This window comes from Pristiophorus japonicus, chromosome 20 (assembly GCF_044704955.1).
Source record: "Pristiophorus japonicus isolate sPriJap1 chromosome 20, sPriJap1.hap1, whole genome shotgun sequence".
Lineage (NCBI taxonomy): Eukaryota > Metazoa > Chordata > Chondrichthyes > Pristiophoridae > Pristiophorus > Pristiophorus japonicus.
The window spans coordinates 52,670,785-52,814,963 of NC_091996.1; positions in this window are offsets into that span (position 1 = coordinate 52,670,785).

The window sequence follows — 144,179 nt, forward strand, 5'->3', positions numbered from 1 at the left end:
TCCTGGCTACCAGCTCTAGGGCCTCCTCCATCCCTTCCATGTTACATCTTATTTGTTGGACAAAAACTTGGTGGCAACACCCTCTGCCACCAATGTTCCTGGCTACCAGCTCTAGGGCCTCCTCCATCCCTTCCATGTTACATCTTATTTGTTGGACAAAAACTTGGTGGCAACTATGTTCTTGGTGCTTAGTAGGCTTTTTGCTACTGGTAAATCTCTGTTGTGCTTCTCACAACAGACAGACAAGCACACACCACAGTCACACACGCTTTCAGTGACTCTGAGCTCCCTCTCTCTCCCTCTCCTCTTCTGTGCATATCATAATGAATCTTGACCTCCTGAATTGCAGGAATCATGCATTGCCATGCCATTGCTAAGGACGGCAACACTTTACGGCAGAAGGTCTAAAAAATGTTATGCTACCACCCATTTGATATCGCTCGCGGCAACGCCCATTTTCAAAAATGTAAACTAGCTGTTTTGAGAATGGGTGAGAAGCCAGCGATCTGAAAACCCTTTTTTAACGCCCACGCCAGAAATAACGCCCATTCTTGGGTGTTATGCACAAAAGTGGAAGTTCTAGCCCCATATCTTTATCTAGACCTGGCCACCATAAATAATTGCTTGCAAAACTCAAGGTCAAGCACATTCACAGGTGCTGGTCATGAAGATCTCCGAATAATTTGGACCTGAAATTATTTAAAATAACTACTCTTGCACCCCACATGATACAATCTATATCCACTGATAATTCATTCCTACAAACAAAGTATGGAGGAATATCTTTCTCTGATACCTGGTTTGGCCAGCCATTTGCTTTGTAATCATACACCGTTGCTATAACTGGGTCACATTTGGTTGCTTTCCAATCTCTTCAGCTGTGACTGGCAGTTCATCAATGTATGAAAAATAGAACACTTCTGCCCTATTTGGTGTAACTTATGATGGGGATGGCAACCTGGACATAGCATTTGCATTACTGTGATCAGCTGATCATCTGTAGTCAATGTCATACATATATGCTGACAAAATCAAAGGACATCTCTGCATTCAGGATGCAGCTAAGGTTGGAACTGGGGACTTTGGATGGAGGATTGCTGTCAGGGGCTTATGGTCCATAGCGATGGTAAACTTATGACCATACAAATATTTACAGAATTTCTTGATCCCAAACATTAATGCCAAAGCTTTTCTTTCGATCTGTGCATAATTACCCTCACTGGCACTGAGAGTGCATGAAGCAAAAGCAATTGGACTCTCCTTCCCACTACGTAGAACATGAGAGATCACTGCCCCAGCTCCATATGAAGAGGCATCACATGCTAGCCTGATCTCCTTAGATACATCATAGTGAACTAACATGGTACTCTCTACCAACTGGCTTTTATACTCCTTAAAGATCAAATGGATGAATTACAACTAATGTACATCCCTGTCTGGCATAAAAATAAAATGGAAAGGTGGCTCAACCGTGGCTAACAAGGGGAATTAGGGATAGTGTTAAATCCAAGGAAGAGGCATATAAATTGGCCAGAAAAAGCAGCAAACCTGAGGACTGGGAGAAATTTAGAATTCAGCAGAGGAGGACTAGGGGTTTAATTAGGAGGGGAAAATAGAGTATGAGAGTAAGCATGCAGGGAACATAAAAACTGACTGCAAAAACCTCTATAGATATGTGAAGAGAAAAAGATTAGTGAAGATTAATGTAGGTCCCTTGCATTCAGAATCAGGTGAATTCATAATGGGGAACAAGGAAATGGCAGACCAATTGAACAAATACTTTGGTTCTGTCTTCACTAAGGAAGACATGAATAACCTCCCAAAAATACTAGGGGACCAAGGGTCTAGCCAGAAGGAGGAACTGAGGGAAATCCTTATTAGTCAGGAAATAGTGTTAGGGAAACTGATGGGACTGAAGGCCGATAAATCCCCAGGGCCTGATAGTCTGCATCCCCAAGTACTTAAGGAAGTGGCCCTAGAAATAGTAGATGCATTGGTGGTCATTTTCCAAAATTCCATGGACTCTGGGTCAGTACCTACGGATTGAAGGGTAGCAAATGTAACCCCACTTTTTAAAAAAGGAGGGAGAGAGAAAACAGGGAATTATAGATCGGTTAGCCTGACATCAGTATTGGGGAAAATGCTGGAATCAATTATTAAAGATGCAATAGCAGCGCATTTGGAAAGCAGTGACAGGATTGTTCCAAGTCAGCATGGATTTATTAAAAGGAAATCATGCTTGACAAATCTTCGAGTTTTTTGAGGATGTAACTAGCAGAATGGATAAGGGAGAACCAGTGGATGTGGTGTATTTGGACTTTCAAAACGCTTTTGATAAGGTCCCACACAAAAGATTAGTGTGCAAAATTAAGGCACATGGTATTGGTGGTAATGTATTGACGTGGATAGAGAACTGGTTGGTGGACAGGAAGCAAAGAGTGGGAATAAACGGGTCCTTTTCAGAATGGCAGGCAGTAACAAGTGGGGTGCCGCAAGGTTCAGTGCTAGGACCCCAGCTATTTACAATATACATTAATGATTTAGATGAAGGAATTGAATGTAATATTTCCAAGTTTGCAGATGACACTAAGCTGGGTGGCAGTGTGAGCTGTGAGGAGGATGCTAAGAGGCTGCAGGGTGACTTGGACAGATTCGGTGAATGGGCAAATGCATGACAGATGCAGTATAATGTGGATAAATGTGAGGTTATCTACTTTGGTGGCAAAAACATGAAGGCAGATTATTATCTGAATGATGACAGATTAGGAAAAGAGGAGGTGCAATGAGACCTGGGTGTTATGGTACATCAGTCACTGAAAGTAGGCATGCAGGTGCAGCAGGCAGTAAAGAAAGCAAATGGCATGCTGGCCTTCATAGCGAGAGGATTTGAGTATAGGAGCAGGGAGGTCTTACTGCAGTTGTACAGGGCCTTGGCGAGACCACACCTTGAGTATTGTGTGCAGTTTTGGTCTCCTAATCTGAGGAAGGACATGCTTGCTATTGAGGGAATGCAGCGAAGGTTCACCAGACTAATTCCCGGGATGGCAGGACTGACATATGAAGATAGACTGGATCGGCTAGGCTTATACTCATTGGAATTTAGAAGAATGAGAGGGAATCTCATAGAAACAAATAAAATTATGACGGCATTGGACAGATTAGATGCAGGAAGAATGTTCCCGATGTTGGGGAAGTCCAGAACCAGTCTAAGGATAAGGAGTAAGTTATATCGGACCGAGATGAGGAGAAACTTTTTCATCCAGAGAATGGTGAACCTGTGGAATTCTCTACCACAGAAAGTTGTTGAATCCAGTTCGTTGAATATATTCAAGAGGGAGTTAGATGTGGCCCTTACAGTTAAGGGGATCAGGGGTTATGGAGAGAAGGCGTGAGTCGGGTACTGAAGTTGCATGATCAGCCATGATCATATTGAATGGCGGTGCAGGCTCGAAGGTCGAATGGCCTGCTCCTGCACCTATTTTCTATGTAATGCTGCATCGCATTCAGTGGATGTAACACTGTAGGTAAATTTGGTAGGAACTTCCCATAATAGTTCAAAAGACCCAAAATTGATCGAAGTTCAGTGACATTCTTGGGAGTGGGTGCATTTATGATTGCATCCAGCTACCCTTTGGTTGGATGTAAACCATCTTTGTCTATTCTGTGCCCTGAGCACTCCACTGAGCTTTGAAATAACTCACACTTGAGAGCTGTTACTTGTACTCTGTGTTTCTCTAGCCATTTGAGCATTTCATTCAAACGTTATTATGGATTTGCTTGTTTTGTGCTGAAATGACATACTACCCATTCAAGGCCTTGCAAAATCTGGTTCATCACCCCTTGGAATATGGTAGGGGTGAAAGACACTCCAAATGGTAGCCTATTAAATTGATATCGGTCGAGATGAGTATTTATAGCCAAGCATGAATTGGACTCCTCATCTAGTTCAAGTTGTAAGTGGGCATTTGTGAGATCTAACTTTGAAGAGATTTGGCCACCTGTCAGCGTTGTGAACAAATCTTCTACATTTGGTAGATTTCTCTGGAGAACCTGGTTTACGGTTACTTTATAAGCACTGCACAAACTTACTTTACCATCTGACTTAGGTACAACAACAATGGGTGTAGCCCAATTACTTAGATCTATCTGAGAGATAATGTTCTCAGTTTCTAGTCTTTTGAGTTCTTGCTAAATTTTCTCCTTGAGTGCGTTTGGTACGTGACGTGGCTTGCAGTAAACTGGTCTAGCGTCCTTCTGTACCCTGACACTCGCCTTGAAGCCTTGGATCGAACTGCCTGTTTTGCAGAACAGCTTTGGATATTTCTTGATGACTTCATCTTTCGATGCAAATCTCGTTTCAACACAAAAAATCTCATTCCATGGCTTCAATGATCCCAACCAATTTCTAGCTATCAAGGCAGGCTTGTCTCCTGACACTACTAAGAGAGGCAAGCTCTGAAACTGATCCTTGTATTACCAGTACAGTGGTACGTCTTCCCACATGGATTTGCTCACCTGAGTAGCCTCGCAGCTCTATCTTTGACTTCTCCAGTGGAAAATCGCTCAAATTGTCGCGATATAGCGATTCCCATACTACGCTCACGGATGCACCAGTATCGATTTCCATGGGTATCCTGGTTCCTGCAATGTCCAATTGGATGATGATACTTCGCGAATTGCTGTTAGATATCCTCGTGCGCATGAAGACATGTATCTCCGGAACTACCTCGTACTGTTGCATCCCTTCAATGCTATGTAGTCTCTGGCGATTTCTATTGAAACCATTGAAAGTTGGTTTACTCTTCAGTCAGATGCCTTCGCAAGATGCCCAGTTTTCTTGCAGAAGAAACACTCTACCTTCACATATGGACAGCTTTGAGAGATGTGTTGTCCCAGGCACCGATAGCACAACTTCAATGCTCTTGGCCAGTTGCTGTTGCCTTGGGGCCCAACTGCCTTTTACTTTTAACCTGCAGGCGATTGACCTTGGTTGTCTGATCAGATCAGCCATGATCTTATTGAATGGCGGAGCAAGCTCGAGGGGCCATATGGCCTACTCCTGTTCCTATTTCTTATGTTCTTATGTTATGACTGGAAATGGTGCAAAATTCTCAGGAGTATTGATTGGCCATATCCATCGACATAGCTATCTGACAAGCTAAATCAAAAGTCAATTTAGGGGTTGTCAACAACTTTCTTCTTATTGCATCATTTTTCATCCCACGAACAAAGCGGTCATGCAATGCTCGGTCCTGAAAGTTTCCAAAATGACAGTGAATGGGAGGCTTTTTAAAGCTACAATGTACTCACTGATACTCTGCTCAGTTAATTGATCTCGTAATCCGAAATGATAACTTTCAGCAATTTCCAGGGGCTCAGGACTATAGTGCTGTTCTAACTCTCTGTAAGTGGCAAGCCCTTTGGCTTGACGGGCACAAGCTCATTTTTTAGGGTTTCATACACCTCGGGGCCTGCTTCATACAGGAAAATAGCCCATTTTTTTTCTAACAGCAACCGGTTACCGTTTCCATCATCGGAGATTTCAACAATATTATTTGCGGTGCAAAACATTTCTAGCCGTTCACATAGGCTCCAAAAGTCTCCCGGTTATGATGGAACTCACCCAAGCACCCTGTTATTTCAATAGGTGCGGCAATCTGGACTCTGACAGTTCAGCTAAATGTGCTTGTAATTTACCTTGGATGTTTAGCTGTTCTGCAAAACAAAGAACCTCTTAAATTATGTCTGTCGTTTGACTGAATCATCCACCAACAAAAATTGCAGCTAGAGAATCTGATTATCCTATCCTCGTTTGCCAATGTGATATATTCTTACGACATCATTAACACATAGGCCCCAAAATTGGCCATCACCCGAAACGGGGCGCATACACCCCATTTTGAGTGTTTATACCGTCGAGGTGTTTGAGGTGGCCTCTTGAGCGAAATTCGACGTTGTTTTTTTCAGGTGGACTGGAAGTCGGTCATAATGGGGGCGGAAGTTGGGGCGATCAGTACACCACAGGGGCGGAAGTTGGGGAGAGTATAATGACCATCGCGATGATGTCATCACTGTGCCGCATCACCACGGCTCTCCCCTTCACTTAAAGGGGAGAGTCTGTGCAATCTTTAGACTTCGCCCCACTGGGCAACCAGGAATGGTTTCGACCAGGCCAGCAGCCTGGCAACTAAGAAGGGGTGCCAGGCTGCCTGTTGGCGGCCCGGCCGAATACTGGGGCATAATTATCGGGCCAACATGGTGGTCAGCCCACAAAAAAAAACATGGCAGCAGTGGCAGTGCATCTTCCCCTTTAATGGGAGCTGCATCGCCATTGCAAAAGACCACAGCCTCATTGCACCACCGTGAAAAAGCTTGTTTTGGCACCGCCTGGTGGGCCGAATATTTTCATGGCGGAATTTTGCCATCCAGGGGGAATATCAGCGGTTCGCACTGTAATGATCGGCAGCAGCGGAGCGGTGGGGCGGGGTGGGGGGAACGGCTCACCTCTGGGATACCGCATGAATGGAGTTTTGACAATGGCGGCCATTACACGAAAGGTCGCCGGCCATTGCACTCCGCAGCATGGCTGCCGCTTTCCGGCGTTAAGAGGCCTTAAGGGAAGGGGCAATTTCAGTCGCACAGACTCTACAAGATGGCCGTCGTCCGCACTCAGGGTGGTGCTTAAAGCTTAAAGCCTCGGGCTGCCATGTTTTTTTGACATCCAAGTCTTGGGTTTATTTGAAAAGTAAATGTAAACATTTTTCAAGGGGTCAAAAATATCACCAACTTATTTTACAGGTTTTTCAATGTTAAAATGATTTAAATATTTTTATTTTAATATTTATTACCAGGCATTTCGTGGGCATTCGCTGGGCAGTAGTTGGAAAAATAGCCTAATTCTCCGCCAGTGAATGTCCATTTCCCAGGGATGTGGAGGATCTGCCAAGAAGATTCTTGACAGATCGCAAATTGCGGGTTTTCGCGTATGCACTTACGGCCACGTCATAGGCCCCTGGAAAATCCTGGCCGATACGTAAACACAAAGTGGAAGGTTGTGATGTGGGGAGTTGACTGTTATAACTTGACACAGGGAATTCGAAGACATGTTTACTTGGGAGAAAAATTTACAAACTGGGGGAAAAAAAGATTACAACAGAATATAAATTGGATCAAGCTCCGACTTTATCAAATCTACAAAGAGTCCTTTAAATCTGTCATGGAAGAGCTGAGGCTGGTCTCCAGTTAACCTTCAGCAGTGCTCTTGTTAAATCGTCATGGAGCAGTCAGACATCGCCAATGACAAGAATTTTTTTTTACACCATCCAATGTCTCATTATGAGCAATCATAGACCGAATTAAAAGCATCCAGAATCCCCAAACGGGAGGCAACTTAATGTAGATCTTTCTATTCACACTAAAGGGGTTGAAGTGGGTGATAGTTTGAGCACATTCAAAACAAAATGATATGCAGTGCGTCAGTTATCACCCATCCAGCACGTCCTGTCAATAACCTTCCCTCATCAATTCCTGTCTGATGGAACAAAGTAGCCCTGGCTTTAAAATAAAGGAGTAATTTAAGAAAGAGAGACATGGGCGGGGGGGGAGGGGGGGAAATTGCTTAGCGCCACGTAACAGTTGCGAGGTGGGAGTCCCTGCGTCAGGCGCAAAAGTCCCGCCGCACTCGCGATATTGGGCTTACCGCCCCGAGAGCAAGTGGAGCGCAAAATTACAAATCCACTTGCTCTGTGGGATGCGAGTGGGTGGAAGGAAAAGGGGAGAGGCGCAGCGCCACGCACTGGGATGCATAGTGCTGCCACATAGAAGGGGGCTTTCACCATCATTTTAGGGGAGGGCCAAGCTGCCGACTCTGCAGGTCCCTACCTGACCCACCGAAGAACGGAGTGCCGGGCTGCATGGACCCCGTGTTCCTCGATTCATTGGGCCGCGACCGGTAAGTCCAACAATTTTTTTTTGTGCGAGCACCACCTCCCATTTCACTAGCTCCCCGTGAGTGGCCTCTGGCCTGTTACCTGACCCTGAAGCTGTGGCTGGCACAGCTTCTGATTACAGCCACAGCGGAAACTTCAACCACTTAGTTTAGCACTTGGGTCACGAGAATCGGGCTGCGAGTTGTCTCCACAGTTGATTGGGAGAGACATTTAGTTCCAGTTATCACAGATAGATGGGAGAGTGGCAAACAACCTTGTTGGTGTCAGAGATTGGATATCTATTTCATGTTTATAACAGAAACAGTCTTTTGTGGATGGCTATTGACCGAATTGTTTTTATTTGTTCTTGGGATGTGGGTGACCCTGGCACCGATGTATTAATTGCCCATCTGTAGTTGCCCTGCGGTGGCGGTGGGACTGCCTTTGACCTGCTTCAGTCTTTGTGACGATGGTGTGGGATAGGGAAGTCCAAGGAATTGACCCAGCGATGATGAAGGAACAGCGATATATGTCCAAGTGTGTGGTTTGGGAGTGGAAATTGGAAGTGGTGATGTTCCCACAACATTGCCGCTCTTGTCCTTTTCGATAGTTGTGGTGGTAGGTGAGAGAGGTGTTGTCGAAGTAATGCACTGCATCCTGTACATTTTAAAGATGTCTTCGACAATGCTTTTTGTTTCAGTATAACTTCATAGCAGTTTCCCATCATATTTCTGTGAGTAAGCTTGTCTAAGAAGAGTCTACGTTACATGTTTCAGTTGCCCAACCAGCAGTCTCAGAGACATTTTGTTTTTAAAAGTTTTGTGTCGGCCAGAAACTGTGATAGGTTCCAAAATGCAAGAAGTGAGTCTACATTTTAAAGTCCGTCTTTACAGTGAGTGGTGTCTTTATTATTTTAGGTGTAGTGGTGTGTATAAAACATTGTATTGTATCATTCATACACGTGTTTCATTTATCTTTAACCATTTGTTAGCTCAGAGCCTGTGTCTTGGTCTGGTAAGTGTGTATCTTCATTGTGCCTTTTCAAAATGAGGAGGATCACATGATACATTCTAGTAGCCAGCATACAGAGTAAGGCATCTCTGTTACGATCCCCAGGTCTCACTAATGTTTATCTAAACATTAGGCAGGAAAAGGTACAATTTGGATCACAGGGGATGTGAAGCCTTCTATCAAGAGAGGCCACTAATGCTGATTGCAGGGAAATATCTCATGTAAAAACCTCAAAAAATGCGGCACTGGTCAATACATGCATCCCCAAGCATCAAGATGGCTGACAGTCAAATATAAAATTGGAAGCCACAACTTTGAGCTCACGGGAACAGCAGTGGACAAGCTAAAAGCTTTACTTAACGTTCTCATTAACAGAATGGGAGGAAGACACAAGGCAACAGTTAGTTGAAGGGGCAATTAGCTATGAATCTTACAGTGAAATGAACCCTGCCCATGAGGTAAAAGAATAACAGATATAAATATATGGTCACTCCTACACAAGCAGGAATGCCAGCGTAAGCTTGTAATTTGATGAATTCTCCCTCGTCTTTCCTGATGCAGGTATTCTTTTTTCCTGAATTACATTTTCGTGAACGACTGTAACAGCGTAATAAAACCAAGCCTAAGACTGTTCATATCCTGATGAGTCACGTGGAGCATTGCATATCAAGTAAATTGCCTGCAGAGTAACATGTGATGCAGCCCTTAAAGTACCCAATAGACCATGTCCTTCTGTTAATATACTGAACTGGACTCCAGTTCTCTGTATGCCTTTTCAACCTGGGGAAAGAGTTATGTCATATCCAAAAGCGAGACATGCGGCATAAACTCCTTCAATTCCTTCATATACAATGTCATCACTCACATTTACAAGCACATAAAGGCAGTCGTGTACAGGATATGATCATTAATATTATTGCAGCTAATGAAAACCTTTATTTAAAGGGAGAATTTGCTCAGCCAGTATTCCAGACTCTACTTCACGATTTAGTGGTGAGCGACCCATAAAAGAGATTGAGCTGCTTGATATTGGGAAAAGTCAGTAACCAGAGTCTTTTCCTGCACTGATCCAAACGCAATTAATTTCAGCGTTTCATGCATTGTGATAATGTTCACAATATGTGGAGTGTAATCTTGATCCTGTTTTGGTGCTGGTATAGAGAACATTTAAGAGCATAAGAACATAAGAAATAGGAGCAGGAGTCGGCCATTTGGCTCCTCAAGCCTGCTCCACCATTCAATAAGGTCATGGCGGATCTGATCATGGGCTCAACTCCACTTCCCTGCCCACTCCCATAACCCTTTACTGCCTGTCACTCAAAAATCTGTCGATCTCGATCTTAAATATATTCAATGACCCAGCCTCCACAGCTCTCTGGGGCAGAGAATTCCACAGATTTACAACCCTCTGAGAGAAGAAATTTCTCCTCATCTCAGTGGCCCCTTATTCTAAGACTATGCTCTCTAGTTCTAGATCTCCCCATGAGTAGAAACATCTTCTCTACATTTACCTTGTCCAGCCCCCTCATTATCTTCTATGATTCAATAAGATCACCTCTCATTCTTCTAAACTCCAATGAGTATAGACTCAATCCGCTCATCCTTTCCTCATAAGACAACCCCTTCATCACAGGAATCAACCTAATGAACCTTCTCTGAACTGCCTCCAATGCAAATATATTCTTCCTTAAATACGGAGACCAAAACTGTACGCAGTACTCTAGGTGCGGCCTCTCCAATACCCTGTACAGTTGTAGCAGGACTTCTCTGCTTTTATACTCCATCACCCTTGCAATAAAGGGCAACATTCCATTTGCCTTCCTGATTACTTGCTATACCTGCATACTAATTTTTGTGTTTCATGCACTAGGACTGCTCTGTACTACAGCATTTTGTAATTTTTCTCCATTTAAATAATAATTTGCTTTTTATATTTTTTCTGCCAAAGTGGATAACCTCACACTTTCCCATATTGTACTCCATCTGCCAAATGTTTGCCCACTTACTTAGTCTGTTTATATCCCTTTGCAGATTTTTTGTGTCCTCCACACAATTTGCTTTCCCACCCATCTTTGTATCATCAGCAAACTTGGCAACATTACATAAGAACATAAGAACATAAGAATTAGGAACAGGAGTAGGCCATCTAGCCCCTCGAGCCTGCTCCGCCACTCAACAAGATCATGGCTGATCTGGCCGTGGACTCAGCTCCACTTACCCGCCCACTCCCCATAACCCTTAATTCCCTTATTGGTTAAAAATCTAGCTATCTGTGATTTGAATACATTCAATGAGCTAGCCTCAACTGCTTCCCTGGGCAGAGAATTCCACAGATTCACAACCCTCTGGTAGAAGAAATTCCTTCTCAACTCGGTTTTAAATTGGTCTCGGTCCCTTCATCCAAATCATTAATTTCGATTCTAAATAGTTGAGGCCCCAGCACCCTGTGGTGGCACCCCACTAGTTACTGTTTGCCAAACGGAAAATGACCCATTTATCCCGACTCTCTGTTTTCTATTAGTTAGCCGATCCTTTATCCATGCTAATATATTACCCCGAACCCCGTGAACTTTTATCTTGTGCAGTAACCTTTTATGTAGCACCTTTTCAAATACCTTCTGGAAATCCAAATATACCACATCCACTGGTTCCCCTTTATCCACCCTGTTCGTTATATCCTCAAAGAATTCCAGCAAATTTGTCAAACTTGATTTCCCTTTCATAAAAACCATGCTAACTCTGCTTGACTGAATTATGTTTTTCCAAATGTCCTGCTACTGCTTCCTTAATAATGGACTCCAGCATTTTCCCCAATGACAGATGTTAGGCTAACTGGTCTATAGTTTCCTGCTTTCTGTCTGCTTCCTTTTTAAAATTGGGGCATTACATTTGCGGTTTTCCAATCTGCTGGGCCCTCCGCAGAATCTAGAGAATTTTGGTAGATTACAACCAATGCATCCACTATCTCTGCAGACACAGGCTCTTAAGACCCTAGGTTGCAAGCCATCAGATCCAGGGTACTTGTCCACCTTTAGTCCTATTATTTTACCGAGTACTTCTTTTTGTGGTAGTGATTACTTTAAGTTCCTCCCTCCCTATAGCGCCTTGATTATCCATTATTGGAATATTTTGAGTGTCTTCTACGTGAAGACCAACAGAAAATATTTATTCAAAATCTCTGCCAGTTCCCTGTTCCCCATTATTAATTCCCCAGTCTCATCCGCTAAGGAACCAACATTTACTTTAGCCACTCTCTTCCTTTTTATATACCTGTAGAAACTCTCATTATCTGTTTTTATATGTCTTGCTAGTTTACTTTCATAATCTATCTTCCCTCTCTTTATTATTTTTTTAGTTGTTCTTTGGGAAACTTTTAAAAACCAACAATCATCTGGCCTCCCATTAATCTTGGCCACTTTGTATTCCATTGTTTTCAATTTGACACCATCCTTTATTTCCTTAGTCAGCCACAGATGGTTATACCTTCTCTTGAAGTCTTTCCTTCTCATTGGGATATATTTTTGTTGCGAATTATGAACTATCTCCTCAAATGTGCGCCACTGCTCATCAACCATCCCATACTTTAATCTATTTTCCCAGTTCACTTTAACCAACATTGCCTACATACCTTTGTCGTCTCAATAATTTAAGATCCAACTTTCTCAAACTTTGTACTATTTAGGCAGATTAACACTTCCAACAATATATCTTGCAATGGAGCTACATTACCCCTTGCTCCCTCCTTCACCTATTTTTACTGCATCTTTCTCCCCTTCCTCGCTACATAGCATGCACTAATGCCCAGTTGACAGGAAGGCAGGTTTGCCTTTCCCGAACCTTTGATAATCGCACTTTACTGTGACATTCAAGTTCAAATAAATGGTTCTGTAATACGGCCTGAAGCTGGCAGGAGTGGAATTCACCAAGTTCAGACTGGTCCATCAGGAAAGCCCTGAAGCGTGTCAGATCTTGGCCATCTGGCAGTGTTACTGAAATGAGCCTCAATTAATGATGAATATAGAAGTGTGTTTCTGTCAACCTTGTCATTGAAGCCCGGCCATTTCATAATGTAAGGTTACTAATCTTCAGAAAAATGCAGACCATGAACTAAAAAATTGATTGATCCAAGCTTTTTGAATTAAGCTGGACAATTAATAATATTCTGTGGTCGAGGACATAAAACTGACTTCATGCATAACAACAATGGAGTTGTTAAGTGAGGCTTTGAACTTGATTGACCAGGTTGTGGAAAACAGCCACTGGAGACAGAGAGTCTTTAATAAGACTGGACAACTTATTCAAAACCTGGAGATAACTATACAGACACAGGCACACAAGCAGGTTACACAGGAAGAAACAGCAAGCAGGCACAGAAAGAAAGGAACAGAAGCTGAAGAGAACGGCCAGAAGACGAACCAACAGGTCACGGAATCAACGACCATGAATCTCTGGTGATTGTATGTCTAAAGTCAAATTTCTCTCAACAGTCTAGTCCTGCAGTTTTAATTGGTTTTTGTTGCGTAATAAACCTAACACTGGCCTAAATTTTGTGCCACGTGTTGTCCCTTTCCCACTATAAGTTCCCAGGTCTAAGAATCAGAGTGAAGTGAAAAACAAACACCCTACAATAATGATTAAAATACCAGTTTGGTGTACAGCATGGAATAAAATCTTCCTCCAATCGATTTCTTTAAAAGCTATTCATTAATCAACAATTACAGTAAATATTCAAGCCTGTAATATAGTCTACTGTCCTACTTATTAAACCTGTTAGTTGAATTGCCATCACAAATTCTTCATTTTTAGTTAAAAATTTGCTTAATGTTCAAAAACAACATTTTTGCTCGGAGGTTATAAGACCTGATGGGATTCCTCTTTTCAAAATCAACCAGAAAGATAATTCTTCATTGTACGATTCACTTATTCCGTTCTGTCTAGCCGTTCGTTATTTTGATTACTTATTTAGTGAATATGGATTGATATCACCAAGACATTTCACAGCTGTACTGTCAGCACGGCAAGAGAGAGATCACCAGCAAAGATCCTGAGAAACTAGCCAAACAGGCACCGAGATACGGAATCAGCAAAAAACACCAGATAAACAGGCACCCGTTATTAAAAAGGAAACGGAGACCACGGAGTATAAAAACACCCTCCCACCATAAAGACTATGGGGGGGGGGGGGCGGCGGGGGATGGGGCAGGGGGCGGTGGTCGCGGAAGTAAGTGGACAAACACACATGCAATCACAAGATGGCGCGACCATGTTTATCCAGACTGCAGACAAAATATAGGTAATGAAGCCAGGGAAGAAGTATACCCTTGAAAAGGACAACCACTTCATTGCCTACTTTGCAGCATCAATTAACTGATCACTTTTTTTTAAAAGAAAATAATTACCAAAACTACTATTAATATCTTGGTTCACTCCCAAGAATTAAAAACGTGGCATCTCACACTGAGAAATGATTGCGGACAAACATCAAACTTCCTCAGTCACTGATGGATTAAGCAGAGCTGACCTTGCGCATTTGTTAGAGGAGCCGTAAATGTATGTGTTCTTATTAAAATTTACTCCTGAAATCAATGGGGTTTGCAACACTGAATGTCAAATGTCAGATTTATTAAGTAGACAGTAATGAAACATACACTTAAAGAAGCAATACTTACAACCAAACCTTGAGAGTTATGTATTACAGTTCTGAACTTTGTAAGCTGGTTACAGACCTTAATCAAATCCCAATGTATCTGTTCCAACATCCACTTTTTATATCTTTATCTGAGCCCTTCTACCTGGCAACAGACACATTTCGGCATTACCTATTGCAACTCCGTACGAGGTGAATTTTAATAAGCTTCTTCCCTTATCCCGAGTCAATAACTTTTGTTTTGACGAGTTTTTTTTCCGTAGACTGATACAGCTCCCCCCACTTTGTTGTCACAGCGACAGTCTCACTCTTGTTACTATTCTAACAAGTGAAACTTCGATTTATAACTCTGCACAATTACATACCAATCTCCTGCTTCTAAAAAGGTTTTGAAGGGGGGAATAAAAACCTTAGAATTGTTCTCTCAGACAACAACAACTTGCATTAATATAGCTCCTTTAACGTACTAAAACATCCCACGGTGCTTCACAGGAGAGATATTTTTAATTGATACTGAGCCATATAAGGAAATATTTTGAGAGGGAGCTTGGTCATAGAGATAGGTTTTAAGGGGCATCTTCATGGAGTAGAGAGGTGTAGAGAGTGAATTCTAGAGCTTAGGGCCCAGGCAGCTGAAGTCAAGGCCGCCAGTAGTGGAGCAAAGAAAATCAGGGGTGCGCAAGAAGCAAGAATTGGAGGAGATCTCGGAGGGTTGTAAGGCTGGAGGAGGTTACAGAGATAGAGGGGTGAGGTCATGGTAGGATTTGAACACAAGGAGGAGAATTTTAAAATCAAGGCACTGCCAGACCGTGAGCCAAAGTAGGTCAGCGATGATGTGTGAACGGGATTTGGTGCGAGTTAGGATACAGGCAGCAGAGGTTTGGATAAGCTCAAGTTTACAGAGGGTGTAAAATGGAAGGCCAGCAAAGTGAGCATTGGAATAGTCAGGACTGACATATGAGGAGAGACTGGATCGACTGGGCCTGTATTCACTGGAGTTTCGAAGGATGAGAGGGGATCTCATAAAAACATATAAAATTCTGACAGGATTGGACAGGTTAGATGCAGGAAGAATGTTCCCGATGTTGGGGAAGTCCAGAACCAGGGGACATAGTCTAAGGATAAGCCATTTAGGACTGAGATGAGGAGAAACTTCTTCACTCAGAGAGTTGTTAACCTGTGGAATTTCCTACCGCAGAGAGCTATTGATGCCAGTTCATTGGATATATTCAAGAAGGAGTTAGATATGGCCCTTATGGCTAAAGGAATCAAGCGGTATGGAGAGAAAGCAGGAAAGGGGTATTGAGGTAAATAATCAGCCATGATCTTATTGAATGGTGGTGTAGGTTCGAAGGGCTGAATGGCCTACTCCTGCACCTATTTTCTATGTTTCTATGTTTCTACGTCGAGAGGTAACAAAGGTATGGGTGAGGATTTCAGCCGAGGCAGGGACGGTGATGGGAGATGTTATGGAGGTGGAAGTCGGCAGCCTTGGTGACGGAGAGGATATGTGGTCGGAAGCTGAGCTCAGGGTCCAATAGAATGCCATAGTTGCAAACAGTCTGTTTTAGCCTCAGCCAATGGTCAGAGAGAGTGTTGGATTCGTTGGCTCGTGAGCAGAGGTTGTGGGGGGTGGGGAGGGAGGTGGTGATGGACGACCAAAAACAATGGCTTTGGTCTTCCCAGTATTTAATTGCAGGAAATTTCTGCTCGTCCTATACTGCATATTGAAGAAGCAGTGTGACAAATCAGAGATGGTGGAGGGGTTGCGAGAGGTAGAGATGGTGAGGTAGAGCTGTGTGTCATCAGCGTACACGAGGAACCTGATGTGTTTTTGGATGATATCACCGAGGGGCAGCATGTAGATCAGAAATAGTAGCAGGTCAAGGATCTATCCTTGGCAGACTCCAGAGGTAATGTTGCGGGAGCAGGAAGAGAAGCTCTTACAGGTGAATCTCTGGCTATGACCTGATAGACAGGAATAGAACCAGGCGAGAATAGTCCCACCCAGCTGGATAATGGAGGAGAGGCATTGGAGGAGGTTGGTGTGGTCAAACTTGTCAAAGGTTGAAGGCAGGTTGATAAGGATGAGGCAGGGATAGTCTACAGCTGTCACAATCACATAGGATGCCATTTGTGGCTTTGATAAGGGCCATTTCAGTACTGTGTCAAGGGCGGAAACCTGATTAAAGGGGTTCAAACATGGCGATGCGGAAAAGATGGGCATGGATTTGGGAAGCGACAACATGTTCAAGGACTTCAGGGGAAAGTCCTTAGGAATACAAGGGAGCTTGGCAAGGATTAGGGTGATGGAGTTCGTGTGGGAGAAGACATATGCCTCTGGATGACTTGTGATTGGTAGAATTGGAGAAGGCCAGCAGGGGTAATGCTAGAGAAATAGAGCCAGGAGGCGATATAAGTGCGCAGTAGGATTTTCGCAGTTGAAAGGGAGAGGTAGGGCAGAGACAGGATGCATTGCAGATTTAAATGCAAGCAGTTTTGGTGACAGATCAGATGGGACTTTCAACCGGGCACACAGCAGAGAAAGTGGGCTTTCTGCATGCCTAGTATGCACACTAACTAATAGTTGAAAGCAGGTCAAGCTCTGCTGGAAATGAAGGAGCTAGTCACCCACTTGTCTGACATCTGCGATAAGTGACAGCAGCCTTATGAATTACGCGCTGCAATAACTATGATGTATGAAACCAGTGCCAGTGCCAGCTTGTGCGCAGTGTGTATTGCCTTTGCATGGTATTCAATGGCCTGATCTGTCTAGCATGACAAAGCTGAGTGCTTTGATCAGGCGCCGCATGCACACACATTTCCAATGACAACCAGTTCAGTCAGGGATCTTGTAAACAGTAATTCAACTGAAAGGTCCAACAAGGGAAGCAGCTTTAGTAGCTTGGTCCAGCACATATTCAGCACAGCACAGTCTAGTCTATTTCATCAAGAGTGGATTTTAAAATTGGATGTCACTGCAATCTTAGGAGTTTTTCAAACAAAACTTGACCCTTGAAATTGCAAAGAATTGTACAGCAGATGAAATGTTTGCTTAAAACAGGCACCGATATTAAAAAGTATGGCTAAGCAAAAGCACAAGACAAACAAGTGCTATGGAAACATGAGGCAAAATCATTAACTGTCTGACCTGAGCTAAACCACAGTGCAATTTAATAAAACCTCACACAGCAAGGGCCCAAAGTCAAAGGCGAGTGAAGCTGCATCACAATTTCCACTGAAAATCATACAAGGGATGAACTCGTCAGGAGGCTGTGAGACATGGCGTGCCCTGAACAAACCCTGCAGGGAGAGTGAGCGCCTCACAACCAAAGATTCCAGATCAATCAGCTGTTTTTGCAAAAGTTTGTGTTTAAATACGGGAACAGCATCTGCTAAACATTTTTCCTTCCTATTCCTCAACCTGCCTGCCTGAGTGTTCCTGAGTGTTGCACACAGGTTGTACTCTTACAAGGCCACCCGACAGTTGAAGCAAGAAACTGGGCCTCTGTTTTTAAACTGCTGCTCAACATCTCGACTGATGCTTTTATTCCACTTAATCTTGGGTTCAGCGCACATCCATTGACCTTTTTCTCAACTTTTCTCTTGTTTCCTGAAGACACCGAGAGGCCGAAGTTGCCCTGTTCTGTGCCTTCCATTCGCACCTCCGGAGGGCGCTAACGGGGCGCAAAACTTTTTCCGCCCGAGGGGTGGGGGTGTTGCCGACTCCCATGAAATTGCGTGGGAGTTAGCGGAGGCGCTGACAAGTAGCACCGCTCACCGCTGGTAACGCGCCGGGTCACCACACAACCGGCAATGATGTCATCGCCGTGCGCGGCGACCACTTAGCGCTGCGCAGTGGCCCCTTTCCGCCTCGCGGGTCGTGAACCGGGCCGACATTCGCTCACAGGGCGAAAGTTAAAGGGAAACTGGGGAGCCCCATGCGCCGCATTTTATTTTCCCGCCGACTCAACCATCGGCCTCTTCTGTGTTTCTTTCACGTGGTCCAGACCACCATCGTGCAGCCCAGCACTCCGAGGTCTGTGGCCTCGGCACCACTCCTCCTGGTGGCCCAGTGGAGGCCAGCAGAGGCCCGGCAGAGTGCGCAGCAGCTCTCTCCTTTAACCGAAGGGGAGCTGCGTTGAAATGCGTTAGCGCTACATGGAGCAGCCGTATAACATGATGAAAATGCCTGAGTAGCACCCCCGAACCTGCCCCAACAGGATGTGGAGAACACAACATTGCACTGCACTTCCTGTGTGGGGCGGTAACCGCAATTTCACAGCTGGGCCAGGACTTCTGCACTGGGTACTGGAGATCCCATCCCGACTTGGTTCACATCCCTAAATGGGGCGCTTCACCCCCCACCTAGTCTTGCTAGCGAACAGCTGAACGAGCACTGACCACTCTTTGGGACTATAAGTGGACCTAAGTAGGCAATATGGTCATAAAGGCATCAGAGGCAAGCGGGATCTTGTTCTTACCCAGATATCTGGACGCATATATTGTCCAGGGTAGTCATTGGATCAAAAGGAGGGTTGAGAGTTCTAGCTGCTTCCTCTAACTCTACGCTGATGTTGACTGTAGAATCCCTGCTGAGAACATCTAACTAGCATGCACCGGGCATATGGATGTTAACTTAATAGAATGTCTTAATATTTGTGAATAAAAGTAACATGTAAATATTGACTGCTGCTGATCACTGTGGTCATAAACCATTGACCTCAAGAATATCAGATTGTCCAAAATCATGAAGACCGAATGCCTTATTACACAGTCAATCACATTCTGCTACCCAAGGGACAATTAAGTTATGGTTCAGTCAATTGCAGACTATACTCCACCTCTGTCCTTTAACAATGTAGGAATCGGAAATGTTTCTTGCTTGGGAATCCGACAATAAGGCTTCTAAAGGGTATGTTCCCAGTCCGTCAGTGAAGACAGCCATCGCAGCTAAGGGACTTCGTCCAGAGATGAAACATGAAGAAAAAGTTGGTGAATCACCCCAAGCTATTTTTGTGCAGCACCTCAAAGCCAGTTGTAGCATTGGAAGTCCACTTTCCAGCATCGGAGACAAATGGATATAAAACATTGAACGGAATAGGCCCATAAAGCCAGTTTCTGACTCCACCCATCACCTTCACTGTCCCAGCTCTTAGCTCCCTGTCCTGTGTCATAGCGCATCCTGATCGCCTCATGGCCTTCTCCCACTCTACTTCCGTGACCTCCTCCTTCTTTGCATTCCCACAAGCATGCTCTGCTCCTCAAATACCAGGCTTCTTCTCATCCCTCGCTTTCTACACTCTGCACACAACCACTTCCTCAACAATCGCTACACTCTAGAGCTCTCCCCTCACTTCCCTTCATCTTCCTACCATCCTCCCTGCTTTTGACAACCTCCTCTTTAATGGTGGCTTATTTTCCCCCACTTATCCCTTCAATGTTTAACCAAGGCATGGTCGATGCATCTGGATCACTTAATCCTCTGAGGAAATGTTCTGCAATGTGTCTCCCTACTCTCCAAACAAAACATTGGAGCACTGTTCATATTTTTGTTCCGCTATTATACATCCTTGTTTGACTCTCTTTCTTGGTATGGCAAGTCCATATCTCAGTTGAGGAGCCATGATACTCTACATGCCATTTAACCATCTTGATCTGTATTTGAACCTTCAAATGCACATTTGCTGTGCCCTGACAGAGCGCTATCAAATATTGCATTCTGTCCCTATCCTTCATTTTCTATTGCATGTAAAGCTTGTGATAAACATAGAAATATAGGCCCCAAGTTTCCACATGATTTGCTCCTGATTTTTAGGAGCAACTGGTGTAGAACGGAGTATCTTAGAAATCGGAATTCTCGTCATTTAGTTTGCTCCAGTTCTAGTCAGTTAGAACAGTTTCACTTTGGAACAGAATTTTTTTTCAAAAGGGGGCGTGTCCGGCCACTTACGCCTGCTTTCAAAGTTTCATCAGTGAAAACTTACTCCAAACTAACTGAGAATGGAGTAAGTGAAGATTTTTGTACGCTCGAAAAAACCTTGTCTACACTTTAGAAAATCAGGCGTAGGTTACAAATCAGTCGTAGGGAATGGTGGTGGGGGGGGGGTTTAAAGGGAAGTTTACAAACATTAAACACTTCAGTTTTACAAATAAAGAGCCATCATCAATAATAAATGATAAATACATCAATAAATCAACCAATAAATCAATCAAAAAAAATTAATAAGTACATTTTTTTATTAAATCAATAAATAAAACATTTTCTACTTACCGACTGCAGCACCGGGAGCCCTCCAACAGCATGTTGGGATGCCGACCCCCCAGTGTGTCTCTGTCAGTGTCTCTATCTCTCTATCTGTCTGTGTGTGTCTCTCATTCTCTGTCTGTCAGTGTCTGTGTTTCTGACAGCGAGGGGAGGGGGAGGAGAGGGGTAGAAGGAGAGAGGGGGGGAAGGGGGAGGGATGGGGGAGAAGTGGGGGAGAAGGGGATAAAGGGGAGATGGGGGAGAAAGGAGATGGGAGGAAAGGAGATGGGGGAAAGGAGATGGGGGGGAAGAAGGAGATGGGGGGGAAGAAGGAGATGGGGGGGAGGGGAGGAGATGGGGGGGAAGGAGAAGGAGATGGGAAGGAGAAGGGGGAGGGAGGCTGAATGGGCCGGGCCCGAGACTTCGGGCAGGGCCCGTCCCCAGCACCAGATTTACAGGTAGGTGGCATTGGGTCGGGTTGGGGTGGAAGGAGGGAGGTCGGTTCGGTTTGGGTCGGAGGGAGGTAGGGAGGGAGAGGGAGGTCAGGTCGGGGAGAGGGAGGTCAGGTCGGATCCAGTCCGGGGGCGGGGGCGGCGGGGAGCGGGAGTCGGGTCGGGTCCAGTCGGCGGGGGGAGCCGGAGTCGGGTCAGGTCCGGGGGCAGGGGGGGGTGGGGGAGAGGGAGCGGGAGTCGGGTCGGGTCCAGTCGGGGCCGGGGGGAGCGGGAACGGGAGTCGGGTGGGGTCCAGTCGGGGGGGGGGGGGCGGGATGGAGCGGGAGTCGGGTCGGGTCCGGGGGCGGGGGCGGGAGCGGGAGTCGGGTCGGGTCCGGTTCGGGGGTGGGGCGGAGGGGAGCGGGAGTCGAGTCGGGTCGGGAGGAAGCAGGAGCTGGCCATGGGAGGAGCCTTATTCACGCAGCCCCAGTGAGACCATTCGGCCAGGGCTAGGGGCTGTGTGCTTCGGGCCCCCTCCAACACAGTTTCGGGCGCGTGGAGCTACTGCACTTGCGCGCCCACTGTAGCGCGCATGTGCAGAGGTCCCGGCGCTACCTGGCTCCGCCCCCTACAGCTCCTGCTGCGCTGCGCCGAGGGCCAGAGGACCTGCAGGGAGGTGGAGAATACGGAGGTCGAGACTGCGCCGTTCTAGGTGCGGCTCGAAACTTGGGCCCATAGAAACGTAGAAAATAGGTGCAGGAGTAGGTCATTCGGCCCTTCAAGCCTGCACCACCATTCAATAAGATCATGGTTGATCATTCACCTCAGTACCCCTTTCCTGCTTTCTCTCCATACCCATTGATCCCTTTAGCCACAAGGACCATATCTAACTCCCTCTTGAATATATCCAAGTGGTATAAAGGGTGAGGAGATAGTATCATCACAGTGTCCTCAGGCCACCAGAGGACTTTTCCCCTCATTTTCTCCTGAAGGTAATGACCCATGTTGCTGATTCATTCTGTAGTTGCCAGCTAGCAATTCTCCTGCTAAAATGTCCATTCTTCATATATGAGTCAGTCAGTGTCGACAGACTATTCAAATATGGAGAGCATCAGAGATGATCCTGATCCTGTGCTCACCTCCAGTGAGTGTTAATCAACAGCTACCAGGAAAGGAACACTGTCTGATTTCTCCCTCTCCCACCCCCGCATTCCCAGTTCAGCAGCACTGAAGCAAACTGGAGTGCCCCAGGATTACCCTGCCTCAGCTCAGGAGAAGTTATTGGTGCCTCAGGCCTCACATTGCATAGCGCAGTATTTCAATCCTGACGTGAATATCGATGATACTTAGCCACAAGGATCAAAGAATCATGGAATGGTTACAGCCCGGAAGAAGGCCATTTGGCCCATCGAGCCCATGCAGGCTCTTTGCAAGAGCAACTCAGCTAGTCCCACTCCCCCGCCCTTTCCTGATAGTCCTGCAATTTTTTTTTCTTTTAGGTACTTATCCAACTTCCTCTTGCAAGCTGTGATTGAGTCTGCCTCCACCACCCTTTCAGGCAGTGCATTCCAAATCCTAACCACTTGCTGCGTGAGAAAATGTCTTCTTATGTCGCCTTTGGTTCTTTTGCCAATCACCTTAAATCTGTGTCCTCAGGTTCTTGACCCTTCTGCCAATGCGAACAATTTCTCTCTATTTACTCTATCCAGACTCTTCATGATTTTGAACACCTCTATCAAATCTCCTCTCAATCTTCTCTGCTCTAAGGAGAATAACCACAGCTTCTCCAGTCCATCCATGTAACAGGAGACTCTCATCCCTGGTATCATTCTCGTAAATTATTTCTGCACCATCTCGAAAGCCTTCACATCCTTCCTAAAGTCAGTAATTAGAGCACGGATCAAATTTTGGTTCTGCTATTATACATTCTTGCTCCCACATCCAATTCATTAATATATATCAAGAAAGGCAGTGGTCCTAGTACCAAACCCTAGGGAACACCACTGTATACCTTCCTCCAGTATAAAAAAACAACCATTCACTACTACTGTTTCCTGTCACTTAGCCAATTTCATATCCAGGCTGCCACTGTGCCTTTTATTCTATGTACTTTAACTTTTCTGGCGAGCCTATCATGTGGCACTTTGTCGAACGCCTTTTGGAAATCCATGTACACCACGTCAACTGCATTGCCCCCATCAACTCTCTTTGTTACCTCATTAAAAAACACGATCAAGTTGGTTTAATATGATTGCATCTTCATGCTGTTTCTCCAGCTAAAGGTTGGAGTGGTCTTATTGCTGAGAGAAATATAGCAACTTTCATGGCCTCACGATGTCCCAAAGCACTTTACAGACAATGAAGTACTTTTGAAGTATAGTCACTGCTGTAATGGAGGAAATGCAGTAGCCAATTTGCACACAGCAGGCTCCTACAAACAGCAATGTGATAATGACCAGATAATCTGTTTTTGTTATGTTGATTGAGGGATAAATATTAGCAAGGGATTTTTGGGCTCAAGTCTTTGGAGTGGGATTTGAACCCACAACCTTTGAACTTAGAATCAAGAGTGCTACAACTGAGCCACAGCTGGCATGGCTCTGGCACTGTAAGACTTTCTCCCCAGTGTTGTGATGAAATTCTCTCAATTGTGCAAAATAGATCTCAGCATCATCCAATAAGTTATCACATTCAGGGTTATAGAACGGAGGACGATCCTGTGCAACGGCACAATCAAATTAAAATTCAGCACAAAAGGGCCAACTTACTACACACCGGGCAAGTTTCCATTCCTTTTACACTGACTAAAACGTTGCTCATCACAGAAACCCCACCTCTTTCACTGCCAACTGGTAAAGCTCAGTTAAGCACTGATACCAACTGGCAGGAAATGGTATTTTGTCACAAGCAATGGCCCTTCTGCAAAATCATTCTGGTCCAAGCTTCGAAGAATAAAGGTGCCCCTTACTACAATACTATCTGAGGTAGTCACCCTGCCACTGAATTAATGAACCTTAATTAAAGCAAAGTAGACAGATTACTAGCTGTGAGCATCAAAGTAGTGTCAAGTAAACTGTTTCAGTCGTGCAAGCTGTATCAGTTTACTTTCTGATGTAACTTCCTCCTTTTTTTCTCAAAACCAAGTCCCTGCAGAAAAGGCCTTCAAGGGACACCATCTTCCTAAACAAAGAACACTTACAGAGATTTTTGTTTGGTTTGTGGAGTGGAAAAGCTAAGTATTTTTTTTAATCAAGATACATTTTGATGGGATTGAAATCATTGTTTTTCCTATTGCAAAAAATATAAAATGTATTTCTGGAATATTTTCTCACATGGGTGCCTATTTGCTGTTTCCTGCTGTACAATGCTGTTTTATGTCTGGCAACTGACACTGTGGTCCAATGGCATATCTGCTATTAGGTGTGGAAGTGACTTAAAGGTAAATTCTGTCTTTCAGCCTTGTACTCTTAAGTCCTTGATTGTCCAGAGTAAGTGCATGCACTTAACTCACGATGGCTCCAGTGTGACGATGAACTTTAGTTCCTGGCCATGTTCTAAGTATGCATAAGGGACAGGGGAAATGTATCCGAGTCGCTGACAAAGTAGTAGTTGGGGTAGGAGGAGTAATACAACTGATCCTGATAGGCAGTTACTTGTGGTGGTGAGGAGGGGGCGGTTGGTGGTGGAAGACATTAGAAATTTTCTTCACCTTGTAAAGCAGTCTCTTTTTAAAATCTAGAGTTTAGATTCAGGAGAAATGGTACATTTTCATGCTCCCAATTTCATCCAAGTGTTCCATGATAAAATCAATTACTGAGACCATGTACTGGCTTCAGTCAACTGTTCTGAAACAAACTGAGTGTATCTACTCCATTTTAATGGGATATTTGTGACAAACAAAGTGAACAACTGGTTTATTCATTGATTCCATAGGGAGGAAAACATGATCAGGGACTTACTGTTAACAAATTGCAATCTGACCTCAACAAGGTAAGTATGACCTATTCTGGATTGTTGTTAAGAACTGTTGTGATAACATAGTGCCCCATAAGACTTGCTCAGATAATAGTGACAGTTATAACGTGTGTTAACTGGGCCTTTTGGGACTTGCATTAAACATGAACAAAACTCATACACCTGGAATATCTGGAGATCTCTTCCAGCTACCATCATTACTTTGAGAGAGGATCGGCAGGAACCTCTGGAGAAATAGCGTAACTGTCTAAAAACACCCATCTCAGACAATTCTTCAGGGGCTCCACCAATCTTCCGCCAAAGGTGGAAAGAAGGAAGTTGAGTGAACACCACAGAGAGTGGCAGTGGCTCCATGGAATAGAAACCTGCTGTCATCTCTCAAAGTTATAGCATATATACGCTGCCCTTGCTGTTGCCTGTCAGCTAGCCCAGCCCAGACTGCTGCTGCCCAGGCCAAGATGGTGCAGTCCGAAGCCGGGCCATCTCGGCCCAGAGTTGCTTGAGGTCGCCCTCGAAGGCCATCTGCAGTCACCTCAGTCAACAACCTTCCACTACCCATGCTGCAGATACTGGGGAAGAACATCATAGGTGCACTTGGAAAGTTAAACAATTAGGGAATGCACATGGGTGATTAGTTTAATTTTATATGCTTTATTTAATGCGTGAATTTTCAGGTGTTTTTTATTATTTAGTTGTTGGAAAGATGGTCAGTAATAGAGGAAAGGTCAGGAATATGGGACTTGTTGAAGTTACTGGTACCGCCCATCATGTATCTGATCATTAGAGCCCACACAGAAATGGGCTGTCTATGTTGTAGCCTCCCTTCCTCTTACTGTTCCTTCATTTTGTGTTGCACTTCCTGCTCCTATTACTCCTGCTCTTCAGCTTCTCACCTGGTAGATGGTGGCAAAGACTGTTGGCAAAGGCCGTACGCTCATAATGGTGAGGTTGTGCAGCATACTATGACAAATCTTGATACCTGCTCAGCTGAGTGCTGCAGAGTTCCTCCAGAGCGATCCAGGCAGTGGAAGCATTGCTTGAGGATTCCAAGGGTATTCTCTATAATGTTCCTTGTGCCAGCATGGCTCTCATTGTAGGCCTAATGTTCACATGTGCGTGGGTTCCTGACTGGAGTTATGTGTCATGTCATAAGGGGATAACCCTTGTCACCTAATAGCCAGCCTTTGGTTTGCCGTGGTGAGTCAAATACAGCCAGCACAGAGGAGGACTGCTGCAGAATAAAGGAATGGCGACTGCTGCCAGGATAACGGGCATTCACCTGCATGATGGTCGCACATTGAGGAAGTGAAATCCTTTTCGGTTCATGAAAATGACTTAGTTCACATGAAGCTATGCAAGGCAATGCGCACGCAGTCAATGGCACCCTGCACCACTGGGAAGCTTGCAGTCCATGCAAAACCTTGTTCTTGTTAGGCCGGTTTGTCTCCAGCAAGAGGAGTTTCTCTGTGTATTAAGAGCCTCAATGACCTCCACTATACAGCAGTGCACTGCAAACTGTGAGATGTTACTTTCCTCTGCAGCAGCAACTTGGAAGGAGCCAGACACATAAACGTTAAAGGCCGCAGGCAGTGCGGTCCTTGGAAAGGGCGTGCGGCAAACCAGTCCCACCCACCCCTTCCCTCAACCACTGTCTGTCCCACCTGTGACAGAGACTGTGCTTCTCGTATTGGACTGCGCAGCCACCTAAGAACTCATGCTAAGAGTGAAAGCAAGTCTTCCTCGATTCCGAGGAACTGCCTATGATGATGACCTTGCCCTGATTTGAGGCTGCAGTTGTGACTGCGGCAGTTGTCAAATTTCAGTCACAACATTTTGAAGCGGAAACGTCTCAAGTATTGGTCCTGTTGAAATTGAGCTCAGAGAATTGCTCCCTGAAGACCCTCGGTGGATATGGCCTCCTGCTGAGTGCCCTTCTCCCTCTCCTTGTCCCTCTTCTAGGAGTTTGTCCTGCTCTCCGTGGCTTCTCTTCATTCTCCCAGTCAATTCCCAGAGGAAGCCCTACCAGGCGATCCAAGTCTGGAAGCTACTTGTTTTAGCGCAACATTTTAAATGACAAAAAAAGTTCTTCCAGATCAGCCAGACCACTCCCTGTAGACGATTCAAACTTTTGCCAAGTTTAGAAAAGCTCCAAAAGCATACAAAATTGTACCAGCTTCCCCCAAAAAATATCTAGCAACTAACCTGCAAGTAGGTCATGAACCTTTTAAATAGCACTGGAGTGGGGTTGGAGGTACTTCATTTTGTTTAACATCGTGTTCAGCTGTGCAAGGTTAAGACATGGCAATGGCTGGAGTGGAGAGTTCAAAAATGGTAGAACAGGCACCAAATCAGCATTACCCATTGATTTGCATCAGCATCGACATGTTGCCAGTAGTCATTGGGCCGAAAATTCCGGCCTCCCCGGGTGCGTACGAAATGCACACGGACCCGGTGAGGTCTCGCAAAAGCCTGTTTTCGGGGCGCGATGTGCATGCATCGAAATCCGGCTTTTCCGATCTGTCAAGATTTCTTTTGACAGATCCTCCGCATCCCCAGAGGAAGGACATTCGCACGGGAGAGATTGGGCTATTTGCCCAACTCATGCCCAGCGAATGTCCTTCTTACTTTTACCAGCGTAATACTTTTAAAACGTATAAAAATTAAATTTAAACACTCAATTTATATTAAAAACCCTGTAAATTAAGGTAAGTTTCTTTTTAAACCTATTAAAACACATTCCAAAAAATACAAAAATATTTTTTTTTCTAAAGCATTTAATTACATTAATTTCAATTAATTTTAAATTGGTGCTGTTTTATTTATTTATTATGCTGTGTTTCGGTGTTTTGGGAGTATTCTCATTGATAGTAATGGGAGTCCGTACAAATAGAGTTCCCATTTTTATCAATGAGAATACTGCATTGTGATTGATGGTCCAGACCCATGTGACTCCACCTTGTACGTACGTACCTGAAAGGAATTCTACGTTCCTCTGGGACCACCAGGAAGTTTTGTAGATTTTTTGAGAGTCGAAGGCGTTCGTATGAAGGAAGCCTCCGACCGCAATTTCCTCCCAATATGTGCGCGCAAACCCCTTTGTCAAGATGGCATCCTGCACATTGCCCCATGAAGATGTGCGTGCTCATCTTGGACCATATTTCCGATCCTTATGTGACTGAAAATACGGCCACTACACAGTCCAATTTAGCCCCCCAGTTTCTCTCTATCTACACTGCCACATCCTTTAATCATCTTAAACTCCTCAATCAGCAAGAGTTGGGATCCTTTCTGATTTTATTTTTCCCTTCCTAGATTGAGAACACTCAAACTCAGTATCTCACTCCTACTCTCACCACAACCGGCAAAGATCTGACCGGGAACCTTTCATGTCTGTCTGGTTCTGTACCAAACATGCAATATTCATGAGAGCTCTATAACTCTGCAAGAAGAAGAATTTGACAAAGTGACAACTAAAGTGCAATAATGTCTCCATTCACGCGTTGACATTGTGGTACAGCCCACTCCTGTTAAGTGCATTCTTTTCTCGTGTTTCACACATGCATGTAGTAAAAGGAGTATTTTTGGGCAATAATAGATTCAGATTTGCTATCATGTAAATGATGGCAGAATTAAAGTAATTTACACTGGTTAGACTCCAGTTTCAAATGAATAATGAGAAGAACAATTAACAGATCAGCATTTGTAGAGGTATGAATGGGCATCATTTGGCAGCTGGTGAATTGTGTGCATGGAGTACAAAAACGACAAATAACCACAAGCGCATTGCATAGTTAAAACAGCAGAACTTTAAATATATAATATACAGAAGATGGTATCTATATGTATCTGCTTTCTATTTAAATTTATATAATGGGAGATAAACATTCACAGAACAGGGCACTAATGTACCATTGCTGACTCACTCATATCATTAAGTCATTAATCACAACTGCTGGAACTAAATTTAACTTTAGGAGATGTGGAGATGAGATTGTGAGAGTGACATTAAACTGTTCATTCACCATGGTGGTTCTATTCAGATCTTCTATTCTGATCAGCCACAGCACACAATTCATAACTTTGAAAGCAAAATTGATCAAATAACTCACCAGAGATGACAGCGTTCACAGTCCCTTCACAAGTAGAATTAGTTATGATAACTTAGTAGGCCTTAATTGACTCCATTTTAAAAATCTGGAAACTTTTCAAGTGAAAAAAACCCTGCTCGAATGAGTATTTCTGTGGTTATTATACCTCAAAGAGATTTAATTGAGGCTGATGGTGACATCTATTTATAATTGGCCACATAATACTAAGATGTTCAAGTATTAAGTAGCAGAATAATCAGAAGAAACTTCTTTACCCAGTGAATGGTGAGAACGAGGAACTCGCTACCGCAGGGAGTGGTTGAAGTGAATAGTATAGATGCATTTAAGGAGAGTCTAGACAAGCATATGAGGGAGAAGGTATTAGAGATTTATGCTGATAAGAGTTAAATGTGGAAAGACGGGAGGAGGCTCGAGTGGAGCATAAACGCCGGCATGGATTGGTTGGGCCGAATGGCCTGTTTCTGTGCCGTATATCCAATGTCATCCTATGTTATGTTATTCTCTCTCAGTTTGGGAAGAATGCCTTCATGATTAGCCTGCTGTTGACTTTTATAACAGGACTGTAAAAACATCCAGGTAACTTTCAGCAAGGGTTATTTGAAGCACTGCAAAAAGATATAATTGATTTTGCATGGATGTCAAGAATCTTGTCAAAGTTTCAATCACACAGCTGAATGGTACAAGCTGCTTATTCTGATATCCTAATTCTCAAAGTGCATTGCCTACGGCAGACACAAGGCACTCAGGGGTGCCGTACTCTTCAGTTTAAATCCATTGACGATGATTGTTGAACAAATCCTGCGATGCAATACCATTTCTCCACGACACATTAATACATTGGGGTACATTTCAAATTGTGCAACAGTATAAAACATGTGATAGTATAAAATTAGTGATAGAGATTCAGCAACCTGTTTTACGTCTCTATTAATTTTTATTTCCATAAAATAAAGAAATAGGGGAGATGTAAAACGGGCTGCTGATTCGTCATCACACGTTTTGCACGAGCGCAACAAATCAAAATGTTTTTAAGTCAATTAATTTGAAATACTTGGTAGAAGAGAAGCCAATGAATTAAATTTGTATTCATGTAAAAAAAAAACATAATTTAAAGCCTGAGTGTCTGATGATGAATATTTCATATGCAGTGGATCATTTTTGAACCTCAGCTTTCTGACTCCTCAAAATAACAGCACGGCTTAGAAACATAGAAATATAGAAATATAGAAAATAGTTGCAGGAATAGGCCATTCAGCCCTTCGAGCCTGCACCACCATTCAATAAGATCATGGCTGATCATTCCCTCAGTACCCCTTTCCTGCTTTCTCTCCATACCCCTTGATCCCTTTAGCCGTAAGGGCCATATCTAACTTCCTCTTGAATATATCCAATTAACTGGCATCAACAACTCTCTGCGGTAGGGAATTCCACAGGTTAACAACTCTCTGAGTGAAGAAGTTTCTCCTCATCTCAGTCCTAAATGGCCTGCCCCTTATCCTGACTGTGTCCCCTGGTTTGGACTTCCCCATCATCAGGAACATTCTTACCGCATCTAACCTGTCCAGTCCCGTCAGAATCTTGTAAGTTTCTATCAGATCCCCTCTCATCCTTCTAAACTCCAGTGTATAAAGGCCCAGTCTTTCCTCATATGTCAGTCTTGCCATCCTTGGAATCAGTCTGGTGAACGTTCGCTGCACTCCCTCAATAGCAAGAACGTCTTTCCTCAGATTATGAGGCCAAAACTGAACACAATATTCCAGATGAGGCCTCACCAAGGTCCTGTACAACTGCAGTAAGACCTCCCTGCTCCTGTACTCAAATCCCCTAGTTATGAAGGCCAACATACCATTTGCCTTCTTCACCGCCTGCTGTACTTGCACGCAAACTTTCAATGATTGATGAACCATGATGCCCAGGTGTCGTTGCACCTCCCCCTTTCCTAATCTGCCGCCATTCAGATAATATTCTGCCTGCGTGTTTTTGCCACCAAAGTGGATAACCTCACTTTATCCACATTATACTGCATCTGCAATGCATTTGCCCACTTACCTAACCTGTCCAAGTCACCCTGCAGCCGTTTAGCATCCTCCTCACAGCTCACACCACCACCCAGTTTAGTGTCATCTGCAAACTTGGAGATAGTACACTCAATTCCTTCATCTAAATAATTAATGTATATTGTAAAGAGCTGGGGTCCCAGCACTGAGCCCTGCGGTACTCCACTAGTCACTGCCTGCCATTCTGAAAAGGACCTGTTTATCCCAACTCTCTGCTTCCTGTCTGCCAACCAGTTCTCTATCCAGGTTAGTACATTACCCCCAATACCACGTGCTTTGGTTTTGCACACCAATCTCTTGTGTGGGACCTTGTCAAAAGCCTTTTGAAAGTCCAAATACACGACATCCGCTGGTTCTCCCTTGTCCACTCTACTAGTTACATCCTCAAAAAATCACAGAAGATTTGTCAAGCATGATTTCCCTTTCATAAATCCATGCTGACTTGGACCGATCCCGACACTGCTTTCCAAATGCGCTGCTATTTCATCTTTAATAATTGATTCCAACATTTTCCCCACTACTGATGTCAGGCTAACCAGTCTATATTTACCCGTTTTCTCTCGCCCTCCTTTTTTAAACAATGGTGTTACATTAGCTACCCACCAGTCCATAGGAACTGATCCAGAGTCGATAGACTGTTGGAAAATGACCACCAATGCATCCACTATTTCTTTGACCACTTCCTTAAGTACTCTGGGATGCAGACTATCAGGCCTCGGGGATTTATCGGCGTTCAAAGCCATCAATTTCCCTAACACAATTTCCCGCTTTATAAGGATATCCTTCATTTTCCTCCTTCTCACTTGACCCTCGGTCCGCTAGTATTTCCGGAAGGTTATTTGTGTCTTCCTTCGTGAAAACAGAACCAAATTATTTGTTTTACTGGTTCGCCATTTCTTTGTTCCCCATTATAAATTCAGCTGAATCTGACGGGAAGGGACCTACGTTGGTCTTCACTAATCTTTTTTTCTTCACATATCTATAGAAGCTTTTGCAGTCAGTTTTTATGTTCCCAGCAAGCTTCCTCTCATACTCTATCATCTACCAGTTTCCGGAAGGGTGGGAGGAGCCTGTTTGGGCTGCAAGGTCATTCCTTAATATCAAGATTTCACGGATGATCATCAGGATTAAATGCTATTCTCATCCTAGCCATGCTGAGGACAGCGACATACCAACTGACTGAGTGACCTGTAGCTACACATGTCTACCTCACTCTTCACAATCTGACTCTGTCTCTCGGGAACAATTGCAACAGAAACAGGCCTCTTGGGCTGAAGAATCTATAAATAGAATTAAGCATAGTCTCAGGATAAGGGGTCGGCCATTTACTACTGAGATGAGGAGAAATGTCTTCACTCAGAGTTGTGAATCTTTGGAATTCCCTACCCCAGAGGGCTTTGAATGCTCAACCATAGAATGTATTCAAGGCTAAGATCAATAGATTTTTGGAATTTAAGGGAATCAAGGGATATGGGGATCAGGCGGGTAAGTGGAGTTGAGGTAAAAGATCAGTCATGATCTTACTGAACAGCGAAGCAGGCTCAAGGGGCCATTTATTCTACTCATGCTCCTATTTCTTGTGTATAATGGTGCCAATTTTGTGTATGGAACTGGGTCTGAATAAAATCGACAATAAACCACTAGTTTTACAAGTATAGTATTGAGACATTAAACCAAGGCCATCGCTGCCAGTTCTTGTGCTTTACATGGACGTTAAAGGGCACATAGCGCAACTGAGAGAAGAGTAGGGAGCTCCCCTGATTACATGGTCAATATTTTTGCCTTTATCATTAACATAAAAATTAGATTATTTGATTATTTCTCTCATTGCTGTTTGTACAAAATGGCTACCATGTTTACCTACATAACAACCACCACTGTATTCCAAAGCAATTCACTATGTGAAGCACAGCTATTTATCAGGTATTATATAAATTAAAGGGACGGGTGGGTGGGATGTTTGGGTTGTCGGGCGCACTTTCCGCTGTTTTTGCTTGGCTTCTGCGTACTCCCGGTGAAGAGACTCGAGGTGTTCGCTGCCTTCTTGGATGCATCTCCTCCACTTTGAGCGGTCTTGGGCCAGGGATTCCCAAGTGTCGGTGGGGATGTTACACTTTTTCAAGGAGGCTTTAAGGGTGTCCTTGAAGCATTTCCTCTGCCCACCCGGGACTCACTTGCCATATCAGAGCTCTGAGTAGAGCACTTGTATTGGGAGTCTAGTATTGGGCATGCGGACAATGTAGCCCATCCTTCGGAGCTGATCGAGCATGGTCAATGCTTCGATGCTGGGGATATTGCTCTGAGTGGGAACACTGACGTTGTTGCGCCTATCTTGTCAATGGATTTGCAGGATCTTGTGGAGGCAGCGTTGGTGGTACTTCTCCAGTGCTTTGAGGTGCCTGCTGTAACTAGTCCATGTCTCTGAAGCATATAGGAGGGCGGATATCACTACTGCTGTGTAGACCATGAGCTTGGTGCCGGGTTTGAGATCCTGGTCTTCAAACACTGTCTTCCTCAGGTGACCGAAGGCTGCACTGGCACACTGAAGGCGCTGTTGGACTCTGTCATCAACATCTGCCCTTGTTGACAGTAGGCTCCCAAGGTAAGTAAAGTGGTCCACGTTGTCCAAAGCTTCATTATGGATTTTGATAATTGGGTGACAGTACTGTGTGGCGGGACAGGTTGGTAGAGAACCTTTGTCTTACAGATGTTTAATGTAAGGTTCATACTCTCGTATACTTCAGTAAAGATATTGACGATGGTTTGGAGCTCACGGTCCGAGTGTGCGTGAATACAGTCGTCATCTGCATACTGTAATTCAGTGACAGAGGATGGGACGACCTTGGATCTGGACTGGAGGTGACAGAGGTTGAACAATTTCCCGTTTGTTCTGTAGATTAGCTCCACTCCAGCGGGGAGCTTGTTGAGGGTGAGAGATGGAGCATTGTAACAAGGAAGATCGAGAAGAGCGTTGGTGAGATGACACAGTCTTGCTTGACCCCAGTCGACACGTGTATTGGATCTCTGGTGGATCCGTTGTCAGGATCACAGCTTGCATGTCATCGTGACACCTGTGACAGAGACTATAGATCCCGCATTGGTCTCATCAGTCACCTGAGAACTCATATTTGTACGGAAGCAAGTCATCCTCGACTCCGAGGGACTGTCTAAGAAGAAGAGAAGATATAAATTAAAGGACTTTATTTCTTTGTTTATTCTTCCAGTAGCACACTTTCCAAATTGTCAATCTGCCACATCAATGGCTCTCAAAAAGATGTTCTAGCCATGTCCCACCAAAAAAAAAATCTTCTCGGTCTCAAGGTTACAAATTTCAGTTTAGCCATATTTCCATTGAAATATGTTTGTATTGCTGATACATACCATTTAATCATCACACTGTTGTCATGAATATTCACAATTTGTTAACTATGTTATAAAAATAATTGAATTAACTTTTATTTTAATGCTAATTATTTTATTTTTTAAAGAGGGTCCGCATCACTCAACATAATAGAATAATTGTGGAGAACAGATTACTGAATTCCTGTGTGCATTATCCTCAAATGGAACTGGGCCAATGAAAACCAGTCATTTCAAGAGTTACTGGGATCTTGTAAAAAAAAAAGTAAAAAAGTTTGAAAACTAGGAAGGCCTTCCTCCTGTTCTCTTCTACCCATTTAATCTTCATCATGAAGGAATATCAATGTTTGCCTTTGAAATGCTACATGAACGGTCCACACTTGCAAGCATGTAAGGAGAGCTGCTCCTTTGAAGAATTTTGGCTTCAATAAATGCACAATAACCACAAAGCAGGAAGATCCTGACAACTACTGACTAGGGGATAATCACTTAAAGCGATTTTAATTATTAGGGGAAAAGGTTAAAGCAAAACACTAAACCACGGAATTCAAACAATGTCCTAACACTGCTATCAAATGCCAGAGATACAAAGCGATATCCATTCTAATTGGCACCAAAGGACTCTTATGAGAGTTAGTATATGAGTATTGTCCCTTAAGGCGGTGAGGTACATCTGAGTGGTTAGTGTCACAGGTCTAGCTCACACATAGAGATATAACATACTCAAAAAAGTGAAAATCAGAAAATGAACATAGATAAGGAAAGCCATTCAGCCCCCATTTGTCCAGACAGAAAAATCATCAACATCCTGTCACCATGTCCAGCTGGCTCTTGAATGACAAAGGTTTTTGCCTCCATGTCAGCATCAACTTACATTTATATACCACCTTTAATCGAATAAAATGTCTCAAGGCATTTCACAGGAGTGTTATCAAACAAAATTTGGCACCGAGCCACATAAGGAGATATTAGGACAGATGACCAAGAACATCTTAAAGCCATATAAGGAGATATTCAGGCCAACTTTGTTAAAAAGGTAGCTTTTAAGAAATGCCTTAAAGGAGGAAAGAGAGGCAGAGAGGTTTACAGAGGAATGCCAGAGCTTAGGGCCAAGGCAAGGATGCAAGAGGCCAGATTTGGAGGAATGCTGAGGTCTCAAAGGCTTGTAGGGCTGGAGGAGGTTACAGAGGTAGGAAGGGGCGAGGCGATGGAGGGATTTGAAAACAAGAATGTGAATTTTAAATCTGACGCATTGCCAGACTGGGAGCCAATGTAAGTCAGCAAGCACAGGGGTGATGCTTGAGCGGTATTTGGTGCAAGTTAGGACATGGGCAGCCAAGTTTTGGATGACCACGTTTACGTAGGGTAGAATGTGGGAGGCCAGCCAGCAGTGCTTCGGAATAGTCAAATCTATAGGTCAACAAAGGCATGGATGAGTGTTTCAGCAGCAGATGAGCTGAGGCAGGGATGGAGTCGGATGATGTTACAGAGGTAGAACTAGGCAGTCTTGGTGATGAAACAGATATGTGATTGGTAGCTAATCTTGCATTAAATACAACACCAAGGTTGTGAACAGTCTTGTTCAGCATCAAACAGTTGCCAGTGCGCAGGATGGAGGCTCGGATACAGGGTTTGTGGTGGGGACTGAAGATAGTGGCTTTGGTCTTCCCAATATTTAGTTGGAGGAAATTTCTGCTCATCCAGTACTGGATGTCGAACAAGTTGCGCGAAAAATTAGAGAGAGTGGAGAGGTCGAAAGTGATGGTGGTGAGGTAGAGTTGAATGTCATCAGCGTGCATGTGGAACACGACTAAGAAGTCTGTTCTAAATACTATATTCTGGGTTAAGAAATTCTTCCCGAAAACAATCCCAAATTTGCCTTTCACCAGTTTGCACCTATGTCCTCTCTTCTATGATCAATTTTACTCTGAAATATTACTGGATTTATTTTTTCTACACGGTCTAGTAATTTATATACTGCTATAATGTCCATGTTCAGTCACTCCATTAAAGATTCAAGAACCCAATTTTCTTCAGACTCCCCTTGTAGCTCAAACCTCCATTGGGGATTATTGAGGGCAAGTGAATAGTAGGAGGGGGCATGGTAGCATTGTAGTTATGATATTGGACCCGTAATCCAGAGTCCTGGACTAAAAATCCAGAGAGTGTGAATTCAAATCCTACCAGAGCGTAGTGGGGGTCTGGAAATTACTGCCTGAAAGGATGGTAGAGGCAGACACCCTCACCACATTTAAAAAATACTTGGATGTGCACTTAAAGTGCCATAACCTACAGGGCTAAGGACCAAGAGCTGGAAAGTGGGATTAGGCTGGATAGCTCTTGGTCGGCTGGCGTGGACACAATGGGCCAAAATGGCCTCCTTCTGTGCTGTAAATTTCTGTGATTATATGATTCTATACCACGGCAGTTGGAGAATTTGAATTCAGTTTTTTTTTAATCTGACAAAGAAGTCTGACAACAATAAATATGTGACCATGAAGCTAGTGGATTGTCGCAAAAAAACAACAGGTTCATTAATGACCTTTGGGGAAGGAAATCTACCATCCTTACATGGTCTGATATATATGAGACTCCAGTTCAGAGAGCAACATGATTTACTCTTAATTGCCCTCTGAAGTGGTCGAGCAAACCACTCAGTTGTGTCAAACCACTAGCAGCAGTTCAAGAAGAAGGCCCACCACTGCCTTCTCAGGGTAGCTAGGGATGACTAATAAATGCTGGCCTTGACAGTGATGCCCACATCTCGAGAATGAATATCAAAAATTTAAAGCAGCACGGAGAGATGTGAAATTTTTAAAAACTTGATGGAAATTAGTTCAAAAGTAAACACCCAAGAATAGAAAGATTAAAAGGGGAAAACAGGAGAAGTACGATTACAAGTTAAATAGCCCAAGAGATGTGTAATTAAGATGGAGGCTGTTAGGTATGTGCAGACATTTACAAATGTGAAAAAAATCTATAATCGATGAGTGAAGAGAAGTGAAAATTGTCCATTAATCAATAAGCTTAAATAAAGGATTATGGCTTCAGAGAATATGGTACAGGAATTTACAAGGAAGACAAAAGTGAGGGGATTTTGAAAGTGAGTGAACAGTCGAAGACTTGGTAAGTAAGTCATTGTAGGTCAGTGAAATGCTTGGCTAGTATTAGAACTTGAGGACAAGTCATCAGTGATTGGAGTTAGAAAATAGTACAACCAGGGGCATTAATCATGTGGATTCAGAAACTCAATGCAAAATGGTCCAATTTGCAGAAGATACCATAAACAGCATTACAGCTGAGCTTCACCATTTATTCATGCACTTTACAGCAAAAGTCAATCAAGAGCAGAAACCTTGGGTGACTTTTGTCCACCTTATTGCACAGAACAGTTCTACACAATTCTATTTTGTATATAAGTTGAGGAATACAAAGGGCATTCAGAAGCTACAGAATGCTGCATGATTTATAATTATATTGTGCCAATTACTCCAGTCACATCAGTAATAACTCGTTGAGATTTTGGACTCAGCTGAAATCGGAAAATCTTATAATCTCCACAGCTTCTCAACCCCAATGTTAGCAGTGTTAATGATGTTAGCATCACAACACGTATACACGTTTACAACATCTATTTAAAGGCTATTAAATGCTTGCTCATCTTCTTAAGTGTGGCCTAACTTACAAACACTGCTTGCTTAATTACCAAAGGAGAAGAAACATTAAAACATCAACTGAGAATGGTTGTAATGCGCGTGAGAAAAGACGACAAGTTAATATCTCATGTGTGGCACTTGTTAAAGTAGAAATTGGAAGAAATCAACTAACACACATCTAAATGAAAGAGGTCTAAGAAAAGAACAGGGGGAAGTCGAGAGTTAGGATGTTGACTCCTATCAATGGTGCAATTAATCAATTTAATGTCCACAAGGAGGTGTTTAAAATGATAGAAAAAAGCGAGTGACTGTATGCTGGAAGCCTTCTGCGACTGGCGGGAATCGTAGGGACTGGAGTGTATTGTCGACAGTGTGAATTACATTTTAATTTAATTTGATAAGTTTCCTTTGTTTTTTATGATTTAGTTTTCTATTAGTTGTGCCCCTTTAAAAAACAGGATATGTGTTCGATGATTTTCTAATTGGGGCAACCCAGTGTCTCCTTACTCATCAATTAAAAGAATGGAAAGAAGGGAAATTTGGCACATGATACAAATAATTCAGTGAGTCAGTGAAAAGGTAGTAAAAAATAAATAAATGCACGAAAATGACTAAGTAAGATCTGGAAATGGGTTGAACGGCTACAAAGGGAGATAAATTAAGTGGCAGATGCATAGCAGAAACATGGCAATTAAATCAAGAAGATATTGTCCAAGTTTCGGAGATGAGTTATTTACTGCCACAATAACAGCAAGTTTAATGGCACTCACCATTATTAAGGTGTAAAGCGTCCAGTGACTTGTCACCACAAGTTACAGCAGTATTTGCACCACTCCGCCTTAGTCTCGTGAAAATGGCAGCTTGCGTAAGTTTCAAAAAATTGCTGCATTGGCACATTAATTACCTTTTAAACTAACAACCTTTTTATTGAGGAGATTTTTATGTTCCTGCAATGCCACTCAACCTCTCTAGCCCAGCCCTCCAGCCCAGAAAGGGAACTATGGAGTCTCATTCCTACAGGTAGTAAATTGTTGTTAGAGATTGTTTTTAATTATTTTTTTTCTTATTTTTCCTTTCTGTCTCTTTTTTCTCTCTCTTTGTCGAGGAAATATTTAGCATAAATTAACTCAGGCGGAGACTTTCAGAAGTGCACTTCGAGAGAATTTATTTTAAAAAGCAAGATATATCTCAGAGAGCCTGCTTGGACCGTACCAAGACAAAACTCTGTCGTACAAGCAAATTGCACTTATCTTTATACAGAAATTGAATACAGAAATAGAAAAAGAATCTTATTCATTAGTCCCGCGAGTACAAAGGTCGTCTCGGGAGGTACACACTCTATCTGTCCTTGCATAGTTTCTCTCTGTTCACAGTCTGATAAGCAAAGGCAAAAGGAGACTCCCTTTTAATACCAGATGGTCACCTAATTGCATCTCTAAGTTTCAAGGCTAAAAAGCGTGGCTATTTTTCTAGTCTTATTATTTCTTTAAGCATAGCAAAAAACAGAATTTAACCCTTCCCTCTAAATTAAGCCAGGTGTTCATAGATTCTTTCTTCCACAATTCCCTCCTTGTTGATCTTTTTATTTTTTTAGATCAACACAATTTCCTGTATTCTCTTCTTGAGCAAAAGTGGGTGTATACCCTTCAGGATAGGGTCGCATTTGGAGATATTCGTCTTCATCAACCTTTTCCTCTAAGCGACTTAACCTTCCTTTCATGTATATACCTTTTCTTTCTATTTCGGAGAGCAGGCCTATTACTTGACTAATTACATTTTTTTAATTTTATCCACATTCCGCAAAGGATTATTAATAATACAAGCATAACCACACCTACGATTGCTATGGGGTGTATAGTACTGCTGTAATCCTTCATCCCAGGCATTTCTGATCTTTATATCTTCCCCTACCAGTCCCCCGACGGCCTGGATTTTATTTTGTAGGGTCTCGATATCCATGGAGTTCAATGCTCCTATTCCTGCTCCCACTCCACCTAACACAGTCTCTAATACATTCCGTTTCTTTCTTTGGGGTCTTTATTTTTCAAAAGATACCTTAACACTGGTTGTGTGGCAACCATCTTCTTTCTTTGGGGGATATTTAATTCGTATTGTTAGATTTAATACACCTGGGGATCTTACCACTGGGATGCAAGTGGTCAGTATCCTTTTTAGATGTCCCGGGTCCCGGTCTTCTGGGTGGTCGGATTCTTTTACTGACCATTTTACCACAAATGGGTCTCCTCCATTCACCGGGGTGTTATTCATGCACAACATCCGCTGCCCTTCTACCATACTTGTAAAAGAATAACTACCTTTTCTCCTGTCCGGCCTTCCTATGTACCCCCATCTCTTGTTTTTCCCTGTGCTCAGGGTACACTTCATCCACACATCAGCCTGGTATTCTATGAACAACCGATACCCTTTCCCCAATATAAACTGGAATTCCCCTCTTTCTTCCTTCATTCCACATGCCTCACATCGTGCCGTAAAATTCCCTACTTTACAACTTTGGCCTACTGGGCATATAAAATTGCCATGCTGCCTTATACTATTACTTCTTTCCCATACCATATTTTTCCTTCTTTCAGGACTTCTTCCTCCTGCCGGGAATTCCCTGTCGCTAAAATGATCAGTATACCTAACGTCCATTTATAATTTTTCCAAGAGTCCCTTCCCATCTTCCCTTTCTTGTTTGTTTCTATACCACTCTTGAAATAAGTTGTTACAATAACAACACGTCCACACGATAGTAACAGTGACCCAAATAATAAAGGCCCAAACTGGCACACAAATGAGCTCTGACATCCGTCCGTGAATTTTGGGCAATATTTTCAAGTCCAAATATTTAATACAAGAGCAGGTACAGTTCTTCAGCTAGAAGATGGCTGTTTTCTTAGTCGGGCGACCGTAGTACGTCCTGGTTCAAAGCCTTTTCCTTCGGCTGTAATTCGTCGGGGAAATAATATTTACAGCGGGTTCGTGTTGTGAGAATTATCTGTTACGGTCCTTTCCACCTAGGAGAAAAGGATTCTTTATTTAATGTTTTTACTAACACTTGATCTCCAGGTCTGAAAGGGTGCATATTTCCTTCCGACGGGGGCACCTGTGTCTGCCTTATTTGTTCATGCAGACTTCTTGCTATTTCACACATGGCCTGAGCATACTTTAGTGATTTTTCATCATTCCAAATTAATGCTATTTTTTCATCTGACAGTGGTGGTTTTACGCCAGTAGGCATTGGTCTTCCCAATAAGGCTTCATGTGGTGTCAAATCAGTGTTTCGGTTTTTCTGGTTTCTCATTGTATACAATACTAATGGTAAGGCTTCTGGCCACTTCAGTCCAGTCTCCTGACATACCTTGGTAAGGGTAGATTTTATTATCCCATTTACTCTTTCTACCATTCCCGAGGACTGTGGCTGATATGGTATATGTAACTTCCACTGGAACCCTAACGCTTCTGCAAGGTTTTGCACTATTTTTCCGGTGAAGTGGGTTCCCCTGTCACTGTTGATTCCCATAGGTATCCCATATCTTGGTACTATTTCTTTAAATAGAATTTTTACTACTGTTCGGGCATTTTCAAAGGGCATACTTGGTTGGGGTAGATGATCATATCCAGCAGGTGTTTTACCTCTGTTATTTTGTTGACAAATTTGGCATGTTCTAGCAACTTTCTCAATTACTACTGTTATTCCTGGTGCATACCACTGTGCATTAATAGCATTTATCATCCCTCCTTTGCCCATGCGAGCCTGACCGTGCTAGGCGTGACAGGGGCAAAAATAGAGATCTAGGGCAAACAGTTCGCCCATCAGGGTGATACCAAATGTCGTTTTTTTAAAAAACAACCCTGGTTTTCCCAAGTTCTTCCTTCCTGCATGGTAACTTGTTGTTGGGCTGTTTTAAGTTGTTGGATGTCAAGTACCTGTGGAGGGGAGACTGAGACTGCTTGAAGCGGCCTGTTTGGCTGCTTCGTCAGCCCTCCTATTTCCTACTGATACTTCATCCTCACCGGTTGTGTGAGCTGCACATTTGATAACGGCTACCTTACTTGGCAACTGAATGGCGTCTAATAGATTAAGCACCAGTTGAGAGTGCTTAATATGCTTTCCACCAGAGGTGATAAAGCCTCTGTTTTTCCACAGTTGTCCAAAATCATGGACCACACCGAATGCATATCTAGAATCAGTATAGATATTAGCAGTATGATCTTTAGCTATTATACAAGCTCTAGTGAGGGCAAACAATTCAGCAGCCTGAGCCGAGGTTCCAGGAGGCAGGGCGAATGCTTCAACAGTTTTGTAGGGATTTACAATAGCATAGCCTGCCAAAAACAAATCATCCGACGGCCAATGTGATGATCCATCCGTATAGAGAATAAGATCAGGATTGTCCATGGGTTCTGTGAGCAAATCTGGTCTTGGTAAGGTGGCTACTTCCACCGTTAACAGACAATCATGCTGGTCTTTAGTAGGAAGAAAGGTGGCTGGATTCACTACCGGTGCACGTCGAAAGGTATAGTTAGGGTGTGACAGCAGTAATACTTCATAACCTGTTCTTCGAGACGCTGTAAAGTGTTGTGTGGCAGCTGAATTCAAAAGTAATAACACAGCGTGGGCTGTAATGACAGTACATGGATAGTCCAAAACAATAGGTACCGACTTCTCCACCATGACCGCAGTAGCAGCTACAGCACATAGACATGCTGGCATTCCCCTTACTACTGGAGGCAGCAAAACCGAATAATAAGCAACTGGTCTATTTCCCCCACCATGTTCTTGGGTTAGTACTGCTGTTGCAAATACTGCGGGGCTTTCGGTGTATCCTTGGGGCAACCTGGTCCATGTGTACTGCTGCTTCTTGTGGGTGAAAGCAAACAGATACTGACTTTCTTGATTTAACGGGATAGAGTAAAAAGCTGAACACATGTCTATTACAGTAAAGACAGTTGCTGTTGGTGGTATAGCAGATAGTATAATGTTGGTGTCCGGTACCACAGGGGTGTTAGGACTACTATCTTATTAATAGCTCTCAGATCTTGCACAAATCTCCATTCATTCGGCCTATTAACCTTTGGTATGGGCAGTATCGGAGTGTTACACGGGCTCTGTGTCTTTTCTAAAATTCCTTGTTCCAACAATGCAGAAATAACTGGCTCTATCCCATTTTCTGCCTCTGGAGGCAGTCTGTACTGCCTAATGCTTGGTAACACGGCGTTCTTTATCAATTGTACCCGATGGGGTACTGCAGAATGTACTTGCCCAACATGATTCTTATGCTTTGCCCAAAGTTCAGAAGATACTTGATTCAATGCCATTTGGCAGCTTAGGGCTTGGTTGTTCCGGGGGTTGCTGTTTTTCAAAAGTGGAGGCATGATTTTTACCTTTTCACTGGAGAATCCCCCTGTTGTGGGTGATAAAGTCTATCTGAACATTTTGCAATTTTATTACTGCCCAAGGTTGATAGCCATGTTGCTGTTTTTCTCTTTCTATTCCTACAATCATCGGACCCATATCTTTAGGTTTCGCTGGCGGTTTTACAGCCAAGGTCAGATGAGGTGTCGAGTTCGCTTCTCTAAACCGCTGTTGCTGTAAGGGTGTCAAATCGATGGCTACCCCCAATCCTTCTGATCCAAAATAAATGCGGGGCGTAGCTTCTACTATTTCTTCTCTATTTAAAAAGGATTGTACCAAACACTGGTAAGTTTCAGCTTTTTGACGAGTGTACCAGGCTGTACAGTGAAGCTGAACTGCCTCAAAGCTTGTCAAAATTATATACATCAATTCTTCAGTATTAGAGTCAAATTTAGCTTTTAAGTTTTGTATAACTTCATGTATCAAGGGGGAATAGTAGTTGCCAATCAATTGCCAACAATAGAGGGCAGCCTTTTCTTTGTTATCCTCCCTTTTCTCTTTTTTAATCCCATTAAAGAACTGATGAATATTATTTGGAGGGAGCTCCATGTACATTCTTTCCTTTGTGCAATAAATTGTGGCTCCTAGTTTGCACAAAGTCTGTCTTCCCAATAAAGGGAGCGGTGTTGTTTTAGAGACTATCAAAGTCTCATCATTAACTGATTGTCCTTCAATTATCAATGTGGTAGGTTCAGATAAAAATTCTTTCATGGGGATACCGACCACACCCATACTTAAGACGGTGGTGTTGCTTACAGGTAATCCCACAGAGGATGGTACAGAAGACATAGTAGCACCGGTATCCACCAGGAACTTCACATAAGTGTCTCCTACTTTTACTACTGCCAGAGGGTTTTCTTCTATGTCTGCCGATAAGAGGAGGGCTGCCGCCTGTACCACTAAGCCTCCGGGGCATCCCTATGCTGATTATTCTGTGCCTGTCCTCGTCCCTTTTGCTGATTTACTGACCTGTTTTAGCCATATTTTCCTTATAGGTAAATAGTCCCTCTCTATCCATGTTAGCCAGTACTGTAATATCTCTTTCCAACTTTTTCCTTGCCAGTCCAAAACCCTTATTTTGTATGTTCTTGCTTGTTGTGGCAACATGCAATTTAACAAGGTTTGCACTGCCAAAGGTTCATTTTGATCCATTGGTATTCCTGCATGCTCGTCCCAACTATTTTTCCATCTGCCTGCAAAATCTATTCTTCTGCTTTCTGCAAGCAGCGGGTGACTTCCCCTATATCTCCATGCTTTTTAGCTCCCTTTAATAAATGGTACAGGTTTGCTCAAGCCAGTTGTGAAAGGCTACTGGCTTCTTAACAGGATTAGGGGCAGCTGATATCATATCCCGAGCTTCTCCCGGTGTCCAGGGCTTTAGGACAGCTGTTGTTCTGATCATTACACGGGAGCTTGTGTCGTGGGGGTAGTGGAGGAATCGGCCTGTCTTATCCAGCTGAGTGGCCACTATTTCTATAATCTCCTGCCAATCATCCGGCTTGGTGGTTGGAAGACGGGGGTATAAGCCGACAGGGGAAGCGGTCAAAACGGGGCACTCGGGGGGGCTGTAAGAGGGAGGGGGCTTCTCCTTACCCTCCTCCTCTTTCTTTTTATTTTTAGGGGCTGGTGCCTCTTTGCCACCTCTGTCCATTTTTTAAAACAATTCTCCATATAATCTTTATCCCAACTGGGGTCCCCTGTCCCATTTTTGGTGGTCTGTCTCCATTCCTCAATTAAGGACAATTTAAAACTTCCTCCATATGGCCAATCCCCATCAGACCAACCGTACAAATCGCTACTAAACGTTATCGCGTATCTGTCGTCTCCTGTTTCTTTAATTACAGTGTCCGCCGGCGAGCCGGGCGACATAATGGGATCTCCTACTTTCTCTCGTTGCTTTACTACCTTACTGATTCTTTTCTCAGTCTTAGGATGTACTTTCATTCTTTCAGTTGAGAGGTCGTCCTTCTTTCCTTTTCTAGGAGCTGGGCGCGAGCGCCCTGCTTCACTAGAGCCGTTTCCCATTCTTCCGGGTGCAACGTCTCGCGATCTTTTCTGAAATGAGAGTTAGGACAATCCTACAAAATATACAATAATTTACAAAGCGCTCACCGGTGTTCTCTTTTCTGCTCAGCTCGGGGTCTCCTTTTGCCTTTTTGTTATTTTAGCTTCTTAGCGGTAGCTACCTTATGCCTCACCCTCTAGGGGATCTCGGCGGCCCGTCCCCCTTTCAGCTAGGACGGCCTAGGCACCATCCTCCTTTCAGCTAGGAAGGTCCTTAAAATTCCTCTTTTCTCTTTAAAAGTTAAATTTAGTTCTTTTGGATCTCGTTTTTTTTTAGAGATCCTGCCGACTACGCCAGAATCTGTCGAGGAAATATTTAGCATAAATTAACTCAGGCGGAGACTTTCAGAAGTGCACTTCGAGAGAATTTATTTTAAAAAGCAAGATATATCTCGGAGAGCCTGCTTGGACCGTACCAAGGCAAAACTCTGTCGTACAAGCAAATTGCACTTATCTTTATACAGAAATTGAATACAGAAATAGAAAAAGAATCTTATTCATTAGTCCCGCGAGTACAAAGGTCGTCTCGGGAGGTACACACTCTATCTGTCCTTGCATAGTTTCTCTCTGTTCACAGTCTGATAAGCAAAGGCAAAAGGAGACTCCCTTTTAATACCAGATGGTCACCTAATTGCATCTCTAAGTTTCAAGGCTAAAAAGCGTGGCTATTTTTCTAGTCTTATTATTTCTTTAAGCATAGCAAAAAACAGAATTTAACCCTTCCCTCTAAATTAAGCCAGGTGTTCATAGATTCTTTCTTCCACACTCTTAATCCAATCTTTCTTTCCCTCTTTATTTTTCATTCTGTAATTAATTAGATTTTAACTCACTGTAATTTCTCCCCTGTTTCTGTCTCAATCTTTAAATTTGATTTTTAAGGAGATACACTGTTGATCCCGTCGTTTACCCAAGGTCCCAGATGCCCCGTTGCCCTCCCCGTGCCATTACTGGCTCACACTTCCAACAACTTACAGGGTATAAAATTGTCAACCTGAAAGGTGAGGGAATAAGTCTAACTATCACATTATGCTGCAAGATGCCTCACTCCAGCAAAGTTGGGACCATTGTTCCTAAAGTTTGCACTGAGTTTTATTGGAACAATATAGGAGCCCAAAGATGCAGTGGTGAGAATGAGAATGATGGGGAATTGACATGATGAGCCATAGAACGTTCGGGAACAAATAAAAAGTCAAAGGATAGTTAAAGGAATGGTGGGGCCGATTAGGGACAAAAAATGAAAGCTTCTTATGGAGACAGAGGGCATGACTGTGGTATTGAAAGAGTTATTTCACAAAAGAGAATGAATTTATTTGCAGTGGAGGAGAGGAAAGTAGAAATATTGAAAGAAAGACTTGGATTTATATAGTGACTTTCATTACCACCGGAATTCTCAAGGCACTTTACAGCCATTTAAGTATTTTTGGCGTGTAGTTACTGATATAATGTAGGAAATGCGGCAAAAGGCAGCAGAGCAGGTCTCCAGTCATCCTTGCTAACCCTTGCCACTGGATAAAGGCCGAATCAAGCCCGTGTGGTGGCTGGTGTGCAACGGTCACCGCATGTTAAAAAAAATTCACGGACGGGAACATCGGGTCCTTCATCGAAACACCTGTGAACTCGTGGAAGCAAGTCATCCTCGTTAGAGGGACCGCCTATGATGTAGGAAATGCGGCAGCCAATTTGCACACAAGCAACCTCCCACAAACAGCAATGTGATAATGACCAGATCGGTTTTTTTTGTTATGTTGATTGAGGGATAAATATTATCCAGGACACCGGGGATAACTCCCCTGCTCTTCATCAAAAAAATGCCATGGGACCTTTTATGTCCATTTGAGAGAGCAGACGGGACCTCAGTTTAACGTCTCATCCAAAAGACAGCACCTCCGACAGTGCAGCACTCCCTCAACACTGCACTGGAGTGCCAGCTTAGAATTTTTATGCTACAGGTTCCTGGAGTAGAACTTGAACTCACAACCTTCTGAGTCAGAGGCGAGAGCACTACCAACTGAGCCACAGGACTGCACTGGATAGAATAAGAATAAATAGAAAGGAGATACTAAATAGGTTGACATCACTCAAAACCATCACAAGTCACCCAGCCCAGATGGGATGCATCCTAGGTTGCTGAGGGAAGCGAGAGTGGAGATAAATGAAGCTCTGACCACATTCTTTCAATCTTCCTTGTATATGGGAGTGGTGCCAGAGGACTGGAGCATTGCAAATGTTACACTCCTGTTTCAAAAAGGGGAGAGGGATAAACCTGGTAACTACAGGCCAATCAGTCTAACGTCAGTGGTGTGAAAATCACTGGAGACCATTGTCAAGGACAAAATAAATTCTCACCTGGAGAAGCATGGGTTAATAATAGATAGCCAGTGCAGATTTTGTAACCATCATCATCATAGGCAGTCCCTCAGAGTCGAGGAAGACTTGCTTCCACTCTAAAAGTCAGTTCTCAGGTGACTGAGGAGTCCAATGCGGGACCTATAGTCTCTGTCACAGGTGGGGCAGACAGTGGTTGAAGGAAAGGGTAGATGGGGAGCCTAGGTTGACGCATGTTACTTCCGTTGTCTGAGCTTGTCTTCTGTTTGTTCTCGGCATAGGGACTTGAGGTGCTCAGCACCCTCCCTGATGTTCTTCCACCACTTTATGCAGTCATGGGCCAGGGATTCCCAGGAGTTGGTGGCGATGTTGCACTTTGTCAAGGAGACTTTGAGGGTGTCCTTGAAACGTTTCCTCTGCCCACCTGGGGCTCGTTTACTGTGTCAAAGTTCCGCGTAGAGTGTTTGCTTTGGGAGTTTTATGTCGGGCATGCGGACGATGTGGCCCGCCCAACGAAGCTGATCGAGCGTGGTCAATGCTTCAATGCTGAGGATGTTGGCCTGAGTGAGAACACTGACGTCAATGCGTCTGTCCTGCCAATGGATTTGCAGGATCTTGCGGAGGCTGCGCTGGTGGTACTTCTCCACCGCTTTGAAATGTCTGCTGCATATAGTTCACGTTTCTGAGCCATATAGGAGGGCGGGGATCACTACTGCCCTGTAGACCATAAGCTTGGTGCCGCTACTCCAGCGGTACCCTGCTCCCAACAAAATGCCTAGAACAAGTCCTTCTCATTACAAACACCTTGTTCCGTCACCAAGTACAAAGCATCATGACAGCACCCTTGCTCCAAGCACTGGCATCTGCTCGATCGACTATGTCATCGTCCAAGCAAGGGACTGCAAGGACATGCGCATCACCCTCGCCATGACAGGAGCCAACGACTGCTGGACGGACCACCGCCTAATTCACACCGTCATTAACATCAATGTAGCCCCAAAACAGCGATGGTAAAATCAACACAGAGGCACTCAAAGACTTGTTAAGAAAGCCTTATTCAGCCAACGCCTCAATGCCAACCTGGCGACCATCGATAACCCAGAGACACAGAGTGCCCACAGCGCCTGGTCTGCCCTCAAGATCTCCATAATCAGCACCTGCGAAGAGATTCGTTAAAGGCAAATCATATCTGACTAACCTGATTTAGTTCTTTGATGAAGTAACTGAGAGGGTTGATAAAGGTAGTGCATTTCTGAGTTGCGTGTCATCTGCAAATGTTCAGATTATGCCCACTTATACCCATGTCATTAATGCCTATTTAAAAGAACAGAGGTCCTAATGCCTGATAGTGCAGTCGTTGTTTTCTATATGGAATTTCAAAAGATATTTGATAAAGTATCGCAGAACAGATTTATTTGGAAAATAGAAGCACATGGTATTAAAGGGGGAGTGGCAAGTTAGGTACAAAATTGACTGAGGGATTATAGGCAAAGAGTCATAGAAACGTTTAAAATTCTGACAGGTTTAGACAGGTTAGATGGAGGAAGAATGTTCACAATGTTGGGGAAGTCCAGAACCAGGGGTCACAGTCTAAGGATAAGGGCTAAGCCATTTAGGACTGAGATGAGGAGAAACTTCTTCACCCAGAGAGTGGTGAACCTGTGGAATTCTCTACCACAGAAAGTTGTTGAGGCCAATTCACTAAATATATTAAAAAAGGAGTTAGATGTAGTCCTTACTACAAGGGGGATCAAGGGTTATGGCGAGAAAGCAGGAATGGGGTGCTGAAGTTGCATGTTCAGCCATGAACTCATTGAATGGCGGAGCAGGCTCGAAGGGCCGAATGGCCTACTCCTGTACCTATTTTCTATGTTTCTATGTAGGCAGAGAGTTGTGGTGATGGATCTTTTTCTAACTAGGGGTAAGTATGCCATGGTGCCCACCAGGGGTCGGCATTAGCACCTCTTCTTTTAAATAGGCACCAATGACATGGGTATACAGGGCATAATTGGAATGTTTACAGATGACACGCAACTCAGAAATGTAGTAAACAGTGAGAAAGATAGTAATAGCCTTTAAGAAGACCTAGACAGGCTGATGGAATGGGTTCACATATGGCAGATGAGTGGGGCCCCCCAGAAGTCGTTATTAAGACCATATCCCCTGAAATTAGCCAACCTCCAAACGAAATCCGCACTTAGCTGGTGCGAGGCCCTCAACAAAGACTTGTTTTTAAACACTGCAGAGTTATGTGCACGTAGTGGCCCATGAACCCCAGGGGCACAGCGCTTTGTATAAGCGTATCTGGGATCACGTTGGGCGGTGCTTCTTTCACTAGCCAATCAGGAAACAAATCTCTGATGCCTAACATCAATTAACTTGTGAATTAAACTGTGTAAATATTTATTTGACAAATGCAGTACTTGGCTTTAAAAGCACAGGGAATACTTTATTTACTGGAAAAAACTGCAAGATTTAAAAAAAAGATTAAAACATCTCATCCCTCAAACAAAACCTTCACAGCTGCCTGGTAAATTAATACACAGTGTTTTTATACGTTTGTTTTTAATTATTATAACATTTTCTCATCCCCCTCCTTTTAGATCGTGCAAACAGGATCCGGCACCTGTTTGTACCAGCTGTAAAATTTCCCAGCGTAATTGCTGCGCAGTTGGTGGGCAATTAGCCCAACTTCTCACCAGCAGTGAGGATTTGACAATCGCAGCGGATGATTTGCGTCGTCGAAACTTGACAGATCGCAAGTTCTAGATTTAGAAAATCCTGAACTTGCGGTCAATTTCAAAGGTGGTATGGCAGCGTACTATATGTTATCATACCGTTTGCAAATTCCTCCACATTACTTTTCTTGTTTTATATATAAATGACCTGGATTTGAGTATAGGAAGTACAATTTTGAAGTTTGCGGATTATACAAAACTTTATAATTTAGTAAATAGTAAATAGTGAACATGGACTCCTATGGAGTGGAGGGTAGCCAATGTAACCCCACTTTTTAAAAAAGGAGGGAGAGAGAAAACAGGGAATTATAGACCGGTCAGCCTGACATCGGTAGTGGGTAAAATGATGGAATCAATTATTAAGGATGTCATAGCAGTGCATTTGGAAAGAGGTGACATGATAGGTCCAAGTCAGCATGGATTTGTGAAAGGGAAATCATGCTTGACAAATCTTCTGGAATTTTTTGAGGATGTTTCCAGTAGAGTGGATAAGGGAGAACCAGTTGATGTGGTATATTTGGACTTTCAGAAGGCGTTCGACAAGGTCCCACACAAGAGATTGATGTGCAAAGTTAGAGCACATGGGATTGGGGGTAGTGTACTGACATGGATTGAGAACTGGTTGTCAGACAGGAAGCAAAGAGTAGGAGTAAATGGGTACTTTTCAGAATGGCAGGCAGTGACTAGTGGGGTACCGCAAGGTTCTGTGCTGGGGCCCCAGCTGTTTACACTGTACATTAATGATTTAGATGAGGGGATTAAATGTAGTATCTCCAAATTTGCGGATGACACTAAGTTGGGTGGCAGTGTGAGCTGCGAGGAGGATGCTGTGAGGCTGCAGAGCGACTTGGATAGGTTAGGTGAGTGGGCAAATGCATGGCAGATGAAGTATAATGTGGATAAATGTGAGGTTATCCACTTTGGTGGTAAAAACAGAGAGACAGACTATTATCTGAATGGTGACAGATTAGGAAAAGGGGAGGTGCAAAGAGACCTGGGTGTCATGGTACATCAGTCATTGAAGGTTGGCATGCAGGTGCAGCAGGCGGTTAAGAAAGCAAATGGCATGTTGGCCTTCATAGCAAGGGGATTTGAGTACAGGGGCAGGGAGGTGTTGCTACAGTTGTACAGGGCATTGGTGAGGCCACACCTGGAGTATTGTGTACAGTTTTGGTCTCCTAACCTGAGGAAGGACATTCTTGCTATTGAGGGAGTGCAGCGAAGGTTCACCAGACTGATTCCCGGGATGGCGGGACTGACCTATCAAGAAAGACTGGATCAACTGGGCTTGTATTCACTGGAGTTCAGAAGAATGAGAGGGGACCTCATAGAAACATATAAAATTCTGACGGGGTTAGACAGGTTAGATGCAGGAAGAATGTTCCCAATGTTGGGGAAGTCCAGAACCAGGGGTCACAGTCTAAGGATAAGGGGTAAGCCATTTAGGACCGAGATGCGGAGGAACTTCTTCACCCAGAGAGTGGTGAACCTGTGGAATTCTCTACCACAGAAAGTTGTTGAGGCCAATTCACTAAATATATTCAAAAAGGAGTTAGATGAGGTCCTTACTGCTAGGGGGATCAAGGGGTATGGCGAGAAAGCAGGAATGGGGTACTGAAGTTGAATGTTCAGCCATGAACTCATTGAATGGCGGTGCAGGCTAGAAGGGCCGAATGGCCTACTCCTGCACCTATTTTCTATGTTTCTATGTTTCTATGTTTCTAGAATAACAAGAGACTTCAGGAGGATGTATACAGACTGAGGAGATGGGCAGACACATGGCAGATGCAATTTAATGCAGATAAGGGTGATGATTCATTTTGGAAGAAATAACATGGAAAGGCAGTATAATCTAAATGGTACTATTTTGAGGGGTGTGCAGGAACAGAGGGACCTGAGAGTGCATATTCACAAAAACTCTTGAAGGTGGCAGGGCAGGTTGATAAGGCACATAAGAAAGCATATGAGATAACTGGCTTTGTTAATAGCAGCATCAAGAAAGTCATGCAAAACTTTACAAATCACTGGTTCGGTCTCAGCTGGAGTACTGTGTAGAATTCTAGGCACTACACTTGAAGAATGTCACGGCCCTGGAGAGGGTACAAAGGAGGTATACCAGGATGATACCAGGCATGGGGAAGTTCAGTTATGTGGAGAGATTGGAGAAGCTGCAATTGAAGTTTAAGTGGAGATGTAATGGAAGTTATCAAAATTATGAGGGGTTTTCATAGAGCAAGTAGAGAGAAACTATTTCCTCTGGCCAGTGAGTTGGTAACCAGAGGTCATAGATTTAAAATAATTGGCTAAGGAACTAGAGGAGAAATGTGGAGAAATTTCTTCAAAGGCTTGTTAAGACCTGGAACGCACCACCTGAAAGTGTGGTGGAATCAGATTAAAGAGTTCCAAGAGCAATTAAACATATACTTGAAGAGGACTAATTTGAAGGGTTATGGGGGGAAAAGCTGGGAAGTGGGTGGATCCAAGATCTCACCAGGTTATTATTACTGATGCGATTGGAGGAATTGGCACAATTAATTATAAATCATGCAGGAATGATGGGCCGAATGGTCTCTTTCTGTGCTGTAGGATGCTATGATTTATATTATCACAGTTTCAGACAGAACAGTGATGCTCGGCAAAGCATGTAATCTGCAGTTGGTCTCATAAACATACAGGTGATTACGCCGTGCACAGAGAATGCAGTATACCAGCTTAGAGGAAGTATGCATAAATTACTGTCTCATATGAAAGGAATGTGTTTTAAATAGTGGGATCAATACAGTGCAATTCTATTTATAGGCAAAGTTGTGACAATAATTTCAAAGCCGAAAATGCATTGAGTAGAAAAAATTGAGATCAAACTAATCCAGGAGGGCAATATTAAAAGTATTCAATACTTACGGACGCCTATTTAATTCCACTTCATCCAGGCATTTCAATCAAACCAATTAATTATTTCAAAGACTGGTTCGAAGATTTGAATAAGTAATTTTTCATCGTAATGCCTATTATCAATTGCTCAATCTCCATTCACAAGCCATTGCTGCAATTGTCATTATTCAAGACACATTGCAAGATCTGGACAGGATCTAGGAATGAGCATTATTAAGTAAGTCATCAGAAATCTTATAAAGATACTAGAATGAAACAATCAAACTCTCGAGTGTAGTCATACATTGTTTTCTGTCAAACAGCCACTTTACAAATAGAGTACTCAGCACTCTGTTCATGGGAACATCCCTCGACGGGTACATTCACTTAAGCAGGATCGAAAAACAACTAACAGAGGAGACAGAGATATAGGCTAAGAAATGGTAATTTCTGGCCAGAGGAAGTGAAACCGCAGCTGGAGGAATTAGAAGCAAGAGAGGAAGAGACTGAATTATCTGCCTCTTCGTCTGAGGTCACCACCTTCTGCCAAGTTCAAAATGGGACAAAGGGCAGCAAGAGTGCAAGTCCGCCTGCTGATTATGAAACTTCATCAGAAATCTGAATAACCTAAATAAATCATGACAGAAATGTAATTTTGTTTTAAAGATCAGAATCGCTGCGTAGCGTGCGGGTTTGGGGGCGGGACGTCAGTAAAAATCCTGGAACGAGCAAGCGTGTCGGGAACCCACTATCATCCCGCCGCCGTGCACATGTAACTCTGAAGGCACGACACAGACCCGATCGGCAGAGGCGGGCAACCACATTGAAATCATTAAATGCTTGTTGAGAAACCCTTAAGACTGCTTTTCACACCAGCTTTTGACTTTAACTGCAGGAGCACAGGATTGACAGAGGTCGGATACCTCGCCAGTGAAGAAGCAGCGGAAGCTCAGTGGTCATCGACAAGTTCATTCATTGAGAGCTGGGAAAAGCCCATAAATACTCCAACATTACATCTTATTACTTGCCTCATGGAAAGGCTCCTGCTCACTCCATTTTATCCACAGATTGCCGTGCCTGCAGCTTGCAGGTCATTTTTGTTGCTGAGCGGGCGCTCGGCTTTGCGGCTCTGTTTGACTCCCCACGCGTTATCGATTGCACACATGTGGCCATGAAGGCACACCATCATCACCCAGGAGTGTTTGTGAATTGCAAAGGCTTCCACTCCCTCAATGTGCAGGTTGTCTGCAACCATAAAAAGACGATTACGCATGTGAACCCCAGATCCCCTGGCAGTCGAAGTGATCTTTTGTGCTGCACCAGTCCACCCTCCTTCAGCTCTTCACACCTCCAAACAGACTAACTGGCTGGTTGCTTGGAGACAAGGCCTAGCCACTGAGGACCCATGAGGAGGCCAAGTACTGAGGCCCAGGAGTGTTATAACGACAGTCACATTTCCAACAGATGTGTCATAGAGCAAGCAATAGGCTTGCTGAAGATGCTATTCAGAAACCTTGAGAGATCTGGAGGAGCCCTTCAGTACACACCAGCCAGGGTCTCCAGAATCACAGCATAGCGCAGTAGGGAGGATTGGAGCTGCAGGAGGAGCAAGGCGCAGAGAGCACAGCCTCTTCAGAGGAAGAGGAAGACAAGGAGGAGGAGGAGCCAGAGGTGCAGATGGCACCAGCAGCGGCACACATTGCTGCCCGGGAGGCCCGGGTTGGCCTCATCATGGCCAGAGTTTCTGAACTTGCTCCAATGCAGCCATTTGCCTGCCACATGCTGTACTAAATTCACCCCGCTCCAAACAACACCATAAAGCATCCCTACAATGACCAAGCCATTCCTCTCACCAAAAGCCCCAATGCTCGAGGTTAAATAATGTCTCACCATTCACTCCAAGTGACAAAGCCACTTCCAAGGTTTGAGGCCAAAATGGACCAGACCCGAAAGTAGTGCAAAGAAAAACATTTATGTGTGTCATCAAAATATCTGAAACATACTACAAACATTTTTTGAGATATTCACTTGCAAACCCTTGTGTGTCTACTTTTGTGTCATTTTTCTTTTCTGAGTGCTTCTATGAGGTGCAACCCCTGTGGCTTCAGCAGAGGTTGGGGCAGGCTGCTCACTTCCCTGCTGCGACTGGTCAGGCACTTTTGGTGGATGTCCTCTGGGCTTTGCAGCCTGTGATGCCCCCGCCAAAGTCTGCTCTTCCTGCGACTGTTCAGGGGAAGACTTGGCCATCGTGATCCGAGGAGGCATGTGGGGCTCTGACTGAGAGGGAGGCAACGGGGGAGAAGTGTCAGCTCTTTGAGAACAGCCCCCACTTCCATGTCCCCTCTCACCATCACCCCTCTCATGGGCCACCCACACTTCCCTGCTAGCAAGGAGTTAACGATCACCGTGCTGCACAGCAGTGGGACGATGAAGGCCCATCAACATTTACACCCTTCCTTGAGAGGAGGTCTATGAGCGCCTGCCATCTGTTGTCCACAGTTAGCATGTGCACATGCGCATGCCATATTTGCTGTTCCATGCAGGTGGCCATCCTTTCCATAGAACAGCAGCACATCGTCGCCATGGCCTGTGACATGGTAGTGCTTCTGTTGGAGATGGACTCTTCCATTCTCTGCACATTTGCAGACATCGCGGCTGAAAAAGATGTCAAAGCCGCATGCAATTGTTGCTGCCCCTCCAGGATCGCCCTCTATCTCGATGGCCCCCGAGGCTCAGCGTCTGCATGCAGAGTGATGGGGATGTGTTGATAGACACATCAGGATGAAGGGGAGTGTTACATTGCACTCACTGTACCTGACCTTGTGAGATCATTGAAGCATTTCCTGCAGTGTATCCAGGTCCTCCTCACCTCATCCCTAATGTTGACCTCCTCAGCTATTTCCAGCCAGGCTCTTTTTGCTTCTTGTGGCAGTCACCTTTGCCTATCAGCAGGGAAGAGAACACCCTGACAGCCTCCACCAACGTATACAGTGATGAGTCTGAGAAGCGTGGTGCAGCCCTCTGCCTTTGCCGATCCATCCTTGCAAATTTATAAGAGGTCTGTGACCTCTGTTTGACAGCTTCCACCCTCTTCTAGCAACCCTCAAATGTGTTGAGTGCAAGGCTGCTTTAAATATCGGCGCTGGAAACGAGTCATCGATGACGTCATCAGACCCGTAATATTTAATAGGGCCGAGAAACACGCATGGGTCTTTCAATTCGGGCCATTAATTTAAAGGCGTACTGAGCAATACGCTGCTCAGAACATTGCGTTCCCGACCCGCTACATCGGCCGCATGCACCCAACCCGACGCAAAGGTAAACATTCCGGCCTTGGTGTTCAGTTTACATGTTAGAATCTTGAAGTAGAAAATCAGACTGTGCGACCCAGCATTGCACACGTGGCAAGCTGAAATGAGCAATAGATATTTCTGCACGTTGTGATAATGAGATTTGGCACTAGTATCTTCTATTCCTGCAATGATATCTAATTAGTGGCAAATCATTAAATAAAGGCATGTTCCCATTAAAAGCTTTCAGTATAAAATGAGATTACCTTATTCAACCTAAAAGCCAGTTTCCTCCACAGGCCAGGATTATTTTGTCCGACCCAAGGCTCAAAACAACCCACTCTATCCTCTGAATATAGCAACCAACCGTCGGTGGTCATCAAGAGAACAAAGGGAGTGGCTAGGAGAATTTTGTCTTTCTAAGGTTGTTAGGACATGCGCTCCCAGAAACAAGCAAATCTAGAATAACATTTAGGAAGTGGATAAATACTTGAAAACAAAAAATGTAAATGGGTGTGGGGAGAGGGCAGGAGAATTGGACAGCTGCTCCACAAAGCTGGCACATGCACAATGGACCACATAGAATTCTACAGCAGTGAAGGCTAAGAGAAAGCTCTGTGAAATGTTTCTTCCAGTCCAAATGCAACACAAAAACAACCCAGCCTTGGCATTCACACTTAGAACTGTAACCAATTGTATTCACAGTGAGCACAGTTTCAGAAGCAGACAGGCCATTGTATTTCTGTGGACAGAATGGCCATCTATGTCCATCCTTACCATTGTACCCTTCAGTCTTATTCCTAACCAGATATTTATTCAGCTCTTTCTATAGCAGTGTTAATTGATACCTCATTGACTGCTGTTGCTGGGAGTCTCTTCCAACTATCACCCACTCTGTGCCGGGAGGGAAATCTTCAGCTCCAATCTTTGTGGTGGCTCATCAAATTTGTCTTTACGTCCACTAGTTATAGTGATTACAGTCCAAGTTTCATTATGATTTCAAAGACCCAGGTCACGTGCGCTCTCCCAACAAGTTCAGTTTTGTTACCTTCGGTAATTAAAAGGCTTCAATTGTGTTTCATTCTCCTGTCAGCATTCTTGTACTAAATGTACAATGGTGTTTGATCGGCCAGTAACCTCCTAAAAAAAAATGTCATAATATTATAGTAGTGGTCATGCTATGCTATATACCTTAGCACAGTGAAGTACATCCACAAAAGTGATAAGGTTTAGAACACAAAGCACGTAATATGTCATTAACACAGCAATACAATAATGAATAATCCTATTTTGGGAACGGCTGTCATTTTTATATCGTGGTTGGCACGATTTAAGATAGGACCATAGGGGTTTACAGCACACAAGGAAATCATTCAATCCAGTGTGGCTCTATGCTAGACCAATCTAAAATGAATTCCAATGACCTGCAACATCCCCATAGTTTTATATATTTTTCTGCGTCAAACATTTATGCAATTTTCCCTGCCTGAATTATTTCTTGTGCCAATGCATTGCATGCTTCAGCAACTCTCTGCGTAAAAGAAATTTCAACCAACCTCTCAGCATTTTACCTTGATGACCCCTTCTCAATTACTCACCAACCAAAGGAAAGTGTTTTTCTATTAACCCCATCAAAATCCATCATAATTTTAAAAACCTCCGTTATAGAACTGTAGCAGCATTTGAGATTTACAGCACAGAAGAAGAAGAATTTCACCTTATCAATTACAACTCATTGCCAGGTATCCTTTTACCTGCAGGCAATTATTAATATTCATGCTATTCATTGCAAATTGCCCATTAGCCTGCAATTTATCTACTGCTAAGTATCATTAACCTACACATTATCCATTGTCAAATGTCCATTAACAGGTATGGTGCTATTGACTGCCAGGTATCCGTTAACCTGCATGTTATCAACTACTATCTATTATTAACCTGCCCATTAACCTTTGCCAAGCATCCATTAACACGCATTGTACTCACTGCTAGGTATCCATTAACCTGCATGTTACCCACTACTAAGTATCATTAACTTGCACATTAGCGATTGCCAAACAACCACATGCACGGTTCTCTGCCAGGTTTCTGCTATTCTCCATGACACTCATTATCAGGCATCTATTAATCTCCTCCTTACCCTCTGTTATTCTCTGTGGGATGCACATCCAGTCTTCTATCATGCTCCATATAACACACTCCAGCCATCTACTGCCCTTCAGTCAACACCATCAGCCATTTATCTTCCCATATTTACTTTGCACAACCATCCAACTTAGAACATAAGAACATAAGAAATAGGAGCAGGAGTAGGTCATACGGCCCTTCGAGCTTGATCCACCATTCAATAAGATCATGGCTGATCATTGACCTCAACTCCACTTTCCCACCTGACCTCCATATTCCTTGGTTGCTCTAGACTCCAAAAATCTATCTATTTCAGCCTTTAATATATTCAGAGACTCAGCATCCATAGCCGTCTGGGGCAGAGAATTCCAAAGATTCACAACCGTTTGAGCAAAGAAATTCCTCTTCATCTCTGTCTTAAATGGCCTACCCCTTATCTTAAGACTGTGACCCATAGTTCTAGGCACTGCAGCCAGGGGAAATAACCTCTCAGCATCTACCCTGTCAATCCCATTCAGAATCTTGTATGTTTAAATGAGATCACCTCTCATTCTTCTAGACTCCAGAGAGTATAGGCCCATTCTACACAGTCTCTCATCATAAGAAAACGCTCTCATCCCCCAAGTATCAATCTAATGAACCTTTGTTGCATCACCTCCAAGGCAAATATATCATTCCTTAAATAAGGAGACCAAAACTATGCACAGTACTCCAGGTGTGGTCTCACCAAGGCTCTGTACAATTGTAGCAAGACTTCCTCACGCTTATACTCCAACCCCCTTGCAATAAAGGACAGCGTGCCATTTGCCTTCCTTATTGCTTGCTGTACCTGCATGCTAGCTTTCTGTGTTTCTTGCACAAGGACACCCAAATCTCTCTGAACATCAACATTTAAAAGTTTCTCATCATTAAAAAAATATTCTGTTTTTCTATTCTTCCTACCAAAGTGAATAATCTCACATTTCCCTACATTATACTCCATCTGCCACCTTACTGCCCATTCACTTAGTCTATCTATATCCCTTTGTGTTCTCCTCACAGTTTACTGTCCCAACTAGCTTTGTATCGTCAGCAAACTTGGATACATTACACTCGATCCCTTCATCTAGGTCATTAATATAGATTGTAAATTACTGAGCCCCCAGCACTGATCTTTGCGGCACCCCACTGGTTAGAGCCTGCCAACCTGAAAAAAAACAGTCTAGCACTACTCTCTGTTTTCTGTCCATTAACCAATACTCCATCCGTGCTAATACATTACCTCCAATCCCATGATCCCTTATCTTGTGTAATAATCTTTTATGTGGCACCTTATCGAATGCCTTTTGGAACCCAAATATACTACATCCACTTTATCTACCCTGCTTCTTACATCCTCAAAAAACTCTAATAAATTTGTCAAACACGATTTCCCTTTCAATAAAATACTTTTGGCCAGAAAGCGGTCATTTCTGCTTCTATTTTGATGTGCAGTGAACAAACCAGAAAGGTGTTTTTTTTCTTTCTTTTGATCAATCTCTGAAAAAAACATGAAAGAAACATCAGATGCCATTTATCCAACAGTGAGAAAATGGCAGAGAGTTTCCTTTGAAATACAATGATCTGCAAATCCTAGATGAAGCATAGCTCTGCACGAGGTCATGGTGGCTTTTTGCCACATGGAATAGTGGCCAGAGGCTGAATACTGAACAGTTCCCTGGCACGACTTGACTGCTGGTCTAGTTCAACAGAAGCACCTTGGCATCCATCACTGACACAAGACTTAATTGCCAAGAGACAGGGACACCCCAGCAAAGGGCTTTCTGTAAATATTCGAGCACACAGTCAACAATTGACCACTGTAAGATGAATAGAAATCCTCATACGCTTCTATTAAAAACCATGTCAATGCGCAACTTTATGATGATAGACAATAGCTCACAGAGGACCATTAAAGCTTGCTTCATACCACTGTGAATGTGCTGTACAGTGCTTCATTGAGCTTATTAAATGTATGTCAGTGCACTATAGCAAAAAAATACTTCAGTGCCTGAAAGAGCTCTTACCATCTGACAACGGAGGCTTTAGCTATAGGAACCCTCACAGGGTTTTATAAAAGCCCATTTCTGATTGAAAAGACTGCTTTGTTTGAGCTGGCAAGATGTTAGAAGATTGAGCTACATAATTGTCAGCAAAAGTAACAGTGGAATGAAAGGATCTTTAACTATTGCGCCTTGTAACTGTTTGTCAAATTATCATTACATGCAGCAGTCCCTGACCATAAAGATACATTAAAATAAAAGCAATACATGAGCACAGTATTTTGTTTGCAGTTCAGTTTGTAACTAACATTTCAATCATACACTCTGTCAGAACTGGGTAGCTTGAAAATCTGTGAAGTGTTCCTGCATATTCCAGTTGCTTTTTGGCATTGAAATGACTCTCTTTATCTGATTCTATGTCTTGCTGTGGAGTGCAGTAGTTCATGGTCCTGCATTAACCTTGAAATGAGGCTCTATTAGAAAGCCATTTACAATGTCTTTCTTACCCCCGTAAATTACTCACTCGGAATTAGCCCTGCTCTCTTAGTAGAGCATGTTTCACTGTCATGAGAATTTTACGTGCACAAATACTGGTTATGCAAGGCTTTTCTTTTCAAGCGGAGCTGAGGGTTGTCGCCTCTTGCCAAGGCCAGGATGGGGCAAGAGCAGGAGAGGAATCATCATTGATGTCATGTATTTAACTGTCATTGTAACTCATGTGTAAACTGTCCTAAGTTGTACACAGTGAGAACATTGACCACGAGGTGGTGAACTTGTGAGAGACACTCCTAACCTGGACTTTCAGGTATAAAAGGGGAAGCTCCACCCACTTTCATCACTTCAGTGCTGGCTAATAAAGGTTACTGGTCGCAGAGTGACCTCCTCTCAAGTATGGGCCTCGTGTGCATTTATGCTGTATAGTAAGGACATATCATTGGCGACGAGAAACTGGGATTTAAACCACCCGAGCATGGCCACTAGCAGCACAGACGAGAGGTACTGTGTTGGTGATGATTGGGACGATTTTATTGAGAGATTACAGCAAAGTTTCATCACTAAGGAATGGCTGGGACAGGATTCGGCCGACAAATGCAGGGCTCATCTCCTGACGGTTTGTGGATCCAGGACATACTCCATGATGAAGGACCTTGTAGCGCCAGAGAAGCCGGTGGGCGAGACTTTTGAAGAGCTCAGTAAGTTGATTGGGGAACACTTTAAACTGGCAAGCAGCATGCACATGGCGAGACACCGGTTTTACACACACCGGCGGCGAGAAGGGCAAAGCGTTCCAGACTTCGTGGCAGACCTCCAGTGACTGGCGAGCCTACGTAAGTTCCCAGATACATGCAGAGCAGAGATGTTGCGAGACTTTTTTATTGAGAGCAACGGGCATGCTGGGGTTTTCAGGAAACTGATTGAGACCAAAGACTTGACCCTGGAAACGGCGGCGTTGATGGCCCAGACATTTATCTCAGGGGAGGAAGAGACCAGAATGAAGTTTGACAAAAATCTTGGTTTAAATGCAGCAAATGGACAGGGAGTCAACATTGTTAACACGGCACACAGTTCTCCAAGGCAGACAGGGGCAATTGGGCATGCCCGAGCATGTAGTCGAACCCAAAGGGGGAATTCAACAGAGACAATGGCTAGCTGAACGGCGATTCATGCCATCGCAAGGGACAATGCGGCCAGTAATGGGGCCATCAACACCTGTCAATGGTGCACTTAAGGACAGTTACAGAGACAGTCAGAGATGATCGACTGGTAATGGACCTTTTGTTTCCAACAATGGCTCATGTTGGAGGTGTGGATGCAAACACACAGCCAGAGCTTGCAGGTATCAGCAATATACCTGCAGAAACTGCAACGTCAGCGGTCACTTGGCACGTATGTGCAGGAAGCCTGCAGCCAGGTTGATGTATGAGGTGGACGGGGACGATGTAAGCCCTATGAGGCAAAATGGACACTGGGGGAAATCGCTGGAAGCTGAAGTTCAGCGAGTTCATGTGGAGCACATATACAGTTCATACACCAGGATGCCACCGATAATGCTGAAAGTGCTCCTCAATGGCATCCCAGTATCAATGGAGCTAAACATAGGGGCCAGCCAGTCCCTGATGAGTATCAAACAGTTCGACAAGTTGTGGGCATCCAAGGCCAGGATGCCAAAATTATTGCCAATTGACGCACAGCTACGGACATATACAAAGGAGATCATTCCGGTGATAGGCAGCCCCACGGTAGACGTGACCCACAAAGATTCGGAGAACAGGTTGCCACTCTGGATTTTCCCGGGGGGGGCGGTCCCACACTGCTGGGGAGGAGTTGGCTGCCTGTCATGAACTGGAATTGGAGCGATGTCAATGCAATTTCTTCTGTGGAGCGAATATCATGCTCACAGTTCCTGGACAAATTTGACTCACTATTTCAACCCGGCATTGGCACTTTCATGGGGACCAAGGTAGTGAGTCACATAAACCCGGACGCCAGGCCAGTACACCACAAGGCCAGAGTGGTGCCATACGTGATGCAGGAAAAGATAGAAGGCGAATTGGACCGCCTGCTGAGGGAAGGCATCATCTCGCAAGTCGAATTCAGTGACTGGGCGAGCCCAATTGTGCCAGTGCTCAAGGCAAATGGGTCGATCAGGATATGTGGTGATTACAAGGCCACCATCAATCGGGTGTCACTCCAAGACCAGTACCCGCTACCGAGAGCGGAGGACCTCTTTGCGACGCTATCTGGTGGCAAACTTTTTTCAAAATTGGACCTGACCTCAGCTTACATGGCAAAATTACAGGAGCTGGTGAGTGAGTCAAAGAAGCTGACCACCATCACAACACACAAGGGGTTATTTGAGTACAACAGATGTCTGTTTGGAATTCGCTCGGTCGCCGCGATCTTTCAATGAAATATGGAAAGCCTCCTCAAGTCGATTCCAAGGACAGTGGTTTTTCAAGACGACATCCTCATCACAGGTTGTGATACTGAAGAGTACCTCCGCAACCTGGAGGAGGTGCTATGCAGACTGGACCAGATAGGTCTGCGACTGAAAAAGGCGAAGTGCATCTTCCGAGCTCCAGAAGTAGAATTCCTGGGGATGAGGGTAGCAACAGACGGGATCAGACCTACTGCGTCCAAAACAGAAGCGATCCAGAGAGCACCCAGACCCCGTAACACGACGGAGCTGCGTTTGTTCCTGGGGCTCCTGAACTATTTCGGTAACTTTCTTCCCAAATTGAGCACGCTGTTAGAGCCGCTACATGTGCTCCTATGCAAAGCTCACGAATGGATCTGGGGGGACAGCCAGGAAAGGACTTTAGATAGAGCACAAAATTCGTTATGCTCCAACAATCTGTTAACATTATATGACCCATGTAAGAAACCCGTTTTATCCTGCGATGCGTCGTCCTATGGGGTCGGGTTTGTGTTGCAGCATGTTAATGCCAAGGGTCAGTTACAGCCGGTAGCTTATGCCTCCAGAAGTCTGTCCCAGGCAGAACGGGGCTACAGGATGGTAGAAAAGAAAGCGCTTGCATGTTTATATGCTGTAAAAAAAATGCACCAGTACTTGTTTGACAGGAAATTTGAGCTGGAGACAGATCACAAACCCCTAACGTCCCTTTTGGCCGACAACAAGGCCATAAATGCTAATGCATCGGCCCGCATACAGAGGTGGGTACTCACGTTAGTCGCCTATGACTATAACATTCGGCACAGACCGGGCACTGAAAACTGCGCCGATGCACTCAGCAGGCTCCCACTCGCCACCACCGAGGGGGCAACCGTGCATGCTACTGAGATGGTCTTCGAAAGCGAAGGCTCACCCGTGACAGCCCATCAGATTAAAGTCTGGACAAATAGAGACCCGCTACTGTCTTTAGTCAAGAAATGTGTCCTGAATGGGGACTGGGCAGCCACGTACGGGGCATGCCCTGAGGAATTCAAACCATTTCACAGGTGCAAGGATGAACTCTCGATTCAGGCCGCTTGCCTACTATGGGGAAACCGAGTAGTCATGCCCCAGATGGGCAGAGAGATGTTCATCAGAGAACTCCACATGAGCACCCGGGCATTGTCATGATGAAGGCAATTGTCAGGTCACACGTTTGGTGGCCAGGGCTAGATGCAGACCTGGAACTTTGTGTTCGCAGGTGCAACACGTGTGCCCAGCTGGGCAATGCGCCCAGGGAAATCCCCCTTAGTCCCTGGTCCTGGCCCGCCAAACCATGGTCACGCATTCATGTGGCCTACGCAGGTCCTTTCATGGGAAAAATGTTTTTGGTTTTAGTAGACACCTACTTCAAAATGGATCGAGTGTGACATTCTCAATTCAAGCACATCATCAGCCACGGTAGAAAGTCTACGAGCAATGTTCACCGCCCATGGTCTACCGGATGTCTTGGTCAGCGACAATAGCCTGTGCTTTACAAGCAAATAATTCCAGGACTTCATGGCAGGAAATGGGATCTACCATGTCAGAACAGCACTGTTCAAGCCGGCCTCAAACGGCCAGGTGGAATGAGCAGTGCAGATAATCAAACAGGGGATGCTTAGAATCCAAGGTGGTTCCCTACAAAGCCGCTTATCACGCCTCCTGTTGGCCAATGGATCCCGACCACACTCGCTCACAGGGGACCCAGCCACAGAGCTGCTAATGAAAAGGATGCTCAAAACCAGGTTATCCCTTATGCACCCCACCATGAAAGAAATTGTTGAGAGCAGGCGCCAGTCACAATGTAACTACCATGACGGGAATGTGAGGGCGTGATGTATTGATGTCAATGATCCTGTCTTTGTCCTTAACTATGCTGCAGGGCCTAAATGGCTCACAGGCACTGTGATTGCCAAAGACAGGAATAGGATTCTGGTCGTTAAACTTACCAATGAACAAATCTGCTGCAAACATGTGGATCAAACTAAAAGGATGTTCAGCAACCCCATAGAAGAAGCAGAGGAAGAACATGATGTTGAGTTCACTCCTCCACAGGTGACTGAACACCGGAACCAAGCGGAGGAGTGCCCCGTCACTGTGGGCAGTCCGGACAGGCCTGAGGCACTGCAAACAGCAGACACTCAGGCCAGCGCCCAACAACCGGAGCCCCAACTCAGGCGCTCTACAAGGGAGCGTAAACCACCAGAGAGACTTAACCTGTGATCCTAATAAGACTTTGGTGGGGAGGTGAAGTCATGTATTTAACTGTCATTGTAACCCATATATAAACTGACCAAAGTTGTACACTGTGAGAACATTGACCACTAGGTGGTGAACTTGTGGGAGACACTCCTAACCCTGAACTTTCAGGCATAAAAGGGGAAGCTCCACCCACCTTCATCACTACAGTGCTGGCTAATAAAGGTTACTGGTCACAGAGTGACCTTCTCTCAAGTATGGGTCTCGTGTGCATTTTTATTGTAGAGTAAGCACATATCAATTGATTACATAGAATCTGTAGCACAGAAACAGGCCAGTCAGCCCAAGTGGTCCATGCCAGCATTGAAGCTCTGCAGAAGCCTCTTCCCACTCTCTTCATCTAACCCTATCACCATATCCTTCTATTCCTTTCTCCCTCAAGTATGTACTTAGCTTCCCCTTATATGTATTTGTGCTATTCACCTCAACTGCTCCTTGTAGTAGCATACTTGATGTTTGCTTTACTACTGACAAAAAAATTTAAACCTTCAATAATTAATGCCCCAGTTGAGAAACTGGCATCAGTTTCTATCAGGAGGGCTGGGGCAGGGAAAGCAACATTGCTCCAGCTTTTACAATTGCAATGCATCTTCTGACAGCTCCCAAAGCAGGTGCAGATTGCATCCTTCGAACTGTTTCATTTCAAAATGAGGAGACATCGGGGTAATTCCTGAATTATACCTGGAGCAACAATAGTCTGGTCCGAAGCAAAACGATCATGAAATTAGCATGATCAGGCAAATGTAAGGGGACAGCTTGTCAACTGTAAGAATTAAGTTGCATAGCCTGAAAACAGATCCCCAAAAATTAAAGAAGTAACAGAGATACCCGGATACCATCAAATGTTGGGAGAAAACACCCAGTGATTAGAGTTTTTCCAATGGTACTGGTACAGGAAAATTAAGCATTGCTGAGGAGTCCGATAAAGTATAGCAAAAAAGGGGATGTTGGATAAACCTACGAGGAGAAAGGAATAGAAGGATGTGCTGATAGGGTTAGATGATGAAGGGTGGGAGGAGGCTCACGTGGAGCATATACACCGCCACTCACCAGTTTGGCCAAATGACCTGTTTCTGTGCTGTAGTTCTATGAGAGGGTTAGTGACTGGCAACAATAATACATTTATTTTACAAATTTATACTATATCACTTATCACTATAAAATACATGTAGGTATGTGTAACTCTATTTTGTACTTGTGACAAAGTCCTGACTGATAAATGTCAGCTTGTCTCAATGGAGGGGAAGGCTGCAGATGGCCTTCAGTGGGGTTCATAAATTCTGCTGATATTGTCTCAGTACTGGTGGTGGTGTCTGCTGGAACAGTATATTTGCAGGCGTGTCTGGTCTACCTGAAAATAAGTGACAGACGATTTTTATTTTGTTCGGCACATTCTTGGAGAACTTGTAGCAAGTTGTTCAGATCTGGAATGCACTGCCTGAAAGGGCGGTGGAAGCAGATTCAATCATAATTTTCCGAGTGGAATTCAATATACTTGAAAAGGAAAGAAAATTGCAGGGCTGCGGGGAACGAGCAGGGGAGTGGAATTAATTCAATAGCTTTCAACGAGCCGGCACAGGCACAATGGGCTGAACGGCCTGCTTCTGTGCTGTATCATTCTTGTACCACGGCAAATCTCAGTAAGAAAATACAACTAGCTTGCATATGGATTCCTCATAGATAAAGCAAATTACGCTTTCTATTCAGCTGTAAGCACAGTATATTTTTAATATGGTTACTGTGTGTTATTCTTGAAATCCTCTCATCATTGCAACTCAAGTCTCCATTTCTTATTCGCCGGCTGTAACAGACAGATTGAAAGCTGCCTTAGTGTGACCTCTCTGGAGAAAAAAAAGGCTTGCATTTTACTTTTGTGTCTTATCTTACCAATGGGAAGTGTCTGGAATAATTTGCACAAATTAATTTTCAAATGCAGTGACTGCTGTTATAGGGTCAGACATGGCAGTCGAATTGCGCACAATTGCATTGAAATAAATAACCAGCTAATCTGGGGTATTTTTGTTGGTGGTTGGTTGAAGGAGAACAGTTAGCCAGGATACTGAGAGAATGCTCCCCTCACCTTTGAAAAATGCCACAGGATGTTTAATGTCTATCAGAATAGATGGATGAAGCCTCGGTTAAATGTCTCATTCAAAGAGCGATGGGGATCTTTAACCCCCCAAAGGACAGGAGAAATAAAAATGTAAAATATCTCAAACTCAGTCCGGCTTTCCGTCCGGAATCTCCCCCCGCTTCGTGGCTCTGAGTGAATAACGAGTACGACATCTCTGGCAATGCAGCACTCCCTCGGTAAGGCACTGGGCTGTTCCCCACATTATAAGCTCCCAGAGTAGCACTTGAACACACAACCTTCTGCTTCGGGTACGAATGCAACCAACTAAGCCAAACCAAAACCTCCCAGGACGCAGTGCAACAGCAGAGGAAACTAAGTTGGCACAATGCAGCATCCGTTGTGAGCATTGATTAGGTAGAGGCAGCTCTGCAATCTTGCCTGAAGCTGCTGGTGCTGTGGAAGCCATCTTACTAATATTGTAGGTCAAATCCCAGAGCACCAGCTGTGCTTACACAATTAAATCAACCTCACTATTTGTGATTTGGCTTTTGGCCACGATAACTTCCCCTAATGGCTGGGAAAAGCCAGCAAACAAAAACCAGGTGTGTTAGGTTGGCTGAGGCGCTTAGTGACCAGAAAAAAGATGGTGGCTTCTTCTTCTCGGAGCAAGACACATAATGCCTCTGAGGATGTCTCTATCTTAAGAAGCACAGGAGGAAACCGCATCTTCAGAGTCCAAGGAGAAAGAGCAGTGTTGCCTTTTTCATCATCAGCTGACGTGTTACAATGCAAAGCAATGTTATAGTAAAGTGGCAAAGGCACTGGGGGATCGGGATAAGTGAACAGGTCATAGAAAGCGAAAGCCAATAGGATATATCTGCTTGAGCCAAACAAAATGCAGAAATTAATAATGTTTTGTTCAGGCTGTTAAACGACAGAAAAGGGAAGGAAAGAAATAAAGATTTGCATTTATATAGTGCCTCTCACGACCACTGGAAGTCCCAAAGAGCTTTACAGCAAATTAAGTACTCTTGTAATGTAGAAAACGCGGAAAACAATTTGTGCACAGCAAGCTCCTACAAAAGCAATGCGATAATTGCCAAGATAATCTGTTATTGTTATGTTGATTGAGGATTAAATATTGGCCAGAACTCCTCTGCTTTTCTTCGAAATAGTGCCATAGGATATTTTACATCCACCTGAGAGAATAGACAGGCCTCTGTTTAATGTCTCATCCAATACTGCAGCACTGCCTCAGAACTGCACTGGAGTGTCAGCCTAGATTTTTGTGCTCAAGTCTCTGGGGTGGGATTTGAACCCACAACCTTCTGACTCAGAGGGGAGAGTAAACACTCTGAAGTGATGGGAAGGTAAATGCCATTTATAACAGTGTGCCCCCAAAGAGTGCAGAGTGCAGGAGTGTCTGACAGCTCATTCTCACCTTGTAGCTCAGAACATTTTATCCCGGGGTGGTGGACTGCCGAAAGGCATGCTCTGACCAAAGGTGTTAATGGATAATAGATCATACTTCGTCTCATCGACAGACACTGCACAAGCCCGACTGTTATTCTCTCAAAAACTGGCCTTTGCTTCACCATTAAGCAATGTTTAACAACATGGTTTGCTGCCACAGAAGTTGATGGCAAACTGTGAAAATGACCAAAATTCCACTCGTGCCACCAAAGGCAGCACACCTTGTCGAAAGCAGACTTGCCAATGATAAATATTTAAAACAAAAATGTGGTTAGCCTCGGTTCCATGGTCGCATGATTGCCAGATAGTAGTAATGAGGATGGGGATGGCATCAAACAAGAAATTAGGGATGAGTGCAATAAAGGTACAGCAATTATCATGGGTGAAATTAATCTACATATTGACTGGGCAAACCAAACTGGTAGCAATGCGGTGGAGGAGGATTTTCTGGAGTGTATTAGGGATGGTTTTCTCGACCAATATGTCATGGAACCAACTGGAGGGCTGGCCATCCTAGACTGGGTGATGTGTAATTAGAAAGGACGAATTAACAATCTTGTTGTGCGAGGCCCCTTGGGGAAGAGTGACCATAATATGGTAGAATTCTTTATTAAGATGGAGAGTGACACAGTTAATTCAGAGACTAGGGTCCTGAACTTGGAGAAAGGAAACTTCGATGGTATGAGACGTGAATTGGCGAGAATAGACTGGTGAGTGATACTTAAAGGGTTGACGGTGGATAGGCAATGGCAAACATTTAATGATCACATGGATGAACTTCAACAATTGTACATCCCTGTCTGGAGTAAAAATTAAACGGGGAAGGTGGCTCAACCGTGGCTAACAAGGGAAATTAAGGATAGTGTTAAATCCAAGAAAGAGGCATATAAATTGGCCAGAAAAAGCAGCAAACTTGAGAATTTTGTAATACAGCAGAGGAGGATAAAGGGTTTAATTAGGAGGGGGAAAATAGAGTATGAGAGGAAACTTGCCGGGAACATAAAAACTGACTGCAAAAGCTTCTATAGATATGTGAAGAGAAAAAGATTAGTGAAAACAAACGTAGGTCCCTTGCAGTCAGATTCAGGTAAATTTATAATGGGGAACAAAGAAATGGCAGGCCAGTTAAACAAATACTTTGATTCTGTTTTCACGAAGGAAGACACAAATAACCTTCCGGAAATACTAGGGGACCGAGGGTCTACTGAGAAGGAGGAACTGAAGACTATCTTTATAAAGCGGGAAATTGTATTAGGGAAATTGATGCGGTTGAAAGATAGAAACATAGAAAATAGGTGCTGAACGAGACCATTCAGCCCTTTGAGCCTGCACCGCCATTCAATAAGATCATGGCTGATCATTCCCTCAGTACCCCTTTCCTGCTTTCTCTCCATACCCCTTGATCTCCTTAGCCGTAAGGGCCATATCTAACTCCGTCTTGAATATATCCAATGAACTGGCATCAACAACTCTCTGCGGCAGGGAATTCCATAGGATAACAACTCTCTGAGTGAAGAAGTTTCTCCTCATCTCAGTCCTAAATGGCCTACCACTTATCCTAAGACTATGTCCCCTGGCTCGGGACTTCCCCAAGATCGGGAACATTCTTCCCGCATCTAACCTGTCCAGCCCCGTCAGAATCTTATACATTTCTATGAGATCCCCTCTCATCCTCCTAAACTCCAGTGAATAAAGCCAAGTTGATGCAGTCTCTCCTCAAACGACAGTCCAGCCACCCCTGGAATCAGTCTGGTGAACCTTCGCTGCACTCCCTCAATAGCAAGAACATCCTTCCTCAGATTAGGAGACCAAAACAGAACACAATATTCCAGGTGAGGCCTCACTAAGGCCCTGTACAACTGCAGTAAGACCTCCCTGCTCCTATACTCAAATCATCTCGCTATGAAGGCCAACATACCATTTGCCTTCTTCACCACCTGCTGTACCTGCATGCCCACTTTCAGTGACTGATGAACCATGACACCCAGGTCTCGTTGCACCTCCCCTTTTCCTAATCTTCCGCCATCCAGATAATATTCTGTCATTGTGTTTTTGTCCCCAAAATGGATAACCTCACATTTATCCACATTATACTGCATCTGCCATGCATTTGCCCACTCACCTAACCTAGTGTCATCCACAAACTTGGAGATATTACACTCAATTCCTTCATATTAATCATTAATGTATATTGCAAAGAGCTGGGGTCCCAGCACTGAGCCCTGCGGCACTCCAATAGTCACTGCCTGCCATTCTGAAAAGGACCCGTTTATCCCGATTCTCTGCTTCCTGTCTGCCAACCAGTTCTCTATCTACGTCAGTACATTACCCCTAATACTATGCGTGTTGATTTTGCACACCAATCTCTTGTGCGGGACCTTGTCAAAAGCCTTTTGAAAGTCCAAATGCAGCACATCCACTGGTTCTCCCTTGTCCACTCTGCTAGTTACATCCTCAAAATATTCTAGAAGATTCGTCAAGCATTATTTCCCTTTCATAAATCCATGCTGACTTGGTCCGATCCTGTCATTGCTTTCCAAATGCGCTGCTATCTCATCCTTAATGATTGATTCCAATATTTCCCCACTACTGATGTCAGGCTAACCGGTCTATAATTGCCCGTTTTCTCTCTCCCTCCTTTTTTAAAAAGTGGTGTTACATTAGCTACCCTCCAGTCCATAGGAACGGATCCAGAGTCGATAGACTGTTGGAAAATGATTACCAATGCATCCACTATTTCTAGGGCCACTTCCTTAAGTACTCTAGGATGCAGACTATCTGGCCCCGGGGATGTATCGGCCTTGAATCCCATCAATTTTCCTAACACAATTTCCCGCCTAATAAGGATATCCCTCAGTTCCTACTTCTAATTAGACCTACTGTCCCCTACTACATTTGGAAGGTTATTTGTGTCTTCCTTCATGAAAGAACCGAAGTATTTGTTCAATTGGTCTGCCATTTCTTTGTTCCCCATTATAAATTCACCTGAATCTGACTGAAAGGGACCTATGTTTGTCTTCACTAATCTTTTTCTCTTCACATATTTATAGAAGCTTTTGCAGTCAGTTTTTATGTTCCCTTAAGCTTTCTCTTTTACTCTAGTTTCCCCCTCTTAATTAAACCCTTAGTCTTCCTCTGTTGAATTCTAAATTTCTCCCAGTCCTCAGGTTTGTTGCTTTTTCTAGCCAAATTATATGCCTCTTCCTTGGCTTTAACGTTATCCTTAATTTCCCTTCTTAACCATGGTTGAACCACCTTCCCCGTTTTATTTTTACTCCAGACAGGGTTGTACAATTGCTGAAGTTCATCCATGTGATCTTTAAATGTTTGCCATTGCTTATCCACCAAGGCTGATAAATCCCCAGGGCCTGATAGTCTGCATCCCAGAGTACATAAGGAATTGGCCATAGAAATAGTGGATGCATTGGTGATCATTTTCCAACAGTCTGTCAGATCAGTTCCTATGGACTGGAGAGTAGCTAATGTAACACCACTGTTTAAAAAAGGAGGGAGAGAGAAAACGGGTAAGTATAGACCGGTTAGACTGACATCAGTAGTGGGGAAAATGTTGGAATCAATTATTAAAGATAAAATAGTAGCGCATTTGGAAAGCAGTGACAGGATCGGTCCAAGTCAGCATGTATTTATGAAAGGGAAATCACGCTTGACAAATCTTCTGTAACTTTTTGAGGATGTAACTAGTAAAGTGGACAAGGGAGAACAAGTGGATGTGGTGTATTTGTACTTTCAAAAGGCTTTTGACAAGGTCCAACACAAGAGATTGGTGTGCAAAATCAAAGCACATGGTATTGGGGGTAATGTACTAACGTGGATAGAGAACTGGTTGACAGACAGGAAACAGAGAGTCAGGATAAATGGGTTCTCTTCAGAATGGCAGGCAGTGACTAGTGGAGTGCCGCAGGGCTCAGTGCTGGACCCCAGCTCTTTACAATATACATTAATGACGTAAACGAAGGAATTGAGTGTAATATCTCCAAGTTTGCAAATGACACTAAACTGGGTGGTGGTGTGAGCTGTGAGGAGGACGCTAAACGGCTGCAGGGTGATTGGACAAGTTAGGTGAGTGGGCAAATGCATGGCAGATGCAGTATAATGTGGATAAATGTGAGGTTATCCATTTTGGGGGCAAAAACACGAAGGCAGAATATTATCTAGATGGCAGCAGATTAGGAAAATCAGGAAAAGGGGAGGTGCAACGAGATCTGGGTGTCATGGTTCATCAGTCACTGAAAGTGGGCATGCAGGTACAGCAGGTGGTGAAGAAGACAAATGGTATTTTGGCCTTCATAGCTAGGGGATTTGAGTATCGGAGCAGGGAGGTCTTACTGCAGTTGTACAGGGCCTTAGTGAGGCCTCACCTTGACTATTGTGTTCAGTTTTGGTCTCCTAATCTGAGGAAGGACGTTCTTGTGATTGAGGGAGTGCAGCGAAGGTTCACCAGAATGATTCCCGGGATGGCGGGACTGACATATGAGGAGAGACTGCATCAACTGGGCCTTCAGAAACTAGTGTTTAGAAGGATGAGAAGGGATCTCAAAGAAACCTATAAGATTCTGACAGGACTGGACAGGTTAGATGTGGGAAGAATGTTCCCGATGATGGGGAAGTCCAGAACCAGGGACACAGTCTAAGGATAAGGGGTAGGCCATTTAGGACTGGGATGAGGAGAAACTTCTTCACACAGAGAGTTGTTTACCTGTGGAATTCCCTACTGCAGAGAGTTGTTGATGCCAGTTCATTGAATATATTCAAGAGGAAGTTAGATATGGCCCTTATGGCTGAGGAGATCAAGGGGTATGGAGAGAAAGCAGGAAAGGGGTAGTGAGGGAGTGCTCAGCCATGATATTATTGAATGGTGGTGCAGGCTCGAAGGTCCGAATGGCCTACTCTTGCACCTATTTTCTATGCTTCTATGTTTCTATACTTAACTTTTAGAAGAGATAGGCAAAATGGAAAAGGAGGAGGGGTAGCCCTGATAATAAAGATGGGATAAAGACAGTGGAGAGAAAGGATCTTAGCTCCGAAAATCAAGAAGTAGATTCAGTTTGCATGGAACTAAGAAACAGCAAGGGGCCGAAAACATTGGTGGGAGTTTCTTATAAGCCCCCAAACAGTAGTTGTGATGTAGGGCAGAGTATAAATCAGGAAATTAGAAATGCATGTAATAAGGGTAATGCAGTAATCATGGGGGACTTTAATCTGCATATAGACTGGGCAAACCAAATTTGAATTAATAGTGTCGAGAACGAATTCATGGAATATATACAAGATAGTTTTCCAGAACAGTATGTTGAGGAACCAACTCGGGAACAGGTTAATTTCGATCTAGTATTATGCAATGAGAAAAGGTTAATTAATAAGCTTGTAGTAAAGGAGCCCTTAGGAAAATGATTTAATTGAATCTGAAACTAGGGTCTTAAATCTAAACAAAGTAAACTATGTAGGTATGAGAGTTGGCTATGGTAGATTGGGAAACTACATTAAAAGGTATGATGGTAGACAAGCAATGGATAGCATTTAAAGAATTAATACTTAATTTACAACAAATATACATTCCTTTAAGGTCGAAAACCCCATAGGCAAAGTGGCCCAACCGTGGCTGACAAGAGAAGTTAAAAATAATATTAGATCAAAGGAAGAGGCTTATAGTGTTTCCAAAAGAGCAGTAAGCCTGAGGATTGGGAGGATTTTATAAATCAGCAGAATAGGATCAAGGAATTCATAAAGAAAAGGGAAATAGAATATTAGAGTAAACTCGCAAGAGACATAAAAACAGACTTTAAAAGCTTCTACAGGTATGGAAAAAGGAAAAGATTGGCAAAAGTAAATGTGGGTCCCTTATAGCCTGAGACAGGAGAAATTATAATGGGGAATAAGGAAATGGAAGAAAAATTAAATAATTATTTGGGCAGATTTTCGAGAAGTTTGTGACTGGGTTTTCGCCGCGATTTGACCCTCCGCGGCGAAAACCCGGTCGCAAAGCCCGGGCGGGATCTTCAGGTACTTGTTTTCAGCGGTACTTTGAAGTACTGCTGGGAGATGTGTGCCGATGTGCAACGATGCGGATTGCCAAGCCCAGAATATCGACAAGTCAAACCTGTTGGTGCAGCCCTGCCAGCAGCAGTAAGTATAATTTTTATTTTCAGCGATTCGATAGATAAGGGTCTTGCAAATGCTTTTGGAATGTTTTGGGAATTTTTTTTTACCACTCCCAAGGTCTCTCCCGCAGCACTGGGACGGGACTAAATTTGCCGAAACTCACGTTTTTGCGCCGTGAATTCTCGTGCAAAGCCCACTTTTATCAAGTTCAGCCTAAAAACAGTAGCGCAGTGAAAATGGAAAGTTAGAAATATCGCTTCCGTTTACGCTGAAAAAACACGAAAGCTGAAAATCTGGCCCTTTGTGTCAGTCGTCACGGAAGAAGATGCAAAAAACTTGCTGGAAATAATGGAGAAGCAATGTTGTCATGAGAATGAGGAAGTGAAAGAAATTAGTATTGGTAAAAAAAATGGTACTGGAGAAATTAATGGGATTGAAAGCCAATAAATCCTCTGGACATCCTAGGGTTTTGAAAGAAATGGCTACAGAAATTGTGGATGCATTGGTTGTCATCTTCCATAATCTATTAGATTCTAGAACAGTTCCCAAGGATTGGAAGGTAGCAAATGTAATCCCACTATTTAAGAAAGGAGGGAGAGAGAAAATGGGGAACTACAGACCAGTTATTCTGACATCAGTAGTAGGGAAAATGCTAGAATCTATTATTAAGGATGTGGTAACAGGGCACTTCGAAAATAATAATATGATTGTACAGAGTCAACATGGATTTATGAAAGGGAAATCATGTTTGACAAATCTGTTAGAGTTTTTTGAGGTTGTAACAAGCAGAATTGATCAGGGGGAACCAGTAGATGTAGGGTATTTGGATTTTCAGAAGACATTTGATAAGGTGCCATACAAGAGGTTATTAAACAAAATTAGTGCTCATGAGATTGGGGGTAATATACCAGAATGGATTGAGGATTGGTTAATGGACAGAAAACAGAGAGTAGGAATAAACAGATTATTTTTGGGTTGGCAGGCTGTAACTAGAGGGGTACCACTAGGATCAGTGCTTGGGCCTCAGCTATTCACAATATATATCAATGATTTGGATAAGGGGACCAAATGTAATAGATCCAAGTTTGCTGATGATACAATGCTAGGTGGGTATGAACGATGCAAAGAGGCTTCAAGGGGATATAAACAGGGTAAATGAGTCGGCAAGAATATGGTAAATGGAATATGATGTGGAGAAAAGTGAAGTTAACCACTTTGGTAGGAAAAATAGAAAAAAAAGTAATTTTTAAATTGTGAGAGATTGGAAAATGTTGATGTTCAGAGGGACCTGGGTGTCCTTGTACATGAATCACTGAAAGTTAACATGTAGGTACAGCAAGGAATTAAGAAAGCAAATGATATGTTGGCCTTTAATACAAGAGGATTTGAGTATAAGAGTAAAGACATCTTACTGCAATTATATAGGGCCCTGGTAAGACCACACCTGGAGTATTGTGTACAGTTTTGGTCTCCTTACCTAAAGAAGGATATACTTGCCATAGAGGGGGTGCAACAAAGGTTCACTGGGATGGGTGGATTGTCCAATAAGAACATGAGAATATAAAAAATAGGAGCAGGAGTCGGCCATTTGGTCCATCGAGCCAGTGAGCTTGCTCTGCCATTCAATAAGATCATGGCTGATCTGATCTTGACCTCAACTCCACTTTCCTGCCCACTCCCCATAAACCTTGATTCCCCTATCGTTCAAAAATCTGTCTATCTCCACCTTAAATATAATCAATGACCCAGTCGCCACAGCTCTCTGGGGTACAGCATTCCAAAGAGTCGTGACCCTCTGAGAGAAGAAATTCCTCCTCATCTCAGTTTTAAATGGGCGACCTCTTATTCTGAAACTATGCCCCCTAGTTCTAGATTCCTCTGCCTCTACCCTGTAAAGCCCCCTCAAAATCTTACATGTTTCAATAAGATCACCTCTCATTGTTCTAAACTCTAATAACTGAAAATCATTTTGAAATAAATACATAGACCTTTTACTAGTTTCATTGGTGTACACTAGTCAGTTTCTTCGTAAATTAAATATTATTTAAAGGCTTTTAAAAAGTGTCTATTAGTGTTCCTCCACCTAAACCAAAGATTAATTGTAAGAGCATCCTCAAAGGGCCACAAACAGTCACAATTAGTAGAAACTCGCCATGGTGATTAATTTGATCTGGAGGCATGGCCAGTTTTGTGGGTGAGGCCAGTTTCCAGTAGCGATATTGGTTTAAACCAGCGCAAAAGGTTGCGGAAACTCGATTTGCACTGTTGTTAATTTGGGCTTGAAATTCCTCGATCTTTTGCACTGGTTTGGCTGATCTTGGGCAAAGTGCGCTGAAAAAAATATCAGGCACAATGTAGCGGAAACTGCAGGCCTTGATAGAAACGTAGGTTCCCTGCAGTTGATGGGAGCCTTAAAGCTCTGAGACTCTGCTCCTGGCATGGATTCTCTCAGTCACCGAGGTCGGATATTTACATCTGTTAATGTTAAACTTTTTCTTTTAGTGCAAATATAACTACCTGGTGTGGTGTGCAAGCTTGAATAATACATTTTAGATGAGATACCAGAAGGAATTTCTTCAAGCAAAGAGTAATAAATGAGTCGGTAATCTGCCAGACAGCTTCAGTCTTTAAAGACCTTCTACATATATTGAATACTCAACTGGAAAGTGTTACAATATTCTAAGAAGTGAACTACAGTGGGCAGAATGTCCTTGACTTTTCTTCAGTTCTGTACGTTTCCCTAATATTCTTCCACCAGACAAAAGAAAGTGAAATTCAATGTAAAAAGTCTCACAACAATCTACTGGAGAATTTGTCAGAGCTTCACACAAGGCTTCTCATCTTCGTCAGCCAGAAGAATGAGCTTCACTCATGTTGTTGCTAGTGAATGTCTAATCACGGAGAAGAAAGGCAAAAGCAACAAGCATTCATGGCTAACTAACTGACGCCAATCACACCCAGAATCCTAGAGCGTGACCATTTGAAATGAAACTGGATTGGCTGTACCCCTAATAGAAGTTTTGATTCTCATTCGCATTTTTCTCCCGATACAAGGTCCTACCACTGTGGAGCCTTTTTTGTGATAAATAGTAGTCGTTGATCAATCCAAGTTCCAAACACCTTTTAATGCACGTAACACAAAGCAAGATCACACAAACCATCTTTTCACTCTTCAACTCCCAGCCTCTCTCTCAGACCTTACTTCCCCTGAAGTTATCGTTTTATTTTTACCTGGTTTGCAGGGGAAAGTAGGGTATTACTCAAGCATGCCTGAGAAAATTTAGTAGGATACAATGAACACGGGAAATTAACTCGGATGGATGGGATAACATGGAATTGCACCATGAAGGTAATTGCGGGACAGCATTTTCCCGTATGATCTGTATAAAGAGGGAAGGGTGAATATTGTGTCAGCACCATACACCAGGAATACCAGTACGGTACCAACCTGACTTGTCCCATTGCGACAGGAACCTTTTGTATTACCCCAGTCCTAACTGTGAGACTTGGGGCACGGGTTTCATTAAGTAATTATTTGCGTGGGCAAGTAAATATCACTGTGAGAAAGGAGTTAAAAGTGTAACTGCCAAAGGGAAGATATAATGAATTTGGATAGTTAAGTGGGCCAATTGAGGACCAAGTACAATGGGCCTTAAGCGAAATGGGGAACAGACGGGTCACAATGGCTAGACACTGAGGTGATACTTACGGTACATATGATCGAGATAGTCTGACAATGAAGCACGAGACTATGTGTGGCTTTTATGTTATCTATTGTCTAACAACAACGGACACACACTATCGGTATACATCGAGGGTGGCAGCTGTTAACATATTTGACATAGCCAGTATAGACCAAGAAGTTCAAGACTTAGCCCAACGTTTAAGAACCCTTTTAGTAAAGGGAAACAATCAGACTTCGGAGTTGTCAGAAACCGAGGACAAGGTTGCCAGACAAATGCTGCAAGTCGAGGAAATCCAAGAGCCTCATGCCCAAACTATCAATAAGATAAAGGTGCAACTAAATGATCTAACCCAAGAAACACAAAAAGAACTTATATGTGCAATGTATGGCACATGGTTACTAGGGGACATTCGATACAATGTAAACCAGATGAAACAGAAAAATACCCGATTGTATAAGTAATGAGCAGTTGTCCAAATAAGTGTTCTTGTCCCAAAGTAATTGTATTACCAGAGAATTGAAATAGGCATGGTTCTAGCTATCCCACAGACAGAGGGTACAGATGCCGAACCTCTGTGGGCAGTACAGAACATAGGCGGAATACAAGGCCAATCGCAGGTTCAGTTCCACGATACGCCCCCTTATGTGGTAAAACTCAGTGGCACATTTCAAGGAGTGCATACTCATGATTGCCTGCAATATTTGGATGTGATAGTGTGCGCACGCCCCATGGAAGGAGGGCAACGTATAGCGTGCGGGTTCACTCAGACGGTTAATCGCACGTTGAAAATCAGCCCTCTTAGTCAGGGAGGGACGGAGGTGGCAGCCCAGGATGATAGAAAGTACTGCATATCTACCAAGGAAAATGAGTACAAGCATGGTAATGTCATATGTGCAATCCCACAACTTAATTTCTGTTTTACGCCTAAAGCTGTGGTCAAACTAGGCCATCAATACCTATTCCCACGAAGACAAGAACGCATCGAGAACATCACTTTAAACAACTCGAGATGGGATGATGAAATGGAACAATATGACATACCAAGTTGGCAAGACATTCCCCGTCTCAAAGAACATTTGACGCAATTGAAAAAGGACACTGAGAAAAGCATACGTGATTGTCATGAAATTTTGGAAGATTCCATACAGCATTCAAAGGACATTGAAGAAACCCTGGAAGACACTCAATAGTGGGAACATGTATGGAATTGGGGAATGAATGTGAATATCCATCCGTGAATTCGTATATTCTCTCACGTGAGTCACCTGACCTAGATACAGTTTAAAAAGAGGCAGCTCGTGAAGAGCACGGAGTGCAGCAGCAAAGAGTGGCATTCGTGAATTTGGTAAGTGGGTGAGTTTTAAGGATTATTCACTTTAAACCATTTGGAGGCTGGAGTAAATTGTTAGTGGCAATTGCCAGTAGCTTCTAAGTAAGTAGCAGTTTAATCTAAAGGGGAAAAGTTAAATAGTTGGGAATCTTTCAGGTTTAGGCAGAGAAAAACAAGGGAACTCTCCAGTAGGAGGCAATTAGCAGCAAGTTAAAACCAGTTCTGTAAACAACTGATCAGTAGTGAGTCATCTGACCTAGATACAGTTTAAAAAGAGGCAGCGCGTGCAGAGCACGTAGTGCAGCAGCAAAGAGTGGTATTCGTGAGTTTGGTAAGTGGGTGAGTTTTAAGGGCAAGTAGGGGTGGCAAGTGCTGTTTTGTCTTGTTTTTCCTACCAGTGCTGACACTAGAGCAGGAGACACACTCTAGTCTAATCACAGATTCGAGAGTAGGAGACGGAGGCCCAGAGACCAGCCCAACCAGCTGCAGACAAAGATAGAGGGGTGCGAAATTGAGAGGTGACGTCACAGCCAAGCTGGTAAGTGGTTGGCTGTTCGACTGGTAAATATAACTCTCTTTTAGACTGACTTTTAGATTGGTTTAATTGGCAGCGAACTACTAAGTAGCTGTTTGGTGTTTAAGTAAATTTTAGTAAGTAAAATTAATTTAAGGGTTAAATCATGGCAGGAGAGCTCAGACCCGTGTCATGCTCCTCCTGGCTATGAGGGAAGCCAGGGACACTTCCCGTGTACCTGGCTACTATGTGCGTGGGTAGTGTGTCCAGCTGCAGCTCCTGACAGACCGCATGACGGACTGGAGCTGCGGATGGACTCACTCTGGAGCATGTCTGATGCTGAGAATGTTGCGGATAGCACATTTAGTGAGTTGGTCACACCACAGGTAAGGATTAGCACAGATAGTGAATGGGTGACCAAGAGACAAGGCAAGAGCAGGAAGGTAGTGCAGGAGTCCCCTGCCGTCATCTCCCTCCAAAACAGATATACTGTTTTGGATACTGTTGGGGGAGATGACTTACTGGGGAAGGCAACAGCAGCCAGGTTCATGGCACCATGGGTGGCTCTGCTGCACAGAAGGGTGGGAAAAAGTGTGGGAGAGTTATCGTGATAGGGGACTCTATTGTAAGGGGGAATAGATAGGAGTTTCTGCGACCGCAACCAAGACTCCAGGATGGTATGTTGCCTACCTGGTGCAAGGGTCAAGAATGTCTCAGAGCGGCTGCAGAGCATTCTGGAGAGGGAGGGTGAACAGCCAGTTGTCATGGTACATGTAGGTACCAACGATATAGGTAAGAAGCGGGAAGAGGTCCTACAAGCTGAATTTTGGCCGCTGGGAGTTAAATTAAAAAGTAGGACCTCAAAGGTAGTAATCTCTGGATTGCTACCAGTGCCACGTGCTAATCAGTGTAGAGAGAGAAGGATGGTTAAAATAAATCCATGGCTTGAGCAGTGGTGCAAGAGGAAGGAATTCAAATTCATAAAACATTGGAACGAATTCTGGGGGAAGTGGGACCTGTACAAAAGGGACGGTCTGCACTTGGACAGGACTGAAACTGATGTCCTGGGGGTAAAATTTGCCAATGCAGTGCGGGAGTGTTTAAACTAATATGGCAGGGGGATGGGAACCTATGCAGCGAGACAGGCCGAAGTAATATGAAGTCAGAAACAGATGGTAGAAAGGTAAAAAGCAATAGTGGAAGGCCGAGTAAACAAAGGCAAGAAACAAAAAGGGCCACACTACATCATAATTCTAAAAGGACAAAGGGTGTTAAAAAAACAAGCCTGAAGGCTTTGTGTCTTAATGCAAGGAGTATCCGTAATAAGGTGGATGAATTAACTGTGCAAATAGATGTTAACAGATATGATGTGATTGGGATTACAGAGACGTGGCTCCAGGATGATCATGGCTGGGAACTCAACATCCAAGGGTATTCAACATTCAGGAAGGATAGAATAAAAGGAAAAAAGGAAAAGGAGGTGGGGTAGCATTGCTGGTTAAAGAGGAGATTAATGCAATAGTTAGGAAGGACATTAGTTTGGATGATGTGGAATCTATATGGGTAGAACTGCAGAACACCAAAGGGCAAAAAACGTTAGTGGGAGTTGTGTACAGACCTCCAAACAGTACTAGTGATGTTGGGGAGGGCATCAAACAGGAAATTAGGGGGTGCAGCATTTATCATGGGTGACTTTAATATGCATATAGATTGGGCTAACCAAACTGGAAGCAATATGGTGGAGGAGGATTTCCTGGAGTGCATAAGGGATGGTTTTCTCAACCAATATGTCGAGGAACCAACTAGGGGGGAGGCCATCTTAGACTGGGTGTTGTGTAATGAGAGAGGATTAATTAGCAATCTCGTTGTGTGAGGCCCCTTGGGGATTCTACATTAGGATGGAAAATGAAACAGTTAATTCAGAGACCATGGTCCAGAATTTAAAGAAGGGTAACTTTGAAGGTATGAGGCATAAATTGGCTAGGATAGATTGGCGAATGATACTTAAGGGGTTGATAGTAGATGGGCAATGGCAGGCATTTAGAGACCGCATGGATGAACTACAACAATTGTACATCCCTGTCTGGCGTAAAAATAAAAAAGGGAAGGCTATCAAGGGAAATCAAGGATAGTATTAAAGCCAAGGAAGTGGCATTCAAATCGGCCAGAAATAGCAATGAATCCGGGGACTGGAAGAAATTTAGAACTCAGCAGAGGAGAACAAAGGGTTTGATTAGGGCAGGGAAAATAGAGTACGAGAGGAAGCTTGCAGGGAACAATAAAACGGATTGCAAAAGCTTCTATAGATATGTAAAGAGAAAAAGGTTAGTAAAGACAAACGTAGCTCTTCTGCAGTCAGAATTAGGGGAAGTCATAATGGGAAACAAAGAAATGGCAGACCAATTGAACAAGTACTTTGGTTCGGTATTCACTAAGGAGGACACAAACAACCTTCCGGATATAAAAGGGGTCAGAGGGTCTAGTAAGAAGGAGGAACTGAGGGAAATCCTTATTAGCCGGGAAATTGTGTTGGGAAAATTGATGGGATTGAAGGCTGATAAATCCCCAGGGCCTGATGGTCTGCATCCCAGAGTATTTAAGGAGGTTGCCTTGGAAATAACGTATGCATTGACAGTCATTTTCCAACACTCCATCAACTCTGGATCAGTTCCTATCGAGTGGAGGGTAGCCAATGTAACCCCACTTTTAAAAAAGGAGGGAGAGAGAAAACAGGGAAGTATAGACCAGTCAGCCTGACATCGGCAGTGGGTAAAATGATGGAATCAATTATTAAGGATGTCATAGCAGTGCATTTGGAAAGAGGTGACATGATAGGTCCAAGTCAGCATGGATTTATGAAAGGAAAATCATGCTTGACAAATCTTCTAGAATTTTTTGAGGATGGAGAACGAGTTGATGTGGTGTATTTGGACTTTCAGAAGGCTTTCGACAAGGTCCCACACAAGAGATTAATGTGCAAAGTTAAAGCACATGGGATTGGGGATAGTTTGCTGACGTGGATTGAGAACTGATTGGCAGACAGGAAGCAAAGAGTAGGAATAAATGGGTACTTTTCAGAATGGCAGGCAATGATTCGTGGGGTACCGCAAGGTTCTGTGCTGGAGCCCCAGCTGTTTACATTGTACATTAATGATTTAGACGAGGGGATTAAATGTAGTATCTCCAAATTTGCGGATGACACTAAGTTGGGTGGCAGTGTGAGCTGCGAGGAGGATGCTATGAGGCTGCAGAGTGACTTGGATAGGTTAGGTGAGTGGGCAAATGCATGGCAGATGAAGTATAATGTGGATAAATGTGAGGTTATCCACTTTGGTGGTAAAAACAGAGAGACAGACTGTTATCTGAATGGTGACAGATTACGAAAAGGGGAGGTGCAACGAGACCTGGGTGTCATGGTACATCAGTCATTAAAGGTTGACATGCAGGTGCAGCACGCGGTTAAGAAAGCAAGTGGCATGTTGGCCTTCATAGCGAGGGGATTTGAGTACAGGGACAAGGAGGTGTTACTACAGTTGTACAGGGCCTTGGTGAGGCCACACCTGGAGTATTGTGTACAGTTTTGGTCTCCTAACTTGAGGAAGGACATTCTTGCTATTGAGGGAGTACAGCGAAGGCTCATCAGGCTGATTCCCAGGATGGCGGGACTGACATATCAAGAAAGACTGGATCAACTGGGCTTGTATTCACTGGAGTTCAGAAGAATGAGAAGGGATCTCATAGAAACGTTTAAAATTCTGACGGGTTTAGACAGGTTAGATGCAGGAAGAATGTTCCCAATGTTGGGGAAGTCCAGAACCAGGGGTCACAGTCTAAGGATAAGGGGTAAGCCATTTAGGACCGAGATGAGGAGAAACTTCTTCACCCAGAGAGTGGTGAACCTGTGGCATTCTCTACCACAGAAAGTTGTTGAGGCCAATTCACTAAATATATTCAAAAAGGGGTTAGATGTAGTCCTTACTTCTCGGGGGATCAAGGGGTATGGCGAGAAAGCAGGAATGGGGCACTGAAGTTGCATGTTCAGCCATGAACTCATTGAATGGCGGTGTAGGCTCGAATGGCCGAATGGCCTACTCCTGCACCTATTTTCTATGTTTCTATGTTTCTCTGTATTGGTGATCATACAGTTAGGGCTAGCTGTTGGATGGGGAATTGGGTTATGCATGGCATGCAGAAAGAGGCAATGAAGGAGGAAAGCAAAAGCTTTAATTATGGAACAGCGAAATTTGTTAGCCGAGGAGACTGAAATACTTTGAGATGTAGGTCACGTCCCAAGTCTCCCAAACCGCGTGGTTGATCACCACAGAATGGAGCAGGGGACACAGAATGAAGTAGAATTAGGTTGGTAATCTTGGGCTGGGTAGCCAAGTACCAAAAGGGGGCACTGAAGTGGGGCTATCGAGCTCTGTTATAATTAAAGGGCTAAGAATGGATCTCTGAATTAAAACGAGCTGACATAAGTTTTTGTAATGGTCAACTTTATAAGAGTGTTTAAAGGGAAATAACATATCAGAATGATTCATTGTTACAAGCTGTGTAACCTGAGGACAATCACAGGAGGCCCAATTATAGGAGGCCCAACTGTTGAACCACAGGAAACCTAGAGGGGCAGATAAACAGGGCAAGGGGACACAATGGAAAAACTCCATCTGGTCAAGGCAAGAGAGATGAGATAACATTCCAATATGCTGATGAACTTTTGGGACACAGTGAGGTTTATGGAAAGTACTGGAGATAGGCGTGGTCAGGATTGTACCTTTACTTTGAGTGACAAGGTTTTTGAACATTCAAATCAATGTATTTCTCATGTATTGAATGTCACGCCATTATAGGCTGAGGAACTGTATAAAATTCCTGTGTTTTCTTCGTTCAGAGAGAGCAAGTGAGAACAGCTCAGCAACAGGTTGACTGCAGACTTGAATCTCCCTGCAAGAAATTAAAGACTACTTGAATCTTCGAATCCAGACCTAGTGTTGAGTGTTAATTTTAAATACTCCACTACAGAGGCAAAGAAGTCTCATAATCGCCGTGAGCAGGTGTGGACAGGCGGCGGTCCGCTTCAGACCCTGCCACTCACTGACATTGAGGACCAAGTGGCAGGCTTCATTGGCGTCTCAGGTCGGGCACATGCCACTGGGTGAGCTGAGGCCCCATTCGGATACTGAGGGTAAGTCCTGTACACTCACTGGGATAGATTGGGGCAATGTCCTGCTGTGCCTCTGGACTAGGGTTGGGGGAATGTCTCCACATTCAATGTCCTGACACTCACTGGGATAGATTGGGGCAATGTCCTGCAGTGCCTCTGGACTAGGGTTGGTGGAATGTCCTCCATATTCAATGTCCTGCACACTCACTGGGATAGATTGGGGTAGGCAATATCCTGCGGTGTCTCTGGACTAGGTTGGGGCAATGTCCTCCATATTCTTAGGGATGTGTTGGGGCAATGTCCTGCACACTCACTGAGATAGATTGGGGTAGGCAATGTCCTGCGGTGTCTCTGGACTAGGTTGGGGCAATGTCCTGTAGAAACATAGAAACATAGAAAATAGGTGCAGGAGCAGGCCATTCAGCCCTTCTAGCCTGCACCGCCATTCAATGAGTTCATGGCTGAACATGAAACTTCAGTACCCCCTTCCTGCTTTCTCGCCATAACCCTTGATCCCCCGAGTAGTAAGGACTTCATCTAACTCCCTTTTGAATATATTTAGTGAATTGGCCTCAACTACTTTCTGTGGTAGAGAATTCCACAGGTTCACCACTCTCTGGGTGAAGAAGTTTCTCCTCATCTCGGTCCTAAATGGCTTACCCCTTATCCTCAGACTGTGACCCCTGGTTCTGGACTTCCCCAACATTGGGAACATTCTTTCTGCATCTAACCTGTCTAAACCCGTCAGAATTTTAAACGTTTCTATGAGGTCCCCTCTCATTCTTCTGAACTCCAGTGAATACAAGCCCAATTGATCCAATCTTTCTTGATAGGTCAGTCCCGCCATCCCGGGAATCAGTCTGGTGAACCTTCGCTGCACTCCCTCAATAGCAAGAATGTCCTTCCTCAAGTTAGGAGACCAAAACTGTACACAATACTCCAGGTGTGGCCTCACCAAGGCCCTGTACAACTGTAGCAACACCTCCCTGCCCCTGTATTCAAATCCCCTCGCTATGAAGGCCAACATGCCATTTGCTTTCTTAACCGCCTGCTGTACCTGCATGCCAACCTTCAATGACTGATGTACCATGACACTCTAGACTAGATATAATGTTGTAGTGATGGTCCTTCAAATGAGCCTGTGCTATGTGGCCTTCCTCATGTCACCCTGCTCCCTCTCCTGCTGCTAACCACTCATCTGTTGCTTTCTACTTCCAGATGACCAGCCACAGGCGCAGCATCCCTCAAGGGACCACTCCACATCAGGCCATCGTCTGGAGGAGGAGGAAGAGGAGGATACCGATGAGGCGATTCTAACACAGCATCCAAAGCAGCATCAATCCACTCCTATTCCACCACCGGCACTCAGCTCCTCTGAGGACAACATGACGTTCTCGGGGTTTGAGTATTGCAAGGCTCCTGGGACTAGTGGCGTGCAGCAACGCAGTGCTGGGGTTGAATCCCGCATGCTATCTCTTCGGAGGGTGAGCCGGCAAAGTCGGTCAGCTGACAGACAGGAAGACATGGAACTGGACGTGGTGGGAATTTCCAGGGAGAGCATCTAGGTCCGCTCCCTGATGAATTGGGTAGGATTTCCATGGTATCGCCAGTCTGAAAGCGATGATTACAGAGGTAAGGTTGCAGATTGTCAGTGAGAGCCGTGATACCAGCAAGGCCATGAATGAAAAAATAGTGGGGCAGGATATGATGTTGCTGCATTAGGTTGTTGATGCTGGATGCATTGTAAGTTTTATGTTACAGTATTATTATGTTACAGATTATGCGCCCAAAATTGGTGGCGTTACCATCCACTGCTGCTGAGTTTTTTTCGGCGGACTCCCCTCGGTGACAGATTCCTCCAGGTCTGTAGCCGGTGGGAGGGGAGTACCGCTGGGAAGCGCCCGCTGATGGCCACTGGTGGCCAAGACGCATAAGTGTCCTCCCGCTCGCCGAGTTGGCAGATTCCTCCGGGCGGGAGTCAGTGGGAGTCGGTGGCAACAGCGGGACGGACTGTTGCATGGAGGCAGGTTTAACCCCGATGGTAAGTAAGAAGACCTGCAAGAAAAGGTTAGTGAGCATCTTTTAATTTTTTTGTCCCCAACCATTTCTCTGTATAGGGTCCCCTGAACATGTTCCAGTGGGTTTTTTTTATTTTTATTTTTAGGTCCTCCCCCCCTCCCTGGGCCCAACTCAATCCTTGGTGGCATTTTGCGAGGATCGCATTTGCCGTCGAGATTGAGAGCTCCTGCCCACTGCCGCCCAGATTGATGGCGTAAGCCATTATTTTGCCGCCAGGCGGTACTGCCATCTCTTTTAGAGGGATCTTCCTGGCAAAGTACCGCCTGGTCTCTCAGTGGCCATCAGCAGTCCTTTGGGCGGCACTTTGTGGGCCTTGGCTTTGACCGAGTTTGGGCCCTATGTTACGGTATCACACTGGATTACGTTCTGATAATGTTGTTGTATTATCACACTGCTAGATGCAGCTCATTTTATTTAAGTCTCACAATAAAGGTTACAAAGTTTACAATGTTATAATGTTTAATACATTTTCTTGTTCACTTTAACCATTCCTATGTAGTGTCTCATTTGCAGAATAAGAGGGGGAATATTCAACATGGTGGGATGGGAGTGGCCAGGCAATGGTCAAACCTACAGCCCTTTCATTTTGGGTTACCCTGATCATTGGATAAGGGATAAGCCATTTAGGACCGAGATGAGGAGAAACTTCTTCACCCAGAGAGTGGTGAACCTGTGGAATTCTCTACCACAGAAAGTTGTTGAGGCCAATTCACTAAATATATTCAAAAAGGAGTTAGATGTAGTCCTTATTACTAGGGAGATCAAGGGGTATGGCGAGAAAGCAGGAATGGGGCACTGAAGTTGCATGTTCAGCCATGAACTCATTGAATGGCGGTGCAGGCTCGAAGGGCCGAATGGCCTACTCCTGCACCTACTTTCTATGTTTCTATTGGCAAGTTTATGAAATCCATCCTATGTGCGTACAGTGCATTAGACACCTGGCGAATGCAGCAATGTGTAGCGTGCTGCGAGATGGAACATACGTCCTCTGCTGATGCCTGAAAGGAGCCAGAGGCATAGAAGGCAAGTGCCACAGTCACCTTCACCTTGATGGTCAATGCAGTCCTGTTGCCGCTAGTAGGCTGTAGGTCTGCCTGTAGGAGCTGGAATATCTCTGTCAACACTTCTCTTCGGAAGCGCAGCCTTCTAATGTACTATGCCTCAGAGAGCTGGAGGTTTGAGCGATGTTCCCTGTAAACACGTGGGGGGCAAGGCCTCCTCCCCATACGTCTGCCACCTCTTTGATTCCATTGCAAATGATCAACAATAAGCCTTCTCCCAGCTTGAAGCCGTATGGCAATAGCAGCCAGGATGAACGACTCCCAACCCAGTATGTCCCCCATCTTTTAAAATGTCCTTAAATATAATTTATGAAACAAACTAGAAACTCATAAACTTTGCAATCAAAAGTATGCAGTAACGCAGCGTTCTTCTCCCAATCCTTTAATCACTCACAATTACAACTTTCTCCTCCGCTTTCAACATGGCATCGTTAGCACCTGGTGCGCCCTTGTTTTTTGTCTGGGTGGGTTTTTGGGCTGACGCTAAATTGGACGAAATGTTCAAAAGTTATGCCCGGGACGTTAGCACAGCGATGCATGACAATTTACATCACCCCAATGGTCAAAACAGCGGTGGGGCAGTCAGTTTTAGCACCGCCGCAAAACCATTGGCGAAAGTTCCGCCTGGGCGCAAAATCTTGTACGCTCATTTCACGCCCAAAAAATCATTTTTACACCCCACCAAGGCACTAAATGGGGCGCAAATCAGCCCAAAATCCAGCCCAAAATATCTACCGCCGCTGTCCCTGACTTAGAAATGGATGATGGTGACAATGAATGTCCAAAATACGATATTGTTCTGTTAACCAGTGCTGTTGTCCACCACCACAATGCCATAATAATTCACAAAATAGGCGCGTTTGGAAACCTTTGTTTAAGCAACAAGCTGATAGAATTGCAATGTGTTTGAACCATCAACCATTACTGATATTAAATAAGATTGAGATGAACCCCTATTCGGAAAGGGGGAATAGGGCTATTAATTCTATAAACATGGAAAAGAAATGGACAGATTTGGAAGGATCGACTGACAGATCAATAATCTTCTCCTACCCAAGGCATTACTATATTATTGTCATATAAAAATTTAAAATTCCATAATGTGACTTTTATAAAACTTGTATTCACCGAAACCTTCTGTTCCTTTTCTAAAACGTGAAATTTTTATTTTTGGCAATTATTTGTAAATGTGTCAGAACTAATTGAACACATTTACAGTAGGTGTCATGCTGGTTGCCTTCTGACAGTTCAAGGTCACAGCTGTTGCATAAGGATGAATAAAATTGAAGAGTAACGCCTCCTTTTACAGATCACCATCTGTTTTTGACTCCGCTTCAGATCATTGCTTGAACAGTCGTAATATTAACATGTTGATCCTCCACCTTTCAGTCATGTATCTCATACTACACCACTGTACATAACTGTATCTTACCATGCTATACATGACTGTAACTAGATATGACTTGTAACCACAAGCATACCTTACCACCAGGGGTGAACTTGCAGGAGACACTGCAGACCTGTCCCACACAGGTATATAAAGGTCTCAGGCGAGTGCGGCATTCCAGAGCTGTGAAATAAAGATGCAGGTCCTGAGTGACCTTGACTTCAGCATGTGCCTCATGTAAGTCTGTACTGCAGGGTCAGGACTTTACAGTGGCGACGAGTTACGGGATCACAGAATCCACAGAATGGCTACCAACAGCTCAGATAAGAAATACAATGCTGGAGATAATTGGGAGGACTTTATAGAAAGGCTCCAGCAAAGCTTTGTAACCAAAGACTGGTTGGGTGACGATAAGGCAGACAAGAGAAGAGCCCATCTCTTGACCAGCTGTGGCTCGAAAACATACGCCTTAATGAAGGACCTGCTGGTACCTGAGAAACCAGAAAGCAAGTCACTTGAAGAGTTGAGCACACTGGTGAGAAACCACCTGAAGCCAGCGAGCAGCCTACACATGGCCAGACACAGGTTCTACAACTAGAGACGCTTTATGGGCCAGAGCACACCCGACTTTGTGGCGGAACTTCGGAGGCTGGCTAGTTTATGTGAGTTCTCCAATGAACTAAGGAGAGAAGTACTGAGAGACTTTTTTATTGAAGGAATAGGCCATGCAGACATATTCCAAAACCTTATAGAGACCAAGAACTTGACCCTAGAGGAAGCAGCACTGGTCGCACAGACATTCTTGGCAGGAGAAGAAGAAACGAGGTTGATCTATACTGCGGGTATGACAACTACGAAACATCGGAACAAAAGGTTCACAGCGTGAAACAAGCCGCTACCCCCACACACAGACAAAGGCAGGAGAGCAGGCCTTCAACAGCAGGCAGTGGCGCCAGAAGTCATCAAGGGCCACATGAATGACCGTTCACACCTCATCAACCTACAATGCGAACAATCAACTACAAACTGAGAGAAGATCAAGAGAGATCAGCCAGATGGAGCTCATCCTTCGGAAACAATGGAAGCGGTCTGTGCTGGAGATGTGGGGGAAGGCACTCATCAAGGGGGTGTCGATTTCAGCATGCCATTTGCAGAAACTGCAACTATACAGGGCATCTGGCTCGCATGTGCAGAAAAACAGCAGCTCGGCTGGTATACGAATCGGAAGGGTCGGAAAGCGGACCAGAAGACGGTGGGGACAGTGCCCGGGACACTGAGGTATAACGGGTCAACACAATCAATGTCCACTGTTCTTACAACAAGACGCCTCCAATAATGATGAGGATCCTACTCAACGGGATACCCGTCAACATGGAACTGGAAAGGGAGCGAGTCAATCTCTAATGAGTGTCCAACAATTTGAACAGCTGTGGCTGCACAAAAGCAACAGACCCAAACTCACAAGGGTCGACACTAAACTAAGGACCTATACCAAAGAAATCGTCCCAGTCCTTGGCAGCGCCATGCTCTCAGTCACACACAAAGGGACGGTGAACTGACTTCCCCTGTGGATTGTCCCCGGAGATCTCCTAGCACTGCTGGGGAGAAGCTGGCTGGCAAAACTAAACTGGAAATGGGATGATGTTCATGCCATGTCGTCAGGAACGGACCTCCTGCTCAACAGTTCTAAGTCGATTTGAACATCTCTTTCAGCCAGGCGTGGGCACCTTCAAAGGGGCTAAAGTTAAAATTGGTTTTGGGGGGACGCCCAAAAACGCGCCTTCAATAAGGCATGCAACCTTCTGTGTTCCAACAGTGTTATTGACTTTTTTTGACACAGGTAAAAATCTAGTTCTTACATGTGATGCATCAGCGTACGGGGTCGGGTGCGTTTTACAGCATGTCAATGGTGCGGGTAAATTACAACCCATTGCTTATGCCTCCAGGTCACTTTCGCGGGCGGAGCGCAGGTACGATATGGTGGAGAAGGAGGCGCTGGCATGCGTGTACGGTGTCAAAAAGATGCAGCAATACCTTTTGGGGCCAAGTTCGCGTTAGAAAATGACCACAAACCCCTCACGTCCCTGCTATCCAAGAGCAAGGCAATAAACGCCAACGCCTCGGCGCGCATTCAATGGTGGGCACCCATGCTGGCGTCTTACGACTACACAATAAGGCTCAGACCATGCACAGACAACTGTGCCGATGCGTTTAGCAGGCTACCCCTGGTGACCACGGAAGGGTCCGACGAACAGGACTGTGAGATGGTCATGGCAATCAGTGCCTTTGAATCCACAGGTTCGCCCATGACGGCTCATCAAATCAGAGCCTGGACGACCAGCGACCCCACGTTATCCTTAGTCAAAAGATGTGTTTTAACTGGTGACTGGGCAGAGGCTCGCGATGCCTGCCTCGAGGAGATGAAACCTTTCCATCGGCACATGCACAAACTATCACTACAGGAAGACTGCCTGATGTGCGGCAGCAGAATAGTCATGCCTTTGCGAGGCAGAGAGGCGTTTGTCCGGGAGCTCCACCGCGAGCACCCGGGAATCGTTCTCATGAAGGCCACAGCCAGATCCAACGTCTGGTGGCCTGGCATTGACACGGACTTGGAGCTCTGCATCCAACAGTGCACCATTTGTGCCCAACTCAGCAATGCCCCCAGAGAGGCCCCCCTGGCCCTGGCCCACCAAACCGTGGTCGCGGGTGCACGTAGACTATGCGGACCCATTCAGGGGCAAAATGTTCCTCGTAGTCGTTTTCAAAGTGGATCAAATGCACCATTTTAAACTCGAGCACTACCTCCACCACTGTGGAGAGCCTTACAACCATGTTTGCAACGCATGAAATTCCTGACATATTGGTCAGTGATAATGGTCCGTGCTTCACCAGCGCAGAATTCCAAGATTTTATAGTTGACCATGGCATAAATCACGTTAAGACGGCACCGTTCAAGCCGGCCTCCAATGGCCAGGTGGAGCGAGCAGTGCAAATCATTAAACAAGGCATGCTTAAAATCCAAGGTCGCACGCTGCAGAGCCACCTGTCGCGACTGCTGCTGGCATACAGATCTCGTCCACATTTGTTGACTGGGGTTCCCCCTGCACAACTATTGATGAAATGGACCTTAAAGACTAGGTTCTCGTTAATCCTCCCAGACATGCATGAAATTGTTGAGCAAAGCGCCGGAAGCTGACTGAGTACCATGACCATAATTTGAGGGGGAGGTGGAATGAGATAGGGAACAAAGTGTTTGTGCTAAACTATGGCAGGGGTCCCAAATGGCTTGCAGGGACAGTAACAGACAAGGAAGGAAAGAGGCTACTGGTTGTACAAAGGGACAGTGGCCAAACCTGCCGGAGGCATGTAGACCAAGTGAAAAGTAGATTCACCAACAACACTGCAGAACCAGAGGCAGACTACAATGTGGAACTCACACCACATCTGGTGGACAGACAGAGGGAACAACCTGAGGAAAGGGCAGTCTCAACAGACAGCCCAGGCGAGATACCAGCAATCACACCAAAAGAAAAATAGGCACCAAGACAAACAACTTAGACACTCCACCTGAGAGCGTAGACCACCTGAGAGACTGAATCTATAAAGACAATAAGACCTTGGGGGAGGGTAATGTCATGTATCTCACACCACTGTACATAACTGTATCTTACCATGCTATACATAACTGTAACTAGATATGACCCTTAACCACAAGCATACCTTACCAACAGGGGTGCACTTGCAGGAGACACTGCACACGTGTCCCACACAGGTATATAAAGGTCTTAGGCGAGTGCGGCATTCCAGAGCTGTGAAATAAAGATGCAGGTCCTGAGTGACCTTGACTTCAGCATGTGCCTCGTGGAAGTCTGTACTGCAGGGTCAGGACTTTACACTTTCTTCAGGCAGTTTACTAAACTAATGACAGTATTACTCCAGCCAACACTCCCTCAGTTGGAGAACAAAAAGCATCAAATTCTCTTTTGTTGCACCTAACCCTCCATTCCGTTCCTGTAAATGTAAGCAGCACTTCCTTTTCTTGTTCCTGCAGTTAGTAACAAACCTTACACCACATTGGTGGCTTAATGGTAGCACTCTCACCTCTGAGTCAGAAAGTTGCTGGTTCAAGTCCCACTCCAGAGACTTAGAAATATTGGGCCCAAGTTTCGACCTCAGTTGCTCCTGATTTTTTGGAGCAACTGGTGTAGAACGGAGTATCTTAGAAATTCAAATTCTTGGCATTTAGTTTGCTCCAGTTCTAGTCAGTTAGAACAGTTTCACTTTGGAACAGAATTTTTTTTTCAAAAGGTGGCATGTCCTGCCACTTACGCCTGTTTTCAAAGTTTCGGCAGTGAAAACTTACTCCAAACTAACTTAGAATGGAGTAAGTGGAGATTTTTGTACGCTCGAAAAAACCTTGTCTACACTTTAGAAAATCAGGCGTAGGTTACAAATCAGGCGTAGGGAATGGGAGGAGGGGGGTTTAAAGGGAAGTTTACAAACATTAAACACTTCAGTTTTACAAATAAAGAGCCATCATCAATAATAAATGATAAAAACATCAATAAATCAACCAATAAACCAATCAAAAAAAATTAATAAGAAATAATTTTTTTTTTTTAAATAAATAAATAAAACATTTTCTACTTACCGACTGCAGCACCGGGAGCCCTCCAACAGCGTGCTGGGATGCCCCCCCCCAGTGTGTCTCTGTCAGTGTCGCTATCTCTGTCTGTATGTATGTGTCTCTCACTCTCTGTCTGTCAGTGTCTGTGTTTCTGACAGCGAGGGGAGGGGGAGGAGGGGGGTAGAGGGAGAGAGGGGGGGAAGGGGGGGAATGGAGAGGGAGGGAAGGGGAGGGATGGGGGAGAAGGGGGAGGGAACGGGGAGGGGGGAGAGAAGGGGAAGTGGGGGGAGAAGGGGAAGGGGGAGAAGGGGAAGGGGAGGAGAAGGGGAAGGGGGGAGGAGAAAGGGAAGGGGGAGAGGAGAAGCGTGGAGAGGAGAAGGGGAGAGAAGGGGAAATGGGGGAGATAAGGGGAAAGGGGGAGAGAGAAGGGGAAGGGGAAGAGAAGGGGGGAAGGGGAAGGGAAGGGGAGGTAAAGGAGAAGGGGGGGAAAGGAGAAGGGGGAAAGAAGAAGGGGGGAAAAGGAGAAGGGGGGAAGGAGAGTGGGGAAGGAGAAAAGAGAAGAAGGGGTGGGGGCTGAACAGGCCAGGCCTGGCCGGGCCCAAGACTTTGGGCAGGGCCCGTCCCCAGCATCAGATTTACAGGTAGGTGACGTTGGGTCGGGTCAGGTCGGGGGGAGCGCAGGTCGGGGTCGGAAGCGCGGGTCGGGTCGGGGGGGGGCGGAGGGAGGTCAGTTCGGGTCGGAGGGAGGGAGGGAGAGGGAGGTCAGGTCGGGTGGCAGGGGGGAGCGCGGGTTGGGTCGGGTCGGAGGGAGGGAGAGGGAGGTCAGGTCAGGTGGGTGGGGGGGGGTAGCGCGGGTCGGATCGGGTCTGGTCCGGGGGCGGGGAAGCGGAAGTCGGGTCGGGGTCGGGTCCAGTCCGGGGGCGGGGGGCGGGGGGAAGCGGGAGTCGAGTCGGGTCATTAGGAAGCAGGAGCTGGGTGTGGGAGGCAGCCTTATGCACGCAGCACCAGTGAGGCCATTCGGCCAGGGCTAGGGACTGCGTGCTTCTGGCCCCTCCCACACAGTTTTGGGCGCCTGGAGCTACTGCACATGCGCACCCACTGTAGCACACATGTGCAGAGGTCCCGGCACTGTTTTCAGCGCAGGGACCTAGCTCCGACCCCTACAGCTCGTGCTGCGCCGCGCCCGGCTGAAGAAGACCTGCAGGGAGCCGTAGAATCTGGAAGTTTTTTTTAGGCGCATTTTGTGGCGCGATAAATGGGCGTCTAGGTTGGGGCTGCGCCGTTCTAGGCGCGGCCCGAAACTTGGGCCCATAGAAACATAGAAAATAGGTGCATGAGTTGGCCATTCAGCCCTTCGAGCCTGCACTTCCGTTCAATATGATCATGGCTGATCATGCAACTTTAGTACCCCATTCCTTCTTTCACTTGAGCACAAATTCCAGGATGACGGAATGCTGCACTGTCGGAGATGCTGTCTTTCAGATGAGATGTTAAACCAAGGTCCAAAAGATCCCGTGGCACTATTTCGAAGAATAGCAGTGGAGTTCTCCTGGTGTCCTGGTGAATATTTATTCCTCAACCAAAATCACTAAAAATTGAATTATTTAGTCATTATCTCATTGCTGCTTACTTTGTGCAAATTGGCTGCTGTGTTTACTACATTATAACAGTGACTACACTTCAGAGTACCTCATTGGCTGTGAAGCACTTTGGGGCATTGTGAGGTCGTGAAAGGCACTATATAAATGCAAGGTTCTTTCATTTTTCTTTCACTGATTGGCCATCAATGTTCCCAGAAATCCACCTTAAAAGAAGTTAACACTGATTTATTACTGGTAACAGCCACGATGGTTTTGTCCATGAACTTTAAGGAATGTTGTCCCCATAATATATTTGCTCTATTTTGTTAACAGGTTAACGTGTGGGGAAGGAGACAAATCAGAAATGATGTTGCTGGTATTGCTGGTCAAAGGTTTCCAAACTCAGATAATTTAAAATCAAACCTGTCCATTTGAAACTTGAATAGTATATGGGCCCGAAATTCATCAGGACATAAAGTCTGCCCATTTCTCAGCAGTATTCCGGCGGTGCGTCGTTTAAAACCGCCGGAATACCAGCGAGACCGAAGAGCGCTAGTTTGGTGATTTTCTTTTTGGCGGAATGCGAGCGGTGTGCAGCATTATAGGTGATCAAGTTCAACTTTCTTGTCGATGGTCGGTGCGGCACTGCACTGCACATGCGCAATTTTTTTTTTGCTCTTTTTTCACGTATGCTTTTTCCCCATGATTTCAGGGGTCAGGGATAACCTGTGCATGTGCAGAGAGCTGAAGTCGAGGGCGAGAGTGTGAGAAAGAGCAGCAAAGTATTCAAGGGTCAGTTGTTTTCATCTGAGATTGCAGAGTCAAATAATATTAACAAATAATAATTATACAATATCAACAATAATAATATATATTTTATAAATAAAAAATCATATAATAAATATAATAAATCTGAATATAATGGAAGTGCTGAAAAAGAAGTTGAAGCGCAGGATCATCGAGAAGGACAGGAGGTTGAGGGCGCCCTCCTTCGACGAAACAGAGCTATCTGCCCTGCTGGAGAATATCATGGAGAGATACTCCGACTTAACGAAGGGTGGTCTTGGAAAGTTCCCCCAAAGGAGTACAGCAGAATATGGGATGAGATCGGGGAGGCTGTATCCTCCACAAGTACAATGGTACGCACTGGGGAAAGGTGTCGTAAGAGGTGGAATGACCTGGTGAAGGTAGCAAGAGTAAGTAATTATTTTATTTATGCCCCTCACATGTGCCATGTACCATGTAAATGTAGTTTCAGTGTCAGACGGATTATGTTATTTATCCCAAGGTTACGCCAATGTATTTGTGTTTTCAGGCAATGACAAGAGGATCAACCCAGTGTTTTGATATGTGAGTGTGAGTGTGTGTGAACCTGTGTGTCTGCGATGTTAAACGGATTGAAGATTTTTACTTTCATATACTTCACTTTCTGCAGAAGAAGACAGCTGCAATAGCAATGGATCAGCAGCGTATGGGGGGAGGACCTCCAACACAAGAACCTTGATGGAGATTGAGATCCATGCCCTGTTGCTGGTCGGGGATAGCAACCATGCCACCACCGGATGGTCAGTTCAGTATAATCCCCAGTCTGTGTAGTGATCCTGTAATGTCATGTAATGTAACTGTAAATGTAATGTTGGCCTCATGTAATGTAATGTAAGCTTACTGCTCTGTAATGTTGGGCTCATGTAATGTAATGTAAGCTTACTGCTCTGTAATGTTGGGCTCATGTAATGTAATGTAAGCTTACTGCTCTGTAATGTTGGGCTCATATAATGTAATGTAAGCTTACTGCTCTGTAATGTTGGGCTCATGTAATGTAATGTAAGCTTACTGCTCTGTAATGTTGGCCTCATGTAATGTAATGTAGAAACATAGAAACATAGAAACATAGAAAATAGGTGCAGGAGTAGGCCATTCGGCCCTTCTAGCCTGCATCGCCATTCAATGAGTTCATGGCTGAACATTCAACTTCAGTACCCCATTCCTGCTTTCTCGCCATACCCCTTGATCCCCCTAGCAGTAAGGACCTCATCTAACTCCTTTTTGAATATATTTAGTGAATTGGCCTCAACAACTTTCTGTGGTAGAGAATTCCACAGGTTCACCACTCTGGGTGAAGAAGTTCCTCCGCATCTCGGTCCTAAATGGCTTACCCCTTATCCTTAGACTGTGACCCCTGGTTCTGGACTTCCCCAACATTGGGAACATTCTTCCTGCATCTAACCTGTCTAACCCCGTCAGAATTTTATATGTTTCTATGAGGTCCCCTCTCATTCTTCTGAACTCCAGTGAATACAAGCCCAGTTGATCCAGTCTTTCTTGATAGGTCAGTCCCGCCATCCCGGGAATCAGTCTGGTGAACCTTCGCTGCACTCCCTCAATAGCAAGAATGTCCTTCCTCAGGTTAGGAGACCAAAACTGTACACAATACTCCAGGTGTGGCCTCACCAATGCCTTGTACAACTGTAGCAACACCTCCCTGCCCCTGTACTCAAATCCCCTTGCTATGAAGGCCAACATGCCATTTGCTTTCTTAACCGCCTGCTGCACCTGCATGCCAACCTTCAATGACTGATGTACCATGACACCCAGGTCTCTTTGCACCTCCCCTTTTCCTAATCTGTCACCATTCAGATAATAGTCTGTCTCTCTGTTTTTACCACCAAAGTGGATAACCTCACATTTATCCACATTATACTTCATCTGCCATGCATTTGCCCACTCACCTAACCTATCCAAGTCGCTCTGCAGCCTCACAGCATCCTCCTCGCAGCTCACACTGCCACCCAACTTCGTGTCATCCGCAAATTTGGAGATACTACATTTAATCCCCTCATCTAAATCATTAATGTACATTGTAAACAGCTGGGGCCCCAGCACAGAACCTTGCGGTACCCCACTAGTCACTGCCTGCCATTCTGAAAAGTACCCATTTACTCCTACTCTTTGCTTCCTGTCTGACAACCAGTTCTCAATCCATGTCAGTACACTACCCCCAATCCCATGTGCTCTAACTTTGCACATCAATCTCTTGTGTAAGCTTACTGCTCTGTAATGTTGGGCTCCTGTGATGTACTGGAATGTTGGGAGCATGTAATGCAATGCATATGTATATGTACATATATGTATTGTCTGTCTGCTATAGGTAATGCAGTAATGCAGCAGTGGTGGACATTTAAGTAAGACTGCGCTACGTCACTGTACTCATGTATTCTTGTAACCCTGACCCCTCCCCTAATGCCAAGTACTTTTAAATGTTGTTTTGTACTTCCAGACTCAGAGGATTCAGACCAGACCTCTGCAGAGAGGCCAGGTGACATCACCCACTGCCTCCACCTCTGGCATCACCCAGCCCTCTCCCAACTTCACCCCTGCCAGAGATGATGAAGAGGAAGAGGAAGAGGAAGAGAAGAGCAGCTCATCTCGGAGCCAGTGGAGGGGAGGTGGGGACGGAGACGGAGGAGGATATAACAGTTCCATGTGGGCCAGCTGGAACATCCTCCACCACCAACTCTATGTTCAGGGGATTCCCCCACGCCTCCTCTGATTCTGCGGGACCAAGCGGTGCACAGCAAGGCACCCCCAGTGTTGCAGCACATGAGCCGCAGCGACGGAGGTTGGTGCAGAAAAGTTCCGTTGCTGCAAGACAGATAGGCGCGTACCAGGACATGGTGTGTCTGTCACAGACCAGCGTCGACATAGGTCGAGAGCTGCTCAAGGCCATGGCTACAGAAGCCGGACACAACGCGGCACTATCAGAACAACAGTCGGAAGATGTCACTGTGATGGAACTAACCACCGACTCCGTCGATGCCATGTGGCAATCGACGGAATCGGGACATGGCGTGGAATCCCCCCGTGCCATAGTAGTCGGGTCGACAGCACCTGAGGGTGGGGAGCTGCCAGCAGCTTCCAGCCCTGAAGCCATGCCTTCCAGATCACGAGCTCTTCCTGAAGCCCCATTCATTGCGCCTGCAAGGTCTCACCCCCAACGACCACAACAGCACTCGGGGTGCACTGCTGCACGCTGGCTTGGTACCACCATGGGGAGGTCTAGGTTCAGGGGCAGTGGGAAAGGGAAGGGTGGGAGTAAAAAAGGGGGGATGAGTCCGAAGGGTGGGGGATTACACGGTCGAGGTCAAGGTCGATGTTGACGTCGAGGACCGTAAAGAGTGCTTTGTTGTAGTCAAGTGTTCATTGTTAATTTAAAATAGTTGAAGTTTGATTTTGATTTTTAAAAGTTTATTTCAAGTTGTTAAAGTTGTGACAGTTGTTCAAAGTTACAGTTAAAAGTTTTACAAAGTTTTACATCTGTTGTATATTTTTTACATTTTTACATAAATGTTTCAATTGAATTTAAGCATTCTTGTACAGTGTCAAAGTTTGGGGGTAACAATCATCAGGGTCCCAAAACACAGCTCTCCACATTCAAGCAAAGCGTTCATTTATGAGTTGCTGACGTAACAATTTTGCACTGGGATATGCTCCGCGTACCCTCCACTGTGGTGTTGGGGGTGGTGCCATGTGTTCTTCTCCTCATCCTCCTCCCCCTCATTTTCCTCTTCTTCCTCCGTCTCCTGCACTCTCTCCTCAGGTGGTCCCGCAGTCCCCTGTGGCAATTCCCGTCCCCGCATGATTGCTAAATTATGCAACATGCAGCACACCACTGTGAACTGAGCAACCTGCTCAGGATGGTAAAGCAGCCTGCCTCCCGGGTGGTCCAACCAGCAAAAGCGTTGCTTCAGCACTCCAATTGTCTTTTCGATAATATTACGTGTGGCTATATGGCTCTTATTATACCGTTACTCGGCTTCTGTCTGAGGGTTCCACAGGGGGGTGAGGCCGTACCCTTTGTCCCCCAGCATTTACCTTGTGGCTCAGACTTCAACAGTGCTCTCACGCAAGATGCTCCCTGGAAAGTAGGCATTCACTGCCATTATGTGCTGTGCATGGTTGCAGATGAGTTGCACGTTGAGGGAGTGGAATCCCTTATGCTTTCGGTACACCTCCGCCTCCTGGAATGGTGCTCGCAGGGCAATATGGGTACAGTCAACAGCACCCTGCACCTTGGGGAAACTGGCAATGCATGAAAATCCCAAAGTCCTCTCACTCTGTGTCTCCTTGTCATTGGGAAGTTTATAAATTCCATCCGGCGTGCATACAGTGCTTTGTTCACCTGTCGAATGCAGCAATGAGTAGCATGCTGAGAAATACAGAATATGTCCTCAGCTGTTGCCTGAAAAAAGTCACATGCATAAAAGGAAAGTGCCACAGTCTGCTTTATCTCAACAGAGAGTGCAGTACTAGGCTGCAGGTCTGCCTTAATGAGCTGGCAAATCTCATTGATCACCTCTTTTTGGAAGCGCAGCCTTCGAATGCACTGTGGATCGGTCAGGTCCAAGTATGAGCACTTCTCCCTGAAAATCCTTTGGGGGTAAGGCCTCCTCCTCCTCATCAGCCTGCGACGTCTTCCATTATCCTGACAATTCTGCTCAATAAACCTTCTCCCATCTGGATCCTGCATTAGACAAGTAGTCAACAATACAGGCTGAGATAGTACAGGTCCCATTCTTATTAAATCTCCAGAATAGCCTCACAAATCCTGAGATAAACTCAAATGATTTTTCAATGAAAAAAATATTAACTCAAATGCCTTCTATCTTAATAATGTACTCAGTACCAATAAAAATACCTTTCCCACTATAAATCGCAGTGTAAAGTCACTGTTCACCTCTGAAATACTGAGGTGCTGCTTTTGCTGACTGTTACCGATTTCAAAATGGCGGCATCGAGCACTACCACCCATTCCCGCCCACTTAAGATCGAGTAAAAGCACCTTCTCCAGGACAGTATGCAGCTCCAGTTGTATGTCGGCGAGATGTACTTGTTTTTTGACAAAACTTATATTTTTGTGCAGTAGGTGGGCAGTATTGGGCGGTATGTCGATGAATTTCAGGCCCTATGTGTTAAATCAACAGATACTAGGGGAGAAATTTGGTCGTTCCTCTGTTGTGGCGTTAATGCAGGTGAACAGGTACCTTTTAGCACCTTGAAAAAGTTTGTGCCTCACGCCCCAAAATTTGCCAGAATCGGTCAAAGAGCTGACAGAGGCGCTAAATCAGCTGTTGCATATCAGAGCTCGGGGGGCGGGGGGTGTGGGGGCGCGGGGGGTAGATAACGAAAGTTTGGTCAGTACATTTTGCAGACTCATTGTGCATGCGCGGAACTCCGAATCAGATCCTGGGAAAAGCCACGTCTTAAAGGTGAGAATTAGTAATGGACCCATTAAAGTTTTAGAAATGATTTTTTCGCAAGCTGAACTGTCTGTCTGCCGCTGCAAACACAGTGCTCTGTGTAAACATTGCACTGAATGTGTCCTCCGAGGGAAACGCTTCCTCATCCCTTTAAGTAGTTACCAGTTAACGATTCTGCAAGCCTGTACCGACTGTTTTTACAGATCTTGTTATTGGCGGGCGCTCGATGAGGCGTATGCACCGAATTTAGCGATCGGGGCTCAAGCATGCGCATGGCACCAGGAATACCTCACGATCGGAGTGATCACCAGCAGCAGGCGCTAATGGTTTATGCCCCCAATGAGCCTCTCATGAATTTCCCATCGGGCGCTAAAGGTTGCGCGCCCAGTCGTTAAGCTCTAACGCTCGCATTAACGCCTCCTCTGGCCGCTAACTGAGGCTATAGACATCCGAAAATCCAACCCTCTGAATCCTAATTCAGGATAAAAAGACTTTAAATTATGAAAATGGAAATAAAATTATAAAATGACAGAAATACATAACAGGTCCAATCAAATAGAGAAAGGAAAGGTTCTGATTAAGGGTCTTTCACTTAGAACATGAACCAGGCTCTCTTCACTATTGTTAATGAGACATTGTATGGCCTTGTGTTTATATTTCCTTAACAGCCAAGGTTGAGAAAAAAACGCTCAATGCATCATAGCACATTTCTCTCATATCATAAACCTCCCAGACAAACATTTAAGTATCTTTTCTCTCGTGTATGACTCCATAACTTTACCTCCATCACTTACTCCCAAATTTTATCCTCTTTTAATAAAGGTATTCTAGTAAGCATTTTAAATTAGATTAGAATGTGGAACTTGCTACCAAAATGAGTAGTTGAGACGAATAGAATAGATGCATCGATGCCTTTAAGGGGAAACTAGATAAACTCATGAGGGAGAAAGGAAAAGGAGGATATGCTGATAGGGTTAGATGAAGTGTGGGAGGAAGCACATGCGGAGCATAAATGCTGAATGGCATGTTTGTGTGCTGTACGTTCTATGTAAAATAACTTTATGCTCATTTGTAATTTACACTGAATTAATAATCTGTGTTTCCTTTGTCCAAATCTCTTAATACACTTTTTAAAATCTCAGTGACCTAATGTCTAGAGCGTGGAGTGTGAGCTGCTCTAAGGTGTGTTTGTGTTCACCCACTTTACACCTGGGATCAACATCTGGCTCTTCTTTGCCTATTCGAGTGCATGGTGTCCATTTTGTGACACTCATGCTCATTAGATCGTCAGGCCAATATCGTGGTTGGGCCAAATAATTGCCTGATCTTCCAGCATTCATGAACGTACCCGTGCAATTTGATTGGTGGTCCAGACTCATCTCGGTGGCGTTGGTTAACATGAATAATTTGCCTACGCTCCCTGAAACTTTTTAACGTGCTGGGCATAGTCTTCATTTCAAATGCGAAAGTTCTCTTTGTGAGAGGATATGCACTGGGGCCAGACCACCCAACTGGCATGGGTAGCTTGTATATATGCACCTGTGAGTATACTCACAGGTTTGTGGAGCTGTTGAGGCTGCCCTTGCACACTCTCCACTTTGCCATCCTCGTCTGCTGTCCGGACGCGCCATGGCGTACTATTTTGCCATCCGGAGGAGGCGGGGGTCCCCAATGGCGTGCTCTCTATGCGGGTATCCTCCCACTATTTATCGGGGACTTGGCCTGGAGGGTGTTGCACGGAGCAGTCCCATGCAATAAATTTTTAAGCGGTCTAGAGGAATCCGTGTTCCACGTTTTTATTGAATGTGCGAGGTTGCAGCCCCTATTCCAATATCTGAAGGGGTTGGTCCTCAAATTCTGGTTGCACTTCAGTCCCACACTCCTGATCTTTAGGCACCCTGTGCGGAGAGGAACGGGCAGGTCAGAAGGCTCCTCGTAGGACTGCTCCTGGGCATGGCCAAGGGGGCCATCAGCCGGTCCAGGCAGCGGGCAGTCGAGGGGGTCGTTCAGCCCAACTGCCTGCCTCTCTTCCACGGTTACATCCGAGCCAGGGTGTCCCTGGAGATGGAGCATGCGGTGTCCACCGGCATGCTCGTGGCCATCCGTGAGAGGTGGGCGCCAGAGGGACTGGAGTGCATCATCACCCCCGGCAACCAAATTTTAACTTGAACCACATGTAAAAATTTAATTTGTTTAAGTTTGCCGGTTTTAGTGCCCCCCCCCCCCCACCTCTCCTTTTAGCCAGGAAGCACTTGTATAATTTGTGTTTTTAGTGCCCTCAAAAAAAAACAAAGGGGCACTTGAAAAGTTTTTGAAGTGTGACCCCCCTTTAAGCAGGGGCATTTGATTAATGTCTGCACAAAAACAGTTGTAGAGCTATTGCAGGGGGCACTTGATTATTGTTTCGACAAAATTAGTTGCAGAGCTGTTGACTGCATGGAGGGGATTCCTGTACATGCTGCTCTTGCATGCCCTCCACTTTGCCATCCTCGTCTGCCGTCCGGACATGCCATGGTGCACCATCTTGCTATCCAAAGGAGGCGGGGGTCCCCAATAGAGTGCTCTTTATGTGGGAATCCTCCCTTTATTTATTGGGGACTTGGCCTGGAGGGTGTTGCATGGAGCAGTCCCATGCAATAAGTTTTTAAGTCGGTTCACGGGCTCCCAGCCGTCTGTAATTTCTTCTTCCATTTTTTGAAAGGACTGTTCCTCAATTTCTGGTTGCACTTCAGTCCCATGCTCCTGATATTTGGGCACCCTGTGCGGAGGGGAACGGGCAGGTCGGAAGGCCTTTTCGTAAGACTGCTCCTGGGCACGGCCAAGAGGGCCATCAACCGGTCGAGGCAGCGGGCGGTCGAGTGGTTCATTCAGCCTGACTGCCTGCCTCTCTTCTGCGGTTACATCCAAGCCAGAGTGTCCCTGGAGATGGAGCACGCTGTGTCCACCGGTACGCTCGCGGCCTTCTGCGAGAGATGGGTGCCATAGGGACTGGAGTGCATCATCACCCCTAGCAACCAAATTTTAATTTGATTTAAGTTTACAGTCAAAGTTTAATTTGTATAATGTGTCAGTTTAGTGTCCCCCTTTAATCAGGGGGCACTTGATTATTATTTGCAACAAAAATAGTTCAGAGCTGTTGAGTTGGGAGTGGCTTAGTCAGTCACGTGAGCTTCACAAGACTCAATAAAACCCCAGGCAGTTGGGTTCAGGGGATCCACGATGAAGCACGTGGTTATGAGCCTGGTGGATGAAATGTAACGTGTAGTGTGATTTTTAAACCTTTGCTAATAAACCAACTAGTTCTTAATAGCAATATGTTGCTATGAACTCTTAAGCAAAGAATCCATGAAGCAAATACATTACAGTAGCAAGCCCATCAAATAATATGCATGGAGGGCATTGAGAGAGTAAGGGAGAGCTTGGTGATTTCACATCAGCACAAAAAGGGAAGGCCTAATTTTAAAATTCTCTTCTTGTGAGCAATTTTCCACTTATTCAGTGGTACATCTGCCCTAGCTCTGTGCCCTTGGAAACCATTCAGGCCTTGATATGGTGGTCACAGCTATTGGCTGCATAACCTATGTACACTGCGTAACATAGACGTGCGCTCCACAGTCTTGGAATGTCCCAGATTCAATTCTTGGGCTGTGCAGAGTTTGCTGCTCTCACCATAGCGGCAGTGGGTGAGCTGCAATCGGCCTTTGTGACTCTGGGTAAGAAAAGGTTTCTCCTCCAAATCACTGTGGTGTGCACTTGAATGTTGAGTTAAGACAGGAGCAGGCTGGGCTTCGATGCCCACCCCATGGTTGATTAGCCTGCCAGCACTCACTTAAGGAACAGCCACTTAGGTGAGGTAGTGAAGTCAACTGCAGGGGGGAAAGAAATAGAAAGTGCACGTTTGCTAGATAAAGCAAAGGAATTAAAACAGCTAACGTGATACAAATCTGCTCGGTTCTGCTTGCACACTGAGCATCAATCAAGGCATGCATTCTGACATTAATATGGAAACCTTAATTATAAAAAAACACATTTCTGCGGATTAATAAGTCCCTGAGATTCCAGCCAAGTGTGTTTCTATGACATGTTATGCAGACAAAGGGAGAGACTGACAGAAATCTCCACCAATTGAGTTACTCTCAATCTCAATATTTTCCATTGACCAAATATGAAGTATTATTCAACAATGTTGCAATAACATCATGATTATTAATCATTTAGTGCTGATATGATGCATCAACTCAGTAAAATGCTTTGCCCAGGGTTTACCATGACACCCACATAAAAAATGGCAGCCCCACAATATCAGATTCTTTTTAAAAAGCTCTCCTGTCTTGCTCTTGTAATGGGTTTTGGCTGTTACTTGAATTCCTTGATCAATTTAAGGTAATCCTAGATGTCCTGTGTACTACATGCAAATGGAATGGACCCCTTACAACCAGGTTTGGCATTATAAATATTCCCCTGTAGGTCATTGCTAACAGGCTCGATGGCCTTGATCCAGCTGGGTAATGTCTTTGTGTGGATGTCAGATGAGGACAGGAATCAGGCCCAGCTGCAGTTCTCCTCTGAAGGCAAATAACCTGCCATCACTGAGCACTCAGGCTTGCAAATCAAGTATGGTCACTTGGGCAAGGTACCAGGGGTCTGCATGAACTCACACAATTGCACCGCACCAAAGGTCAGTACCTTCAGGAGGAGGGGAGTAACGGAAAGATCAATGGCTCGGGGAGCCAGTAGCTTTAATTTTTTTAAATATCTCCAAGTATCTAAAGGCTATTTAAGGGTAAAGGTTAAATACTTACCTCCTAAAGCCTCACTCTGACTGTGTTTTTTTTCATAAATCCCTTTATCAGAGCCTGAATGTGGACTGAAGCTAAAACATAAAATCAAAGTAAAAGGTCACTGCACTCTTTAGAAGTCAGTCACAGTTTGGCCTTTTTTCTTCAAACTCCACTGAACATCAGGAGACTTTCAGCAAAGAGCCGACCTGTGCCAATATGATAATTCCTTTCCCATACCAGCTGATCCCGTGGCCTCTTACACTAACAGAGCCAATTTAGTATCCAGTACGGACTCTTTTCTATCCCTTCATCTCTGGGACCTGAACCTGAATCCAATCCAGATTGATGAAGTAAAAGTCTCTTTTCATTGAAGGATTTAAGAGTCTCAAGTGAAATGGGTCTGGGCAGTTGGTTCTTAACAGCTTTAAAATTGGTAATATAACTCGTGAGGCCCACAAAGGTGACTAGTGTAGCAAATGGAAATGTCAGGCACACCAGATGGCATTCTTCAGCGAGAGCATATTGTGGAGGCAGAGCTGAAAGAACTTTATGCTGCATGTAAACTGCAGGGGAATCCAAAGCTAGAGGTCATAAATATAAGATCGTCATTAATAAATCCAATAAGGAATTCAGGAGAAACCTCTTTGCAAAGAGTGTTTAGAATGTGGAACTAATGCTACATGCAGTATTTAAGACGAATAGTGTAGATGCATTTAAGGGGAAGCTGAATAAGTGCCTGAGGCAGAAAGGAATAGAAGGGTGTGCTGATAAGGTGAGATGAAGTAAAGTGGGAGCTTAAACACTGGCATAGACCAGTTTGGCTGAATGGCCTGTTTCTGTGCTGTGCATTCCACATAATTCACTGTAATAAGTATCTAACACTTGAACACTTTTCGCCAAATGCGGGTATAGATTCGGTCCCTCAGGAAACATCATCAATGAGGGGGAAGGTGCCTGGATTGTATAGCCAGACAGCTTCCTGGAACCACTGCACTTCTACAATATTCTGGATAAGATTTATGAAAATTTTATGACAGATTTCAGATTGACCTACCTGTGCTCTGAAAGTACCTTTGCAAGACCCACCCCATATTGTGGACTCTCAGTGTGCAGGCAGATGCCTCTGAGTATCTTTACAACATTGTATAAAACTCACGCAAATAATGCTTGATCCTATTGCAAGGGGGCTGGAGTATAAAAGCAGAGAAGTCCTGCTACAACCGTACAGGGTATTGGTGAGGCCACACCTGGAGTACTGCGTAGAGTTTTGATTTCATACTTTCATTGGAGGCTGTTCAAAGAAGGTTCACTAGGTTGATTCTGGAGATGAGGGGGTTGACTTATGAAGATAGGTTGAGTAGGTTGCGTCTGTACTCATTGGAGTTCAGAAGGATGAGAGGTGATCTTATCGAAACATATAAGATAATGAGGGGGCTCGACAAGGTGGATGCAAAGAGGATATGTCCACTCATAGGGGAAACGAGAACTAGGGGTCATAGTCTCAGAATAAGGGGCCGCCCAGTTAAAACTGAGATGAGGAGGAATTTGTTCTCTCAGAGGGTTGTAAATCTGTGGAAGTCTCTGCCCCAGAGAGCTGTGAAGGCTGAGACATTTAATTTATTTAAGGCGGAGATAGACAGATCTTTGAGCGATAAGGGAATAAAGGTTTATGGGGAGCGGACAGGGAAGTGGAGCTGAGTCCATGATCAGATCAGCCATGATATTAAATGGCGGAGCAGGCTCGATGGGCCAAATGGCCTACTCCTGCTCCTATTGCTTATGTTCTTATGTTGTTATGATGTCAGCTGTCAAAAGGAGGAGTTCCATAGCCTGAAACTGACCTCATTGACCATGGAGAGTCAGAAAAGGAAAAGATAAAAATTGGCAAAAATAGATAAATCAAAGAAAATTTGGGGGTTTTTGGATATTGTACTTGGATTCTGTCACTACGAACCTATCGTGTAAATGGACTCATGCCACCTATGATCTGGAGTGTGCCTTTACCTGCCCCAGTAAATGATTGTGAGACCGGGGGTCAAATAAATAACCCTTGCCACTGTATTCTAGATTACTGAAATGAACCACATGCCCCTATATGATTCACAACTCTTTGAATAGGCAGATTGAGTATACGGTCTATCGGATCAAAACTCAAGCTTTAAACCAACACATGGTTTATTTAAATAAAGAAAGTTAATGAACAATGTATAGAATAAAACAGTATGTTACACTTAATTTATAAACATTGTTACACTTCCCAGTATATTTCCAAAATAATAAAGACTCTTTTGCTTGGGCTAGCTCTCCTTTAAAGCCGATATTAACTCCTTGGTGCTGAAATTGCCCCTTTCCTTAAGGCCTGCAGCCACCAGAAATGTGCGGCCACGCTGCGGGGTGCAATGGCCACCGATTGTTTGTGTAATGGCCGTCATTATCAAAATTCTGCTCCTATGGTATCCCGGTGGTGACCTCCTCCCCCCTGCCCCTCACCGTTCTGCTGCTGCCAAGCCGTCCTAAGTGCGTCATCACAGTGCACACCGCTGATGTTCCCCCCCACCCCGCCCCCCACCGATGGCGAAATTCTGCCGAGAAAATCTTCCTCCCGCTTGAGACGGTGCAGCGAGGCTGTGGCCTTCTGAAATGGCGGTGAGGCTCCCATTAAACTGGAGGATGCACTGTCGCTGTCACCACGCCGGCCAAAACTCTCCCTGGTGGCCCAGTGGACCGAACTTTTAAAATGGCGCAGACTCTCCCCTTTAAGTGAAGTGTAGAGACGTGGTGACACTGTGCCGTGATGACATCATCAGTGCCACGCTGATGGCTGACAGTGACAGAAACTACACCCCACCCCAACTTCTGCCCCTCTAGTGTGCCCACTGCTGCACTACCGCCCCCGTTATGAGCGACTTCCGGTCCGCCTGAAAAAAAAAAGCCAAAGAGCGGAATTTCGCTCAAGAGGCTACCTCAACCACTGTGTCGGTAAAAATACTAGAAGCGGGGTTCATGCACCCCATTTCCTGCGGTAAGCAATTTCGGCCCCCTAATGTGTTGAATCCTGGCCATCGAACTCGACTTGTTGTTTTGCTGGTTGGAAAGCTGGCTTAATGCAGATCTGCTGCTAGCTGAAGATTTGGTTCAGACAACCTCAGGCAAACCCCACTGGAGCTCTTGGCTTCAGTGTCATCAGCCAAGGACTGACCCCTCCCCCTCTTCATTGGCCTGTTTTGAGACCCTGCCGAAAAAAGGCTAAAAAATATGCATCTTTGATTACTTAATCTTTGATTACTTTGGGCTGTCATTCTTTGACAATGACATAAGGTGGTGTTCCACGGCAAAATCAAAAAATGCTGGAAACAGTCAGCTGGTCAGTCAGCACCCGTTGGGAGAACAGACGAGTTAACCTTTCAGATATGGCTCCTGCATTTGCTGCTTTTGTTTTAAAATTCCAGTATCGGCAGTTTCTCTTTTTATTTTTTGCTTTTTCTGTTTTATAGTCGATGCATCTGGGATAATGGAATGCAATGCCTCTTCCAACCAACCACTGAACAAATCTGCTCAATGCCTCAGCATTCAATCTACATTAACACATTAAAACCCCTTAGTTCTGCAGAAGCCACTGCCCAGTCATACATTGTTTAACCACTAACAGCCATAATGTGTATTTGCTGTTCCTTGGAGAACAGGCTGACAAAAAAAAAACATCATTTATGCTGCAGGCACTGGTTCTAGCAATAAGAGATTCAAATCAATAAACTAATACAGGTACAGACAAAAAAATGCGTGCTTGTCACAGAGAAATAGAAACTTACGATGACAGAACACTACATTACTCATGTATTAGTGCCAGAATTTCTCTGCTGAATTCATAGGAAATGAAAAGTTCATTATTTGATCAAGCACACAAGAAGGAATTTAAACTAGTTTGCCACAGTATTTAATAGCTGAATGAGAGCATGCTCAGAGATAGCAAGACTGCTCGCTGAAACAAAAAACTCCATTATTGTGCCCAGTTTTGGTCTCCACACTGGACATTGAATATTAAGCCAAAAGCAAAATACTGCGGATGCTGGAATCTGAAATAAAAACAGAGAATGCTGGGAATCTCAGCACGTCAGGCAGGATCTGTGGAGAGAAAAACAGAGTTAACATTTCGGGTCGACGACCCTTCATCAGAACTGCCAAATGTTCGAAAAGAGCACATTCTTAAGCACTGAAAGGGGGAGGGGAAGAAAGAACAAAAGAGAAGGTCTGTGATAGGGTGGAAGGCAGCAGAGATTAGAGAGACAAAAGGGATGATGGGCCGAATTGAAATGCTAATGATATAGGTTAGAAAACGGTTCATTTGGATAGAGTGTGAATGGCGTAGTAATGACCAGTTGCCATATTGAATATCAAGCACCTGAATAAAGTACAGAGGAAGGCAATTATGGCCTTAATGCTCCTAATTATTAGGATAGGCTGTTTGCAGTCGATAAACTAAACTTAGAAGAGATATGTTTGAGGATTTTAAAATGAAGGGATTAGATTCTGTCCAGTTGGATGGGTTATTTCCAGAGGTTGGGGAGGGGTGTGCGACGGTGGGGAGGGGAGGTGTTAGAGGGATAAGAGATCTAGGCAACATGCATATAAAATAAATAGAAAGTGGTTAGAATGTGGAACTCAATACCACAAGGAGTAGTTGAGGTGAGTAGCATAGATGCATTTCTTCTTCTCCTTCTTAGGCTGTCCCCCGGAATCGAGGATGACTTGCTTCCACACAAAAATGAGTTCTAAGGTGACTGATGAGACCAATGAGGGCCAGGTCTCGAACTTCATTTTAAAGGGCGGAAGATGCCTGTGCATGAATTCTTTTAATGTGGGGTGGATGTTGCACACCAGCCACTGTACAGGCTTGGCAGAGCAAAGCCTTGGGCCAGTGGCAAGGGGATCCAAGATGATTGGAGACCAGGCTCTACTGCGTGGGCCTAGCACACACACACACACACACACACATATTGCTACTGACCCCCTCCCTCTCTCCCTCAGGTTCTGAGGGAGATGCATTTAAGGGGATGCCTGATCAACACATGAGGGAGGAAGGAATAGGAGGTTATGCTGATGGGATTAGATGAAGAAGGGTGAGTGGAGGCTTGTATAGAGCCGAAACTCCAGTATGGACCTGGTCGGTCGAATGACCTGTTTCTGTGCTGTAAATACTATTTAATATATAAGCCAAACCTATAGACCCTCTCGAACTGATTACTGAAGTGTGAGGTGAGTGGATTCCCTGCAATCATTCAAAAAAGAGCTGGACAAGTTCCTCAGAGATAGGATATTTCAAGTTATAAAAGGAAAATGTGGAATAACTGGGAATCGTGAAACTCATAGGGCCAAGTTCGGCCCATTTACCATCGAAAAGACCACTGAGATCCTGACGGTACTTTGGGCGGACATTTGGTGAAAAAATAGAAAAAAAACACCCGGCGTTTTAATCACCAATTAACATCGTTGGGAGTGCTGTGCCTGGGTAGCTCCAGCTGCCCCAAGTGAAGACATCTTCTCTCCCCACCTGAAGATCATCTATAAGACTTTGTTCTTTCACCATCCGGTGGGTGCACCCAAGCAAAACACCCACCCAGCACTGTGAGGGGAGACCTGCCCTCACAGCTTCCCTCTTTCCCATCCCCTTCCCTCTTTCTCTCTCTCACTCTCTCTGTCTCTCCCCTCTCTCTCTGAGAGTCCCTTTCTTCTCCCAATTAAACAAATTAAGACAACTGAGCAGAGGGAGCAAGGCACCTCCCCAATCGTCAACTAGGGGAGAGGTGTGCCTCATTAAGAGCTCCCTCTGCTCATATATTAAACAAGGCCTCTTTAGGACCATTAAGGCCTGTGACTTTGGGGTGAGTGCAGTCTTTAAAGGGACCCCGTGATGGCGACTCCATCTATGCCAGTGGCAGAGCCTGTTAGGACTTACGCGCAGGCGGCATCTGCATCCACGGCGCCTCCTGCGCCTCCTGCTCCCCTACCATTTAGATTAATAATGAAGAAACACGGGGTCAAAAGCTACACTCACCCTACTATGAGCATTGAGGAGTGCGTGCAGGCGATGGCTGGGGTAGTCGGCCCCTTGGCCAATGTCGCAGCCTCCAAAATGTCTGGGAAGGCTGTGTTCTTCCTGGGGTCAGAGCAGGCGGTGTCCCTGGCCCTTGAAAAGGGGCTCACGGTGGGCGGGACGTTCCTGCCGGTGGACCCTGTCGAGGCCACTGCCCTTTGTTCCCGCTGAGCTCCTCCTCCCTCACCTACATCAACTGGAGGAGGTAAGGTCGGGGATTAACCCGATACCGCTCGGCATCAGGGAGACCAGCCTGCGTCACGTGTTCTTCCGCTGCCAGCTTTTTGTCCGGCTGGCGCGGGAGGAGACGACAGAGGGCACCTTCAGCGTGGTGCACAAGGGGACTGCCTACCGCGTCTTCTGGACATCGGACGGCTTGCGGTGCCATGCCTGTAGGGAGGTGGGGCACGTTCGTAAGAACTGCCCCGCCTCCAAGGTCGCCAAACCACCGAAGGCGGCCAAGGCTCACGCCGCCGCCACCCCTCCCCCTAGTAGCGTCCGCATACCGGGAGCCGTAGGTGCGCGGACATCATCGGAGGCCTTTGTCTTCACGGCCTCCGGCAGGGGGGAGGGAGAATGTCCGGATGGAAGGAAGGCGCGGAGGAAAAGTAAACACCTCGAGGCGGGTCCCCTCAGTGCGCCGGACAGCCCCATCACCGTGCTCGGCCCACCCCTGTCACCGGCGAGCGCAGGGTGCCCTGAGCCCGTGCCCGAGCCCTTGACCAATACCACAGAGGGGCTCGGGCGCAGGCAAGAAAAGCAAAAGGGGGGAGCGGAGCGGGAGGCCTTGGCAGACATGGAGGTCTCCCTGCCTCCGTGCCCCCCCCAGACAAAAAAGGAGGCGCCGCTCCAAAGAGGTGGAGGGGGAACAACATCCCTCCGCGAAGGAGTCGGTGCCCGCCGCGTGTCCCGCGTCCCACACCAGTGCCCCCAAACTGCGCCGTAGGCGGGAGGAATCTGTCCCCGGGGAGGGTCAGATAGTCGAGGCTGCCCAGCCTCTGCCTCCCGGGGATGGCAAGGAAGATCTGCCTGTCGTGGGGGGCGTGGGGCCAGCGGAGGAATGCGTTGTCGCCAGGTCGAGCATCTTGGGGACTGAGGCGGGCAGGGCCGAAAAGGACAAACCTGAGCCCGCCCAGCCAACAGTCAACATCCCCCGGGACTTGCTCGATCCGGCAGAAACCGAACATTTTACAAATTTTGATGAACATCCACACGCTGGGCTGGGGGGTGGCGCCGGGGAGGGGGAAGAACACCAACCCTCGCCCTCAACTTTGGAACTGGGGGACTTGGAGGACCTGGAGCATTTCTTCGACCAGGTCTCTCCATGTTCCACGGTCCCTGGGGCGGAGGAGGAACACCTTCCGCTGCCGCTTCCTGACCCAGCACCACAATTAAAAGAGCCCAGTGGGGGTGGGATCGGGGCAGAGCCAGGGCCGGATGGAGCGGCCGGGCCGTTTTCCATGCCTCGTGCGGTCGACGGACCGGCTGCTGGCGGCGACCTCCTGGAAGGGGACGGGGACTCGGTGGAGGACGCGGGAGAAGATCTGGAGTCCATCGCCAGTGAGGCGGTGGATCTCCTCGTGCCCGCCGCTGAGTCCCCCCTCATTCCTGTAGAGGAACTCCGGGACTTTATGGTCCAGAGCCAGGGTCGCCGCAACCGAGCCCATCTGGCCCGGGAAAGATGGTCCGAGCCGGCGCTGCTCATCAGGTCCGTCCGCGCTGCTGCTAAAACCATGGCCGTGGGCGGGCCCTTATCGTTGGCACAAAGCCTTGAGTTGAGCCGGCTCAAAACTTACCTCGCTGGGTTTCTGAGGGAGTGGAGGTCAACAAACGACTCCACTCCCCCCCCACAATAGGTTAAATAGAGGTTGCACTATGCTTTTGTCATGAAGATAACCACAGCCAGCCTCAACATCAACGGCGGCAGAGAGGCACACCGTAGGTTTAACAATTTTTTGCTCCTGCGGGAGGGGAAATATGCGGTGTGCTTCCTGCAAGAAACCCACACCGTTCCGGGAGACGAAGCCACGTGGCTCCTGGAATGGCAAGGAGAGGTCCGCATGAGCCACCTCACCGCCACTTCTTGTGGGGTGGCCATCTTGCTGGCCCCACATTTTCAGCCGGAGATCTTGGGGGTCGAGGAGCCCGTGCCAGGCCGCTTGCTGCACGTCACGGTTCGTCTGGGGGACGTGCCGTTCCATCTCATGAACGCGTACGCCCCTCAGCCCGGCCCACAGCAAACGCGCTTCTTCGAAGAAGTGTCCGCTCTTTTTGGCTCCGTTGACGTCGGCGACTGCATTGTCCTCGGGGGCGGATTTTAATTGCACCCTCGAGGCGAGGGACCGCTCCAGTGCCCCGCAGAGCATGACAGTGATGGAGAAGTTGAGGGACCTGGTCGGGTCCTTCGACTTGGTGGACGTCTGGCGAAATCTCCATCCCGACTCCAGCGCCTTTACTTGGGTGAGGCCTGGAGTAGGATGGTCCAGAATCGACCGCCTTTACGTATCTCGGGCGTACGTTTCCTGCGTCCCGGCATCCTCCATGCGGCTGGTGCCGTGTTCAGGCTGGTCACATTGACCTCTCCCCCTGCGTTTGTCGCCAAGGTACAGAAGAAGCTGGTAGACTTCTTCTGGAAGCACTGGGTCTTTGCCGCGGTCTTGAATCTCCCGCTTAGGGAGGGCGGTCAGTCGTTGGTGTGCATCAGCACCCAGCTTGCGACTTTCTGTCTTCAGACCCTGCAGAGATACCTTTATGTTGAGCCCCCTCCTAGGTGGCATGCGCTGGCGACGTATTTCTTCCGCCAGCAGCACAGCCTCAACTACGACACGCAGCTCCTTTTTGTGATCCTGGCGGGCGTCAGGACCACCGTCCAGGGCCTGCCTCTCTTTTTCAAGGAACTCACCAGGGTCTGGAACAAAGTCTCCACCAAGCGCAGCTCTCCACCAGCTGGAGTGGCGGCTGTCCTGCAGGAGCCTCTGCTCGGGAGTCCGTACCGCCATGACCGAGGTTTCAGTTGGCAGTCGGACGAAAGGGCTGTGGCTGGCGAGGTGACCAGGGTCAGGGACCTGCTCAATGGCGGAGGAGCGGGCTTGATGGCGCCAGACATGCTGGCACGGCGCCTAAATTCGGCCGACGTCCGCCGTGCGGCCGATGCCATCGAGTCGCTAAAAACAGCTCTGGGCCCTGACTCCGTTAGGTGTGTCGAGGAGGCTCAAGCACGTGGGGAGATCCCGTCCGAACTGACCCCCGTCCGGACGGAATTCCTCATCGGCGCCAAACCCCGGAACCTCCCTCGGGAGCCGGCGCCTCACAACTTGAGCCACCTCAGGGAAATCCCCTCCGTGCCTTTCAGTTCTGCGCGGAGGGATTTCCTGTACGGGCTGCTCCTGCACACTCTCAACCTTGCCATCCTCGCCGGCCGTCCGGACACGCCATGGTGTACCATCTTGCCATCCGGAGGAGGCGGGGGTCCCCAATGGAGTGCACTCTACGCGGGAGTCCTCCCACTATTTATCGGAGACTTGGCCTGGAGGGTGGTGCACGGAGCAGTCCCGTGCAACAAATTTTTAAGCCGGTTCACGGGCTCCCAGGCCGCCTGCAATTTCTGCGGTCTGGAAGAGTCCGTGTTCCACGTTTTTATTGAGTGTGTGAGGTTGCAGCCCCTGTTTCATTATTTAAAGGGGCTGCTCCTCAATTTCTGGTTGCACTTCAGTCCCACTCTCCTGATCTTTGGGCACCCTGTGCGGAGGGGAGCGGGTGGGTCCGAGGGCCACCTCGTAGGACTGCTCCTGGGCACGGCCAAGGGTGCCATCAGCCAGTCCAGGCAGCGGGCGGTCAAGGGTGTCGTTCAGCCCAACTGCCTGCCTCTCTTCCGCGCGAACATCCGGGCCAGGGTGTCCTTGAAGATGGAGCATGCGGTGTCCACCGGTACGCTCGCGGCCTTCCGCGAAAGGTGGGCGCCGGTGGGACTGGAGTGCATCATCACCCCCGGCAACCAAATTTTAATTTGATTTTATACGTTTTAAATTTTAATTTGTTTTAATTGCCGGTTTTAGCATCCCCCTCCCCTTTTATAGGGGGCACTTGTGAAATATATCATTTTAATGCCCAAAAAAATCATTAAAAAAACACAAAAAATAAACAAAAAAATAAAAAAAGAGGGCAGTTAAAAGTGTCTGGAGGGTCCCCCCAGATCGGGGGGCACTTGATCGAATGTTTATTTTGTTTACTCTAAAAGAGTTGTAGAGCTGTTGAGGGTGTCCCTGGAGATTGAGCACACGGTGTCCACCGGTACGCTTGTGGCCTTTCGTGAGAGGTGGGCGCCGGAGGGACTGGAGTGCATCTTCACCTCCGGCAACCAAATTTTAATTTGATTTTATGTTTTAAAGTTTAATTTGTTTTATTGCCGGGTTTTAGTGTCCCCCTCCCTTTTAGCCAGGGGCACTTGTATAATTTGTGGTTTTAGTGCCCCCAAAAAAAGGCACTTGAAAACTGTTTGGAGTGTTCCCCCACCTTTTAATAAGGGGACACTTGATTTAATGTTTTTTTTTGTTTTGCAACAAAATAGTTATAGAGCTGTTATAACTTAAAATAGTTGTCAAGCTGTTGTTGTGTGCTCTGCTGGCCACTGCACATGAACTAATGAACACTACAGAGTAGATTTGCTTGATGGCTCCTGCACAAGGGTGACATGTGAGAGGTGGGCACCAGAGGGACTGGAGTGCATCATTTCAACAGGGAACAATAAGGTAATTTGATTTGTCACGGTTCACTTTAATATTTATTAATTAATTTGTGGATTTATGTGCCCTTACAAAAGGGGGCACTTGATTTAAAGTTATTTTTAAAATAGCTATAGAGCATTGTGTCTTAGTGAGTCACGTGCTATTCACAAGACTCAATAAAATCCCAGTCAATTGAATCTAGATCATCCACGATGAGGTGAGCAATTGTGAGCCTAGTGGATGAACTGGTAATGTGTCGTGTGATTGTTAAACCTTTGTTAATAAACCAATTAGTTCTTAATAGCAATGTGTTGCTATGAATTATTAAGCAAAGAACCTAGAAAGCAACTACTTTACAGCCACAGATGTTTTCTCTGATTTTTGCCCCTCTCAGGGGATTATGTGATGGGAGAGCCAGACTCAAGCTTTTAACCAACAGATGGTTTATGTGGCTGCAGCATGTCTGAATTGCTGGACCCAATGGTCTTTTCCAGTGATTCTATGTATCAAACCTTCCCTGGCTAGTGTTAAGCTCAAGTCCAGCCACCAGGGCTATAGTACAATAAATCAGGTAGTTTTTTCCCCCCTATTCCTATGTATCTGAAGATTTCAGCCATCGTTACTACCGCATTTCAGCAATTCTTCCTCTTGTGGAAAGTCATAGCAATGTACCATAAGGTCCAGTTATTCTGTCTTCCATAGCGCAAGTGAAAGTGTTTTCTTGCACTACAGCCGTCCCCTGCTTGCTACTCAAATTAGCAAATCACAGTGCAATGGCAGAGACAGGTGGGATGAGGAACAGAGGCACAAAAACACATGGGGTGAGTCAGCTAGGACAGAAATATGCAAGCAAAAAGAGATGGGAACTGGTGGCAAATGTGTGGAGCAGACAATGGTAAGTAATTTGAAGGCAGAGGTTGGAGGGAAATTAAATTTCAGGGGCAAACAAATGTTGCCTCCTGTTGCAGAAAAATCCATATACACTGTAGACTCATACCTAAAATCATAGAATCTTACAGTACAGAAGGTGGTCATTGGGCCCATCATGCTTGTGCCAGCTCTTTGAAAGAGCTATCTGATTAATTTCACTGTCCCGCACTTCCCTCATAACACAGCAACATTTTCCTTTCCAAGTATATATGAAAATTACTATTAAATCTTCTTCCACCACCCTTTAGCTTTCCAGGTTGTAACAACTTTCTGTATAAAAATAATTATCTTCTCCTCTGTGTCATCTTGCAAACTATTAACAATTTAAAGGAATACATATTTTCAACAAATTCTGGATTTGAACCCAGGCAGTAAGGCTTTATACAGTCACACTGTGCCCAGTACCCTTGAGGGAACTGTAACATGAGCTGGTGTTGGAACTGTAACATTTTGGGGGAAAAATTAAAAACAATTTTGACCTATTGATGCGACTAAGAAATACGAGGGATCAGGCACACAACATCGTTTGAACACGTGTTCCAATAAGATCAAAAAAATAATGTTGATCCCTGCACTTTTTACTGGAACTGGAGAGATAAAATGTTATTGAAACCTTGATTCCATTTCACTGAACATAAGCTCCTTCGGGCCTCTTGATGGTGGGATCCTTACCAAACTTTGGGTTCCGATATTTAGCACTTGTGCATATCAAGTAAATGCTTTGTGTTTTCCATGCAAATGTCTATCCTCTCACAGTGAATACACTTATGGTTGCTATGGCACCATATCTCACCAAGGTAATAATGGCAGCAGGAGATGATAAATTGGCCGAAAAATGTCCATGTGGAGGGGGACAAAAAAGCAAACAAGAATGATTTATCATATTAGGTTAAATGACCTAAACATTCATTCTTCTTTGGCATGTTATTATGCATGTGTTTACACAGGAGATCTCCAAGCAAGAACAAAGTAAATACAGGAAAAAATAATGTTATATATTGCTTTCATTTCCATGGTACGTAGCGCAGGAAGTGGAATAGAGTTCTTCAATTCCCAAAGCAGTGCAAGAATATTTTCTGCACTATTTTCAGAAGTCTGCATTAGTTGTAATACTTTTCTTCTTTTAGTCAATAGGCAATTGTCTGCCTCTTATTCTGCACAGACATGTTGGCCCCGATATTAATTTCAAGGTGTGTTTGGCGCGGGGGAGGGTTGGGGTGTCGACATTGTGTTGGAAACCCAGAAGTAATTTCAGCGCATCTGTCTGCCGCATTTAATTTAGCCACCTCATTATCATTTTATTTCCGGGTTTGGCGTCGATTGCATGGCAACGTTTGTGATGAGGACCCGCATGACGCGATCTCAACTCCAGGGCCAATCCAAAGATGGAATTTGGAGGAATTGGGAAGTTTGACACAGAGACAGCAATTTCAGAACGTGCTCAAAGACTGCACCCCTCTTCAATGTCGCCTCACTTGATGTACTGCTGCGGATAGTATGGAGCTGCAGAGAGATACTCCTCCCCAGCAAAAGGAGCAAGAAATCTGCTGCTGCTACAAAGAAGGTGTGGCTGAAGCGGTCACCAGCAGGAGTGTAATGCCACTCTCCTGGCTTCGGTGCAGGAAATGCTTTAATGACCAAACCAGGTCAGGAAAGGAGAGTACAGTTGCACATTCACATACATCCTGCTGTGCACATCACCCCCCACCCCGCCACCACCTAACTCTGCCTTGTCAAGCCTACTCCAGCACATCACTACTCACACCCACTTACCTTGCACTTGTACTGATGCGTCTCTTTCTATGTACTTTTTCACATCTATCCATTCACCACTGTCACACCCCCTCATCCTAACACAATTTCTGGCCTCTCCCTGATAGTCACGTTCAGCAAATGCACTGCATCCGTTGGGTGAGCACATGCCATTACATTCACTTATGGGTCTGCTCTTGCCCCCATTGCAGGAGAGATCGTAAAACACAAGGGAGAGGGAGAAGACTGGAGGTGATCCTCCACAGATCTCACAGTTGCCAGTTGCAGAGGAGGAAGCATTGGGAATCAGTGACATCTCAGCGTCGTTGGCCATTGGGATGGGGAGATTAGGACCTCACAGCTCCTTGGTGACAGAATTAAATATCAGTGACCCATATGCCATAGAACACTCAATCATACCGACTTGATTTTAGCAGCAAGTGAAATACGATCACCTTCATAATGCTAAGTTGCAACATTCTTATGGTGTCAGTACCAATCATACCTTTTTATCTCCGGCAGGACATTCACGCGTGCAGCAGCAGCTGCTGGACATTGTGGATGGTGAATCCTCAGAGGAGCCGATTCCTTCTGAGCATGCACCGTCACAGGACTCATGCACAGCATGCACCAGCTCAGATACTTACGCTTTGGTGGCTCCAGTAAAACAGATAGCTGGGTTGTCACCTGGTGACTCACACTTCACAAGTGAGAAAGAGCAGACGGTGGTGGCAGGGACAGCTGTGGAGTGTCAGCTGGACACAGATGCTGTACCCCGGGGGGCCATCGATGACAAGGAGAATCATTGAGCAGCAGTAGAGAATGTGCGATGAGCTGACCGGCCTTCCACGCATACTGTCCATGATTCCAAAGAGAACAGAGGTGTTTACCTCAAGCATGAGCGGGTTGGTGTCGCAGGGCTTTGCAAAGATGTTTTCTTCCATGGAGAGAGTGGCCAACTGTATGGAACATCAATTGTGGCAATCAAATGAATCCATGCAGACTTTGACCATATCCATGCGGTTTCTAGATGCCAAGATATGCGGCACCATAAATAGGATGACAGACACCTTAACCTTACAACTCCTCACTGAGCTGCACCAAGCTGCTCTCGAGCAGAATGGTAGCAGTGAAGTGTGGCCAGTTCACGAGAGGGATGATAGTGAAAGGGGTCAGGGAATTGGGAACTCCATTCAAAGCGCTCCCACTTCTCACCCTTTGCTCCCCGCTCAGTCAGCACCCAACATGCTGCCTTGTCTCCCGATCGGCAAGTTTACATTCTGCACAGGTGCAGGTGGAGCAGTCTTTGGTGGGGGCTCTCAAAGGCATCAGCCAAGAGCATCTCAATAATCAGAGCAGGGCTCTGAGCAGTCTACCTTTGCCTCTGCTGAAGCCACAGGGGTTGCACCACATAGGAGTGGTTGGAAAAAGAGTAAAGCTTTCTAGTTGCATGAGGATATGCACATGGGTGTGCGACAAAAGGATATGTTGTTCAGGTTCTGTTATTTAGTACATAAAAATTACACCAATTTCCCATGTAGGCAATTCTTAGTTGCCGGGTGGTATCTCGTTTTTCAATTGTTTGTTGAGGACATGAATTGATTGGGCCAATGGGGGAATGTGCAATGGGTGGATGTTTGGTTACAGGACTGCTTTTTGTCAGTGGGAGTGGGAGGATGGTGGCGGGGGGGCAGGGGGGGGTGTGGGGGGGCTGAGGGATGAGATTTGCCGTTGGATGTGGTTATAACATGGGTATGGTGGTGGTGACTAACTGAACCTTACAGCTATAAGGGAATCCCTGACATCGCGGGAAGCAATACGAGTGGCTGGTGCTGCATTGGCATTGCCACCTTCCTCCTCCTCCTCAGATTCCTCCACAGATGATGTGCACTCAACGCCTTGTTCCTCCTGCAGCTCCAGTCCTTGCTGCTGTGCTATGCTGTGCAGCGAGCAGCACACCACAATCATTCTGGAGTCCCTGGTTGGTGAGAAAGAAAAGAAAGTCTTGCATTTATATAGCGCCTTTCACGACCACCGGACGTTTCAAAGCATTTTACAGCCAATGAAATACTTTCGGAGTGTGGTCATTGTTGTAATGTGGGAAATGCGGCAACCAACTTGCGCACTGTAAACTCCAACAAACAGCAATGTGATAATGACCCGATAATCTGTTTTTTTTTGTTATGTTGCTTGAGGACTAAATATTGGCCAAGACCCCAGGGATAACTCTCCTTCTCTTCTTAGAAATAGTGCCAGGGGATCTTTTACGTCAGCTGAGAGGGCAGACGGGGCCTCTATGAGTACTGAAGGATGCCTCTAGATCTGTCCAGGCACCTGAAGCTCCCCTTGATCATGCTGATCGCTTGTTCAATTACACATCTGGTTGTCATATGGCTATCATTGTACCACTCTTGGGCGTCATTGGTTGGGTTCCACACGGGTGTCATCCACAAAGTTTGAAGGGGATATCCTTTGCCCCCTCACAGCCATGCCTCAAGTCTGCTTGCCAAAGACCTGAGGAAGCATGGACTGCCAGGGGACAAAACCTTCATGATAGTTGCTCGGCAATCTGCTACACGCCTGCATAAACCTGTTCTTGTGGTTGCGCACCAGCTACACATTGATTGAGTGGAACCCGTTGCAGTCTGCCAATAATCTTGGTTGATCTTCGGGGTGTGCAGATTGCCACATGTGTGCAGTCGGTGACGTCTGCCCCTGTGGAAAGCCAGCCAGAGATGCAAACCCGAGCGCCCAGTCATTCTGCCTGGTGTCATCACAGGCAAAGTGAACATAATATCTAGCCCTGGCAAACAACCCAGTGATTGCTGCTGCACCCATGAAGGCCCCAGTGGAGATAATACGCATGATCAATACTGGCAAGGCAGCAGTCCTGCTACCAACCACTCACCCGTTGCACATCCACCCTATTGATTCCTGTCAATTCATGTCTTCCCTGAGAAACAAAAAGAAAAAAAGAAAGTAAGATTTGCATTTATATAGCGCCTTTCATGACCAGCGAATGTCCCAAAGCACTTTACAGCCAATTAAGTACTTTTTGAAGTGTCGTCACAGTTGTAATATGGGGAACAGCCCATCTGTCTTATGCATTTGTGGGCCGCCGACTGGGAGATCCTTGGCAGGATCCAGAGATAAAAAAGTTGAGGGCGGTGTTCACTTTGCCAGCCACTGGTAATTCGTGGCCACCAGGTCCGCAGGGAGCAAGTCTTCTTCATGGAGTCTGCAGATATCTGCCACCACTTGATGAAACAACCTAAGCCTGCGGAAGCAGTGCTCTTCCGAGAAGTTAAGGAATCCAAGCTTCTTCCTGCACACCCTGTTACGCAGATAGTGCCTCCTTAAAACTGGGCCCCTCTGCTGCTCCGCTCACTGTAGCTCCCTTCTCTGTAGCTCTCTCTACAGCAGGCTGCTGCTGCTGCTGCTGATGCTAGTCTTGACCCTTGTCCGAGGTCTAATCGAAGGCAGCCAAGGCACCACCCATCCTGATCTGAGTCTCAAAAGCTCCAAACTGTAGAAACTAACCTCCCACCACAATTACTGCCATCAAAACCTGTCCCAGTGGTCGGTAACAAAGAGGCTGTGAGCACTAAGGGCGGGATTTTCAGGTTCTGCTCATTTCAGGCCGCTAATGGTGAAATTTGCGCCCGGGAACAGTTTGCGCCTCAGTCAGCAAAATTCATTATCTGGGCCCTGAGTGTGGGGCGGAGCACTAATGGAAGCGTTACACACCTCCCTTAACGTGCTAGGCCGGCTGAGCATGCAAAATTCCCGAGTTAAGCAGCCAGCTTCGGAGCGCTCTAAGGGAGGTCTGTGGGGGGGGGACGTGAAAGAAAAGCGCCAAAGGCATTCCCAATAATTAACTCACGCCACCACAACATAAATCGCAAAAAAAAACAATCACACTTGCCTGAGATCGACATTACTTCCCTCACTGCGGCCGCTACAGCTCGGACCACCTGCTTTCACAGGCGGTCCCAGCAGGGCGCTCTGCACAGCGCTACGGATCAGGCGGGAGCCAAAAATCAAGCCGGTGTCACAACCAGGGCATTGCACATCGGCTCGCCTCTTCCGGGAGGTAAGGTAATCGATACCGGCACCAAATGTCCCGGCAGGGCACTGGAAGCTGGCCGACCGTTTGGAAGTGCTTACCGCCGCCATTGCCGGCCCTCCGGGACACTAACAGGAGTGGCAGGAGATCGAAAATTCAGCCCGAAGTATTTATTGCATTATTTGACTGATTTTAATGAGCCCGATGACTTTGCTTTGTGTTCTACCCTTGCTTTCAATGATGTGTTTCAGGAAGCCTGGGAAAGCTGTGGATGCCCTGTTAAATCTGAAAGTACGTTGGAATGTCGTTGCAATCCACGGTTTGCATATTTAAATTGCTAGCCCGCCTCTCCCGAGGGAGTTACACGCAAAGTGCCGAATGCTTCAGTTAAACGAGGAAGTTGGCGGGTTGGAGTCGGCATTCAGATGCGCTCACACTTCCCATGAGCGTCACCCCCCACCCCGAACCTCAACACATGTGCTGCTCCACGTTAAAATCCCCTCACTTTATTTTGCTGGATTGAATCTTAAGTTACGTTCCTCTGTTCAGCTTCTACAGTGCTCTGACCTCCAGTTCCACCATCCTGACTCAGCAGGAGCTGTCTGCTCCATTCTCTCATCCATGTCCCAATCTTTACAACTCTCAAGACTCCCTTCTGTTGTCTCCATGTAAGAGCAGACTATACACCTCCGTGACAGAGTACATACATCTACTAATCGATATAATGATTTGAAGCAAACGTCTGCTTGGATTTTGTAGAACACAGAAATTCTGACTGAGCAAGCAGTTTTGTGATTTAATAACCTCAGTGAACCACGGAAATAAGGTCGCATTTCAGACAACAGTGCATTTTCTGTGGCTCTAAGTATTCTTAGACTCTTTATTGACTTTTGTACAGATACCATCCTTTCTTCAGTGTGGTGTAGCTGGTGTTGTTTCCCCTCTCCCTCTCACCCCTGCTAAGCTTCAAACTGAAGTCCATTATCCTCTTTCTCTTCTCTCCTTTGACTTTCTCAGATTTATTTATTCTTAGCAGCCTAAAAGTCCCTGAGGAGCTCAAATTTTTTAAGTCACCATCTGAGGAGGTAGCTGCTCCTCCTGATCAATGATTTCAACCAATCCCCTGTCCACTGGTCTCACCCCAGCTGAAGGTAAAGCAGCTGATATAGCTGCCCAATAGCGGTCAATAAAAGTCAACCAGAATTGCCCTCATGAAAAAAATCGTAACTCAGAACTTGCTGCGACATTTCAATTGCAACAGTTGCCAAACTTGGCTTTGCAAACTGCACAACATGTCATGCTCTCAATCTCACACTGCAGATAAAAACAGATTGTCTTGATGTCTGGTGTGGTGTCAGAGCTAATGCTCTCAACCTATTTAAAACGCATCATCCTCTCCCCCACAGCTCAGTGAATTTGTTCAGTAAGGATCTCAGCTTCCATCGCCGGAGTGTGATGAATGAGTTGATTTCCACCAGTGTATAGGTTAGGATTTGCCTCTGCATCTGCCTCTCTCTCTAATATGAACAGACAGGGTCACTTTCCTTGATTGCTATCCAGCAACCACTTTTGGAAGTGTGCATGAAAACTAACACATTGGAATGGCTCCATCAGACTGGTATGTAATGCAACACCCCTCAACAACACCTGGTCAAAACAGTCAACAAAATATTGCATTTAAATAGCACCTTTAACATGGAGAACCATCCCAAGGCACTTTGCAAAGAGGCAGAAGAAGACAAGTAGGTTGATAAGCAGTGGCAGACATTTAAGGGGATATTTCATAACTTTCAACAAAAATATATTCCAGTGAGAAGGAAAGACTTTAAGAGAAGGGAAAACCATCTGTGGCTCACTAAGGAAGTAAAGGATGGTATCAAACTAAAAACAAAGGCATACAAAGTGACCAAGATTAGTGGGAGGATAGAGGATTGGGACATTTTTAAAAACAAGCAAAGGATGACTAAAAAAATAATAAAGAGAGGGAAGTTAGATTATGAAAGTAAACTTGCAAGAAATATAAAAATAGATAGTAAGAGCTTCTACAGGTATAAAAAAAAAGGAAGAGAATTGCTAAAGTAAACGTTGGTCCCCGAGAAGATGAGACTGGGGAATTAATAATGGGAAACAGAGAAATGGCAGAGAGTTTGAACAAATATTTTGTATCGGTCTTCACTGTAGAAGACACTAAAAACATCGCAATGATAGATAATCAAGGGGCTATAGAGAAGGAGGAACTTAAAACAATCAGTATGTTATATATGTAAACCTGTAAATACCTTGTTTAGCCACCAGAGGGCTCATCCCCTGGAGTCCCAAGGGATCCCACAATCCCTTGGGAGCACCTGTACTTAAAGAGGCCTCACAGGCTGGAAAGGCACTCTGGAGACCTGCAATAAAAGACTAAGGTCACACTTTACTTTGAGCTCACAGCGTCTGGTCAGACTCCATATTCATACACTACACACAATCACTAAAGCAAAAGTACTCGGTAAAATAATCAGACTAAAGGTGGAGAGATCCCCTCAACCTCATGGCTTGTGTCCCAGGGTCTTAAAAGAAGTGGCTCCAGAGATAGTGGATGCATTGGTTGTAATTTACCAAAATTCCTTGGATTCTGGAAAGGCCGCAGCGGATTGGAAAACTGCAAATGTAACACCCCTAATTAAAAATGGAGGCAGACAAAAAGCAGGAAACTATAGACCATTTAGCCTAACATCGGTTGTTGGGAAAATGCTGGAGTCCATTATGAAGGAAGCAATAGCAGGATAGTTGGAAAAGCATAATGCAGTCAAGCTGAGTCAGCATGGTTGTATGAAAGGGAAATCATGTTTGACAAATTTGTTGGAGCTCTTTGAGGATGTAACGAGCAGGGTGGATAAAGGGGAACCAGTGCATGTGGTGTGTTTGGATTTTCAGAAGGCATTCGATAAGGTGCCACATAAAAGGTTACTGCACAAGGTAAGAGCTCATATTTAATTTTAAACTGGTAGGAACACACCAAAATGGTCCTTACAGCTGACACCACACTGCAGGTTGATCAATTCCTACCTAAACGATTGTTATGAGATGTTTCATTTAATTATTGAAACAGGCTCTCACTGTCCAGGAAAAGTCTGGCTTTCTATGTCATTAAATATTGGCACTACCCTGTAAAGTCCAAAACCCCAACTAAATAAAATAGGATATCAGACTGGAGCATACAAGACACATCAACAGATTAAATGTGACAGTTGATAAAAGTCTTGAAGCTAAAATTACTATGTATCTGACCACTCCGAGATTAAAAAAAATACTCCTTGCAGATCTCAGAAATAGAAACTGGAATATTAAAATATTATTTTCGGCCACATTTTACTCCCAATATGCAGCTAACAACTTGCTATTCAACCATCTAAATGCTTGTTCTTGCTTAATGTTTCAATGGATCCATCTTCAATTGGCAAGAAACATTTTTACAATGGCATGTAAAGAATTGTGCAAAAATGATGAGGTGGTAAATGCATATTAATGAGGCAATTAACAGATTAAAATATAAATTTTCATTTAATCTCATGAATGATAGGAAAATTAATTTTTAAAACTTCTAAAATTCTGTGTTCATTCATTCACCTGGAGACCGACCACAAATGGATAGGCAAACAGCACTCGTTAATCTGCTAAATAGCTCAAACACAAGGTAATTTACATATTAATCAACCTTTGTCGACATTTGTAAGTAAGCACTTTCTTTGCATCAGTGTTTAACATGTAAATTCATTCAGTAATCTCCAGGCTTACATGAACTCTCAATTATTACAGGTAGAACAGTGACGTGATGTCTTTCCTTTGAAGAATCATGCTGTCAGTACACGCTGCATTTGGTGATGTTAATGTGTCTTTATTAACTGGGAGTACATCAAGGTTTCAAACCCTTATTTTAAATTTTGCATACCATACCACAAGTGTATTTACCTTGGCGTACTCTGCACGTTAAATTGACAGCATTTCAGCACATGCGTTTCATAAAGAAAATTGCTTGCACCACTGGGATTGGTGTTCATTCGTCTCAACCAATCAGATTTGTTGGAAGGTAGGATTGGAGCTTGCCAAAGCCAAGGTGTTACTTTCTCACATTACTGCTGTTTTGACATGAACTTGAGGCAGAAAATCTTTAAGATAAGCCGATTTGTTTTTGAGCCCTATCTATAGATTTAATTAATGTTTGTCCCCAAATAGGTTAAACACAACAAATAGAGTACCATCTCAGCTTCTCAAACCTGATTCTCTGGAACATGCCTGGCTGTTTTCTTATATGAGGGTTCACTTTCCTCAACACTGGTTGCAATCACCTGCTCCTAGCTATGAATTCATTAACTGGCGTTATTTCAATTATGTAACTATTTGTATTGCACTTTTTTTGACAGACAGGCATCGGACTCTCTCCCCCCGAACCCTGCCAACCTGGGCTTGATGGTGGCGGTCCTGGGCCTATTGGTGGCGGGCGAGGGGGAGGGTGCCGAGAGCGATTGGCGTGAGCTCGATAGCGAGAGAGAGGCTGCAGGGGTTGGGGGGGAAGAGGGAGAGAGACTGGGGGCGGGTGGGAGACAGAGAGACTGGAGGGGGGAGAGAGAGAGAGGGAGAGAGGCTGGGTGGAGAGAGAGAGAGGCTGGGGGGGAGAGAGAGAGAGAGGGGGAGAGAGGCTGGGGGGGAGAGTGAGAGAGAGGCTGGGGGTGAGCTAGAGAGGGGGGGGGGAGAGGGAAAGAGAGAGAGAAGCTGGGGGTTGAGAGAGAGAGAGAGGCTGATGGGGGTGGGAGAGGGAGAGAGACACGGTGGAGGGGAAGAGAGACATGGGTGGGGGGAAGACGGACCATGTTCTTCCAACCCCCATTGGAGTGGATGATATCCAGAAGTCATGATATTGTCACTATTCACTTCATACCTGTTAACATTCCGTGCACCAAACCTGCCCCATCCATGGTGGTGGGGGGGGGGGGGGGGGATGGAAGAGTGCACTTGGACTGGGTACGACACTTTGGCTGGGGGAAGCATGCACTTGGACTAGGGTGAGGCACGTTGGCTGGGGGAGTGATGCATTTGGACTGGAGTGAGGCACTTTGGCTGGGGGAGGGATGGACTGGGGTAAGGCATTCGGCTGGGAGAGGCATGCACTTGGACTGGGGTAAGGCACTTTGGCTGGCCCTTGCTGCCTTCTGGGGAGCTCTGCCCTCTGTCACTTCAGGAAGTCAAAACGGATCGAGTTACAATTTGCAAAGTAAGTGAGACCTTGGGATGGGCGGCTCCAGCTATACATTCCTATGAAACTTCAGGGTGTGGTTATCCTCCAAGGGGACCAATCAGAAACAAATGGTGGAGCATCTTGGCCATTTTTGCAGTACAAATAAGCGCATCCTTATTTCAACATCCCCATCACTGCACTTACTAGGGTTTGTAAATAAAATAGCAAGTGCAGTTGGAGTGCGAATAGCATTACTTCCTTTAGAAATAAAATACACCGATTCCCAAATTTAACATTTTACGACAGCGTGCTGCTGTGTGATATGTGCTGCAGACTGCTTACACCGAAGTTGGAGTGCTTGGTTCTGTTATGTGACTTTTGAAAGTGGTCAGTGTTCACAAGGAAATGTCAGGAGTGGCATTATAATCATAATAATAAAAAAAAATTGAAACCACCAGACTTGAGCCAGTCCACCTGGGAGCCAGAAAATCTGCTTCCTGTACTGGTTGCTGCAATGCTTCCATGCATTTCAGATTATCGTTCAAAAAATTATTGCACACGTGTAATGATTTCCAATGCAGGAAAATAGACCTTCATCACAGTGTAAGAAAAGACCAGAAATTAGAGTTTGCAATAATAGTGGGTGAATGTTCAGTGTGTTTCCATGACACTTTAAAGAGGTGGTAATTGGACTTGGCCAGGATTGTAAAACAAGTGGAATGGCATTGGTTGTCCATATTCAACATGCCCAGTACTCAGTCTATTAAAGTCAGGAAGAGCGTGTAACAGGCGATCGATGCAAAACCGCCTGTTTTGCGTCACCGCCCATGTTCCAATTTCACCCCTTACGTCTGCAATGTTAAAGAAGGATAGAGAGAATTCAACTCTGCAGCCTGGCTGCAGTTTTGAGAAAACACAGACCACATTGCATTAAGTCATCAATCAACTTGACATTTTCGGACATTTGGTAACGAGCCAATTAAAGGTTAACAGACTATCAATGGAGCCAATTAGGTCAAAGAAGGTGCGTTCTTTTCTGTAAATTGAGTCAGGTATAAGTACAGCCATTTTGGCCATGTGGCCTCAGAAGGACAAAGGCCTGGCTTAAAGCCTGAAGCTTGTTGCTGCTGCCACAATAAAATTACATTACAACTACAACCGGAGTTCGTATTTCATTGGAAATTAAGAGATCTAACAATTTTGGCATCGCGAACAGGATCGCTGAGGAAAGAAACTGAATCTTGGACATCGGACCTACATACTGAGGTGAGGACTCCTCTTTATAAAAGTCCTCAGTCAAAAGTCTAAATTCGCCTCTCCTTCTATGTGATTCTGAAAGTCTCTGGTTTGCGAACCCTCCGGTTGGTAGTCAGCTCGAGGTCCCATAGACGTCTAACTTCGGCGGTGTGTTAGTTAATTAATCACCGACCCACTGATACATTTTTAAATGGATTGGTTTTCTAATATTTTCTAGTATTAGTCAATAATGCAGTTTGAATAGCAATATAACCACTGTCTGGAAACTGTGTGTGTGATAACTGGAGTGATCTTATTTTATAAAATGGTCTAATAAAGCCTTATTTAATTAACTAAAATAAAAATGTTTAGTCTCTTTTACCCCCCCAGTCTCTCTCACCACCTCACCCAGTGACCTCTCTCTTCCCCCCGCCCCATAGCGATCTCTCTCGCCTCCCCCCTCTCCCCACCACAAGTGATCTCTCCTCCCCCTGACCCACTGATAGGCTGGAAAGCCTACGACTCGAGCCCCAGTAAAGAAATCAGTATTATGGCAGCAGGAGATAAGAGCAAAGAATTGCCTACAACTGTTAAAGGTGGGCAGGCACTACCTGAGGTTTCGATAGATGAAATCCTCGAACAGTTGAAAGAATACATAGAGCAACAATTCAACTTATCTAAAACCTGCATTAAGATCGAACAAAAGTACGGAACCTCCAAAGGACAATGGTCCTTGGACGAGATCAAAAGGGTCTGGGGACAAACGACCTGTATGAAAAATAAAGAGCGAATCCGATGGAGACTAACCATTATGGGACAGATCCGACAGCAGAATGAAATTATAACGCGTTCCCAACATGATAGGGATCTGACTAGTACAAAGGACCAATTGCAAGCTGTTTGTGCACAGCTGCGACAGAAAAGACTTGAACTTGAAAAGTCGGAAGTGGAAGTTAAAGATCTTAAAGGTGAAATTAAAGAATGGAAAAAATCATTAGGTCAAGCGACAGTAATAGGAAAATGAAAATGTATCGATCAATTCCCAGGGTAATGTTTGGATAAATTAAAAGCGCAAACCCGAGGACACGACCGAGGAATAGATACGGATTCTGAATCCTCTGATGAAACAGGGTTGGAGGATGAAGTATTAAGGGTGCGCTTTGTCCCGTTTAAAAAAAGAAGAGTTGTAGTCAAATCAGAAGATACTGCGGATGAGGGCGGATCCAAAAAAACGAGGAAACGGGTGTAAGCAGAATACTTATTTCATGATCCGGCAGACCCAGAGAAAATTGATAAAAGGTCCAAGTAGATGCCCAATCCAAAGAAAGGGGGGAGTGAAAACATGGGACGAATTGGACCGCTTAAGAAATATATATCAACTTCATCCCTGGGACAGAGTGCAAATTTTGACCAGAATGGTGTCAAAAACACAGGGAAGAAAATTGCACGACAAGGTAGAAGAAGCTTTGGGGCAGGATGAGCAAGAATTAAACGCAGGGTGTGAGGCGATTAAACACTGGCTGCAAGCGTTCAGTCCAGCTAAGACAGACTGGGGAAACATTGCAGCCTGCCAACAGAAAGGAACAGAGGAAGTCCTGGAGTATGACGAGCAGTTTAAATGCGCGTGGCTAGAACATTCGGGTATGAATAATACGGATGAGGCAATGGATGAACAAGTGTTTGGACCCCTGAAAGCAGCTATTGTGGCAGGTCTAAAGCTAGAACTGTCCAAAATGCTGAAGGTAGTATTACCGGACTGGGAAGGTAGAGGAACTACCTTTGCAGCATTGGTGGATCGATGTAACCAATTAGATCGGGATATGGGAGTTAAAGTCCGAGCTGTGCAGACTAAGGGATGGAAATCCCAGGATTCCGATAAACAGTTAATAGGAAAATTACCCAGAAAATATCATTATTGTGAGAAAGAAGGTCACTGGGCCAAGACGTGCAGGGCAAAACAGCAAGGTCACGGCCGGGGAAGAGGACGCAGCCAGGGATACAATTCAGCCAACAAACCAGGCTTGTCACAAGATACTCACCTCATAGAAGCATTTAAGCGACTGACAATACAACAACAGAAGGAGTTACTTGGGATAGCAAAAAACGATTAGAGCCCACCCTGGCCCCCCTCCTCGCACTAATACAACAGAGGGGAGATGGGCTATATATAACTGTGAGGGTGGGCGATAAGGATGTGGACTGTCTTTTAGACACAGGGGCGGAATTAACATGCTTACCCCTACAATATGGAGACTTTTTGCCGTTGGATGGTAGGGCACGTACAGCCTATGGAGTTGGGGGCCATAAAATGGAAATTAAAAGGACAACACCAGTACTTATAGGGCTGGGTCCACATGAACTAACCACGCCGGTCTGGATAGGCCCAGTAGATCAACCCCTTTTGGGAATGGACGTTTGAATCCAAGTAGATTCATCGTTGCATTTTGAGGATGGTCGGGTGACATGGTCAATTAGAACTTTGAAGAAAGAAGAATTGAAGTAACACCCGATATGGGCGAAAGAAAAGAACGATTGTGGCCTACTCCAGATGGAGTCTGCGTCATTTACCGGGACCAAGCCTCCATGCACTAAACAGTATCCCATCAGTCCAACTGCCATCGCGGGAATCTTACCGGTTATTCGGCAATTGGAGAAACAAGGGGTGCTTATTAAAACGCATAGCTCCTCCAATAGCCCCGTGTGGCCGGTTCAGAAATCTAATGAGACTTGGCGTTTGACTGTCGATTATAAGAAAGCTAACCAGTGTATTGATCAAAAAGCTCCTTTGGTCGCAGATCCCTCCACCATTTTTAATGCCCTCAAACCGGAACATAAATATTTCTCGGTTATAGATATGGCCAACGGATTTTGGTCAGTGCCTCTGGCACCGGAGGTTCAACATTGGTTTGCTTTCACGGTCCAAGGACAACAGTATACTTGGACCCGGTTACAGCAGGGTTTCCACAACAGCCCTATGGTATTCCACATGGCTTTACAAAGCCAGTTGCGAGAATTACCTCCCCTGTCATCCACAGTCATCCAATATGTAGACGATATCCTGCTAGCTTCAAACACGGAAGAACAGCATGAACAAGATTTACGAGCTTTGCTGGACCATCTTTGGCTGAAAGGACATAAAGCCAGCATCGACAAAGCACAAATATCCCAAGAAGAGGTTGTATACCTGGGACAAAAGATTTCACAAGGAAAGAGAGAACTTACCCAGGATAGAACTGCAGCCATTCGGGCTGCTAAAAAACGCACCACTATTCAGGAACTAAGGTCTTTTTTGGGATTGTGTAACTTTAACAGAATTGGTTTGACTCCTTCACACAGCTTGCTCAGCCATTGAATGATATTTTAAAGGGGAAACAAGCCTCTAAAGAAGCCATCACCCTCACCAAGGAACAGCAAGAGGCCTTCCTGAGTTTGAAAAAGGCTTTGTGTTCGGCACCGGCTCTGGGAATCCCCGACAGTGGTAAGCCATTTACCCTGTTTGTCCATGAGAAAGAAGGATACATGACAGCTATACCAACACAAGCACGTGGGGATCGGCAAAGAACTATTGGCTATTATTCGGCAAAACTGGATGCGGTAGCCCTCAGATGAGGAAGTTGCCTAAGGGCCATGGAAGCTACATGTCGAGCGGTAATGACCACTGCGGGTCTCGTCCTCGACCAAAAGCTGATTGTCAAGTGTCCCCACACCGTACACGCTTTGCTGTCTATGAATAGAATGTCTCAGGTGACAGCAGCTAGATGGACCTGCTGGACAGCAGTTTTGGAAGCTCCTAATCTCCATATCGTCCGGGCCAGCCCGGTTAATCCCGCAACTATGCCCCCGATGTCAGAATCGAGGGAGCAAGACGGGGGAGAATGTGAAGAGCATGACTGCGTGGAGATTTTAAAAGCAACAGAAGAAGCAGCCTTAGCAGCAGAGGAGCCTCTGCACAACCCAGATCTCATCCTGTTTACAGATGGTTCCTCCTTTGTTGACAATGGTACCAGAAAAGCAGGATGGGCAGTTACAACCTTATATGAGGTAGTAGCAAAAGGATGTTTACCCTCAGGAACGTCAGCACAACAGGCCGAGTTACGGGCCCTGTCAGAAGCATGTCGAATAGCAGAAGGACAGAGAGCTAATGTCTACACAGATTCGCGTTATGCTTTTGGAGTGGCTCACGACGTTGGTCTGTTATGGCGGAAAAGAGGATTCCTCAATGCTGCTGATACACCTATCCGAAATGGAAAAGAAGTCCGAGACTTACTGGAGGCCATACAATTACCTCAGGAAGTGTCCATCCTGAAGTGTAAGGCCTATACCAAGGAAAATACCATGGAAGCACAGGGAAATGCCCTAGCCGACCAGGCAGCTAAAGAGGCCACCTCACAGGGCGTTCCCCCAGAAGAACCAACACAGATGTGCAGATTGAAAGCACTCAGGACTCTGACACGAGACCTTCAAACAATGCAAGGCGAGTGCTCCCGAGAGGAAAAATGGACATGGATTGAGGCAGGAATTAAGCTATGTGAAGGTGGTGTCTGGAGACAAAGAGTTACCGACAAGCCAGTCGCGCCACAAGCACTATGCCTTTTTTAGCCCAACAGATCCACTCGTGGGGACACTTGGCCTTACAACCGATGACGGCACGGTTCCAGAAAAGCTGGTGGGGTCGGGGATTTAAAAAACATGCCCAGCTGGACCCATCACGGTAATGCCCCAACTGAGGCCCCCTGCCTCTGTCGGACCATTCCAGCATCTGCAGGTTGATTATATATCTCTTCCTCATGCCAAGGATACACTAACATTCTTGTCATGGTCGACAGATTCTCTAGATGGGTAGAAGCTGTCCCAACTAAAAGAGCCACAGCCAATCACACTGCAAAGATCTTGTGTAAGGATTACATTCCCCGATGGGGAGTCCCGAGTAGCATTGACTCAGATCAGGGAACACACTTCACAGGTGCTGTCTGCCAAGAAGTCTGTCAGTTACTGAACATTACGTGGGATTTACACTGTCCTTATCATCCACAATCATCAGGACAAGTAGAGCGAATGAATCGAACTCTGAAACAACGGCTTGCCAAATATCACCAAGAAGGAACACCATGGCCCCAGGCACTACCAACAGTGCTATGTAGTATTAGGGCAACCCCGAACAGAACTGCAGGTCTTAGCCCATTTGAAATTATAACAGGAAGACCCATGTCGCTGCCAGGAACTATTGATTTACGGAAAGCTGATGTTCACTTAATGAATGACACTTTGTTATCATTCCGTCACAACCTAACCAATGCTATTAGTTCTGTTTCCCGACAGGTATCGGCAGCTTGAGGTAATCCACCCGAAGGAGGACACGACATCATCCCAGGGTGTATATGAAAAGGTTGCATAAAGAACCTTTGGGTGCCAAGTGGGAGGGACCTTATCAAGTGTTATTGACCACCCAGGCAGCTGTTAAAGTCCAAGGAAAGAAAGCCTAGATCCACGCTTCACACGTTAAACGGGCACCCGTAACTGAAACTGAAATCTAATAAGGACAATTACTTTTTGTCAAAATATATAAATTTACTGTATTACTGAATTGTAGGTATTCTAGGCATAGGCCTACTTCTTACTTGCCGACCCTCTGCACCAAAGGGAAATAGTAGAGTACCCAGGGAATTACATGTAAATACTTTTTTATATATGTCATACATTTATGCCAAACAAGGTAACATTTCTAGTTGTTGGGTGTGTGCGCATATTCCTATTCACTCAAAGGGAAGGATTCCCTTGAGGCCAGTTCCCTTGAATATCTCGGAAATGGCTGAGTGGATAATTAATCAAAACAAAACAGGCAATGCGTTTCAGGTACGGAAAACTGAGCATGTAAATGGTAGTTAGCAGGTTAAAATCTGACTACCTTCGAAGGGGGATGCCAACCGTGGTACAATAATTCAAACGGCCCCCATTTTTTGTTTTCATTAATACAATGGGGGTAGGAAGACCAGGGGAATTGGTCTGTCTGATTAGAAACATCAAAGGAGGCCAAAATATGGGGCACAGTAACAGCTCCTGGAATTATAATATAATCAAGCCACGGAACCGTCCAAACTGGGCCGATGTGGGAATTCTTAACGTAACGGGGATTCTGAATAAAACAGATGGAAAAGCCTGGACAGGCCCCGGAGTATTGCTGACAAAGAAACAGCTAACATTCATTGCCTATAATGGCACCTCTTGGGTGTGTGGCCACAAGGCCTATCCTTGCCTGCCCCAGAATTGGACGGAATCCTGCTATTTAGCCTATATTGTGCCATATATGTATCATATAAAGTCACTGTTGGAACATTTACACCATCCTAAGAGAGCTATCACAGAAACAGAGAGGTTCTTTGCCATTCTGATCCCCAGGTATGGGGCCGCCAGACTGGCAAGGGAATCCATTAACATGGCATCAGTTGTGGAAAAGGTAACCAATGATACCTCAGAGGCCCTAGTTAAAATCAATGCAGAAATGGTAGCAATCCGCACAGTAGCCCTACAGAATAGATGGGCCCTTGATTACTTCCTGGCTGAAAAGGGAGGTACTTGCACCCTACTCGGAACTGAGTGTTGCACATATATCCCAGATAGCTCCGAAGAAATTACCCACTTAGCGGAGCATATCCATATGGAGGTAGAAAAATTAAGCAACCCCCATCATTCACTTTGTGGAACGGACCCACTGAATGGCTAGGTTCAATAGGAGCTTCATTGGTGGAAGGTTTAATTCTATTCGTTGTAATTATTTTACTTTTATATTGTTTGTTTATGTTGATTAAATGTTGTTGCGACCAGGCGGCTGTAGCTGCTGTCCCGCAGGTGAGACACCTAGCAGGTCCCAGCAGACCGTCTGTACTTGGCATAGGGGTATGTTATGCTTAAGGGAAGGTTGTTTACTGGTTGAATTAAGATATTGATTTGGATTAAATTGGAATAAGGTTAATTAACCTACTAAAACCAGACTTCCATTGTAGCCACGATGGAATTCAGGTTGGTGTAAATTTGTGTGGAAGCTACTAGTCCGGACATGTGGTGAAACACATCAACAAATTTTAGAAGGTAACTCTATTAACATTTATGAAATTATTTTGTAGAATGTTTAACCAGTGATACCTGATGTTTTATGATACAGTTTGTGAAAGAATCAAAGTAGGGATTGATAGAGAATTCAAGCTCTGCAGCCTGGCTGCAGTTTTGAGAAAACACAGACCACATTGCATTAAGTTATCAATCAACTTGACATTTTAGGACCTTTGGTAGCGAGCCAATTAAAGGTTAACAGACTATCAATTGAGCCAATAAGGTCAAAGAAGGCGCATTCTTTTCTGTAAATTGAGTCAGGTATAAGTACAACCATTTTGGCCATGTGGTCTCAGAAGGACTAAGGCCTGGCTTAAAGCCAGAAGCTTGCTGCTGCTGCCAGAATAAAATTACATTAAAACTACAACCGGAGTTCGTATTTCATTGGAAATTAAGAGATCTAACAAAGGTGTTACCTTATTTATGGTAAGTAGGTTACTGCCTCGATAAGATGACGGATGGAGGAACGTGGTGCGAATGTGTTAAGCATTCACTTGTTAACATCACCAAACCAGTCTTGCGTTACACGATTTTAAAAATGGAAAGTGCTTGAGGTGCAACAGCAATAGGCAAGTATCTAAAAGAGGAAAAACATGTTCATGTTCAGCTGCGATCCTTTGTCATAAATCAGTTCCAAGGAAGTGTTTCAACCATACTGATTCCCTTAATCCCTCCTAAAGCTGCTGAAAAATGTATTTACTTATAATTGTCCACCCTCAAACTCACAATTGCTTCTGGGCTGCCATGGAGGTTTAGTCCATGGACAGATGGGCGAGTAAGTGAGCCCTGTCCTTTGAATGAAAAATGCACTGTCAGCTCAGATTACCAGAGGAAAGTGTTGTACAAGGTTTCAGTTCATCCAAGTATCTGGGATTGGATTCATGATAAAAAAAGAAACTAAACCCTATAAAATTGTATTTAAATCACTTGAACGACTTCAATGTTCCTATTTAAAGCATCAGGAAATAAACATTTTCAGCTTAAAAGGCAAATTACAACAATCTCCAAAATATTGCAAAATGCCTCATTGAAGTGTCGAAAGTTGAATATTTTCATTTGGGGCGTGGAAGAGGGAGGAGAGGTCCCAGTCACCACTGGAACAATACATCTCCCCTTCAGCACTCACATCCTCCTTTCATCATTTCTAAATTCTCCACAGATGCACCTGCTGTCCTTCGTGCTTCTTAGTTACCGCCCCCCCCCCGCCTCCACCCCCGGCGACAAAAGTGATCGAACATTAGTTATACTTGAAGCTTATAACAAGCCTGTGTCCCACTGCACTTCCAGTCTCTCTCTTTGTCTTTACCAGACATCAGTGCATGGAATTTTCATGGGGGTGCTTGGGCAGGAGATCAGTGGAACTCTCAGAGTAAACAGATAAAAACGGCCGTTTGCTGAAGTTACGGCAGGAGATCAGGAGAACCTTGTGGAATTCAGGATCAAGGTTTCGGGCTGCTTTTATGTTGTCACCTTATTTGAAGCTGTTAAACTTTCACTAGCCTTTTTTACATGGTAAGTATGTCTGGAGGCTGCCAAATGCAATTTCTAGATGCAAGAGGCACTGCAGCAACTCGCCAAGGCTTCTTCAACAGTACCTCCCAAACCCACAACCTCTACCACCTTGAAGGATAAGTGCAGCAGGCACATGGGAACATCATCATCTGCAAGTTCCCCTACAAGTCTCACATAATCCTGACTTGGAAATATATCGTTGTTCTTTCATCGACACTGGGTCAAAATCCTGGAACTCCCTCCCTAACAGCACCGAGGGAGTACCATCACCACACGGACTGCAGTGGTTCAAGAAGGCAGCTCACCACCACCTTCTCAAGGGCAATTAGGGATGGGCATTAAATGCTAGCCTTGCCAGCGATGCCCAGGAACAAATTTTTTAAAAACTAACAGGCAGCCTCACCTCTGGCATGGGAAAGAGGAAGGTTCTTCACTGGTCTTCATATTCTGGATTAGCTTTAAAAACAATACTTTCCAGCTGTTTTCCCACCCCTCCTTTATTTTAAATAATAGTTGCTGCCTCCTCAAAAAATGGACGGTGGGAGCGAAGAAGACTGAGTCAGTAAGGGACATTTAAGTTAGAAATTACTAATTGCAGACCTTGGGGTAGATTTTCAACTTACCGCCCAGATGCATAATGGGCTTTATGGATCAGAAACCGTTAATGAAAACGGGCTGCCCCTATAACAGGTGGACGATTGGAATGCCGGGTTTATGCCCGATTAGTAAGTTGAAAATCTACCCCACCTCGTCCAAAGATGTAACTCTAACAGCAACACTTTTTTTCTCGAAGAAGTAGACAGCCACAGTTCATTTTAGCCGGCACAGGCTTGACGGACCTTCTTCTATGCTGTAAATATTCTATGAATTACTTCCAATTTTTCTGTTTTCAAACTGGACAGTTTTGGTAGTGTTTCATTGAAAGGTAATGATGTGTACTCTATTCCAATTGTTGCATTTCACGATCCTAAGACATTGCTTAAACCAAAGCCCTGTCTCTACCTGGCTGAGAAATGTGTAAGATGCACACACTTAGTCTGCTATCAGTAACTACTGGAATTTAGAGGTTGACCTTGACTAATTCTAATTAGTATGCAAATACGATGGCACAATAGATTGGACATAAAACTCCCTATTAAACAATGTTAGATTATTTTACTATAAACTTGAAGTGATTACATTGCAATCATTAAAAATGACAATCTGCAGCCTCACTGATTCTTCCAGCCAACACAGGAACTGAACCAGAACAAAATAGTTGCCAAACATAAAGAGGCGAATTTTAACTTAAAAAAATGGATGGGTTGGGGGCGTAGTTAAAGTGTTAAAAATTGGAATCCCGACCTGAACCCTTTTCCTACCCACCCATTTTAGGTTTTAATAGGGGTGGGGCGGGAGGCCGGATGGGGGTGGGCAGCGATGACAGAGGAGGCCTCGGCCAGCAGTGTCGTGCAATGCAACCTGGCACAGTGTCGGAAAAATTAAACAACCTCAGTCGGGTGGTCACAGTGAGTACATGCTTCAACAGGTCCTACATACCAGTATCTGAACCTCTGTCTATGCACACTGTGCAAAACATCACTCCCCCGCCACTCACCCACCAAACATCTGCACCGACTCAAACTCACATCCATATCGCACACCTTGCCTACATTCACAGCTATTCAACGACGGCAGGCATATCTCCCAGACCCATAGCTGGATTCTGACTCACACATATTCCTTTATTTTGCAGGCCAAGATGGCCCACAATAGGAGGGAGCAGCAGAGGACAGGCGGGGGTGAATCTCAGTTCCAGCAGCTCTCAGACCTGGAGGAGCGAGTGTTACAACTCATTGGGCAGCAGGTGGTGGATGCCGTGGCCATCGGCGGCGTCAACGCCATTGGGGGCAACAACGGTATCTTCATCCCCTCTCCTTTTCTCATCCCACTTCCCCCTCATACCACAAGCCTTTATCACTTTCCAGCTCTTCTACTGTCTGCATTCCTTGCCCCATTTCTGCCCTCCTGCCCTCACTGTAACATACTCTTGTGTCTTTATGCTTTCAGATAATCAGGAACCAGATGAGCAGCCTGTCCCTCAGCCCCCCAACTTTGAGTGAGGAAGGAGAAGAGGAGGAGGACCAAAGAACCATGTCACTGCATCTCTCACCCGCAGGCACCACCTTAGAGACTGGCACTATGCAATCGTTAGAGGCAAGCTTAGCAGAGGGGTCTGCACTGGGTGATGCACCGGGGATGAGTGAGCTATAGCAAAGCCAAAGGGAAAGGGTAGCTCAGGAGCCAGCTCCCCGGAGGGAGAGTTCGCACATGTGTTCTGCTGCACAGGACTCAGATAAAGACCTCGATGGGGATGCATTCACAACAAGAGTGATGGCCATGCACTCCGAGATGATAGGTGCAATGGCATGGGTTCCCAAGAGCTTCTTGGCAACAGTAAGGAGTGTGGAGGAGTCCACCTCCAACATTGCACAGAGCTCTGTGCACACCATGCAGCCCATCAATTGCAGTTTGAAGACTATGTTGGACCTCCAGAGAGGCCGTGAGGACCCAGACCTCATGACGTGTGCCATGGGCGATGTGACAGCTTCAATTGCAGCACAGGCAGAAGCAACGCAACATCTTAGTGCTGTAATGCAGACAATGGTTGGTGGCATCGAAGCTCAGACTGCTCTCATGCAGTCTCAGCTGAATGTCCCGCAAGCTCTGACTGCTGCTATCATCGCTGGATCCACCACAGTCCACCGGGGATCTCACGGTGTCGCAGCAGGCCACCAATCTGTGCTCTAGCAGATTGGTAGGGATGCTGAGGTGCTACCCCAGGGGAGTGGCAGGAGGTCAGTGGAGCAGGAACCTGCTGTCATCTCTCAGGATGACAGCATTCCTGATCCCACCACTGCCACTCCGCCATTGCACTTGTCACTGCTTGTCACCCAG